At 35.2% G+C, this 106,656-nt stretch overlaps 1 protein-coding gene across 2 annotated transcripts; it reads right to left on the reverse strand.

Annotated features, from left to right (window-relative positions):
• Window positions 1-782: 782 nt before the first annotated feature.
• On the reverse strand, window positions 783-80,196 carry LOC150099527 (uncharacterized). 2 transcript variants are annotated; one of them, XM_090403414.1, is made up of 8 exons: window positions 79,748-80,196; window positions 54,432-54,580; window positions 41,292-41,397; window positions 39,201-39,794; window positions 26,217-26,331; window positions 23,257-23,439; window positions 13,410-14,087; window positions 783-2,705 (listed from the first exon to the last, which is right to left on the reverse strand). In XM_090403414.1, the coding sequence occupies exons 1-8, from the start codon at window positions 79,856-79,858 to the stop codon at window positions 2,521-2,523; spliced, it is 2,121 nt and encodes a 706-aa protein (XP_090259540.1). In that variant the 5' UTR covers window positions 79,859-80,196; the 3' UTR covers window positions 783-2,520. The 2 variants fall into 2 exon arrangements, with proteins under 2 accessions (XP_090259540.1, XP_090259541.1); XM_090403415.1 differs by lacking the exons at window positions 54,432-54,580; window positions 79,748-80,196 and adding an exon at window positions 45,343-45,513.
• Window positions 80,197-106,656: the final 26,460 nt, after the last annotated feature.

Below are 106,656 nucleotides of genomic sequence, written 5' to 3' on the forward strand. Positions count from 1 at the left end.
ATGTTTAATTGATGTCAAGAAAATCGAATGTATTCAGAGAGGATTCACTAAGTATGAAGCGATCGCATCATAATTGCAATAAACAGTTTCTTAGCTTTACGTTATTAAATTTACTAAAAGGAGAGAGAGAGATTTCGTTATAGTTTATAAGTATGGAATATATACGGAATCGGGAGTTTGTTGAACATATCTGAACTAGGATGTATCAGGAAATGTTAAACAAATACATGGAATAGCCTTTAGCAATGAGTTGCATAGATTTAAGGGGGAGGAGCAAGGAATATTAAATTGTTATCGATAGCGGAAAGGTTAGTTATATGGCCACAGTGGCGATTTTCACTACATGACTCACCTGCTTCATAACCCCCCCCCCCCCCACGAAGTTAGTCTCAGTGTATGGTATTGGTTTCTTCAAAATGTTTCACTTTTACCCTCGCAAACACCAGGAATGTATTTGATAATAATCGTGCTACATGATATAGTGTAGAAATGGATGCAACGTAGAAATTTCGTGGAATTTATGCCATTATCACACTAGTGAGATTTAAATCTCACTGTTGGAAGGCCTACAGTAATTGGGAGTAGGCCAGAGTGATGAACCCATTGCTTAATATACTCAGCGGCTTATTCTGATATTTGAAATAGCTTACATTGATGGCATTCTGTGCGTTAAGAGGCCAACGATGATTCAGCTAATCACTGATCATGTAACATCTGTTTTGTTAAGATCATCGACAGTATGGTTGATTTGTCAAATCTCTTAAAAGATCTGAAGCAAAACAAAATACATAAAACATTTATTAGGCAACAGTATTACAATAGACATAACAGGAAATGGCTAACTAAAGAAAATTTCTAACTCACATCAATGTATCGAATTAGCTTTTTTTTTTTCTTTTTTTTTTTGTATTTATTGTAAAACCATAACAATATGTATACACATGACAAGTAAAACGCCGGTTTCACAAACAGAAATCCAACCCATTTATGATATTACGATTCACATACAATTAGCAGCAAATTTAAAACTGCAAATTCTCTCAGATTTCAGGCGAACTATATTTGAAAAGAATCACGTTTCTAGTCACCTTATAACTGCATAAAACAAGTAATATTCATTTTTGACAAAATTCTTGCAATGACAATCAGTTATAAATCCATGTACACTTATGTACACAACGCTATCACTCAGCACCATCATAAGCATCATAACTACGTTATTTGCCAAAGTGAAACTACACGTCTGTTATAGGTATACATTTTTAGTACCTAAAAATATGAGCAAAACTGTTGAACTTAACTTTCTGTGAAAGAGAAATTAGTATGAAAATTAAGTTACCATTTATGATTATGGTGAAAGATTAAAAATGTCATCTAGTAAAAATTGCCTACATTAAATTATAAAATTTAATGTTTTATATCAAATTTAATACTGTATTAGCTATCTAGATAGTCCTTTTCCGAAACATAAGTTGAAGGCGAGCTTAATTTAAGACAAACTTTTATATATCAGAAAAGTGTTCAAACATTCATTTTAGTTATACAAAAATCGTATGTAACATTTTAGTTACACACGATTTTTACATCACAATGTCTCATTTAGTTGTTTACATCAAAAATGAGTACTACACCTACCCTCCCCCATAATCCCCCCCCTCCTCCGAAATACCTCAGTTCTTGACTTGACCAATTTCACTTACATCTACGTTTCTTCATGTTTCCAGCAAGAAAATAACGGTATATGCAGCTGAATATTGTAGTTATATATCACTGTAACATGATTATATCTGCTATACTAATTTTATATACTTTTAATTGAATATCCATTAAAATATAAACAAAATTTATCGTATATAAAATAACAGAAATACTAACCTACATGCTGATGTTGCGTCAAACTCGCAAATAAATTCTCAACATCAGCAAAAGAGGGCGTTATCTTCAATCAAATGAAATATTTTTGTTTTAGTAAAAATAAATATGGGTATACAATATATATTGCTCCTACAAAATTGATCTTTCTGAATCGAGCAAATATTTTAACACTTTATTATTGACGTTTTTTTTTTTATTATTTTACAATTGAATTATTATCCGATCAAAAGACTAAACACTAATTTTTAACTTCCTCGATTTAATTTTTATAAAAAATTAAATCCAAGAATAGAACAATATATACGATTGCTGTGAACTGTCTGTATAATTTAAAGAGTCCTAACATTATATATAAAAGTAATTTAATGAGTGTTTTTAAATCCGCTAACAATTTTAGTGCCGTATATTCAACAAAAACCGTAAAATCTCTCGCTTTCTTCCTCCCAACATTTAGGCTAATTATTGGATCAGTACTTTATCAGGATGGTGTGTACAACTAATATCTGCACTATAATTCCTTTCGTCAGTAATAAAAATACTATATTGGAATTGATTTAAGCTACAGATATCACACGCATTCCCTCACTCGTACGTACACACACAGGACTAGGACGGATTTATTATGCAGCACACAATTATAAGTTCTCACACCGGGGGTTTCACAGATCTGAAATGACTGCTTGTTTGGTCGATCTTAGCCGTTTTCCAGGATCGTGGTGTCGTGTTAAAGTTGCAGAACTCCATTTTCCGGGATGCTGGAGAAACTGTAGCAGCTGGAGTTGTGGAAACGACTGGTGACTGAGATACAGTGGCGGGGCTAGGAAAATTACCTGTATAGCAAAAATCAGAGCATGTACTGTTTATCATAAAAACATGAAGAAAATTCCAGATGAATGCATATAAATCAAAAGAAAATGTTCGTTATATTTTGAATTATTATTCATTCTACTGCAAGGATTTAATACTAAGCATTAGAATGCTGGATTGCTCTCAAGGATATATTTTAAAGAAATATCAAGTCACTATTTCTAGAGAATTTTTACTCTATATATTTAATTACCTTAGCTGTATTTCAATGAATATTTGAATTTAGCTGTATATTTTTAACGATCAAATTTCTCGATTAGTTGAAAATGCAACTTGCTTATTATGTTACATCCTGAATGAAGAATTTTAAAAGGAAACAATTCATTCAGGATTTAACAAATCAGAAAAATCAGCTGAGAGAAAAAACTTTTGTTCGAGCAGAAGAAATAAACTACTAACTGTAAATAGAAATACCTCTGTTTAGTAGAATTGTAATACCATGTAAAGAACTTTGTGTATAAATTAATATTATATGAATGCGTCATGTATACAATGAATGGGTAAATTAGATGTAAACAAAGGTCACGGGCGACCTGAGGCATCGCCAATCTTGGAAAGCGACTCGCATTCGTTTCCCGGAAGACACTGCTAGAGATCTCGCGATGTGCCGAAAGTCCCGCGGACAAAGAAAATAGCCGGTGGGAAAAGATCGCAAAAAGTAAGAGGGCGCAATCGTAGCTAGTAACAGGGTGCTAAAAAGGGGGTAAGTGAAGGGGGAATAAAAAGGGTTTGCAACCTTTCTCAAGCTCTTTTTTTGCCTATTTTGCTGGATGATGATTCGACTTCTCCCGTGGACCGAAAATTCCTGATGGTGTTTCTTGGCGATAGTACGATATTGGACGGTGCGCCTTTCCCTTCGATGTCTGAATTTCTGCCGGTATGAAAGCGTGAGATGTCGGCATGTGCTGTCTTCGCTGAAAGTTCCGACGGAATAATATCGCGGACATATGCCAGAACCGGCAGGGTTCTGCATATGTCCGCCATAATGTTCAAAGAGTATACGACGATGGTCCGAAACAGATGGACAATAGACGAGGGAAAAACGCCAGGTGCAGAGCATAGCTTAATCTGATGACCATAGTGACCCACCACGTGGACGCAAGCTTATGGAAGCAGGGACGCATTTATACTTTTGGAGGCCTGAGGCACAACATCATTATGAAGCCCTCAAAAATAAGCATTTTTTTTAGTTTATTGAAAATAAAATTCAACATTTCCATAATAACTCATTTTAATAACACAATACAACATTGGTATACATATATTTGCATTTTAAAAAAAGTATAAAAATAAATCAGTTCAAATCAAATTTAAATAAAAAAATTAATAACTAAAAGTTTTTTTTTCTGACTTTGGTTTTAGCAAATATATCTATAATGTCATCATAATTGATCGAGTCCATTACATCTAATTCAATTCATAATAATGACAGGTCACTTGTTTTATTTTGTTGCAAGTTGCTTCTTAAATAATTTTTATTCGTTTCAACACTGAAAATGGGCGTTCAGCACTTGCATTTGAAATAGGCATCATCAAAAATATTTTGAAAATATTTTCTACGTTCGAAAAAGTAGACCTTAACCCATCGTTCATAAATTTGTACATATTTTTAATTGAAGAATTTTCTTCCTTTATCATTATTAAAAATTGCTTAACTTCATCAGTAAATTTTTCTGGATCAATATCAGTCCCATAAGTTTGTAAAATTTTATCAATACTAATCTTGTTTCTATATGTCTTGATCTATATGTTCCTTCAAAAAAACGTCAAATATATCTAATATGTCAAAATAGCTTTTTTTTCTTTCATTAATTTCCAAAATTAGCTTATCGAAAATGAAATTAAAAAGTGTTCACAGCGAAAGTTTCTTTCCCGTGTAATATAATCTCATTGTTAGATCGTGAAACTTCGTCACTCATTTTTTTTCGTTTTTTAACTCTTTCCTTTTCATCTTTAAATTTTGTCTCATCTCTTAATAAATTAGCTTCTTCATTTACAGCAGCAAAACTATTTCTTATATATATAAAATAAAACCAACTAATGGGTGTAAGAAATTATTAGCTAAAAACAAATCCATATCAGGATCTTGTAGAGATTTACTAGTAGCATTTATTCGTTGTAAAATTTTGTCCCACATAACTGTTAAAATTGTTGTTTCTGGTTTCTCGAAATGTTCAGCCAACGATGAACTCTCTAAATTAGAGAAATAGGTTTTCATGAGGAGAAATGGATAGTTCAAATAATGTGTCTTTAATTTGTTTATATCCACGTTTCAAAAGGCAATATAACGTCAGCTCTTGCGGATCACCTCGTTTCACTTAGTCTTTTAACTGTTAAAGATTTTTTTCTAAATGTTCAAAGAGTATACCCCATTTTCTTGTTGATGATGAAAAGTAATTATATACATTTTGAAAAAATCAAAAATTTTGCACTGCTTCTGGACAAGTTCTGCAGCATATAGTTGCCAATAAAATTTAAGGAATGACTAGAGCATGGTATATAATGTGCAGAGGGACTACATTTTTTCAGCCTAGCTTGTTAACCTGTATAGATACCTTTCATATTAGTCAATTCTCTCATCGCAGATCTTGAGCTTCCTTCAGGAAATCTGGCTTCAGAAATATCTCATCGGGAAAATAGTGGACTGTGAACTGCACCTTGCGGTACTCATATACAGCTCCAGCAAAAAGTTATTCTCCCACAGCGAAAGAAAAACTTCTGAGCCAAGGTGTTTTGGGAATTTGTCTCGCCTTTTCTCCTCTGCTTGGGCTCGCCAAAAATGCCTGGACGACTGCCTCCTTTTTTGACACCTCCACTAACTCGAATTGCCGCCAACTGTCAACCAGGATGCCTCTCTAGCCTGGAAGCTTTTCTCTGGCGATTGGAACATCTCTTTTCGGCAACTCGAAGCCTTCTCTTAAGACTGAAACCGAAAGCTCCTCTCTGGCAGCGTCTGGAAATAGGAAGTCCTCTCTCTCTAGCGACTTCTGGATTCGGGAAGCCCTATATGCTTGGCACTGTCCATTTTTATTATGCCTTCTCTGAGACCTCGCACGAAGTTTGTAACCCCGAAGAATTCGGCATGATTCTTTCATCTTAAGTTTCAAGTTCGGCCCGCTCTTTGTTCTCTTCTGTGCCTTCTTGTGATTGCAAGTTGCTGGCCATCGGAAAGTTGTACGTTTCTGACTGACTTCAGAGGTGTTTACGTGCAAAGCTTGTAAGCCTTTCTCATACAGACAAAATTTAATAAACAACCTTTCAAATACCGCCATGTAGATCTATTACACACAGCTCTGGTGAGGCAATTCTCATAGTAGGGTACATAAGTTCTGTTCGCTACAAACTTGGTATTACTAGGTCTGCCTACTCACCGATGAGACCTCAATAAATGTTGAAACCGGTCGGGGTAGTGACTTTCTCTGGGTTTCACATTATGGGTAAATACCAAGAATAGTGATCAGAGCTTGCCCCACCCTTACTATGAGTTGCCTCAGTGTTGCACTACCAAATGGATCAGTTGTGCACTATCCAGGTATTTGCTTAAGCTTGGACTCGCTGAACATTATATAGTTTCTATATTCGGTATGAAACAATATGGGATGTAATATCCCTTAACTTAAATATATAGAATTTGTAAAAAAGGTTATTTTTTACAACATTCTTATGGGGCTTGATCTAAGTAAAAATCGATGTAATGTGCTTTGGAATATTTAAGCTACAATCAAGTTTTTACAAAATTGATAAGAACAATAGTCTAAAAGTCCAGGTAGACCAGCAAAAACCATCTGTGACAAAATGAAACTAGTTTATTTATTTAAAAACACAAAAATACAAATTGATTAAGTATATTGTTATACCCTGATACCTTCACTGTGCAGAATTTTCAGATATCATGGTGTAACATGAAGAGAAAATAAAATAAAACCCCTGTATAAGAGCTAATACATAAATTACTTAAAGAAAGAAAAATATTCTTGCATCCAAGTAAAATATATAACAGAAAAAGTGTTGTTTGTCGATCTAAATAATAAAAGACGGAATATATTACAGTTGTGATATGAAAAATTTAGCTAAGTAAGACAGAAAGGATTAGTCATAAGAAATTGTATGTGAGAGGCTAGAGATTAAAATATTAAGTAAATTCTTAAAAAATTTGGAAAGGGGATTAATTTAGAGGCTAGCAAAAGAAAAGCATTAGACTATCGCTCAGGGTCAATTCCCCGATTTGAGACATCGTCACGTGCTCGCAGACCTCAGGATGTTTGGTAGAAAACGCCACCCTGATTGGTTGGTGAAGTCGAATCCAGTAAGGGGCGGAGAAAAGAAATTAAAGAAGGTGCCGGTAGAGGTCAAGGTATAAAAGGGTTACAACCCCCCCCCCCCAGGAGGCTCTTTGCTGGATATTTTCTTCACGAGCTCCTTCGTATAGGTTTTCACGTGGTTTTTCTGAGTGGCTGGATTGGAGTTATAACTTCGTCCGACATAACAAGGGAACAAGTAACGAGCGGGATTTAGATTCCGTATTTCCTATGGTAAGAAACGAGGAATGCCATTTAGCTAAAGGAAAGAAGGTATTATCTATGTGTTTCATCGTTCCAGTGAAAAGGAAATCTGTAAAGAAGTCGGTGTCCACGTGATGAGTTTCACAGCCATTGTATAGATGATTCAAAGTGTGTCCTTAATTCAAGAACGAAAAGTTAAGATCGTGTAAGCACAGTTTAATGCCAAAAGAACTTACGAGTAACAGATTATAAGAGAGATCATACCAGGATAGAATAATCGGAAAAGGGTAGAGGCCAATATAGAAAACTCAAGAGAAAAAGGTACTGTAAAAAAATCTCGTGTTAACTGAAAATCGTCTGTAATTGTAATCATTATTCTATTACTGAAATGTTGAAGAGACTAAGGAAAATTATACTAGGACTTTAGTACATGACTGATTATAATGAGAGTATGCTTGTTAATATTAATATTATATAATTAATTATGTGTCCTGAGATTTATGCATGAGGATTGTAACGTATAGGAAAGTTTTAAAAAAGTTACGTGTTAACACAGTGAAAGGATAATTTAATCTACATAGTTTTAAATAGTTAAATAGAGTGAGTTGATCACATATGTCCAGGTGCTACAGCATATAGCGTATTCAGACTAATATAGGGTTAACTAATATGTTAATTAGATCTGGGATTATACATATGATTGTATGAGTTGAATTTGTTATGGCGGCATTATCGCAATACCCATATAGGATGATAGCCAAATTACTTGTGATAAGCTAATGTTAATTTGTAAATGTTTTCTTAGTATTGAATTGTACCATACTAATGAGTTTAATAAACCTTTGTTCATTGATAAAACAGTTGTTTGAAATTGCTGACCAATGCACCACTTGAAAAACGAAAGCACCTAATCATGCGAGAAATTAATGTGCTAAAAATCGAGATAAAGTGTCACGACTGCAATATTGTTTCACATTCAGACATATTTTAGTAATTGCTCCTTGTTTTTGTATTTAATATCTCAAACTAAATGTCCCAAAAGGCGCAGTATAATATAAATATTAGGGGCACTAAGGGGACAAATAGCTTAAATATTTGTATTTTGGGGTGATATCTCGTGCATAGATAATAGTAGAACATAGATAAGCAGAATTTCACTAGATAGAATAATAATCATAAATTGGGACACAACAACATCTTTATAGAGTTCATAATTAAAAGGACTCTAATAATAATAATAATAATAATAATAGATTTCTACAGATATGTCTTATCTTCTTTTGATATCATCAAAATTATCAAGTTATTCTGAAGCATTATGAATTTTGCTATTTTATTATTATGCCGCTAATATGTCTTCAAATGCGGTACTTTTACAACACTAAGTTATGTTGAATATATCTGTTCCCAAATATACTCAAAATCCCTTTGACCTAATAAAAAGGTAGAATGCTGATGAAACTTCATCAGCATTCTATCTATTAAAATGCAATTACCCCCCCCCCCCTCCCGCCGTTAACGGATTATTGTAGTTATGTGCACTGTATTTCTTGGATTGACCCTTTTTTGCTGCACAATTTACTTATTGTGTCTCTTCCCAAATAAAAACGCATTTTACAAGTGCGAAAATAAATAATCAAAATGTTTGTTTGCTTTGGAAATATTATGTCAGATACTTATATTTTCTAAATAACATTTATTGAAATAAATATGGCATTTTGCTTCCTTTCCTTGCAAAATAAGATTATATGGGTCGCACATTTCAATTTTAGGAACTATTTTTTTTTTTTTTTTTAATGAACAATAAATGGTGTTAAACTGCATTACTCGGGGTTTTCGATTGCGAGTCTTTTTAATTTATATCCAATGGTATTTTATCAGAGATTCTATGCCTTTGTTTTTTTCTTAAAACTGCAACAGTACGATTACTTTGGAAAAATAACGAATTCAAACAAAAAGAAAGTGTGTGTGGTGATAATTTTGGGAGGGCGAGTTAGCCATTAAAGGCGAACTAATTCTGTTATGAAAATTTTGGAAATAAAAATTTCATTTTGACGCATGCACCTACACATGTTTCAAATGATAAACTGTAGGGAAAATATCGCTACTTCAAAACTGCCGCATAATATCGAAATTAGCCAAAAATATGTACATAACAGTTGACTTTATAACTGCCGTTTATTTTGATTTGTAGTGAGTGGTTAGGGGGAAAACCAAGAAAGTTGAAATGCAAAAACCTACAGATTACGTTATAAAAATTATGTATTAGCATGATATGATTCAAGATTTACGTATGATAACTAACCTTCGAACTAAGATTATGAATAAAATAGGAAACTTAATTTGGAACAGATGGAGGCTGTATTCAATTTTAGATTCCGATTTTCATGAATTTATAAAATAATTGTTTGACAAAAATAATTATCTTCAATCAAGTTTTTGGAGAATTTTAAAATGTATTGGCGATTAAAATAATTAGCAAAAAAATTGATAGTGACATTGATCTTCCAAAGTGATACAATATGAAGTGAAGAAAGTATGAAAGGATTTCTTATTTTAAGCTGGCATTAAAAACTATAATTATACGATAAAAGCAAGCAGCAAAATGAATATAACGCATAGGTATTTAGTCTGATATAACTTAGATTCCGGTTACCAAGCAAATGGCAAGCAACTGCGTTTCTTGCTGTGGGCCACAGGACGTAGCTACTACGTACGCCTGGTAATGTAGTTAAGTGTTCTTTTCAGCGTGAAGGATTATCGCACCTTCCAATGGACATTACCGTCAAACTATACTTCTTATCCATGTTCTTTCAGCAGGTGGACAGAATATTATCCAGGTTTGCTGGACATGTATATAAGTCCAGCAAAGAAATGGTACGCGCTTACATACATGAATTTTATGGTATACAAGAGTTCCTGTTAGTTTTATATTCTATGGGAAGAACAATGTATTTCAATTGGAAGCAGGAAGCCTCACAAATTTTTCAGCAGCCTCTAGTTTTTATATTATGAATATAATATTTAAAAATAAGTATTTTATTTTGTAACTATAACTACGCTGTTTTTTATTGTTCTTTGTGAGGAGTAAGTTTTTTAAATGAGGCCCTCCCTAGAGAGCGAGGTCCTCATCTTGCACCTCATGCGTCTAATGGTAAATGCGGCCCTGTATGGAAGTATCGAGAGGTAATTCAAACGAAGAAGGACAGTTCAGACGGACCTTTAACCCAAGAAATGGCAAAGTAACAGATTTTGTTGTATAATTACCCAATCAGTAAAAGGGAAATATCATTGTATTGTAATAATCGAGTATGGACAGTATTTAAGAACTTTAAGTGATTATTTAGCAGTGGCTAATGTTCACAAATTATCTGGAATGATTATAGTGTGACAGATTTAATGTGCAAGACTAACATAGTAGGTAGAAAATTGAGTAGAAGTGTATAATATGTGTGTTTAATCTCTAACTTAAAAGAAGGATTTATTGTTCATGCATTAGAGTATTAATCAGTTTGATTTAGCATGTCATTGAACTAATTGAAAGTGAGATTGGTCTAAGTGTATATTATGTCTTTAGATTCCAATAAATGTTTTTTCTTCTATAACTGAGTTTTGCCTGTGATATGAATCAAAACTACTACTCATTAATCTGAACCATAGCGGGGGGGGGGGAATTGAAAGAAAAGTATAACATGTTGTTATAGAGGTTACGACTGCAAACAAGAATTTACTTGGCCACAGTAAAGAGTTTGATTTATGAGTTTAAGCACTAAATTTATTCACCTATGTGCACCAAGAGTCTGGAAAAGTCTCCCTGAATAAGAGTCCCCTCTATTCTAAGATATTGGCTGGTGCAGCTTTAAAAAATAAATTTGTCAATATCTGAAGAGGAGACGGCCCCAGAAAGAAATTAGAGGATTCGTTTCTTTTAGCAAGGAATAACCTTTAACAGGCAGGGTAAGCACGTGAGTAAAATTAGGAATCGGCTAGAGATATAGAATTTGCTTTCCTTATTGAATGAACACGTAGGAAGTGATACAGATATTAGAGTCAGGGAAATTTTGTAAGTCTTGTAGTTATTGTAGAGAGGTAAATTCATAAGGAAGGTAAATTATTATAGGGAAAATAACACGACACAAATATTTAACAATTACCAAGATTCAAACTAAAATGTCTTTTTTGGATTGGGGCTCTTCACATGCATATATACAGTTGTGTCTACCTCATTTAAGGAAATGACTAGGTAATATTTTCCCTCTTCTTCCTTCACAAACACTCTTTCATTTTGAATTTTTGCGTATAGATATAAATTTCATTTTTAACCGCGTTACTCATAACGTTTGCCAGAGACAAAGTCAACTTTACAAATAGTACATTTATACTTTAATAATTAGTTATTTCGTAAAATTAAGTATACCTATTAATTATTTTTTTTTTTGGAGGGACTTAGCAATAAGCAATATGTAAGCATGCTATTGAAAGCATAATAATTTACTTATACGAATCTTCAAGTTTACTTAATCGTGTTGTATATCATGTGTTAATTTTCCATTTATTCATTTATGCAACGACCAAGACTATATTTGGTGAGAGAGAAAATCTGATTTGTACTTTACATTTGTTGGGATAGGAAGGCAAATTAACTAGGGAGACTGTAACAAACTGCCCATAACATGCTTTCGCATGTTACCCATGCACAGTTCCAATTACAAAATCATCTTGCTCTCGTTTGAACCCTTTCAAGTAAGAAATCTAGTAAATCAATGTTCTTCCTACCTTCAGACTATAGTACGTTCAAAAAGAAACGCAACTTAAGGATGAAAGTGGTGCGGTATTTTCACTCACATTAGTGTACATGAAATCACTTGACTAAGAACTTGTAATGTACTGTATCTACATGGTAATTTTGCACTTTGAACCTGTAGCAGTTCCAAAACAAAGATCATATGAACACATTAGTATCCTTCAAAATCTCCGTAAGAAGAGATTGCAGGAAACAAGTTCCGATCATCTCTTGTGACTACTATAATTCATTTAGAAAGACAAACCCTTGAAATACTTCAAGTATTCAAAGTCATAATGGTGTGTGTGTAAAACAGGCTTGCACCTCTACCTGGTGAGTGATATACTAACAACAAATTTCGTACTCAACAGTATCATAACATTCACTGTAGAATCACCTCATTAAGATTCTTTTAAAGATTGAAAATTAGATCCAATCTTTGGGAGAGTAACAAGGATTCGAGTTGTTGAGAAAACTCACGTACCCATCCAAACGTCACTACCCTTTATTTTCCAGAATTACTTTTAGTTCTTTTAAGCGAGAATAGTGTTCTATGAGCCTCCGTCAATAGCGCAGACGGTCTTATGATAGGGCCTTTGCGGTGACTAATGGTGTACTGCCTTAACAATACAGGAGTGAATATGTACTTTGACTTTGGAGGAGACAAAGACATGCCATTCGTTGATGAATGCTTTCCTCGCGGACTTTTGCCAACCGTTTAAAACTCACTTATAAATATCCAAGTTTCTCTAACATAAGCACTTCCGAGTTTGCTCCGCTATGCACACTTATGTGTACACACAATATATATATATATATATTTTTTTTTTTTTTTTCCCCGTTAGCAGTTAATGGTAATCGTGTTAGTGTATAGAGTTCAATGTCATATTTCTCCAAATTTTTGTTAAATAGCTTTCTTTCTTCCTACATGATTATTCTCTGAGGATTTGTCTTCCAACACCTGCCATAAACAAACATGCATCTTGTATATCTGTGAAGAATATAATGAACATGTTTCATTTTGTGAGAGTACTACAAGTATTAACTATTTTAAGTGCTTTGTTCAACGAAACTTTGTCAAGATACAAAATTTGTAACCGCTTTTGCTGCACTACATTCAATTTGATTACTACACAGATCCCTCTCACTGTCAAAAATATCTAGTTCAATTCTCTCTCTCAAGTAAAATGCTCGTGTTGAGACCGTATATTTCATGCAGAGTCGAATACGAGACCTGTGAAGTTTAACCTCCATGCTATTATTTATGCCATGATCAAGGTTAATAGTTTGTATTATAAATACGATACACGCAAGGAAAATGGGATTTGCTATTCCACACAGCTATTTATAGTTGAACCTAAATTCAAACTGATATATCTTACCTGACGTATTTCCCAGCCAACCTCGGGGAGCTTTAGCCCTATATATTTCATATTGTGCTCCAGCGGGAGTTAGTGTAGGAGAACCTCTGGAGGGTTCAAACTCAGGTGCTGGAGACGGAGGTAGTGAGCTGGCCCTTTTATTTTCTGCAGCGCGAATTATACTTTCGGTCACATGGTTTCGGCTAACCTCAAAGAAGGCAGCGTCGCAACTACCAATAGGAGATTCAAGCGCTGCCTCCCAAGGACTTTTAACCAGCTTAAGACGAGAATGCTGAATCTTCTCTTGCAGTTTGCTGAGAGGTGGAACTGGTGGTTCTGGAACAGGTTCCGGTGTTTTCATATGTGACCTTACTTTTTCTTCATCTATTATCCATTCCTCAGCTTTTTTCTTTCGCTTAGCAAAGAGGGCAGCTCCTTTACCAACGGGAGACAGGAGGTCTTTAACAAGATCCAGACATACGTCAGGGCTAACAACATTATGTTCGCTAATCACCTGCCCTGCCGACCGTAGGGTAGTTGCATCCTGTAAATGACGTGGATCCAAGATGAGTTTCAACTTTGGAGAACACTTGTTTGAATATAATAATGGAACTGTGGGTTCGGGAGTAGATGTTTCCGTAGTTTCACTTCCTGGAACTTCTGGCGTTGCTGGGGCTGATTCATCACTTTGGTCTGGAGCTAAAAATAAAATAAGATGCGTTACCAAAAAGCATTGCAATATTGCTAACTCAAATATAGGTTAAAACTGTTGAGAACGTTAATTTCTTAAACATTTTAATGCTGATGTCAAAATATTATAACCCCCCCCCTTCTCTTCTGCTTATTTCACTAACATCAGCAGTGTATTACCTTTACAAACAGATTAACACAAAAGGGTAACCATGTTATAGGCCTGACTGGTTGAGTGGTTAGCGTGTCCGTTCTTTAACCAAAGTTCAATTATCCCACAGATAGACTGCGAATTTCCTGCCGAGTCAAATATTAGACCCATGAGGATTTACTCATCTAATGCTATTCGAATCTCACTGTGGCATGGATGTTTGGTCTCTAGAGAGGGAGAACCTGAGATTATCTGATGTTTGGTCCACTCACGGTACTAAATGGTCCATAGGTTTCAAATCTTTTGTGGGTGAAATTCGGACACAAAACCCCTTAAGAGAGCGCGATATCGTCCATGTAACATACCTATAGCTTGAGTGAAGCAGAGGAAATTCACTCAAGGACTGACGAACCAACAAAATACCGTAAGCAGCAATACTCGTAGTCTATCAAAAGCTTATTGTGCGAATAACCCAAAAATTGTAGTTATTGCCACTAGCTTTCCACATGTGATGTTCGCGTTCTATGTAAGCTAACTATTTCTGTTTGAACGCATATGGTTTAGGTCCAAGTAGTCGAGTATCTGGCTTTGATTCTCCCTCGTCGCTCCTAGCGAACACTTAACCGTCTTCGAACCAGACAAGGTAGAGACAAGCTTGCACTCCTAGGCATCATTTCGACTCGGGTGTATTAGTTCAGAAAGTGACTGACTCACATGTATGAATGCAATTTACGAACCTTCCTGCAGCCTTTAGGATCTAGTGTTGACGAAAACAGCTGAGTGGCTGATGAATTTGAACACACAAATGATGACTAACCATGCGTCTATGTGTAATGGTTTACTCATCTATTTGTATATTATGTTCCTTACGATTGTTTTAACGGTACTTACAGTATCCATACGATAAATAAATTTTAAAAAATCGATTTTTACTTTACTTGCATATAATATCTTATGCAATGTCTTATCCGTAAATTCAAGTATGTTCTTTTGCGATTCCGTGACACAGTAGGAACGATATGCATCGTTTTTCGAGCAGTATGGAAAGGCCTGTGGTCGAGTCCCATTTGAGAAGCAAAGAAACTTAAGTACATTTCACAACCCGAGTTAACCAGTCTTGTATGGTCATGAAAGGATTTTTCCTTTCGCAAAATGTTGTATCGTACTGTATGATTTTTATTCTCCCTTTCAGTCGTTTCCGACCGTAAGTGACTTTGTAGGCATTGCTCACAAAGTACTCCTGGTAAGATTTTTTACAGGGTAGTTCACCATTGCTCCCCCCCCTCCAATTTTATCCGGGCTCAGGACTGGCATATGGCTAGGGCGTATTCATGACTGCAATACGTGTGTGTTCACGGGGACGGTTTGCCTGTTCTGGGGGGACAAAAAATCCGAGTTTCCGGGTGAAAAAAAAAAATCCTATCTCCTTATGAGACCGGATAACTTACCTTTCGTCGAAAGAGACCAGATAAAGGTTCCTCACGTCACTGACTGGAATCGAATCCAGCTCTTTCTGACCAAAGCGATTCAGCTATACTGACTGAGCTACGGAGGCTCATCGTACTGTAAAGCAAACTATTTAGAGATCACAAACTGTAGAGAGAATTAATCTTCTTAATCTTAATAATAATAAAGCTGTATTTTGGTTTAATACGTTAATGAAGATAAGTCACTTTGTATCTGTCTAATGAAGATATTTTCATAAGTTTAAATCTGTAAAATGGTGACGACTATATTGAAGAAATATTGGATTCGCTTTGTGTAAACTCGATCTAGTCTTATCAAAGAACCTAACATTTTTGTCGGGTTCTACCTTAACTAATATTCCGACGCTCGTTTTATTTAAAAGCATTCACTGCGAACACATGACTGTTTATGCCTATGAAGATGTGCACTTCGACAAATTAATAGCTGACACTTAACATTGAACATAATCCACATATTCTCTATTGAATGGCCAAATGACACAAGTAAACAGTAACAGTTTAAAAAGAAAGTATATTCTTGTACAGGTACTTCTATGATCACTGCTCCAGTGAATTGGCAAACATTATTCCTCCCCTTACTATTCGACCTGTTAAAACAAGAGTAGTAGCTGCCCAGCATTTCTTTTCAGTACAACTGCAAACACAACGAACCTACTTCTCCTCTACCTCATTTATTCCATCTACGTCTATCCTCTGGAACAGCATTCCTCTCATAATGCATTTCACAACAAATCAACCTCCAGCTCTTTAAAAAAAATGTCAATAGATTTTTTCTTTCTCAATCCTTATCTGCACCTCACACATGACATTCGTGTGCTATAGGTTCTTGTATTTCTGGTGCGTGGAAAAAAAAAAAAAAAACCTCCATACACGGAATAGGATTTTGATTTTTTTTTATCTTTTGAAAATATATCTAAAAAAATTAACCAAGGGATAAGGTCAGTTAGGATTGCTTTTTCTTCTTCTTCTTTGTCTATGATCTCTTATGCTTTTAACTGTCGAGATTTTGCCAAAGAGATTTCCATGCCGTCCTGTCCGAGGCTTGTCTTTGTTTCTTTCCAGTTAATTCCCTTCTTTCCTAATTTTTCTTTAATTTCCTCTTACCAACCTTTGCTGGACCTGCCTATGTTTTGTGTTCCTATTTTCTGGCTCTCATATATAGTTTTTGCTATTCTTCGTTCTTCCATTCGAGTAAGATGTCCAAACTAACTCATTTGGGCTTGTGTTATGAATTGGTTCAGAGATGCAACTTGAAGATTGTTTGGTTTCTTATAGTATCTAATCTTGTTTTTTGTGCCACTTTCCTAAGATATTTTATTTCGATTGTTTGTAGTTTATTTGCGTTTCCTGTTGTCAGACACCAAGATTCGCAACTATATGTTAATATTGGTACAAACACTGAGCGGTACAGTGCCATTTTGGTATTCTGGGTAATTTCTTTCTTGTCTAGGAAAGGACCTTTCATTGCACAGAATAACTTTATTCCCGCACTTATCCTGTTATTAATTTCCGTGTCTACTCTACCATCTTTTTGTACATATGACCCCAGGTATTTAAAGGGATAGACTTGTTCCAGTTCATGAGTCTCTATATTTATTATGTGTTTTGATTGGTTTCTAGATATGATAATCGTTTTAGTTTTATTTATGGTCATATTCCTTTTCTTTGTTTCTTCATACCAAATGTTGATGTTGTACTGCAAATCTTCGGCTGTATTTGCAAGAATCACTACATCATCCCCAAAAGACATGTGAAATCCTGGTTTCTTTCAGTTTCCTGTATCCTAGGTAGAACGTTTTTGTTCTTGTTTGGCATGCCTTTAAATTTTTATCTATTATTATAATGAAAAGAGGGCTGAGGATACAGCCTTGTCTCACTCCTACATTTGTTTCAAATTCCTTTAATCTATTATTACAGGTTCTTGCATAATAATTTTTATTGCTTTTATAGAGGCTTTGTATGGCCGCTATTAATTCATCTGGTACCTTATTTTTCGTTAATATTTGCCGTATTAAATGTCTAGGAAGTCGATCAAAGGCTTTCCGAAATCTATGAAACATGCATATAGTTCTTTTCCATATTCCAATGTTTTCTCTGATATCTGTCTAAAATCGACTGAACGATGTGCGCAGGTCTGTGTGGAGAAGGTGGCCTTTGCAATCAAGCGTTCAATTTTTTTGTCCAATCGTGCTGAAATTCTCCCGGGAAGGGGGGGGGGGGAAGGCTTTCACGCAAAATAATGTGTTAGTTTTGCTGTTAGTGTTAAGCAGTGCACAATATCAGATTGTGAATAAGGTAATTTTTTTACATTTTAAAAGATTTCTCCAGAATAAAAACATATTTATAAAAGAATGATATTTGCAATCTTCACAAAATTATATATATATAAAAAAAAAACTGAAACACAGCATGCTACCTAATGATTCACAATTTTCATATCACATGGTATACTGAAAATTGAACATGCAAAAGCATGCAAGTCTACAAAAAAATAAATAAATAAAAATAAAATAAAATAATTCTATGCGATCGAAAGGTTGTTGTTTTTTCAATATTTCGTACGACCACCTCTGTCTATCACTTGCAGCACAATCGCCGTGGAATGTTGGAAATCAGACTGCATACAGCTTCCGTATTAATAGTATCACACTTGCATAAGCATTTCCTGCATGTGGCTTTTCACTATTGGTTCCTTCTTCCTTATTGCTCTATTGAGCACCGCCAGCATTTCATGCCGGCAGTGCTTAATAGAGTTACAATCCGGGCTTATCAGCCTTCTAATGGTATTATTTCATCTCGGGGGTGAAAATCAAATGTTGGTCGAAATGTGAAGATCTGTACTTTTAATTAATTACTGAAAGTGTCGGAATCAGACAATGCATACAATTTTAGTTCATCCCGAAATACATTTTATTTTTACAATGCAGGAAACTATTCATTTACGGATGGTAGTAAACTTCTTTTCACGATGTAAATGAAGTTATCAGTTTAGAATGTTCTTTGAAGGAAATTTAGTGTTCCAAATAGTTTTACTCGAATAAAACTCCAAACCATATAAGAAGCAGGAAACAGTCTTGGTGCAAAGCTCTCACTTTTTTCCGGTCTATCCGGAAAAAAAAAAAAAAAATGTTCGGTTGATCTGAATTCCACTTAGCATGTTCTTTTGTTCACGTGTTTTTATCACTTATTTTTTCCCCTGGGATAATAGGCTTTCAAGTTGTCCACTGTATAACAATATTACTATTCACCGTGAAATTTTTGTGCCAATATGCTGCTATATCTCAATTCATTTGACCAACAGTGACAATCACTTCAAGTAGCGGTTTTGCTTTTCTACAAATAGTTTCATTTTCGCGTTTCCCTTCCACATCTCTCCGCCCCCCCCCCCCCGTGCACGATACTTTTGAATAATGACAATCCAATGTTTCTAATATCTCGCAATGGATATCTCTCCTCACTCACTTTCTCTCTCACACACACGTAACTTTTTAATGCCGTTAGCAGCTGCGTCCCTTAGATGATGCAAACGAGATAAAGCAATTTCATATGTATTATACAATCCATTGTAATTGCATCGCAATCGTGAGCTATTGACAGGTGTCACTTTTCTTTTTAGAATCTATTTCACTGCATATATTCTAAATTTAGTCGCAATAGGCTGAACAATGCAACTAGTGGAAATGTACATGGAGGAGGAGGAGAAACACGACTTCAGTGGGGAGGGGGAGCCATTTTTCCCCTATTTCCAGAAGGTTCTAGTTGTTAATTGATGTGTCAAGTGTGGCAGGCTGATAATATTTAACGCAGAACCAGTTATGGCAAGTCTAAATGGTAACATCACAAGCGTAGTCAGTAAATCGCTATGATACGATTCAACCCACAACGTACTAACGATTTTAATCAATCTTCAGAAATAGAATCGAGAAATTTGTTTAAAATATTTATATAAAATACCATTAAAGTTCTGTTACCTCATGTCAATTCTAATCATTTCAATCGCTAATGTTACATCCTGAATGAAGAACTTTTAAAAGGAAACAATTCATTCAGGATTTAACAAGTCAGAAAAATCAGCTGAGAGAAAAAAACTTGTACTCGAGCAGAAGAAATAAAGTACTAACTGTAAATAGAAATACCTCCGTTTAATAGAATTGTAATACCATGTAAAGAACTTTGTGTATAAATTAGTATTATATGAATGCATCATGTATACAATGAATGGGTAAATTAGATGTAAACAATAGTCCAAAGGTCACGGGAGGGCCTGAGGCATTGGCAATCTTGGAAAGCAACACACATTCCCGGAAGATGCTGCTAGAGATCTCGCGATGTGCCGAAATCTCCGCAAGCGAAGAAAGTAGCGGGAGGGAAAAGATCGCAGAAAGTAAGAGAGCGCTATCGCTGTAGTAACAGGGAGCTAAAAAGGGGGGAAGTGAAGGGAGAATAAAAAGGGTTTGCACCCCTTTCTCAAGGCTTTTTTTTCGTCTATTTTGCTGGATAATGATTCGACTTCTCCCGTGGACTGGAAGTTCCTGATGGCGTTTCTTGGCGATAGTACGAAATCGGACGGTGCGCATTTGCTTCGATGGCTGAATTTCTGCCAGTACTAAAGTGTGAGATGTCGGCATATGCCGTCTTCGCTCCTTCGTTGAAAGTTCCGACGGAATAATATCGCGGACGTATCCTATGAACCTGCAGTAGTAACGTGGAATGCCCGAAAAAGATCCAGAATAGACACCTTAATCTGATGACCATAGTGATCCACCACGTGGACGCAGGCTTATGGAAGTATCGAGAGGTAATTCAAACAAAGGAGGACAGTTCAGACTGACCTGGAGGTCCTGCCCCAAGAAATCATAAAGTACAGATTTTGTTGTATAATTACCCAGTCAGTAAAGGGGAAAGATCATTGTAGTGTAATAATCGAGTACGGACAGTATTTAAGAACTTTAAGTGATTATTTAGCAGTGGCTAATGTTCATAACACAAATTGTCTGGAATGGTTATAGATGATTATGACTAGTTTAATGTGCACGAGTAACATAGTAAATGGAATATGGATTAGAAGTGTGTAATGTGTATATTATGTGTGTTTAATTTCTAACTTAAAAGAAGGATTTATTGTTCATGCATTAGAGTATTAATCAGTTTGATTTAGCATGTCATTGAACTAATTGAAAGCGAGATTGGTCTAAGTGTATATGTCTTTAGATTCCAATAAATATGTTTTTTCTTCTATACCTGAGTTTTGCCTGTGATATGAATCAAAACTACCACTCATTAATCTGAACCATAGCAGTGGTGGGGAGGATTGAAAGAAAGGTATAACATGTTGTTATAGAGGTTACAACTGCAAACCAGAATTTACTTAGCCACAGTAAAGCATTTAATTTATGAGTTTAAGCACTAAATTTATTCACCTATATGCACCAAAAGTCTGGAAAAGTCTCCCCGAATAAGAGTCCCCTCTATTCTAAGATATTGGCTGGTGCAGCTTTAAAAAATAAATTTGTCAATATCTGAAGAGGAGACGGCCCCAGAAAGAAATTAGAGGATTCGTTTCTTTTAGCAAGGAATAACCTTTAACAGGCAGGGTAAGCACGTGAGTAAAATTAGGAATCGGCTAGAGATATAGAATTTGCTTTCCTTATAGAATGAACACGTAAGAAGTGATACAGATATTAGAGCCAGGGAAATTTTGTAAGTCTTGTAGTTATTGTAGAGAGGTAAATTCATAAGGAAGGTAAATTATTATAGGGAAAGTAACGACATAACACTAGAGAGACATTTCGCTACGATTACGCCACAAGTATCTAGAAAAAATTACACTATTTGTCAGTAGTTATATCTTCTAGCATTCCCCCGCCCCCCCCCCCATGACTGGTTTCAAAATAAGTAACTTATTCGCATTAAAAAAAAAAAAAAAAAAAAAAAAAAAAAAAAAACGACCTTCTTGTAAAATTCACGAAGTTGCAAACGAAAAGCTGAATTCATTTCATCTTCACCATAAGGTTTATTCCATTATTTAAGTGTTTGTTAAAATAAACTTTATTGAAACTATAAAGTTTTTCTTCAATTTATCGGTTTCTAGTAATCCTTAAAAATAATCCCCATTTATATGAATAAGCAGAAATTAGTTAAGCTTTCTAGCATTTAAAACGTAACGTTATTTTCAATTGAAAATTCTAATTATGGACCAATATCTTACCTGGAAAATTTTAGAATTTCTCACACAATTTCCTTAAATCCATTCATTGCGGCTTTATTATAAGAATACTAACAAGTGGACTATCAAACTGTTCATTCATAAACTAAACCAAAAACGGAATGCATTTGGAAAATGTTTAAATGTCCATTGAGCATTTCAAGAAAAAAAGGAAAAGGACAAAAAAAATACAATGCATGACAAAATGCATTTTGCTATCACTTTGCCGATAAAGAACATGTTGAAACAGAACTGGGAATTGATAAACGAATGTAATTAATGGTTACAGTATGCATGATCATGCCAAATAATTCTTTCCATAACTCTAAAATACTACGCAGTGACAATTTGCTAAAAACGTTTATTTAAATAAACAAAAATATACTGAGCTTTTCGTTCAGTTCAATGAACAATGTTTAGCTCAGAATTTTTATGGTTGATTTGATGACTTCTGTATCTTTAACTGATTATAACAGGAAAAAAGCGACTTTGATTAAAGGTTTTCATTGCGATCTAATGACTAAATGTAACTGAGATACAAGAAAACGATACGTTGTCGATAAACCATAATCCTAACAGTAGCTACGAGCAGTTTAACACAGAGACCGCATATACTCATGAAAACCAAATTCCAATTTAGTTGCTCGATTAATTCAGTTGGTGCGCCTAGATTTAAGATCCTATTGAAATAAAAATGAAATTTATTAAAATTCAAACTCACCCATCGTAAAACCCAAATGTTTAGCAACTGCGTAGATTCATACTTGGGAACGGAAGGAACGAAATTCTTAATGCCTTATTTTCAAGGCTGCTTTTAAAACGACAGAATGATTGGTTATTTATAATAAAAAAAATAAAATAAATAAAAAATAAAAATAAACGACTCCAAAAAAACATTCCAGTTTGTATACGTAGAAAACTCGTGCCGGATGACGACTTAACATTCTCTGCCGAAGAGGAAATCCGGATTTTACTGCATATCCCAAATAAGGAAGGAGAAACAGTGCACCATTCAAAAGAGAATAATGCGATAACGAGGCGCTATAATAACTCTCGCCATACTGTAATAAGTATTATGAAAATAACGAGGGATACATGAGAAACAAAAATACTAGAATGCTAACGTAACTGAACCATACTGTTTTCCGGGATTGCGTTTAGTGCGTAGGATTACATGAACTAACATATAAATAAATAAAAATGATCGTGTCATTACTATGGGAATATATTTTGCGTTATACTAACACACTAGTTTCTATATCTCCAGGACTCCTGGTTAACGGTGTCGAGAACTTACAGAATTCTTAACATACGAGTAAATTTTATTTCGCTTACCTTCATGAATCCATTTACTAGATTTCTTTACTCTCCTGTTAAACATATTTGCACCTCGGGACTTTTGATTGGTGTCGTCTGATAAGGAATCGGCAATTTTACGGCATAGTTCGACCTGTTCCTCGACTGTTGGATATATCGCGTAAGGTTCCTCATAGAAGCTGGACGAAGAAAACATCTTCTCTATAAAGAAACAAAAATGATATTATCAAAGAAATGAAGACACCAAAAATACATAAGTGCAGTCGAATGGAAGGAGAAAATAAAAATACCAATTTTAGACGAATAATAATGAAAGCAAACGAACTAAAATGTTCATTTCTGACACAATGTCTTGCTACAAAAGGCAAACTTACGTACTTGCTAACTGCGTCATATCCACAAAACCTTTGGCAACCTATGGCTGTTTGTTCATAAGAACATTTGTGTGAAAATACTATAACAAACATCATTCCGGAAGGGAGTTTACGCATGAAAAAAGGACTACTGAAATCTGATGAGACGCTCTTTTCAATCAGGGTTTTAACTAAATGCAAGGGAAGTGGATTTTGCTTTGAATGAAATGGAAACGCATGCCTATTATTAACATATAACTGAAAAATAAGCCGAGACAAGTGTACTGAAGGTATTTATAAATTAAGTACGTATACAGAGAATGTTATCCGCAGAAATATTTTAGTACACTAAAAAGCATTTATTTGTTCGTAATAAAGTGAACTGCCTCGTTTCTCAGAAATCTCAAATATTAATTCAAATTAAAGATAGCAAGAAATTATATACTTGGTTTAATCCATTATCCAAGTGTAAGCAAACAAAGTTTGCGCCTGAAGTATCTTTCAAGACTGGGACAAATCGTGACAAAGTGAAACCAAGTGAGAAACTTTCAACAATATTAATTCAATTTACTAATATAATTAATATTAGTAATAAGTATTATATTGGGAGATGTAAATGTATAAGAAAAACAACAAGCGACAAATGCGTGTTGTATACCATTTGTTCAAAAAGACAAGAGGCATTTCCTCTTCCAATTACGGGATAGATGGATGGAGAAAAATAAGCCTGAATGGGAAAATTATAAACTGGTCCTAAAATTAGATGAAAATATAATAAATCAAAAGTATTGCACAGCAAAATGCAGTACCGGTGATTTTTTTAGCACTGTGTACAAAACTTATGAAACCGTGTTATCTAAATATGCGCCGGGGGGGGGGGGGGAGATAGGCTTGCATTTTTTTTTACAAGTTCGTGATCAATACACTCCCTTTGAGCCTGGGCAGAAAAGAAAGCAGAACTTCAGACTTTGGATGTTTCGTTGAACTTACCCGCCAAATAAATAAACAATTATAAAAATGAAAGACTACAGCCGAAAGAGGACTCAATACTGCATTTATTTAAATTACAATATTCTCCTTTTGCTGATTTCTCAACGAAAATTTTTAACCTATTACAAATTAGTATTTCGTAACTTGAAGAAAAAAAAATGAAAATATGGATTCCTGTCATTATTACTGATTCGTCTGTTCTGCCAATCAAACTGATATATAATGTGTTTATTAACAGCCAATTCCAGCCTTCTCAGTACCTTGACGCTAGATGGCATGATAATGATAAGTAGTGAAAACAGGTGCTGATGTATTCTAACAAATGTTTCTGGAAGTGAGGTGTCAAACAACTTGTATGAAAGCGAAAGATTCTCTATTTGCTAAAAAAAAAAAAAAAAAACGCCAAGTACAACAGTAGTAATAATGAAGTTCATAAATTTCTTGCTGATTTGAAATGAAATAAAATCTTTATGAAAACAAATATACATAGATTAAAATTAAATACAAAATATGATGTGTTCAAACGAGAAAGTACCTATTAAACTTTTATATTTTCAGAGGAAAACAAGTTATATTCACTTATGTTTCTTTTTGAAATCGTTGTCTTACGTCCGAAATCATCAGTACATAAATTTATCATACGCTAACAAATAATTAATTTTACTGATATATGATCATATAAAATATTTAAAATAAAAGAGCGATACTTTTTTTCCCTTAAAAAAAAGAAAGAAAAATATCCCCTTGTGTAACTGCTCTGTTCAAACGAAATTCCATCAGAGACCAACATTTTAAATTTGAGGGAGGAAAAAGGATTATGATAGAAAAACTTTTTTAAAAAAATTAACATCCAAAAGAATTACTTTGAATGACACGCAACAGCAACAGTCTTTATTTTTATTTTTCCAACTTAAGAAACCTCATTTCGTAAATCCTTTTGAATACCAGTAGTATGGGTAGATGGATGGATTAGCTCAGCGAACTCTGCTTGTGGTTCAACATAGATTTTATACCACTCCAAGCTGCAAGCCATTATGGCTAAAAATCTCTCTCACCTAAAAAAAAAAAAAAAAAAAAAAAAAAAAAAAAAAAAATACTACTGTGATGGAATTCTAACTTAAAGACTGTAGGCGGCAAAGTGAGAGACTTTACGCAGTTACAACGTTTGGAAAATGTAAGTAAATTATTGAATACGCGGACCATTTCTATGCGTTTACACATATATTTTTCTTTAAAAGTGAGAAATATCGAAGAGAGAAATGATTACATATAGTATGAGTGAATTTCTCGGAAAACATGCATGCTTAGGGGATGGTCTACAATCGTTAGATAGAATTAGAAGGGATTACTGATTATTCCTCAATCGAAAAGCAATAAGGCACGTAACAGAGATTACATGAAAGAAAAAGAGAGAAAGAAAAGAGGAAGATCCTTTCCTTGAGTTCTGAAGAAAAGTGTACAGAACATTGATAAAACATTCAATCCAAATTCTTACAAGATTCCTTTTAACATAAGGAATGAAATATTTCATAATACATCATACTTAGCACTTAAAATCTCAAATATACAAGTTGTACTGTAATTTTCAGTAATCTGGTTTTTATCCAATATTACTATAAAGACAAACACTCTTACTTTTCTTTGGTATAGTAGTTAATTCCGTTTCCGATGACTGGAAGATGCTACTCCCATAGTTTTCAGTCTTCATTGGTCCGAAATATTCGGAGTCGAGACCCAACTGCGGCGAATTCTACAACCGACAAGTAAAAATGGAAAATATTCTAGACATAATCTAGTAAAATAAAATAATCAATTTAATAATATAAAAGTAGTACACCAGTCATTTAGAAATGCGGAAGTGCATTGAAAAAAAAATTCACATTTATCTCTTATTCGTTTCAATGAAAAACAAGATCTTCAAAATCGGAATACTCCTTGTAGTTTAGTTTCATTTAGTAGAGGTCAACAGAGTATATATCCGGCAATAAGAATTTAATTATCGGTGCAGACCGAACCAAAAAAATTCAAAATGCTGTGATGATCAAGATTAAATAAATTTAATTTCTGTGAATTAAGGCTGACTTAATCTAACATATTTGAGTATGTAAATATCAATTCAGAAGTGTACATCTATGTAACAGGCTGAAAAATTTCATGTTACTACCATAAAAGAAGATTTAATTAGACGCACGAGATAAACGTATATGTATTTTCTCCTATTAAACACGACTCACAAGCAGTCTTGATTCTCCCACCCCATTTATTCCTTGGTACATACATTCCTTGGTACTGGTAACATATTTGGTATGATGCTGCGTATTGTCAAGTCCGATTTTGTCTGTGTGGTGAATGAGACCACAATGTTCAAATTTTGAATTATTTCAAATTGGTCTAATATAAATATGAGTATACTGTGACGAAGGTGCTAAAAACTTGCCTGAAGAGTCAAATGTTCTGCATCATTAGTGGGTTCTTTTTTAAGAATAAACAATATACTTGAACACACACACACACACAAAATCAATGGAGAAAAGTAGTCTATATGGATGCACATCATTTAATAGATTTCAAAAACAGCTTATTAGAAGGTATAACGCCAAGGTGAGAAATGAAATTAATAAATCTTTGGATATGATGATCCGAAATTAATAGTCGATTATGAAGAAGATCTGAAGAAACACAACTAACATATACAAAGAGAGAGGGGAGAGGATGGGTAAACAAGCAGTCCAACAATAATAAAAGTATTTTAAAATAAAGTGGAAACTTAAGTACATGTCCAGATCAAGGATACAGAATTTGACAGTTACAAAAATTTAATTAAGGAGTAGACATTAATGAAAAAATATCTTAAAAAATACAGAACAATAATACAACCCAACGCATATGAAATTTGGACCTCAACAAAAGACGAAAATATCCCCTATATTTGAAAACAGTTCTAAGAAACATTCGGGCTAGAAATAAGATAATAGAGAATTAGAAAATGAAAGAAAAAAAAAGAAGAAATATAAAAATATCCAAAGATAGTCAAATACAGTGAACAAAAAATGCTTCAGTGGACAGAGTTCTTAACTGGGATGGAAGAGAATTGTCTGGAGAAGTTCAAAAGCAAAAAGACCAAGGGCGAGAAGACAACGGGAAGAAAACATTAAGGAACACTTCGAGAAGATGGGATATCAAGGAAACGGCGAAAGGCAGGAACAGTTGGAACATGCTGCACTATGAATCTCTAAGGTCTACATAGTTAATCAAACACTGAACTGAAACAGTAAATGATTCCACAAACGACTTGAACTGCATTTGTCCTTAATTCTAAATAAAATGATTAAAAAGTAAAATAAATAAAAATAACTCAGTGAATACAGCATTCCTTTATTTGATTAAACAGTACAATTATATACTTTAGACTCAGCTACAAATCAAATGCACGGTGTTTTTCTCAATCTTATATTTTCCTCTTCTTCTTCTTCCCTCCCCCCCCTCTCCTGTGTGCGCAGACATTTCTTTCGATCAAACGATTCTTTTTCTCAGAAGGAATCCGAGTTAAGTGGAATTTCCTTGAATTAATGCTATATACCAGAGCTTATTCAGGAGAGCTGCTAAGTTTAATATTGTTATAATTATAATTATTGTTATTTATTATTATAAATAAAATCAAGACAAAATATCAACATATTTCGAACCGTGTATTACATGTCGCTGTACACAAAGCAAAGGGAAAACAGTTATTTACGATCATATCTTTCGGGAGGGGAGGGAAAGATTATATTTAGGGCGGGGTAGTTATTAGCAGCGCCATGAAAATGGATTTTTTTTTTATTTTTAACTTCGGACTTCCAGTCATCTGCAAAGAACATCCGCACAGATTGCTTCTGCAAATAATCGCGTAAATCAGAGAGTAGTTTACTCAGGAGTAGAGTCCAAAAGACGGCCCGTGACTAGTGGTGTGCCGCAGGGTTCTGTTCTTGGACCACTGCTGTTTAATTTGTTCATTAACGATATAGGGAAGGATCTGAGAGGAACGGTTCATTTGTTCGCTGATGATGCAAAGTTGGGTAGGGTAATAGTGAATGCAGAAGATATCAAAATTTTGCAGGACGACTTCGATAGATTGGAGTCTTGGGCTAAGGAGAATGGATGTCAATTTAATGTGGCAAAATGTAAGGTTATGCATTTTGGGGTGAAAAGATTAGCAGCAGTATATTACAATGGTGGAACTGTACACCAGGAGATTGATGAAGCCAGGGACTTGGGAGTGTTGGTGGAAAGGGAGTTGAAGTTTAGGGAGCACATTGCAAAAGTGACTAAATCAGCTCATCAAATCACTTCGATGATGAAGAATGCTTTGACGAGCAGAGACAAGCAATTTATTGTTCCTTTGCATCGAGCCTTGATAAGACCCCATCTCGACTACTGTGCCCAGATTTGGTCACCTAAGTTTCTTGATGGGGAGGAGGTTGAGAGGATCCAGAGGTGAGTGACCAAGATGATGGCAGGTCTATAGAATGAACCTTATGAGAACAGGTTAAACATTTGTGGGTTGCAAAAATTGGTTGATAGGCAGAAAAGGGGAGTATGATTGAGACATTCAAATCACTGAAGGGTTTCTATAGGATTAATTCAGAGGATATTTTTGAGAACAGAACTGGTGGTGGGAGGACTAGGGGACATCCATAGAAGCTTGGCAAGAGTGTGGTTAGAAAGGATGTTAGAGCTAGGTTTTTTACTTGGAGAGTGTGAATGAGTGGAATAAGCTGCCAGAGTCTGTTGTGGGTGCTGTGACAGTGAATGAGTTCAAGGCAAAGTATGATAGATACTGTGTGAATGTCGAATAGTTGTAATCGACATGATGTTTAGGGCCTCCCTCGATGAGTCTAAGGACTCCTTGGAGTCGCCGTAATAATAATAATAATAATAAATCGAGGCCAACATAATTTGTATAGAAATTACTAGATTTCCTTAAAACGCAAATATTTAGATATATTTTTAGAATAAATGTAACTATTTTTACATATAAATACACAAAACGTAAGAATAATAAAATGCACAATAAAACAAAAATACTTTTATTTAAACAGTTTATAATTAACATTTTTAATAGATGCAATGCAGTTTATACTGAATAGCGACGTCTGAACAACTTTTAAACCACTTACGTTAATAACAGTACTTAAGTTAGCTAGTCGATCAATTATATGCTCATAACAACAATTTAGATCCACATTGCGTAGAATATAGCTTAACTATTACATCTAAAAAATTGCACGCACTTGTCTGGCATAACTGATATGTCAGTGTACCGTAACATAATAGCTGTACCCTACCAAATGGGTATGAAACTAAACCGAGAATGGGTATAGGGCGCCTGCATAGCTTTTTAATACAACACACGCGCTTTTTTTTTTTTAAATACCCGCTTTTTAATTTGTAGACTTCCTGTTAAACCGAAATCGTAGGTGTAAAACGAAAATTTGTAGCATGTTTTCTACCGTGCAAAAACCGAAATCATGCAATTCGAGTACCGTGTAAATCAAGATATTATTATAGCAAATACCTCTCGTATATGCTATGGTAGGGTAGCCTATGATAACATCACATCACAAAACACTGGAAACAAATTTATTATTATTATTTTTTTTCTCTAGACTGTCTAGTTTTCGAAACAAACCGCGTTACTAACTCCACAACAGTAATCAATGTGCAATTCCTGTGCCTTGACAAATTTAGATACTTTTCTAGTCTGCTTAAGTTGGTGAGCAAGAAAATAATCTGAATTTATTTCAGATAACTACAAGTAGCATTGCACACAGAATCAAATGGCAACTTCATCCAAAGCTCAACCGCGATTGGTTTTCGGCACGATGCCTTCAGTTTAAAAATTTAATACTGTCTAGTGTGTTAATTATCACACACTACACAGTATTTTTGACCTTTAATTGCATGTGTTCCTTGGTTGGTATTCCTCTTTAAAAGTTCTGAACCACGTGGTAATTACAGAAACGGAAATTACTATCTGCATAAAAACGAGCGCCATCTATGCTATTCTAAAGTAACCAAATCTAATATTTTATAATTATGCAATAAAAATTATGAAGCACTTGAAAGTCCAGTACCCGCTTTTTAATCAATATTTTATAAGTCAAATCATAACATGCTTGCTCGGAAATTTTAATGTTTATTATTTGTAGTCAGTTCTTTAAAAGAGTAATTTTTATTATGATTGAGTTTTATAATATGCGGTAAGCCTGTAGACTTCAGTAATATTTTTATAATTCTTATATAATGTATATTGTATAATTATAGTATTGTTCATGGTGTAAACCTCTCTAGCTCACTCAACGAGTGTAATCATAATAAACTAAAATAGAATTCAAATCTTACCGTATTCTTTAACTCGAATGAAAGCTATATAGACGTTTCCTACTCAATATGGAACTTTATAATTAGTTATAAGATCCTTTTAAAATAAATATGCAATTAAGGTTGTATTCAAAGTACTGTTCATAACCAGAAACTGATTTCTTTTTTCATTTTTTTAAATCCCCGACAGTACGTAGTTTTTTCGCGATGTCTAGTAATGCGACTTGCCGCGTCGTCTGCTAGTCGCCCATAACAGCTCTAAACACACAACTGTTAATCACGCCACCCTAAAATAGTGGCTTCTCCAAGCACGTGTATAAACGCTAGGAAAAACGAAAAAAGGTGGAGCTGACTGCGCAGAAAATTAAGCCGGTTGTTGCGACCCACGTGGTAATTACAGAAACGGAAATTAGTAAGGCTTTAGAGCCTTAGAAATTACTATCCGCATAAAAACGAGCGCCATCTATGCTATTCTAAAGTAACCAAATCTAATATCTTATTACTAATTATATGAAGAGCCAAAGGCTTCAATTCTCAGACCTGAAATTTAACTTAATATTTTATAATTATGCAATAAAAATTATGAAGCACTTGAAATATTTTAATTGTTTATAAACACTACACTGAATTATGTCCGTTTGCTTACGCAACACATTAAAAATTTAAAACGCGCTTAGCATATGACATAAAATTAATGCACCCATAACAAATAACTCTTCACTTTCGCGTAAGTAAATTATCCGAGTTCGTACCATTAGTAAGTAATATTTTATGAAATAATTATCGTATTATATGTACTGTCAACGTCCTAGATAATATGTGCATTCAAAACAGAAGCATAGTCGTTCCAACGAAAAATCTTTAGGTATAAATAGAACAGAAGGATGAATAACACCACGTGCCGATTCTTACCGACAAAAGAGGAATCGGCACGTAGGCGGAGCAAAAACACACGTACCGTGCAGTCAGCATTTATTCGACACATATAATGGCAAAATCTTAAATTACACAAGCCACAGTTAAAACTTAAGTACTGAATGTCTGTAGTAAACGTGAGCTCAGATGAGATAAATGAACGTGGAAAAGTAGCCAGTTATTTCAGAGTTGAACAGTTGGTTGGTTTAACGATTTATTGTGTAATAATTCATACCACTGGTAGATAAGTTTCAAAAACTTTGCCGCTTAGTCTGTTCAAAGAAAATGTTAATTTTGTTTGGATATTACAGCTGGATAGATAGAAAGAACAAAAATATATAAATAAAGCGCAGATATTTCACCTGGAGTCTTTATAAAAGCTGATTTTTCTACTTGGGAAGGGATGCTACTGTTCGACTTATGTTCTGTACAGAGGATGCCATAAAACACCTCCAGAAAAGCTTCAAGGTACAAAAACAATACGGCGCTGTAGGACAGTGGATGACAACGATGCCCTCCCTATGGAAAGCCCTGGGTTCGAATCCGTCTGGGAAGCGAAGAATTTATAATGACCTATCAACTGAAGATGATTTAGCTAGTTGCATAAGGAGCAAGGGTTTCTACAGACGAAGTAGGAAAGGAAGACTGCCATATCATTACCAAAATTGGGTTTATAAGAAGTCTATATGCCAATGAGCTAAATACTTAATTGAAAGATCGAACAACATTTCTAGGGGAAGGAGACTAAACAGATTTTTCATTTTTTTTGTCTAAAAGGCAATGGCTAGAGAAAAGAGAGAAGACATTGTTCTTCAATAAATAAAACAATTTGATAATATAATACAGTAATGTTACATTACAATAAAATATCTTGCTCGTTATAACTATTCTTACAGCGCCTGCGACATACTCCAAAAAAAGAAAGACCGAGTTCAAAAACTTGTCAAATGAAGTCAAACGTTCATGTTAAAAGAAACGAAAGAAGACAAAATAATCAGTTTTAAGTTGGACTGTATATGAACTGTGACTAGATGTTGGTTATTTTTAGTGCCTTGAACTAAAGTATACTGGATGCCAGCTGAAATGAATAGTATTCGTGGAAAATACTTGAGAAAAAAAAGCAATAAAAAAGTAATTAACTGTCGCTGTGCTAGAGCCAGTTTGTAAAGAAAGAGACATAATAGATTAGCCTGATTCTTTTTTGTATGTTATTTCTACCAATAAAAGCTTGTAAACCCATAGTATATTACAGTAGTGTTGTGGATGGGTTAAGATAATCCAAAACCCTTGCTCTAGAAACCAGATAATGTTTTCATCTAAAGACAAAACATACTACCACTGCAAGACTTAAAACCACAAACTTGTTGGAAGGCGGATATGCTATCCTGTGAGCTAAACCAGTTGAAAGTTGAAGTTGAATTCGCTCTCTTACAATATTTTGAATCTTGATGTAGTTACCTGGAAATGTCCTGCAGATTTTTAATAGGAGAAATTTGTTAAGGATGGCTCATTGTTAAAAAAAACAATCTTGTCTCGCATACGTTTTCAAAAGTGTTAAACTACAATGCAACAAACTGAAATGTTTCACACAGATGCTAAATAAAGTAGCCAATCCCTGACGAAAAGGATTTTGTTACCCCAATTTCGTAGCATGAGAATATGGGCGTGCTGAAGACTTCCTATTTGTTTCGCTAATGGAAGTTCAAACTAAACAAAAACGGTAAATTTATAGAATAAAATGCAATTAAATTTTTATGTATCCTTATTTCTCAACATAATCGCTGTGGTCCATATTGTTGACCCGATGTGCGATTCTCTCTCAAATAACTCTTTAGTTGTGGACAGCGATCAAGCCAAGTCGAATCTCTGTAGTGGGTGGTCCAGTGCGGTCGAAACCATGGGGTAAATCTCCTCATTCATTTACACGCGTTTCTGTGAGCCCATATATTGTCATATTGGAGGAAATGCTGTTGCACGTTAGAATGAACTCTCCAAATTGTGCAACACTCCAACGAAGTTTTGGCAAGAATTCTGAATGCAGAATCGCGTCCCAGAAAGCATTGCTGAGGATTACAACTAAGATATGTACATCCAACATCAATATTGGTGTCTTAACTCATCCCCATAAACAATATTCATTCGATGAATATCAAGTGGTGTATAAATTTTGGTGTGTAAAAATAATGAATCAGTAAAGTTTAATTCGCATTGCCACGTGGATATATTTCTTAAAAAGAAAGGAGGCATTATTCTTCAAAATTCTTCCTAAACGTAGCATAAAACTCGACAACTTAATCTTACAGTTGGAAGATAAATCTATGGCGTTTATCGATCTTTACAACTTACTAACGACTTTTTCAAAAGAGAGCGTTAAAAGAGTTAAGAATGGGATTAATAATCGTTCGTTTTTATGAGTGGTAGGCCTACAAACTGTACCACTTATAAGAAACTAACTTGCTTACGATGAACGTGGAAAAAAAGATACTTAGAATTTCATTAAATCAAATAACCAAAAAAGAGGCCGATTTCAAACAAATACTGAAGACAAAGTAAGGGGGGGGGATGTCGGAGAGAACTCTGCGCGTTTATCTATAGAGAAAAGAATTATTTGGCTTAGCATTTCCCAATCACAAATTCATTTAGAATATTTCGAAAAATGCTCGTCTTATGATGAAACACTTTAGGGTCAATTCCTTGGTTTCATGTTACTTGTCTCGGTCTGTGTCCAAAAATTCTACCGATAAAAATCTTCCAACATGTGTTTCTGAAGTATGACTGAAAGGAGAAGTCTCTTGTTTACTCTCTTTTGCTAATGGCAAAAGTCCAGGTTTCTGTCATCCATGAGCAGACCAAGTTCCGCATCCCCTGTTACGTGGGAAGGCTTTCTTGATTTATTGCCAATTACTTTTCACGATGCTCAAACGGGAGATTTCTCAGACTTTTATGAAACATTCCTAATACAATTCTGTCTCGACATCCTATAAACAGGAATGGAACATCACTGACACGAGTGTCATATACAATGACTTGCGAATACGATTTTGGATGAAATACTGACAATCACCAACAGTTTTAGCTGGATACGAATGCTTTTAGAATGGATTCTGTAGTATGCAGACATAAAGAACCAATATTAATATCATATTAATGGATTAAACTTTGAGGGTGAATGAGACCTCCTAAAAATTGATATTAACCTTGTTTCAATTGTGGAACGATTATCGTTTTCTCACTTGCATTGAGGACGAGACTTAATAATCCCAATCAAAAAAGGAACATCCAAAGCTTATTGCAAGAAGATATAAAAATTATTTACGTCAACTATAAATCATGTAATAGTATAAATATTCAAATTTATGAGTGAAAAAGTAGGCTTGGTCTTGGCATTATACAAATCAAGTTAGGATTGTTTATGGTTTTAGTTCATTAACGTATACGTAATGAAAACGCCTTCATCCATATTATTTCTTGTAGTTTGGATAATAAAGAAACTAAGCATAAAAATGCATCGCGTGGTGGATTACCCAATCGGCGCACTAGGCACGCGCGCCTAGGGTCTCGTCGTCTCGAGGGGCTTTCAAAAATTACATAGGAAAAAGATAATATGCCTCTATAAATATAAAATTATAGAAGAAAACTAAAAATATAGATAATATAAAAACTTGCATTAAGACATCAACTAGTTGCAAAGACGATATTGACACTGAATATTTTGAAGATAAGGTTTTTCATTTTACAAAATTTATCAAAGAAGAAGGTACATCGTGTCCTCTTCAATGTATAAAACAATAATAGATGGTTTGCAAAGTACATTTCCTAACGTAGAGACAATCTTAATTTTTTTTTTTTTTTTTTTTTTTTTTTTTTTTTGACTTTACCAATAAGCAATGCTAGCGGGGACGAACGTTCTTTTTTCGGTCTTAAAAAGAATAAAAAATTACTTAAGAAAGACTTTAGACTCATTTCAATGATTTATCTATAATGTTTATAGAAAATGATAAAGTTAATATATTAAATTATGATAACATTATCGATCAGTTTGCAGATTTAAAAGCATGAAATGTAACATTGTAAGTTGTAATACTAACTAGAAAAATTAAATAACTAATTATAAATAAAGAAAATGCTTGTTATTAAAAATATTGTTATTATTTAAGGATTTTATTGTCTTTTTAATATAAAAAGCACTATTACATAAAGGGCCTTATAACATAATTGAGCCTAGGGCCTCAAACATAAATTGCTACTGATCGATGATTAATAAATGTTACGTCTCTTTCTCTAAATTCAGAGAATTTACAATTCGAAGAAAAATAGAACACACACACACATACAGAGAAAAAAAAATTTGCGTGTGTGTTCGCATCGCCGACATGAATGTTTACGATTATCTTTAGGCGGAAAATAAAGTTTATCGCTCAGTGTGAGACCTGAAGTGGTTCGTGTTTGATCTTTAGAGCAGGAGTTCCGGATTAGTTAAAGAATAAAAGAAAAATTAATAAAATAGTAAAATCCTTAGCCAACACAGAGAACTGATGTACTATAGATTTACAGCTTTTGGTGTGAAGGAGTCACATAAAGCAAAAAATAAGGTTAAACCGAGTAAACAATTAATATGTATTTATAAACAGACAGACCGATCGGCCTTCAGAACACACGCAATTTATAGACAAGAAAATACTGTTGTTGGGGTGACGGGCGGTAGATGGCGTTGATAGTAGTAGTGTCGTAGTAGGAGAATTAAGTAGTAGTGGAGAGGGTGAGATGTATTTAGCGAAGTAGAGTAGAGTGCCCTTCCGCGATGAGTCCTTGGACTCCCTGGAGGTGTCACGTAGTAGTAATAATAAACTGCAAAAATAGGAATCATTTGCATGAACCATTTTAACAGCTTCTGTTTTCTTCCTTTATAATCTGTTCCAAACTAATTAGTTCACAATCAATTCAACATGCTTGTAATAAAATTCTTTTCACAGATATTCTTTTTATTTAATCAAACCTAAATATTGTCAACTTACAGATATGAATGGGGGAGTGTTTCAATATAAGTTTCGGTTCATTTATATTGTACGCATTACTTAATAATTAAGAGTTTCGCACATAATCTATATCGTTGTTGAATTAAGCTAAGAATTATCACCATAAACCTACGATGCTCACATGCATTAATGTTCGAAAAAATAACATTAAATAAAAAGTTTATTAGAAAGTTACGCTGCACACAACATGACTGTTGCTACTATTATTACTACTAGTATTGATCCGCCTTCGGTGGAAATTCGCAGAATCATAGTTCAAGGTTAAATACCTCGGTCATTGCTCAAGAGGTCACTCGATCAGTCATTCGGTGAATGCGTGGAATGATTTAGTGCGGAAATGTAGGTGGATACAAAACTTCGACATTCTTAATATTAAATCTAAAGGCCATGCTAATAATCGTAAGCTTATTCTTGCTTGGGAATGATGTCTATAACATTTTTTTTTTTTATTAAAATAAAATGACCCATTTTAACTCATGAAAAATGAAGCTGCGATTACGCATTCATCCACATTTCGTGATCAGTGAGCTGATCACAAAATGTGGAATGCAGTAGCGCCATTTTGGTTTTATGAAGCGAAGCTGGATAACGCACTTGTTGAAATGTTGAAGATGACGCTTAAATTAGACATATCTAATATAAAAGTAAAGAATTCTATCACTTTCCACGAAAGCTTAAAAAAAAAAAAAAAAACGCCTTTCGATATATGGTAATGTGATACTTAAACAACCATTGTAATCCCCCCCCTTTCCCGCTCCTAAATTTATGAGTGACTATTCTGGATACTGTAAAACAGCTTTGAAGATGGTTGTTCTGGCAAGAAGTGTGAAAAATAGGTTGATCGTCTTTTCCTTGCATGCAATATCTAACAAAGTGCAAAATAATTATATGCGCTGATATTAGACAAAACTGTCACTAGCGATTATTTAACCATCATTGCTAATATGCTTAAAAATGTCTTATTTATGAAGAATGAGGTGTTATTGCCCGTAGGTGGATAGTAATATATTATAGATAACTCTACTGGAAAAGTTCTTATAAATACAATAAAAACAGTTCTTAAAGGGAGATGGCGATGTTATCTATAACCCTTTGTTAGTAATCACGAGACTCGTACGACTCAAGTATTATATTGACGCATTGTAAAATGTCAAATAGCATATTCAACTAGCTACAGATTGATACTTTGGTACTGATATTTTACATCCTTGCAAATAGTAATATTTCCATAGTACGAAGGTTCGGTAAAACTACGGATGGAAGTTCCGTAGCGTGAGGGATATTGATTTCCTTTATATTTTCACTGGACATCCACAGATGCCGTATGGTCACTCCGATGCTCGGTGATTGCCACACCAGGCCTCGCCATGTAGTCCTGTTGTATGTTTTTCTAGAGGCTTCAACTCTCTGAAGATCAGTCACTCCACACACACACACACACACACACACACACAATCCATCTCATTGACGGTCTACCCCTTCCTGTTTTTCCAGGAACTTTTCCGTCTATTACTGTTCTAAGCAGTCCTCCTTCCATCCTTTCAATGTGTCCAAAATATTTTAACTTTCTTCTGTCAATATCCTTGAGGGGCCTTAAAGTTCTATTGATCTTTTCTAACACCCATTCATTTGCACGCCTTTCGGTATATGATATCCTCAACAGTCTTCTGTAACACATCTCAAAATCAACTATTCTTTTCTTATCTTCTTTAAGTTCCAAGTCTCGCATTCACAAGTCGCTGTTGGAAAAACAACTGTATCCAAAATCCTCAACTTTGTTCCCATGGAGATAGATACATTCTTCCAGATTTCCCAGAGGCTATAAAAAAGGGTAGTAACAAAAACCGAGGTTGACGATGAAAATGTAAAGGTTACAAAAATTAAAATTTTGTGAAAGGTAGATGAATAACATGCCAATATAGGTATGGTACAATTACCACAGCCATAACTTCCAATATTATCGATTATTTATTAACAAATAGCATTATAAAGAAGGAAATATATCTCTATGGAAATCACTGATGTGTTTCATTGTTTCTTGTTAGATTTTCAGAAATGTATCCGAGTTTTTACTAATGCTAAAAATTAACTCCTTTGCTTTTCCTCTGAGGGACAAACACTAGTATGCAAATGAAATCTAAATGCGATAAACAAACCTGAATTTTTAGCAAATGTTCATATGCTACGATCAAGAGTTAATCGGTTGTTTTGATTGTGATGTTAGTCGAACAGAGTCGCAAGAAAAAAAACGTTTCTTGACTTGATTAAACATTGATCTTTTCATTTATTACATTAATATACTCACCGATTCCAAAGAAGAAGAAAACGTTGATTTCGTGAAATGCTGTTCATCCAGAATACTTTTGGTATCCATTGGAATAGGAGATGAACTTGACTGCCACGATTTCTTAATTTCGCTCGTTTCTTTTTCGATTTTTTGAATTTTAACCACGTTAGGGGAAGAGTCCGACTGGATAGTAGTTGTAGATGTCATTAATGAACCACCAGGTTCTTTGAATGTCGTCTCTATGTTGGAGCCGAAAGACATGCGAGGAATATGGCCATTGACCATAGTGGTTGATGGCAGAAGGGATTCCCCGCCATCTTTAATGACTGTTTCGTGTTCCTTCTTCACTATTGTCGTTTCCACATTACCTTGTTTTTCGTGGATCGTCTCGGTTGTGTGTTTCTCGATTTTTTTGTCGTCTTTCGTTACTTCCTGCGTAACAGATTTAGCAGACGTGTCACCAGGAGCATTAGGCGTAGGAGATCTAGTCAAATTTGGACTTCTGCTTGGAGAAAATAACCTGGATTTATCATCAGAGATTTTCTGTACCTGTGTGACATCTGGTTGGACGGATATGGAATTGATCCGCAAGCCATCGCTTGCATCGGTTACCTAGAGGGAAAAAAAAAGCACTGAACACAGTCTGAAAGAATGATTTAAAGAATTAAATAAGTTACCAGATCTTATTAAGCTATTTATTTAAGTAAGTTCGGCTTCTTTAACTCACCAGACCACACAGCAAAGCAATTTGGCTTAAACATATAAAACTAATATTTGTTGTGATGGATTTCATCCTATCTACATACACTGTGGTGGACATCCTTTGCTTTAGAAGAAACATTACGAATACTACTATCATATGTGGCCTGTACGTCTGTATAAGGTGAACATCCATTACCCAATATACATTTAGATATAGATCTGCGTACTGTTAATGATACCATATGATAACATATCAGTAACCCATCCATTAGTGACATTCGTAAAATACTGCATCATCCAAAACCAACAACAGGTAACATTAGACATCTGCAAAAAATCTTGGAAGTGAGGATGCTACTTCAGCCAAGAAAGGAGCAGAAAATTCCAAAGAAGCTAACGTAATGGATCAAAGAGCACTCCGAAGAGCGGTTTGAAAATCTCGGTAGTTCTATGTAGAAAATATCAACTAGAAGTTAAAGGTGTCGAGGTTTGGCGACTGACAGTGCAAACTGCATTTGATAAAGAGCGTGAAAGCAAGCTACATGGTTTCCCTATCAGATGAATGAATGTTATATGGATGAACCCCCCCCACCCCCATGATGTATTTGTCATCTCAACTACGAAATTATATTGGGAGAGGTGTAATATTTGGACTTTTCTATTTGTATGGACCCAGACACTTGGGAAGGATGCATGTCTTCCAGGCACTACAAGAAAAAATACAGAAAAACACTTCCAGATAAAACAATGCTTCCTATATCGTGGAAAGCACAACCTGTCTCTTTCAAAACAGCAAACAGCGATGATCATGTCACACTGTAGATGCCATTGCGGCAAGGCAATGATGTGGGAAAAGTTGGCTGTTCTACACAAAATTCTAATCTCGACCATAACGAACAACTTTGGGGTGAATTGAAATGTTGGGTACGACCGGTTCATTCCTTCCAACAAGAATACGTGGACTAGTGGCTCTGTTTGAACGTTATCAATAGGTGTGCAACTTCTGTACCAAAATTCATTTTTTATGCATGATAATGTAATTAGAGGCTGGAGAATATATCGTGCTTTAAAGAGCATATGTTTTATTGAAGCAAGCTTAACTTCATTAATATCTTTCTGACCGCAGCATTTATTATAACTACCGAATAAATTTCAATTGGAATTAAAGATCAACTGCAGTAATAATCTTGTGTTATTATGTACTCTAATTTGAGGGAACTAATATCTAGATTCAATATTTGATTTTTTTTCTCCTCCAGATACAAACTGCCCATTTATAGCAGACTATTTTAGATGAAATATTTAGGAGCCCAAACTAAGTTGAATAACTTAGTTTGGGCTCCTAAATTAAAACAATAATGCAGTTCACTGTCGAGATTTAAACAAACTATAAATAGCTTGCATTACCTTTTTCAACGTCTGCTTAGTGATTTCCTCCTTGACAATTTTTTCTGTTGTTTGGCGAACAGGAGAAGGTGCGGAGGGAGCTACATTTTCTTTATTGGATACCCCTCTGAAAATGGAATAATACGTATTAATGAATTATGTTCAGTTATATTGCAATATGATTACTGATGCGTTACAACAAAAAAAAATCTCGGTGATTAACCGTTTACAAATATTTTAATTAAGATATTTCCTAATCATTTCGAAGAATAATAATTAGAGAAATAATAATGTAGTGTGTCAGCAAACAAAATGACCGTGCAATTTTTACAAGGTTGTTTTAACTTGAATGATACCACTAACAAATGTCATAACACTAACAACTGTAGATGTACAGTAACACTACACGTGGGGGAGAGAAGAATCCAGAAATTTTCGTTTAAATTACTACTTTAATTTCCGAAAAGGATACTATGTGCTCCACAGGAACGCTGAACATGTCAGATTTTATATTCTTAATAAATCGCTATATAAACTATTATCTAAGAAGTTCAGTTGTACAGAACTATTTGATATTCACTTAAACCTTTATTCTATATTCATAAATGCGTGTGCATACCTGGCTCTTTTGTTATACCTCTTAGCTATTGTCCATATAATAAAAATATGTAACGCTTAAAACAGTCAGGTATAACGATCAGAAGATTGTGTGTGTGTTTTGTCAGAATGCACACAAAGAAAGAAAAAAAAAACGTTTATTCACTAATCTCGTAGACCTAATGAGGATTCACAACAGTTTGGAAGATGTACGAACTAATGCTCTTTAGAAACATCTGAAAAATTAAAAACTGGTCCAAAAGAACAAATACTAATTGAGTTTATTTCATATTACTATTTCTACGCGATACTTTTAAATTAAACAGCGTAATTTATCGTTCTGAATTTTTTTTTGTAATGTAAATTCCATCCACGAAAGGTTGTAAACGGATCGCAAATTGAGTAGTGGCTGGGCTAAGGGTTAGATAATTCGAAAATCCTGCATTAGAAGACAGCCTCCGTAGCTCAGTCGATTTCGACTATGCCCTCTGATTGGAAAGACCTGGGTCGAATGCAGTTTAGGACGCAAAAACTCTTTATTAAGGTTTTTCACCTGAAAGTGTGTTAAGCCAATAGCGTATGGAGGTAGCAGAGTTTTTACTCCCGGAAACTACGGTTTTTCATCTCGCAAAGCAGGCAAACTGACCAGAAGAACACACACACACACACACACACACAGGAGATGACCTGCGGGTATAAGGATTAATTATCCTGTTTGTCCGATCTGGTTTAGAAAGTAGGAATAGTACGGTGCGTTTTTACGCAGGAAAGAAATAATTCTCATAATCCAGTGCAACCCTGCCCCGCTCATTGGCGGCTTGGAGTTGTGAGACCAAACTTGGTCTGTAACGAAGGGTTATCTAATTTTTAGCCATGGTGCAAATGTACTATGCTATAGGTTTGCAACCTTCGTGGGAAGGATTCACTTAAAACTATAGAAATATTCCCCCCCCCCTTCCACCGTACATTTTATTCATTCCTTCTGTGTATGTTGGATTCGAGAGAATATTTAAAAAATATTCTCTCGATTCCAACAAGAAGGCAAAGAAAAACACCGAATTTTCCTTCAATGTTTAGCCATCCTTTGACCTTGTAAGGAGAAGGTATCCTTTTCATTTAACTGTTACGCAACAGGGCTCTAATGAAAAACTGATGGCAGTCTCGACAGGTTAAATAAACCATTAGACTGCGATAGAGGCAAGACTCCTCCTGAGTAAAATCTAAAAAAACTCCTGGTCTGTACATGTCACTTTCTCTGCAAAACATTACCTCAAAGACTTCCGGCAGTTCTCTCGAAAATTCCATTAGCACTGCGTGTCTCGGCACGCTACGTATACAACGCTCCTCATTTAAGACTACCACGATACAATTTAAGAATCATTACTGTCTGAAAAGGATGAAGCTTTTGTGCTGTTGTGCAAGTTTAGTGAGTTACTATCTGCAGCATAGTAGGTCAATCTTCGGGTTGTCTGTCTTCGTTTTAAAATGAAGATTGGCGTGAGTAACGTACTACACAGACAAAAAAAAATAATAATAATAGAAATCATATGTTTGCCACAATGACTGTATTTAGAAGATTAGAAATTGTAGAAAAGCAAGAATTATGATAAGCTTGTTTTAGAGAGCTGAAACAAATTATTCTTTCATTTAACATGTGAACAATATTAGGATTGAGCAAAAATAAGGCGTCTACAACCGCGTGACCAAGCATTTCTTTGAAGGAAGGCGGAAACCGTTATGATATAGGTGAAAATCAACGCCCCTATAACTGCTATTTCACCGCGGTCTTACCCAGCCTTATAGTATTGAACAACTTAAAAAGAATGGTAGTTTATGGTGATTCTTGGTATATTCTGAGAATAATGATCGGAAGTGTTGTTACTGCACAGCGATAGTTCTGCGTAGGTAGAAGCAACATAATTGCTGTTTATGCAGAGGCATTTACAGGTTTTTTTTTTTTTTTTTTTTGCCTAAACGGGTGCTAGCAGTTATAAGGATGGTATCTTTAAGGATCACGCTGTCGTCCTAAAAAAAGCTGATTTCCAATACACTGAATTGTTCTATAAAAATTGAATGAAGTCTAAGAACTAGACTAATTTTTTGTTCTCATATTTTACAATCTAAGCAGACAAGTCAGCAACCTCTTTCATGGCTACGCTTAAACACACTATTAACATTCTACCCCTATGCACAACCAGCCCGTGCATGTTAACGCATATCGTGATGGGATTCCTCTCCGAATATGCCCGACAAAACAAAACAGTGAAAGTTAAAGATAGCAAAAATATCATACACGAGAATGGAATTAATTTATAATTTAAAAAAAACAAACAAACATAGCAGTGAAGGACAAAAAAGAAAATGAATGACATGAACTCTCGATGATTTTTTTTTTTTTTGAGACAGGGGAAGGAACTGCTATCATCTCTAAAAGAACTTCAAAGAGGGAAGTACAATGTCGTATTCATAACTACAAAAGCAGTGTAGATCACCAGTTATAGAAACACATTAACTGATCAACAGGAAGTTGTTTATAGTTGCTAAAGTTTATTGCTTCTTGGCATGGATAAATCGCTGTCTTTCCTGGTGTAAGCTGTATTTAGTCTCGGTGATTGATCTCTTAAGTCTTGGGGGGGGGGGAATTCTTACTAATACTCCCCCATTTAGTTTCGGAAAGATGATATTCCTATTATGGATTATTTCTGTTGTTCAAAATTTCATTAGAATCTAAGTAATTCGGAAGTGAAATTTTAAAATAAAAACGTATTATGCTGCAAACAAAAGTGATCCTAAAAAGGAGACGGAAAAAAGTCCACTGGACCCCCCTACACTATCATAATATCAATTATTAAATGACAAAAGATAACGGTACATTTTTATTCGAATAGAGCTATGTATTTTAATATATACGTCATAATATAAAATAAGATCCAGATATAATGTAAAAACAAAGTTGCTACAACAGGAGGTAGCTACAGATGCAAGTAGCAATGCAGTCACTCAAAATAATATTCAAATTTCGAAGCAACTTTGTTTCGAATTAGGCAATACTTCTGTGACCCACATTGATGTAAAGAAAAAAATATAAACAATCTTTAGGAACTTGCATTTATTTATTCGTTGAGAACATTTACTGTATAATCTTATCCTTAGTTCAATGAATTAAAAATCATATGGGGGGGGGGAGTAGACAGTATAATTTTTCGCATATCAACAGATAAGCGAAAAATTTCAGAGACGAGAAATCAAACATAGCTGTTTGACCTAATTTACAGTTATATGTGCTTTCAAACATTTGGAGCTAATAGTTCGGCTGCTCACACTCCCATATACTCTTCAATTACTACCATTACTCAAAATAATTATATTAAAAAATTTCTTAAAGCAGATGACGCAGAATTTAGCGAACGGTAGAATCTTATTTTTTGCTCAACTAATCCTACGGAAGAACTGGGTAACTATATTCATCTCCTACCTGCTCGGTTTTGATGACGTTTTCTTCTCCGTGATGTTGTGCTTAATCTTGTTCTTAATATTAAGGTACTCCGAATGGAGTACGGCCAGTGCAATCATCACCAAAAGTGCGAAGGTCAGTGTCATTAAAACCTCCATGATAAACTTGACCTTAGAGAAGGACAACTTGGAACTAAACAAGTATCCGCTACATGGAAATAATACAAAGTATGCAGTAAGGTGGCGCTGAAGTTGTCACTAAACTAAGAAGTGTTGTCATTTACACAACAATTAGTTTACTACCTGGCTCTCGTCCAGATGGTTTATTGTATGCCACATGTATTAGAAACGCTTACGTAGTCAAGAACACTGCATGCATAGAACAGGAGATAAACCAGATGTCGGCTGCTATAATGCAACGCATGAAATCATAAAGCCTTCAGAAAACACTACGTTCGTAGACGGATAAAAAAAATTTACCCTTTTTAACACTCTTGCTGAAAGTCTTGTTTAAAAAGCGGGTTCTTTGTTATTATTTACAACGAATCTATTTCTTTAAAGTGAGAACCTCTCCATTGAAGTAGTAATGAGACTATTATTGTATAGATGTTTCTGGAAATATGGATAAGCGTTAACCCACTTTTTTAAAAAAACATGTGTTTGTTGTGAATGCATCTGTGTGTGTGTGTCTACTTTGGGAAAATGTCAAGTGATGTAAAAATAAGAGGGGACGGTCAGAAAGTAATTCCTCTGACCTAAAAATAAAGTGACGATAGTCAATTGAAATGCGACACACTTGTTATTAAAGGCGGATTGGGAGCAAAAGAAGAAAAAAAAACGGACTAAGCAAATATTCGAAAAGTGGTCTGTATTGACTTACTGATGAATCCTTCCCTCCCCCGAGGTTGGAAAGCTTGCCACCTAACGTTCTGCTAGGTTCTACTGATTTATAATGATTCTGTCTGATGAGCAACCTATCCTCCTTCCTTCCTCTTTGTTAAATTAGCCAGTCTCATGTGATAGTGGTGGGGTTTAAATTCTCGGTCTTTTCTTTCTGGAAAACTAATAAACCATCAGAGAACATACACAATTAACAGACATAAAATACCGGCCTTAACCTGCAAAACAGATGACGAACCAGAAAAAATGCAAGCAATTAACAAACATAATAAGCTGACCTCATAGTCTTGGTTGCTTCGTCCATAACTCCAAATAGCCATTCAGAGCCTTAGTTGCTTCGACCATAATTTCAATCAACACCCATGCCACAGTTTTTCCCATGATGCGCATGCTCTCGCATCCAGAAACAGAAGTCCTCACTTCGTTATAAATACACAAGATTAAGCTGAGAAGTTGATACGAACAATCTCGGAGCTTCCCCCCCGCCTTTCTTTTCTTTTTTCTTTTTGAAAGCAATCTGACTGTTTATGTCTGCATAATTACAGATTATATCAGTGAGACTGAATTTCCATTTTGGGGCAGGCATTTATTTCCAGACCTCTTCCGCTAATATTTCGTAATTTCATAAGCAGGACAATCATCAGATTGAAAAATTTGCTGTGTGTATTTTCACACTTGGGCATAATGCCAGCATAAAGGTAAAACACACAATGACAGAACTACACTGAATATCACATAATTAATAGGAGTCTGGGGAGTTTCCTGAATTGAAATCTAGTCAAATACAACTTAGCGATAATTTTAATGATAACCTTGAACAACGTATTATCAGCATATTTTGTCAAACAACCGTCATTTTAGAGGTAGATAAACGCAACAGATACATAAGGAACAAGGAACTGTGTACAGTGCTAGTGTTGCTCACTAGCGCCGCGTCATGTATTATCATAATGATGCTGGGCGTTATTTGGGCTGTTTTTAATTTAAAGTTTCATTGCACATGTTGTGGAAGTTTATTGAATACAGCTGCGCACAGCTGTTGTTGTGGTGTAATAGATAATCCCATGATTCTTACTGGACACCCTGTATTCTTCCATGTTCTTTTTAACTGCGTTTAATTTCGGTACCTAGAAAAACATCTCCGTGATTTATTCCAGGAGTTTTAAAAGTTTAAAATTTTTCATTATAACCCAATCTCTAACTAAATTAATTCGGTATATTTTTCTCTGCAGGTGTTGAAGCCTTGTAAACTCACAGTAAAGGCTTAACCATTGGAAATCATCACAAAAAAAAATGTGACTATATGTAAGATTACAAATCGAACTGGACAATCTGTGCAGAAATTTAAATTGAGAATAAATTTTATTAAAGGAATCATACACTAGATTTCATCGAAATTCATCAAGCACTTAAGCGCGCACCACCTTCCACGTATCCTTGGATTTCATAACCATAACTCTAGAATAAGGTGATTGGCCCTATGCCTATAGGAATTCTTTTGTTTGTAATTCAACGGGCCAGTTTAGAAATCGGCCTGAAAGAAACAAGAAATGGAAAATCAACTGGAGAAGATACGCTAGGTTCAGAATTATATAAGGTTTAAAGAAAGACTTATTATTTTTAAATAAAATCTATTCAAAAAGTAACCCACCGGAGAATATTCGAAAATCTATCATAAGTATATATGAAAATAATCAAATACAAATTAGATTAAATTATGAGCTATCATATCCGAGAGAGATAAACCAAAGTGTCCGACAGGAATGTCCCCTTTCAGCAACTCTCTTTAATATTTATCTAAAATTGAATAATAATAAAATGGAATAAAAATTTCCATCAAGGGATTAACCTTTCTCCTACTGCGAACTTAAACATTCTCCTGTTTGCTGATGATCAAATAATAATTACAAATTCTGAATATAACTTACAGAAAGATATTTTAAATTTAAATGAGATAGCCAAAGATTATGGAATGATAATATCACCAGAAAAATCTAAAACGACGGCCTTTAAAGAACAAGATTCAATAAGAACTAAAATAGTAATAGATAACAAGAGTTTAGAACAGGTGAATTCATTTAACTACCCAAGATGTATGATTACAAAAGATATAAACCTAAAAATTTAAAAATATTTTAAAATAATAGGTGTAATTAACTCTATATTTAAACCTAGCCTAGCTCAAAAACAAACCAGACTAAAAGTATACAAAACATTAGCCCTACCCGTCCTGTTTTACGGAAATGAAATCTGGACAATAAAACAAAAAGACAAACAAAGATTAACAACAGCAGAAATGAAGTTTATGAGAAAAACTGCAAAGTATACCCTATTTGATCACAAAAGAAACGAAGATATTATGAAAGAATTAAACCAAGAACCAGTAATAGAAAAAATTAAAAAAAATATAAACATAAATGAATGGAACACGTTAAAAAAATGAAAACAGAAGATTGCCAAAACAGCCGTAAATTACAAACTACTGGGAAAAAGAAAACCAGGACCAGGTAAAGTGATTCAAAGATGACTTCTAAGGCTGGAACAGGCCATTCTGGCCTAAATCTTGAAAGCATGATGATGATGACTTTCTAGGTATCGTTGGATTTGCAACCATAATTCTAGAATAAGGTGGTTGGCCCTATGACTATAAGAATTCTTTTGTTTGTAAATCTACAGGCCAGCTTGCTTGGTTGCGGGTCGCAAAATCTTGGCACTTCCGTATGAGAAGATCAGCTAACTTACCTTGGGCTATGGAGGCTCTCTTCATCAAGCACTTATAGAGATGGAGATGGAGACAGACAGACACCGCGCCTCCAGAAATAGTTTTGCTACTGAAATTTCGATGGGAAAGTATGCCGAAAAGCTGAATGATAATATTAATCTGCTACCAACAGATTTGAATGGAAGTATTTCTGTTCGCCTTTTTATATCTCTCTGATTTTTATTAAAGCCAAGACTACATATCAGTGTGGAAGAAGCCCAAATATATAGATAAATTATAGCGAGGGTCTCAAATCTCAAATTTCATAAATCTTTCCAGTTTGAATATCTCTAGTATATGCATACAGAAGGATATATTGACTAAGAAATTTCGAGAATGAAAATTCAGTTTATAACGGAAACACAGGTTAAAGAAAGTATTTAGAATAAGGGACACCAGACTCCGTTAACAACTCTAAACAATTGCAGAAAGAATGCAGTAGTAAATATTATTCCATTCAGCTACTGATTCAAGTGTAGATATAGTTTTTCAAGAAGGAAGTATTAATAACCATATTAGCTGCCTTCAGACTATGTAATAGGATCACGAACAAAATGAAAGTCACGTGTTATCAATATAAATCACTAATATTTCATTATTGCTTGGTAGCAAGAAGCGAGTTTGAAGTATAATATTATTTCAAGTGAGATATTCATTAAGAAATGTGTTGTTCATTTCGAGAGTACTCAATGAATGCCAAACATCAAGGAGGTATTACTGTAATATTGAATATTTAATCAGCATACTTAGGAACTAAGATATGTTTTCAAATTTGTCAAACAGAGGAGCAATGTGAGACGAGACGTATGTAGAAATGGAACATGTTGTTTTTCATTATATGTGTTTTTGTCATAGAAATAAATGTGACAAAACAATAAACTATCATAGAAGTCATATGGCAGCAGATATGTTGAGAACGGTTTTTTGTGCTTTTTAAAGCCATATTTTGTTTCAAATTACGTTTGTTTTCGGTGCACAGATGACAGCTTAGGTACCATTTAACTCTCATGTGCATAACAAATTGCGCATATTGTAATGTGTATAGTTAAATGGATAATGAGATACCACGGCAAAAAAATTATCATTTCTTGAAGTCCAAGTTATTTGAATTTGGAAATTTCTTTAAAATTTTTACATTAAATGAACTTATATTCTTATAGGAAACCAACTGAATATATTTTCATTGGCACGTTCGAAAAAAAATTATATCAGAAAAAATAAATAAATAAGTATGCTAAACACCCGCAAAGATGGTTTCACTGTACAACAGATATGCGTTATGGAGAAGATCAACGATAAATAAATTACTCATCATCATCATCATCATTCCGACCTGCTGTTTCAACAATTGTCCAGTCAGTTGAGTCAAATGTTTCACTTTTTTTTCAGTTTTGGCAACCTGTTTATCTCCAGCTATCACTTCAGATATACTGCGTAGATCTTCAAACTGTTACTTGTTTGGAGAAACTCGGATGGTCGTTATGAAAACTGCAGGGTATTTGATTTAGTGAGGCCTAGTAGTCTATTTACCAAGCTACCACCTTATGGTCTAGCTTCCATTCTTTGCAACTGTGTTTCCAGATTCTTCCCTAGTTGTTTCCTATATGTGGAGGCGGATAGGTTCTTCTCTTCAGATTTCTCCAGCCGTGTTACTTTCACTCGCTCTTTCCCCTATACATAAATGACCTTAACAGTCTGTAAGAACGATGCCCATTGGCTGAAAAGACTTGGTTCCAATCCCATCCAGAACGCACGCCAGCTGAAAAGTCCTTAAAAAAGGATTTTCAGATGATGCTAAGTTAGCCATTTTTTTCTTTTGAAAACCAATTCTTCATCCCGCAAAAAGCAAACCGATCAAAAGAACACACGCACTAAACGACCATAATACGCTGAGCTCACAGCATTAGTCTTCTGACATAATTCAAAACAACTTAATTCAATTCTATTCATCATTTAACAAACTTTCTAATTCAAATATTCGAAGCTTCAATATCCCCATAATTAATACCTTAAACACTGATATCCTTGTCATTCTTCAGTAGAACTTAAAACAACTTTGTCAATTTGAATGATACCAAAACATAGTCCTCTATTATTTCTTGTAAGAGAGATATCACTTTCTCTTATTTCTAATAACATGCAGCTCTCCAGACAAGATCAAATTTCTATAGCTGGGCTGACTATGCTTCTAACCATTCCTGGCACAAGTCCGTCACATCCATATTATTCTCTTCAGCCTCCAAATAGTTTGCAACTCAAGATACTCTTTCTCGCTGATACAACTACTAACTGTTACAGATCTTAAATTCCCTCAACATTAGATACGGTTCTAATATTTGGGACGATGTATCGAAAACCACTTAAAATTCTTAATACTGTCCTCTCCTGTCCATAAGAGGAAAATGAGGACAATTCCGTTAACTGAATGTCCCTCCCCTCTCTATTTCTTTCTCATAGGCTTACATCACTTTCTCACAGAGATTTTGTTTCGGCATTTTTTACAGATATAATCGTGAGCGTTATACTTCTGAAATGGCTTCCATTATTCCTCAAATTTCCTTTACGCTTGTACAGTATAAGCACGAGTTGCTGTTGGTCAATATCTGTTCATTGTCCAGCCAGCTTGAAACTTATGGAACTAACCTATATTTTTTTCTCTTTTATTCCATATGCTTCTGTCCTCAGGAACAGTGTCCTTCATACTGTATTTATTCAAGTACTCACCTACAATTGTTCTAGAAACATCAATAAAGAAACATTACCTTTCTTCTCAACCACTCGAACACATCCGACACCAATGTGCTATAGGTTTTGCAATCTCTCGTCAGTGGGGTTTTATAAAATGGAAAAAAAAAGCAATAGAAAGAAAAGAAATGTCGGGTCAGATACCCCATTGGTAGGCATTTTTTCTTTCGAATACCATGAAAGATCACCTTCAACAGATAAGACATATTGTTGGTATACGAAGAAAGGGAAGCAGAGGACGCCTATTTAGACGATTAGTAACATGAGCGTTTATATCAAAGGCTCTAAAAAAGTAGAAAACATTTAAGATCTGTTTTTAGAAATCCAGAGTCGAAATAAAAAATAGACCTGACCTGGATATCAGTATTTGCTAATGCTAACATTTAATATATGAGCAGTTTAACGCAAAACTTTCTTTATTCAATATACTACCATTTTATTCATATGGAAGAGAACAGTAGCCTAATTATTTGTTGCTAATAATATGAAATTTTTCTGGATATTCTTCTTAGGCGCATTTCAAAAAACAAAGTCGATTTGTTCATCATAAGCGTATATTACAGTTCAATCTGGAAAAAATTTAATAAAACTTGATATCTGGAGTCTTTACTAAAATACATAGGAATTTTACTGACAAAATGTAAAGAAAAACATTCAAAATGATACAAAATTATGTTTTGTACAATGATAATAATAAGTTACCTACGAGTTCGATAGATTGTCTAATGCATAAAAACGGATTTTTTAGCTCATAAAGTAGACAGTAGGGATCTCCTAAAACACAAATACACGATATTTATAGAGATAACAGACTGAACAGGTTTTCCGTAGTAGCTCAGTGGGTAAAATCTGAATCCAGATCCCGTCTGGGAGGCGAAGAATCTTTATAAGAACTTTTCAATTGAAGGCGAGTTAGACCCATTAATAATGGGGACAGAAGGAAAAGGAATTTTCTCAGCGGAAACATAATGTCTAATCCCGCAAGGTGTGTTTGTGGGATGAGGAATTTTCGGAAATGATTTTTTATATATTATGTCTCTAATTGTATCATCCTATTCTTCTATCTTCTAAAGCAATCTTAAATGCATGTCCGTCTATTTATTGTTTCAAATATCATTAACATCTCTCCCAAAATGCAGTATTCGTAATTCTATAGAATAATATTGTTTACAGGAGAGCAATCCAACTATGGATTGAAGAAAAGAAAAGAAAAAGTACCCGTTGAAGAGTCTTTCAAAGTGGAGGCAAATCACGTGTGCTCAGATACAGTATGGGTTATTTTCCCTTGACTAATGGTGCCTTAGTCTTATACGGTGGTAGCGAGATTTTTCCTTACAGAAATTCGTTCTTCAGTCCTCAAAGCATACAAAATCGACCAGAAGAATAAACGAAGTCAGCAGACACAGCACGTTGGTCTCATGGCCTTAATTCCTTTGCAGTAATTAAATCCTTCTTTGAACTCGGGTTTTTGTTTGAGCAAAACAAACTAGACAGGAACACACACACAATTAAACGTACATAATATATTGGTCTCATGGGTTTCGTTGTCTTTAAGAGTACTTCCAACCAATCTCCTATTGAATACGGATCAAATAATGCATTCTGATATAATAATAAACCAATAAACATTTGTCTAACACTTATTAATAGGGAATAGTTTTTCAAAGCATATCGCCTTAGAGCAAATTTATAGCCTAAATAAAATTTTTCGAATGTTGAAAATTTTGGGAATAAGACATTGCAAATATTCAGCAAAGCATTTTAATTTGCTGCTGACCAGAATTAAGATTCGGGACTTCTGCTAGCTTTAATAGTAATAGTGTTAATAGTGATGTGGGCTTGATTGGCTGAGGGTTAGCATACGCGCTCTCCAACCAACAGGCTGCGCGTTCGAATTTCGCCGTGGTCATGGATCTTTGCGATTGTCTTTAGGTGGGAAATGAATTTCGCCGCCTCGCTTATCAGTGGCTTGAAGTGGTTTGAAAAAAGTTCCATGTTTGGTCTCTAAAACAGGGCTTATTGACTAGATATAAAATTACAAAAAATATATAAAAACCGATAAACAAATGAGGGGGGGGATAAATCCTTAGCTCATCCACGGTACAAATGTGATATATATTTATTACCTTTCGTGGGTGGAACCACATTAAAAAATTAATGTACCAGATTATTATCCAAATTGATGCTGTTTGCATTCCTGAAGCTCTGTAAAGTTAAATGTATGTTTAGATTAAATTGACGTAATAGTAACCCACAAACTACAGCTCAATAGTCTGACTTGTAAGTCGTTATTCACATTTTACGATGTGAATAAACGACTTATGGAATCACACTGAAGAATTTTAGATAACTCAATGAGTGTGTAAGAAGAATTACTATATTGGAAAACTTCAGATTTTAAGAATATGCTAGCATTAGTTATTTGTGAAATATTATAGTGGTCTAATGATAATTCTGAATACTGTAGTTTGATTTCTGCTGTTTGATGACTAACAACTAACTGAAAAAGTATTCAAACTTTATCATGCATTATATTGATTAAGTGTTTAATAAACATTTAGACCTACGAGATGGTGACATGTTCTTTGCTCTCCCTCTGTCTCTCGCTTTTGCTCACTCACACTGAGAAGCCGTTAGTCTCTAGATTTTCAATCGATTCAAAGATGCCACCTAACGTGCTGAAACACACTCTTGGTGATTCTTACCTGACAATTTCTAACAGAAGTTCGTTCCCACTTTCGTCGACTATAGCCATCACTTGGTCATAGTTCAGAGTATCACATTTCTTTCCATTAACGCTAAGTATAAGGTCTCCTTCCAGTAGATTATTGTATGCTTTACTCTTTCTTCTAGTCTGTAAAAAGAAAAAAAAAAAGAAAAAGAAAATAGTTGAACGTTGCTTAGCATTTAAATAGATTAACATATTTAAATGTGTGTACATATTCAATATCGAGATAGATGTTCAAAGTCATTGTGTCAGTTGATCAATTCTGTTTTGCAATGTATGTACAATAAGTTTTAATTGTACGTCAGTGTACATCGGGAGTAGGACAATTGTGTGAAACCATAATGGTATATATATACAAACTCCTCCTTTTGTATTTTTAGAATTAGTAATTTTTGATTAATTTGAAATATTAGTTTAATCAGTTTAATGTTACTAATATTTTGATTGTATTAGTGTATTTCAGATGATTGTCACATTTAATTAGCAAAAAAAGTTTTTTGATTATTACTACCAAGGTAGCTCTGACCTACAAACTAGTTTCCCACCGAAAGAGACAGGAAGTAACTTTTCCCAGTGCAGTCAGGCAAGCATGTGACGTAGAAACCTTGGAAACTGTTATGTACCTTGGCAGAGAAAACGATTTGACGCAGACTATTGTTGATTAGGTTTTTTTTATTTTTATTTTCTCCACACAATTTACGGAAGCAATAGACAACATGTCGTCATAGAACGCTCTAGTTGGCAAAACAGAAATTAAACCCAAGGCCACAATTAGGAGCCATTCAGAGATAACCGGAAATGAAAAAACAAAAGTCGTTCTCCAAGAATGAATTATAAGGATTCTGAAAATGTGTATTTCTTAATTAAAAACTGAAAAAGACAACAGCTAATAGTATTATAATTAAAAATGACTGGATCTTGACCTTAATGTTTATCTTAAGGAGGGAAAAAAAGCAATTTTGCTCAAATGATGAAAAGCACTAGAACTTGTAAGCCATATTTTAATTTTTTAAAAATTACATTCAACATATAGACGTACCTTTCTGGTATTTGTTACTCCAAACATATGAACCCTGTACAATAGTTAAGTTTATTTAAAAAATAGCCACTATTTAGATTAACTCTTAATATTTCCGATCCATGCGCATGTCAAATTTAAAGATCTGACTGCGCATGCGTGTGTCATCATTCCTGAAACTTTTAATGCTTGTATTGTGTTTTTGGACGCAACTGGATACTCTGTTTATACATACAACAGGGGAATTACTGAGTCATTTATCTAGGTTCCACTACTGATTATTAACAAAAATAAACAATAAGATACTTAAAAAAAACTCCCTTTTACCGATAACAGACCATGCCTCTTAAAACTACAATTTGTTTCTGTTCTAGTCATTTTCCTTTCTGAAAGGCTCTTTATTCTTAAAGCGGTTGCACGTGCAAGCGAGCACCGTACATATTTCAAGAAGGCCTCTCCTTAGTTGCTTGAACTCTAAAGAATATATCACGTGGTATTATATCCATGACTACGAATAACTTAAGTAATATCATTCATAAACAATAAGTGAGAATGGATAAAAAGAATGCAATCCTCATTTCTACATCTATAAAAAAAAAAAAAAAAAAAAAAAACGAAAAAAAAAAAACCAGTTTTAAACATTTGGAAAAAAGTGTAAATTTTAATCTGTTTCAAAATTAAAATAAAATTAGTTTCGGCGTTTAGAGTTATTGTAAGTAAATGCCGAACAAACTCCGGTCATTAAATACAATACGTAAACTTCAAATGAAATGATAGAAAATAATTGGTTTCTAAAAAATTAGGCTTGCCACTACTAAAGCATTTTTTCTTCGTAATGCTGTTGATATTATTGCGATTATAAAATCCCAACATCATTGTGAGTTTTGGAGAATGGGTTGATTGAATCGATGAATGAGATCGGACGTGTTATTTTAGACTGTGCCTGATTGAATTTTATACAAGGTTTTTCGGGAAACTCACATTGCACTGGCGCTAACACAATTTGATTCCTACTGTCTTCCCCTCTGCATGAAACATGCAAGAAGTCTGAAGGCCGTGTAAGCTCCACCCGCTATGAGGACCAGTGGGGGATGTATGATATTTTAGGTAGGTAGGTTTCACTCTGTGCCTAAGTGAGTTATTGACACTCCTTTCCCCATTTGGTAGAGCATTACAAGTTTAAACATTGTTAGTAGGCCACCTCAGTCTACACGATTTTTTGAGGTCAGGTCCCTAATTCTGCGCGATTATATTTGTAGGCCATCAAGCTTACTTCACTGCGAAATCCCCCACATTCTTTACTGCTCTCAAACAGTTCCAGCCGATAGGAGACACCATCTTGATATGGAAAATATCAAAGAGCAGATCCGGATCCTTAATAAGGAGCAGTCACTAGAGGTACTGGAGTTCGTAATGGAAAAGATTGAATCCGACTGGCCGGGTTTTATAAAGCAGTACACTCAAACTAATGATCAGGATGGAGAGGAGGAGGTAACACAAGGAGAATTCACTACTGTTCTGCCATCAAAATCCCCCCGCCAAAACAACTCACAAGGGGCGCATTCAAACAAAAGATGCAGAACTACAGAAGACCAAATGGATGAACACTCAACAACACTGGATGTCCCGAGGAACACCGAAAAGGTTCCCCCCTGTTATATTATGGGACAAGGATAAATGGACCACTGTCTCATCAGCCCTTAGGGAACATAAAATCTGATATTCCTGGGCTAAAAACCATGATGAAGGAATCAAAATCCAGCCAGCCTCAGTAACTGACTATAGACAAATGACAAAGCTAATGGACAACAAAAGTCTTCCTTACCATACATTTGCTTTACCCAGTGAAAAGAATCTGAAGGTGGTACTTTGTGGGGGTCACCGAAGGTGTCACTGCTGAAGAAATCACTGCTGATCTTATGAGTCAGGGCCTGACCGCAGTCAAAGTGAGCAGGATGCTCAGGTCAGATACGTGACCTATGCCATTGGTGCTGGTAGAAATTGACAAGATGCAGAAACAGATATATGAACTGACTGCTGACTGTGGCCTCAGAATTTCTAATGAGCCGCTAAGGAAAAATTCGTCAGCTGGGAAGTGCCATAGGTGCCAGAGGTTTGGCCATGCCCAAAAACTATGCAAGGCAAACCAGTTGTCTAAAATGCGGCGAGGGCCACCAGATCATAACATGCACCAAACCAAGATCCCAGCTAAATGAGTCAACTGCAGATGACGTCACACTGCCAACTACAAAGGGTGCATTGCCCACCCAAAGAACCGCGGGTCAGCAAAAGTTGCCCTTCCACTACCCCGCAGCGACACTCAAGGCAGCAGTACAGATCCTCCCCACCCGGTCCAAATAATCTCTAATTCTCAACTCAGGAAGGAAAACAAACTGCAGCAGTGACTAAAACTTATGCCGAGGCCGTACGACCTAAGGTTATTCCATCCCATGAACAAATTAGCTCTAATCTAACGTCAGTATTAACTGCCTCACTAGCTACCATGTTACAGGAATTCAGTATGACAAATACTTCGCCATCCTCCACGAAAAGATCCTGCAAGGCACTCATTCAATTCTGACGGCACTCAATCATGAATAAAAGAAAATATAAGCCTAACTCCCTCATCATCACTGCGTGGAACGCAAATGCACTGAGCAACAAACTCCTGGAACTGCAAGAGTTCACTCACAGATACAATCCTGATATAGTCTTAGTAAATGAAACATATCTCATGCCAGCTAATAGTCCTAAATTACGGGGCTACGTGTTGTAACAAACAGATAGACTCACCTCCAGTGGAGGAGGCATAGCGTATTCATTAAAAACTATCTAAGCCACAACGCCCTGACCAATCTGCAAACCAAGAACCTTGAGATAACAAGTATTGAAGTTCATACTAACAATACCGGCAGCATCGAAATCTACGCCGCATACAACCCATCTCATTTTTGGCATCTGATTTGGATTCATTCTCGGCTCTACGGACTCCATTATTATGGCTGGAGATTTCAGCTCCAAACATACAGCTTGGTTCAGCTTCACAATCAACAATAAAGGTTGTACATTAAACAGTTATTCAATACAAAACTCTATAGTTATAGCCGGACCTACAGAGCCCACCCATCATTGCCCAATTGGAAGCTCAGATGTACTTGACACATTCATTCTCAGAAACATTAGATACCAGTATCAGCTTGAAACACTAAACGAGCTGTCTTCCGACCACAACTCCATCCTGCTTAAGCTCGGTATGCTAGAGCAACTCACTCCTCCGCCCTCCTTTATACCTTGGGACAAACTCTCTAGAATTCTCCCAGAGCACATCGGCCCAGCTCCCGTTATTCACAATAAAGGAGATAGACTGCTGTAAACAACCTAACCAGCCAAATCAAAAAAGCAATAAAATCGGTTTCCCAAACTACAGTCTTTCACCCGATCAGCCGGATCCCCTGGGAAATCATGGATCTAATAAGAGCAAAAAGCAAAGCTCGAAAGATATACCACAACACAAGAGCCCCACAAGACAAAACAGAACAGATTAAATCGGCAAGTTCGTGACGCTCTTCAAGAACACCGAAACCATGATTGGGAAACCAAATTGACTAATTTAAACCCAGAGGACAAGTCTATCTGGAAATTCTTGAGATCCCTTCGCACTAAAAGACAACTTATTCCCTTAATACAGACCAAGAAGGGAAAAGCCCACACAGACAAAGAAAAAGCTGACGCTCTAATAGACAATTTGGAAAGACAATGTAACCACTCTTACGAAAATTTAAACATCAACCTTATCTACAAAATTCACCGCCGTGTCAAGCAAGCCTTAAGACAACAAAAGGATAATTCAGAACCTCTCACACCTACTTCTCCAGCAGAAATAACTAGTATTATAACCCACCTGAACAACAAAAAGGCTCCAGGGCCAGATGGCATCTACAACAGAATAATCAAATTACTATCCAGAAAAGCTATATTTCATTAGTGGAATAAGAAAACATGAAATAAAAAAAATTATATAAAAATAAAATAAAATAACAATCTAATTATATGTGGTTTTGAGCCTTGTAAAGATTTTTCACTTTTATAAATTGGTTCTGCTGCAATGTGTTGCACAAGAACTAGTTCCAAAAGGGATTCATCATTCAATGACACCTTTCTCCAATCTTCTGGTATCCAATGCTTATGTTTCATTGTCTATCTTAGACGTAGCGATTTGTGTGTGGGAGGGCAGGGGGAACTCCCAATGGTCATTCAATAGTAACACGTCTCTTTACGATCCTGTCAGTCCTTCATCTGTCTTTTACATCAATATCAGCTGTTTTTGATGCACATCAGACTTAATTTTTATTTTTTTCCTTTTTATCACGCCATTTTCAGCCAAGACGCAGTTGAAAGTGACTTTCATCATAATCTAGCCGTTCGAAATCACTAAAGTCACAACCATTTCCTTGCCTCTCTCTCTCTCTCTCTCACACACACACACACACACACACACACACACACGCACGCACGCACGCACAGAAATATAAAATACCTATTAGAAACAATCTATTTCCTATTTATAGCCGGTGCCTTGTCGTTTAGTTACATGCAATTGGAAAATGTCATTTAGTATGGAATTCTAGTATATGGACCACTGAGTATATATTACATTCTAAATAGTTGTATGCTATACCGTTTTTAATCAGCTGATCTTAGAAGGTGACAAGATTTCTTCTGGAAACTCGAGTTTTTCTTTTAAAAAAACAGATAAGCTGATTACACATCCAAATCCATTTAGTGGAAATGTCTCTAATAATTTTAGTCATTTTAGTCACTGAGTGTGTATGCCGATGGTTTCAGCAGTTTAATTTTTTATGTGACTCCCACCCACGTAATGTTATAAACCTATAATGTATTAGTACTGTCGATGGACTAAGAGTTCCGTAATCCGGAATCCTACTCTAGAGACCAAATATGGTACTTTTCAAGCCACTTCAGGACTCTTATAAGCAAGGTAGGCAGTGCAATGGATATACTCGTAACATCAGCTGTTGACACTGAGAAACCTGCGAGGAGCTAACTGCTTGGTTGATTGGTACGCAGAACCTTTTCCGAATCTACGCTGCTGTGACTTGATGGTCTTCTAACATTTATCATAATGAGCTTCGTAAGATCTGTTTCAAACTACTTTCAATCTATTTCCGTACAGACATACTTCCGTAATGACATATATGTTAATTGTTGAATGAATCATTCGTACGATATGTACAAATTTCTTGCATTTAAGGAAGTGGTCAGTCTTATGTTCGTTGTCTCTTGTGATGAGCCAACTGTGTGTGTGTGTGTGTGTGTGTGTGTGTGTGTGTGTGTGTGTGTGTGTGTGTGTGTGTGTGTGTGTGTGTGTGTGTGTGTGTGTGTGTGTGTGTGTGTGTGTGTGTGTGTGTGTGTGTGTGTGTGTGTGTGTTGATTTAATTGCTCATTTGGGCTCCATAAAAATAATATACATTGAGAAGATGCACTTTCTTTTATTAACTAAAGAATGAAAAATATAATTTTAATTATGGAAAAAGATGACTGACTCATTCACCTTCGATTCTTATTTCATCAATATTTTCGTTCCCTACTCATCAATGGTCTTAAATCTTTCTACAAGCCTGACGGTGGGTATTTTCGAAAAGTTTTCAGCAGGGAATTTCTTCACGCTCGTTTAGAGTGCTTTTCTACAGGATAAAGTAGGTTAAGCACGGGCAATATTTCAAACGTAGGATGAAGAAGCACAAAGTTGGATGGATTCCAGTGTAAATGCCAACAAAAGTGGTCTTTCTTCCTGGAAATCAAATATCTTTCAAACTTCTGTTAACACCAAATGCATAATTTCTGTGGTTACTTGAGAGTCCAAAGAAGCCGCACAAGGGTTCATTGTCCTATATTTTGTTACAAGCAAACTAGGACAGTTCAACTTCGATACAGCCGTATATATATATATAAAAAAAAAAACATAAAATGACATAACTGGCGGAGCTTTGTTTTCTCTTGCTATAACGAAGCTTCCTTATACACTCACATTATAAGAGATTAAATTTCTCCAATTGCACAGAGATTTGTTCCATTTTATATCTAAAATTCGTCAATAATTTTTTTTCAAATGAGTTTCCAAGAACGTACAAATACCAAGAATATTCTACTTAGTGTAGGCAATATTCAAATATGATTGAATGTTATAATAAATTTTGTTAAAAGCACTAAGAAAATATAAACATACTTGGAAATAAGCTTCCATACGTGAACATTTTATGTGTATCCCGCCCACGTAAGGCTGAAAACCGATATATAAAATACATTAACATCATCGATGGCTAAGGAATTTTTTCCAACCAACAGAGACTGAAGGTCCGCATTCCTCTGTGACCATGGATGTTTATCCATGGCCACGAAGGGATGTAAACCTTCATCAAACACGGCCAACCAGGCGGTGTTTGATGAATGGTTATATCACATACACATTCTTTTGGAGAACAGTTGTGTGTTAGTTAAAAGAAATGATGCTAAATAATCTTTTTTACAGTCGAATTTTATAAGGAAGTGCGAATATTCGAATGTGTCAAATTTTGACTTCATTCACAGTTAATCAGCTTAAAAGTGCAATTAAAAATATGTACTTTTCATATGTTACAACTAGAGGTGTGGCTTGCTTAGCGTATTAAAATATTGACTTATTTGCCCCCCCCCCCCCCGAATTCCAAATTAATTGTAATGTCAGAGGAATTATATTTCTGGTTTTTAAATTTCTCCCTCGTCATTCTTATAACACGCCTTCCTGTAGAATTAGAAAGACCTGGGTTCGAATCCCGTCTAGGATGCGAAAAACCTTCATCAGGTCTTTTCAGGCAGGATTTTCATCACACAAAATAGGCAAACCAGCCATAACAACACATGCAATTTACAGACATAATACACTGGCCTCATGGCATAAAGTTAACCAAGTCCAAAACATTTAGAATGCATGGTGAGCATCCTGTCACTTACCTACGGACATCTTGCGTAGACATATTACTGACAGTGAAAACATACACTGATTCCTCTGCCACCTAGTTGATGAACGTACAAACAGCTACGTAAAACGTGAAGTGTCCATCTTAGGCAAACAAACAATAAGCTGTTTCATTGTATAGGAAGATTAGCTAACCCATTAGCTATTTTCAAGGTCACCATTCTGCCAAAATGGCTATAAACACACAAGCAGCTGCTGGCCAACATCCATTCACTGTGTAGCTTCAAACATACCGAATTAACTTCTCATCTTCCTCTTTGTGTCCTTCTACCTCTGTACTCTGGAACTGTCTTTCCCACACATTTCCCCTAATAAAAATAGCAGTTTCATATTCGACATCAGGGAAATCATCGAAGTTTGATCTAAAATTCGTCAATATTTTTTTTTTCAAATGCGTTTCCAAGAACGTACAAATACCAAAAATACATCATGGAAACCATCAAATTTGTATTGATCAAAATAAAGGAATCTAGAGTAGTTGGGTGAAGGTTCATTTTCTTGATCATATGAATCAGTAAAATAATATTTGGTTTACAGATCAAGTATTGATAAAATTTATTAACTCTACCAACTAGTTTCGCCACACTTTAACTGTTGGCATCTTCAGGGCACTGACATATAGGTTTAAAACAATATCACAATTATGAGTAACTGTAAAACTTAATAAATTTTATCAATACTTGACCTGTAAACCAAATATTATTTTACTAGTAGTTGGGTTTGTTGTTGATCGGATAATATCCAGTCATTGTTTCTCTAATCATTTGCATACTGCATTTTTCCATTAATCTTTCGATAACATGAATATTATATTTTTTGCCTTCAAGTATAACTGCACAGTGGCGCACACAGAGGGGGGGGGGGTCAAGAGGCTCTGATCCCATAAAGGAAACAAAAACTAGAAAAATTTCCAAAAATCTTTTCCTAATTAAAATTCATTTTTTTTATTTATGTTGTGCCGTGTCTTCTATTTCTATACTACTTATGAATTAGCGATCATTGCAGATGCTCAGTCATAGGTCGTATGAGATGCATAGTGTGTATTCTCAAATCGTCTACTCAACTTCCCCCCTCCCCAAGATTAAATCCTGAGTGCGCTACTGTAACTGCATAACCTTTATATGGGGAAATATCAATGGCTAATCCAAAGATAAATCGATGTATAACACATTCGAGGCTCTTTGATTTCAGGATTCTTTTCTACATATACTGAATTAAATTCATGGGTTCCACAGCGTTTTCAATGTGGCCTCATGTTAATAATAGGAAAACGTAGCTTAATACGTTCGAAATTTTAATTGTAAACATTTTTTTCTGTATTCACTAGATACAAAATGGAATTAAAATCGGAGAAATTTTAAAACGCATTTAACTCTACAGTATATACATGAAATGTTGCATTTGTTTCTAAAATGAAATTAAAAAAAAAGCAAAATAGGAGAAACATTCTGAAATAAATAAAAAAAAATCATACTATGAATAACTGCACCGGAATGCTGTCTGCAGACAATTTTTAGCTAAAAGGGGCATGACCAGTTTGGGGATGAATTCCCACAGTCTAATATTCCATTTCGCACGTGAAACTACAGGGCATGTACGAGTAATGTAATTGTCTCGTAATAGTAATTGCAATACGTTCATTACAAGTGTTCTTAGATGTTTTAAAGTGTTGCAGATAATTTTGGAATTATAATAGGATTTTTTAAACGGATGTTCCTCCTTGTAGTTGCTTCAGTAGCTAAAAATGTCTTCAGAAATTGCGTAAGCAGTTCACAACTACCAGTGTTGCCAGGAACAAAATTCTCTTCCTACGCATTCTGTTTGCTCAAATAATTTTTTTTTTCGAATTCATTAGGGATTATTTTAAATGTTCTTGGAATAGTTGCAGTAAGCGTGCAACAGTGTATAAAGCTAAGCATGTGCTTGCTATTTAAATATCTTCGAGCTCAAAACTATTCGCGTATCGGCACTATTTTCTAAAGAAGTTTTAAAACTGATTTCTCTCTGAATAAACTTACGATATATAAAAATAGCAGATAAAGGTATTTCTAAAGTGCAGTATAATAGTTATTATGAATGAATGAGAGAGAGAGAGAGAGCGCTATCTGTTCATATACATAGTTAAATCAATTGTTCCGATCAATTGAATCAATTGAAATAATCTTCTAACGCCTTTTCGTTCTCCAAAGGGAGTAGGCGGCACTGGTTTTGGAAACAGATACACAGCTGTCCTCCACCTCTCACCAAAACTGAGTGCATTCCCATAGCGTGCTAAATAAGATGCAATGTTTTATAACACTGTGGGTTGTGCGCACTTATGTGGGCGGATATTGCTCTACGGTCAACTTTTCTCAGAAAACTCGAATTTCTTGAATGATGTCTCTCTCTCTCTCCTTCTCCTTCGATGAGTCTTTGACTACAGGAGAATTGATGTAATAATAATAATAATAATAATAATAATAATAATTTCTTTGGGAAATAAAAACCTACAACAAACGCAGTTTTTTGTTATTATTAATTTTTGATTTCTAGTTTATTATTTTTATTTATTTATTTAAATTAGCAATTAGAAACTTTATCAAAGATATCTTAAGAGAGATTGAACAATGATAATTAAGAAAAGAAATTTTAATCAAGTAATTAAACAAAGAGAGACGAACGAAGATAAGCAGCGATGTTTTAAATGATTCTAGGCAATTTTATTTTATACCTGCATTGCCTACAGGAACAAAATATACGCTATAACTCACAATCATAAAGAATCTAAGTCCAATATTTCCTTCAGTAATAACTACAAGATTCAATGCAAAACTATACTGTTTGGAGAAAATGACAGAGGACGAATGGGAGAGCTCAGGAATTTCACTTTGCTCCGGACTAACTAGGTCAATCGCTTAAGATATCAGGCATGAAGAGCTTTGTGTGTGTATGTGTGCGTGTTTGTGTGTGTGTGAGAGAGAGAGAGAGAGAGAGAGAGAGAGAGAGAGCGTGCTTTTATTTAGAATAATCAACCGTCCAAACCGTTTTCAGAGCATTAAGTGAACAATGAATACTCAAAATGCATAATGAAACAATGGTCTGCTTTATGGAAGTTTTTTCACTTGGCTATGCTACTAATTATATATTGGGTTTTATCCTTTATCCAAGTGTTCGCAAACAAAGTTTGCGCCTGAAGTACTTTCAGGACTGGGGCAACTCGTGATAAAGGTGGTATAAATTCTCATCATTTTCCTTAGTATCTCCCATAATGCAAAGCACATCTCCTTGAGGACATGTATAATGCTATGCATTAAGTGGGTCTGGCTCCCATTGATGAGACCTCAATAAAGGTCGTTAGTTTATGTGAGATGAGAACTTATATCACCTTTACCACGAGTTGCCCAGTCCTGAAAGGCGCAACACTTGGATAAAGGATAAAACCCAATATATAATTAATGGTTTGCTTTGTTTGAAGAAATATTATTGTTATTATTATTATTAATATACATCCTCCTTAGCTCACTTACTCCTAGACGAGATTCAAACCGAAGGTAGAATCGCGTCTAGGAATAAAAAAGACATTAGAGGATTTTATTATTTTATATTTAAAATATATGCATAAATTATATAAATAATGATAATAATAAGTACATTTATTTATATTTTATTATTATACTTTTAATATTATACAATATTTTTATTTTACTATTTTTAATTATTATTGTTATTAAATAACAATATTATTGAACACTATTGTTATTCAATTAACCTTATTTATGAATCTATTCATAACTTTGTCAATATCTCAGTTTCATTTGACAACTTGCAGTGCTCATACATCCCAAGCTACAGTACCTTTCGCAGTCAATGCGTTAAACACTGATCTTGCCATATTTCAGTGAGGTGAGAAACCTTGTCTACTTCAACGCCACCGAAACCCAATTCTGTCTTATTTCACGCAAGGAAGACAACACTTCACCCCTCCCCCCCCACCTTTGATAAAACTAGATCTACATGCAAGATTAAATGTATTAGATATCTTCTCTTTTAGCATACGAACATCATATCCATAGCATCCTCTGCATCCAAAAAACTAGGTGTTTTGTCGGCTCAAGACATTATCTTTCGCCAGTACAAATTCTAACACTGTATAAATCCCAAAGAGAACGATCCCATTAATCGATGACTCCTCTCTCACTTCAATGACCATCTCATTAAATGTATTATTTCGCTTATGCCTCTTTTACAGGTATTTTCAAGGTCACCGTTCTGCCGACATGGCTATAAACACACGAGCAGCTACTGGCCAACATCCATTCACTGTGTAGCTCCAAACATACCGAACTAACTTTTCATCCTCTTCTTTCAGTCCTACCTCTGTACTCTGGAACAGTCTTTCCCACACATTTCCCCTAAGAAACCTCTAACTGTTCAAAAAATATATAAACAGGTTCTTGTTTACACGTGGCACTGATTTTCAGTTGCAGAAATTCTCTCAATTGCGTGCATTCTCTGACTGGTCCTTATAAAGATACTTCGTGTTCGAAGACCCTTTATATGGGTTAAACAGACTGAACTAAGGGAAAACACGAGTTCGAACCACGTCTTTACCGACTGAACTGAGGAAACTCTTGTTTAATTATTCTGAATTGTTTTCTTTATTTAGTTTTTAACTTTTTTAAAATGTTCTTAAGCGTATTTTCATTATGTTCAGATGTAATTAAACGTGGAAACTTTCTTATGCTTAGATATTATTAACCATTGAAGTGCAATACAATAAAACTGCATGCGTTGGACAACCTAATCTACCGCATATTCAAACCTATTCATTTGAAATTATAATTTCCATGGAAAGGCTCATAATTTGAGCTCTTGAATTATAATTTTTACGAACGAAAATACATTTCTGATGATGATCATCATCATTACAAGGAGATTCTATGTTAAGTTACATATAAAGCAGTCCGTGAAGTCCGCATATTTTCTTAGCGAAACCGGAATGAACCTTCGAGTTATCTAGCTTTCTACTTAACTATAAACTAATTTATCTCTCTTCATCTTAATTACTTTTTTTTTTCATAGGCTGTGAATCGCTCGTTTTACGTGTATAAAAGAAAGCCGCTGTTCTGGGAGACAAATAAATCCTAACTATTACACTATGTTTAGCAGCAGATCTATTTCCAGATCTAATTCATCGTATCTCTATTTATACGTTGTCCTTAAACGTGGTTAAGAGATAAAGTTTGGCAGCAATTAATCTACCAAAATTCAAATGTGTGCACAAAAATGTAAGGATTTGTTTCTATTGCTGAAGACTCGATATATAAATTTAAAATTTTTCCATTATACGTTTTAAACAAAAAAATAATCCAAAGTAATCAGGATGAATTGCATATGGTTAAATATTACAAAAGGTTCTAACATATATAGAAAAATAAAAATTCTATGATAAAAATTATTATAGTTATCGGATTCAAGTACTTTATTCTGACCAATGGACACAAAAAATTCTTTTCGTGTGGATTTTAGATTTGGAATTAATCAGTTGCTAACAAAGCAACAGACGTATTAAACCCATTTAACTTAAATATGAAAATGATGCGAGATATTAAATCGAATACGTTTTAAAACAGCATTTTTTTAAAGTAATGTGATTCGTTATCACACCCGTTGAATTTAGTATTTTTAGCTTGGTAGTTCCTATATGCAGACGTTCAAAATGAATCTAATAAGTGCATAAGTATTTATTAGATTCATCCCCCTCCCCCCCGTTTGGTAAAGACTGCCTAATTTTGCTGGTGTTCACCGGCGAACTATTTCATACGCTCAGATTTAAGGCGCATAATAGGCGCCTCCGTAGCTCAGTCAGTATAGACAAAGCCCTTTGATCGGAAAGAACTGGGTTCGAATCCCATCCAAAACGTGAGGCACCTTTATCTGGTCGCTTTCGACTAAAGGTAACTTAGCTTCTCATACGGAGGTAGGGGTTTTTTCGTCCCCCAAAAGAGTCAAACCCGATCCCTAAATACATACTTTTACAGTCACAAAAATTGTCCCCACTCTCTCCCAACGCCAGACTCTGCGACAAGCCGGTTAGGGGGTTGTCTTAGAGTCTGGCGACAACCCACAGTCATACATTCACACAAAAAAAAAAAAAGCGCTATAAAGAGGAAGAAGATTTAATGCGCATAACACAAAGTTTGTGAATCACATCTAACTTAGTTCATTAGTAGTTTTTAAGATAGATTATTAATTCTTCTTATTATTAAATGACACTTCTATAGTTCCAAATTTCATCGATGTAATGCAGACTGTAATCCACAGTCTGCATTACACCAACATGTACAGTATTTATTTATTTATTTATTGCTTGTAAATTGCATGTATTCTCTGTCCAGTCTGTCTGTTTTGCAAAGGAAAAATCTGATTTTTTTTTCTTCTATAGGGATAAACCCTACTACCCCAGTACGATCAGCTAACCTACCTTCAACTGAAAAGCTCATGTAAAGATTCTTCTCGTCATGAAACCTAATTTTTTTTTTTTTTATTAAAGGGAGCAAATCCACATGCCTATTCCATCTATGAAGGAGCCACATTAATGATTAAATAATAAAGATGCCAATAAATGAATATACTGATTTAAATAAATAAACTCTTTCTGGTGAAAAACTTAAAAGGCAATAAAATTTTTTTTAAAATATACTACTGTCTCAAACGCATTGAAACTCAATTTTGGATGAACAGATCATGCACATCTGCTACTATGTTTCATCCTGAACGGATTGAAAGATAAGATAGAAATTCAGGCCTCGAGGAAAGACATCGCTATTTGGCACAAGTAACGAGTTTAGTATTGTTGCTGCCAAATGGGATCTTTTTGATAGTTTTTACGCCAGATGACTCTAAGGACTGCCAGAATCTAAAAAATATCACATCACTTTTCACAGCTGGGGAGGTCGTGCAAGCTTTGCCAAGTCTGAATTTTCACACAAGTGAACCAACTTTCACTGAACTTTGTTTGATGTTAAAAGTCTTAAAAAAAACTCCAACAGAAATACTAATAATAGCAATTATGTAGCATTATGTATATATATTAAAGAAAAATCAGATCTTTGGCGAAGATGGAATTTTTTTGTGTGTATATATATATATATATCGATAAGAAATGACCAACAGAAGGGAGATCCCCCTCCAACACACCCACCCACACACCACTCTGATGTCTCTAGGCTTCTTTCGACAACCCTGAAATTGTATTCAATCCAGACTGAGAAGCTTGAATTTAAGTAAACGATTTTAAAATTAACGCAATTTTATCCAACAAAAACTTCGATCGATTTTAAAAGAGTAAATTTTTATAGGGTGTGTAGTACGTGCATTTCTGAATTTAGAGGGTGTGTAATAATAGTAATTATAATAGTAATAGTAGTAATAGTAACAGTACGTGCATTTCTGAAACCATTTTAAAATATTTCTTAATATTTAATCCATGCGTTTTAGGTTTAATGTCCTATCACGATAAAGTAACTTGGAAACCTAATTAATATTCTGATTAGGCAGTTAATCCTATGTGAAGCATTCTTTCACTTTTAAACTACATTTACATCTGAATAACTAACATAGGAATAATGTAGTCGTCACATACACAAAGCGGTTTTATATAGCACCAAGGTCTTTTTACGCGTCTGAGGTCAAGTCTGCAACAATTTGCGTGATGCATAATCGACTTCGGTTATCTAAGTGGGTGCGGTAATGCAGAATTTCTTCTACTGCACTTTAAAAAGCAGTAGTAGAAATTCGAAAGAAAAAAAATTTAGAAAGGTAAATCAATGCATGAATCCAATTATCATTATTTAAAAAACTATATGACATAATATTTGGTTATTTATTTTTTAAAACTTATTTGCAATAAAATGCAGTGAGTTCATAAAGAAATTCTACTTTATCTACTGCTATAATTTATATAAATATACATTTGCAAGTCTTAACTTAAAAGTCTTAAATACGAATGCGCAATCTAATATTAAAAGAATAACTTTATAAAACCATTACAAATGCCAAATCATTTACCTTCAAATAAGCATTTGCAATAAATACAAAACCTTTAAATAATCAATCATGAAGCAGATTGTGTAAAAGGTTTTGCAAAGAAATGAAACTGAATATTCATTTTATGAATGTCTGGGATGAGTTTGATAAAAGGAAGGAGTATTTTAAGAGAGATGGTTTGCACTTAAATGGATTAAGAGCTTGGCATTTAGAACATTTATTGATAAAGGATAGAGTAAAGGGTCAAAAACAGGGAAATGGCATTTGCTAGGTATACAGTATACAGAGTGGGATAATTCGCACACAGGGAGATTATGGAAGGAAGGGAGTATTGCAGTTTATGTATACTAATGCTCGAAGTATTAGGAATAAGCGTGAAGAATTTTTGTCATTACTTAGTACAACGTGGCCAAAATTTATAGGAATTAGCGAAACTTGGTTAACTAAGAATGGTATAGTTATTGGGATTGAATGTAAAGAGTACAGTATTTTCAGGCAGGACAGAGATGACAGAATGGGAGGAGGGCTTTTATTAATGATAGACGAAGCATTAAAGCCAAAAAAGATAGACGTACCTCACTGTGACAGATATGTAGAGGGCAGTTCTTTCGAGGCTGTTTGGTGTGAGATAGAGATTAACAAGGCTAAATATGTAATTGGTTATTGCTATAATCCAAGGGAAATAAGGGAGAATGTAGATAGCATGTATTGGCAAATTAGCACGATGAGTGAAGGTCAAGTAATTATTATGGGGGATTTTAACTTTGGGGACATAGATTGGGGAAAGGAATGGTCACAAGGAACAAAGGAAATTGAGTTTATACAGTTGTTAATAATTACCTGAGACAGCATGTGATGGAAGGGACAAGAAATTCTAGAGTGTTAGATCTGGTTATAACATCGGAGAACATATCAATAAGTAATTTAGTTACAATGTCTCCACTTGGGGAAAGCAGTCATGTGGTCTTGACCTGGAAGATTGTAAGATGTGCTGAATATTCTATTAAGAATGGATATATGTGGAATTACAAGGCTAGTGTCAAGCCGAGAAGTCAGCTTTCAGCTGTACTGTGGCATGAGAATTTCAAGGGTAGAGATGATGATGGTGCATGGGAGATTCTCATGGAGTATTTGAAGAAAGCTTTATCAGACTGTATTCCCAGAGTCAGAAGGAGAAATCAAGTAGGAGTAAAATGGATGAATAATGCTAATAAACAGGAGTTGCAGATAAAGAAAAGGTGTTGTGGAGGACATATAAAGAAAAGATGATGAGCGTTCCAGTGAGCAATACAAGGTACAGGCAAAAGAGTAACTTGTATGGTAAGGAAAGCCAAAGCTAACTATGAGAGGAAGCTAGCTGATGAATCCAAAAGAAACCCTAAAGAGTTCTTTCGCTATGTGGCTAGTAAAAGGAAGAATATCCATGGAAAGATTACTTTAAAAAGTGTTGATGGTAGGGAAATTACTGAAGCTAATCAAATAGTTGAGTTGCTTAGTGAATCATGTCGCAAAAGTGTACCATCTTGGTAGTGATAGTGCAGTGTCAAATGTGCCATTGACTGATGAGAGTCTAGAGATAGACGAAATTGAGGTGCTTAATATATTAAAGAACCTTAATGCTAACTGCCATTGGGTTAGATGGCATATCGGCCCATGTGCTACGAGAATGTGTAAGAGAATTAGTAACTACTCTAACTAGGATGTTTAATTTAAGCCTCGGTTCTGGTAAAGTGCCAATAGAGTGGAAAGAGAGGAAAATAGTTCCATTGCACAAGGGAGGCTCTAAGATTGAGGTTGCAAATTATAGACCAATCAATATATCTGGAGTGGTGGTTAGGAATTTGGAGAAATTGGTAAAAATTAGAATTCAGGACTGGGTGGATAGCAATATGATACTTTATAAAATGGGCAACATGGTTTTGTGAAGGGTAAGTCTTGCCTAAGTAATTTGCTTACTTTCTATAATAAAGTAACAGTGGAGTTGGATAAAGGAAATCCTTACTCAGTGATACTGCTTGACTTTGAAAAGGCTTTTGACAGGATTCCACATGGAACTCTGTTACATAAATTAGAGCAAATGGGTATGGATCCGAAGATGGTGATTTGGATTAAAGGATGGCTGGTGGACAGATAACAAAGAGTGGTTTACGCAGGAGCTGAGTCCAGGAAAAGGCAAGTGACTAGTGGTGTACCTCAGGGCTCAGTGCTCGGTCCTCTATTGTTTAATTTGTACATCAATGATATTGGAAATACTTTGAATGGAAATATCCACTTGTTTGCTGATGATGCAAAATTGGGAAGAGCGATAATCAATTCAAATGATGTAAATATCTTACAGGATGATTTAAATAGGCTGACGGTATGGACTAAGGTAAATGGCTGTCAGTTCAACGTGGCTAAGTGTAAGGTGATGCACTTCGGGAGGATGACATCGCATGTTGTTTACTGTATTAACGGAACTGAACTGCAAGAAGTTGATGAGACAAGAGACGTGGGAGTTATTGTGGACAGAGAACTTAAGTTTAAAGGGCATATTGCAAAGATTGCCAAAACATCACATCAAATTACATGGTTGTTGAGGAACACACTAACAAGCAGGGATAGAGAGGTTATTGTTTTATAAGGCATTAAAAGGCCGCATTTGGACTATTGTGCACAGATCTCGTCGCCAGGATTTCTTGGTGATGCGGAAGTGGTGGAGAAGATTCAGAGGCGGGTTATAAAGATTGTTGCAGGTCTGTGGGATGTGTCCTATGAGGATAGATTGATGATCTGTGGGCTCTGAAAACTAGCTGATGGACGTAGGAGAGGAGATATGATAGAGGTATTTAAATTGTTAAAGGGATTTTACAGGATTGATACTGATGATATTTTTAAGACAAGTGCAGGAAGTGAGAGAACGAGGGGCCATCCCTGGAGATTGTGTAAGAGTGTGGTTAACAAGAGTGTTTGGACTAGATTTTTTTCTTGGAGTGTTGTGAATGGGTGGAATGCTTTGCTAGAGGTGGTTGTGAATGCTTCAACTGTGAATGAATTTAAGGAGAGGTATGACAGGTATTGTGTAAATAATGGTTAGTGTGTCAATATCGGGTCTCCCGCGATGAGTCTTTTGACTCCATGGAGACACCGTTAAAATAATAATAATAATATTGACGCATTTCATTATTTTGATTTGTAAAACTCATTTATTTGCTGCGTACAAAACGTTACGCCACGAAGCGGTAAAATTTTTTATTATTAATATTAAAACAACAAAAATTGTTTCATCTTATATGATGACAAACTATGACGTAATGAAGTTCGGTAAACAGCATTCGTATTTCATTAGGTCATTGACCTTTTCTAAGAACCTAGTATGCCATTCAGGGCGATAGTATCAAATGGAAATATTTTATTTTGTTCACTACAAAGTTCCTTTTCCTTTTTTTCCCATATTAATAAACAATATTCACACCGATTAGATTAGTGAATTTATAGTTAATTGACATTACACGTACTGAATATCATGGAGATAAATGCATTTCATGAAATTACGTAAATTTGTTTTGAGATTTCAAGTTATCCTAAGGATAGTTTTAAATCTCTCTCTTTTTCAATTATTTCAAAACGACTCTAAGTATCATATTAAGATAAAACAAACTGCATTAGGTTATTCTACAGGATTCAGGAGGTATGAAAGAAAAACACAAATTAATTAATAAAATGTGATATAAGAAAAATTTGCTTTTTTCGGTTTACATTTGAGTCAGCGCAAATTTATTTCCATTCATCACTACTACTACTACGGGTGGTGGGTGATATTTTCTTAAACATATAATTTTGTAGACAACTTCAAAATAAAATAGCTTTACTACTGTAATAACTGACGTTATCAGAAGACTCTATCTCTTTAATACAAATGTACTACTGGAAACAAATGTATTACAATAATATGCATACAATATTATTTGTCACATACTCTCCATATTTTATGGCCGTGCCTTTCTCTCTTGTGTGGTTATCCACATTTCAGGCCCTGGTAATACCATTGCACATTATCCTGGTGGACATAATTACCATGTGAATAAATTGTGAGTAGACGGAGATGCATCTGGTAAGTGGCAGTGTTCAAGTAAGCCATGGTGTTCAGAATTAAGGAGGGCAGGGTATTATTTCTGTAAATCGCTTGTTTTCTTCTGGCCGGCTTGCCTGTTTTGCTGGAGTAAAAAACCTGCAATCGCCGTATGAGACACGGTAACTCACATTTACCTGAAAAATCTGCAGCTTTCAGACATCACTCCACCATCAGAGGACCTTATATATTTGTGCCAAGAAAACACTCTCTCTCTCTCTCTCTCTCTCTCTCATCGTTCCACTACCATCGCTATCCTACATTGCTACTGACACGACTGGCCCATTGATTCATGCTGTTATTGCCATGTTCAACCGTCAGTGTGGGCAGTGATAATGCACATTTTTCAAGGGTCCAGTGTCAGTGCCTAACGTACAGATAATTGCTTATTTATAGCTGATAATGCAAAAACTCAGTGAGTTCGTTTGATGCAATACCCATCCATGAGTACACAATGTATATACTCATGTATGGGTATATAATGTACAATGTACCGCCATTTGACATATTTGGTTGGAGTTGTTTGGAATTACAGTCTAAGCAGCTAAGGCTATGAGGTCAGTGTATTATGTATGTTAATTGTGTATGTTCTTCTCACCAATTTACCTGCTTTAAGAGAAGAAAAACCCTAATTCCCGAGATAATAAAGTCTGGCACCTTCTTATGAGACTGGTTAACTCACTTCACCTTCACATGGAGAGAGAGAGAGAGAGAGAGAGAGAGAGAAACACAACGGTTCTTCGCAGTCATAGAAAGGATTTGAAGTCAGATCTTTCCAAACAAAAGTCATTGCCGAAACTGACTGCGCTACTGAGGCTGATTTCTTTAAGGTACATTTTAGTAAAATAGTCACTCATCATGAGTGATATCGTCTCTGCTTTCCATCTTATACGTCATGGGTTCGAATAAACAAATAATAATAATTATTATTACCTACTACCGGTAAGAATTATTATTATTTGTTTGTGAATGTCTTTAGGTAGGAAAAGAATTCCATCAGCCGGTGTGAAACTTGAGGTCTGAATTTTCTTGAAAAAGTTTCAGGTTGAGTAAGATTTCCGGATACGAAACATATAATGTTAATACTTCATATCAGTCCATTCATTTGTCTTGGTATGAAGTTCGTCTTAAAGTAAATGCAGCAAATTAGAATAATGGAATTATAGTATTATGTATGCATGCTTTTCAAGATAAACATCCTCTTCAGTGTTTAACTGTTTCTTCTTTTAGTTACGGTACGTATTTCTTATCGTATAATTAGTAAAAAGTTAAAAATCAATTAATGCAGTGCTATTAGAGGGAAAGTGAAAGTGATCCCACTAGCTGGAAGAAATTTAGATGAAAGCAAATACTCTGGAAGAAGTAAAAAAAAAAAAAACATTGGCTCACTTGTATAAATGGTACTCATATCATACATGACAGTTTGGCACAGTCCCAGCGGAGATACTTCTCCATTCACAGGAACAGAATCGTCGCATCTTTAGATGGGAAATGGAAGATGTTTACTTAATATGCTGCAGAACAATCAGGAAACTTAATCACAACAACAAAGTACAATAACCTTGATGTGAATAATTGTAACTGTTGATGGGATTAACGTGAAATGAAAAAATTCAACTTTAAATTATGGCATTTTAAAATTCCTCGCATCCATGATAGAGTTTATACCCAAGCTTTCCAACCAAGAGAGAAACGTGAGTATTACTTATTTTTCCAAGATAATGAATGTACTTTTTTAAAAACAAAAGAATCACTTCATAGACACTCTCAAAGAACTGAAATGATGACCCTATTCACACTGCATGCAATCTAATGGAAGAGTGCGGTAAGGGAGTTAGCGCAGTGCAGGTTCGGCCTGTATCGAACGCTCAGCTGATATGTCCGTTAATATCTAAGCATTGTTGACACATCTGATACAACCGATTGACTTTTTTCACGATCATAAATTCTAAATTAAGTACGGCAATAACAGAACATCATGGTTCCATGGCCTGGGTGGTAATGCTTTTGAGGAGGAAAAGGTTATAGAAGTGACAACAATCACCTTTTCGTTCATTGATGAAATTTAAATGAAAGTGAAGCAAGTTTCAATTGTATTTGTGATTGAATCTGAGAATGTATTGGATCTCAGGATCAGGTTTGAAGATCAAACTTTTCTAGGATTATCATTGAATTTTGTTGACTCCATTTCTCTCTTTATCTATTGATAAAATACAACCGACTGTTAAAAGTATTAACAAGATTTGTCCATTTTTAATGAATTGGTAAGTTTCTCTAGCTAAACTTTAGCAGATTAGTACTATTTTTAGAAATGTCATAAAGTGCTTGTGATAAGCCGTAGAAGCAGTTAGCAAAGATTAGGCAAATTAGTTCAAACATATTTTTATATCATTAAACATTGAAGCCTTTGGATGGTTTTTCAAGCGGGAATGTTAATCAGTTCTGGAGAAAGAGATGGCATAATGTTCATCAAGAAATTCGCGTTTTCCTCCCATAAGTCAGATGGGTTATTTTGAAGAAAACACACGCAATTAAAAACACAACAAACTGAGTTTTAAAAAATATAGTCCAACTTTATTAATGCCATGAGGCAACTTCATCTCCGTGATGAGTTGACTTGCTCTGTAGTGGGAAAATAAACATTATCTAACGGTAATTTGTTTTTAAGAAATATTTCAAAGTGAAGCAAGAAACAAATATATGGATATAGACCAAGCAAAATAATTTCAGGAATAGTTTAATAGTTATGTTCAATTGTGTGGCTCTGAACTTTGTAACTGAAGAACCCAGATCAATCAAAGCACGTAAATGAAATCACTGTGTTGATATCAAGACCGATCAGATGATTTCGATATACTGAATGCATGAATTGGTAATCGATAGAGTTACTAATCACCTTTTAATGAACACTATGGACGTATTTGAATGGTAAATCACGCACGACATGGCATCATTAGTGGCATAAATGAGATATCGAGCTAGACGATTGCTTTTAAGGAATAACCGTTACCAGAGATAGAAACGAAACTTTAGATTAAAGAACGTGATTATATCAGAAAATTCCAGTATTGCAGAAAGGCATTTGCACGATAATTTTAAAAGTTTAACGTCACGTCAGTGTAACCACTTCAGTGTATCATTATTTCATCATTTCTTTTACTATCGTTCTAAAATACGAAATAAATTCCCATTTCTATCATAACTTGTCCCACTAGCTTTCATATAATCAACATCAGTACAAATGCATTTGTTATTAAATAAATGCTTTGTTTCTTGATTGTCAATTCAAAACTGAAACTTTTTTTTAAAAAAAATATTAGCATTTTTTTTTTTTTTTTTTTTTTGGCCTCAGTCACACACACACACACACGTATGCACGCACGCAGACCTGTCACTATGAAAGACGCTGAGCTGTGACTCCCTCTTCAGACAGTGCTTTTTCCAGACAAATGTTCACATTCCGCGACTGTCTGGAGATTCTCACAAAGTTGATAAACCCAAGAAGTCTTCCTTCTTATTCTGCAGTTTATCAACTTTTTGATAAACTCAAGAAGGACGGAGAATATTTTATATTGATTGATGCAAAACTAGCGACACCTGACTTCTAGGATATGCAGAGTATATGTTATTTATTTAATGCTTTGTCGTTGGTTGTCTGCAAGATACGCAATACAAAAAAATTACGCTGGTAGGTTATTATAATACAAATTCTATTCAATAAAGAACTCAGTAATTTATTAATTTGATTAATTAATAATTAACTATAAATTTAGAGGCAAAGAAAATCCTCATTTTCATAAACGGGATTTGTACCTTAGTCTCCTAAGCAAACGAAGTGGGAAAAGACGTTGCGTACACGTAACTAAGAGTATTATATTTTCATACTTGCTCTCTCTGAGAGAGAGAGAGAGAGAGAGAGAGAGAGAGAGAGAGAGAGAGAGAGAGAATAATATCTGTTTAATATATTAAACATGTCTACAATTTATATGAAATGCGTTATAAATTTCTGTGGTAAATGCTTCATTTCTTAATCTGAAAATCAATGTTGTCGTCACTTATCGTTATGTAATTGCGTAAAGTTTATCTTCATCTCAGTAAATGAGGACTTTATGATATATAAGCTTTCATTTAAGCAGACGGCAATGTCGGAATGAAATCTGATTCTACTGAAAACTGTTGTTGTTTTTTTATTAGGCTTAACTCTAACGTGTGTAGGTTTACAAATTCTAATCTGCTAGTTTGAAAAGAGCTTATATTTAAGGTGTGGCGCGAAACTGATATATTATTTATCTTAAGGCCTACTCACGTCTGTTAATCACTCCTACGACACTCTAACCGGATACTCTAGTAGTCTTAGTTCCCATATCATAACAAGGTCAAATTAGCTGTTTACTAATGAAAAACTAATTCGTACTTATTAAAATAAATCTTATAATTTTAAAAACATAGAAGGATTTAATACGTTTAAAAAAAAATAAAATATTCCAAGAGAGTTGCAAAGCGTGTTGTTTTCTAGACGAGTATGGATTTTTTTTTTTTAATTTGAATCAAGCCATGAACGCGTTTTGTTTATAATTCAGAATGTCTGTTAGTATTTTGATTCATATTGATTAACAGTTAAATAAGGAATATCAGTTGATTTTAAGCGTTATATTAATTTCATTACATTAGTAACGTTAACAAAGAGCTTAGGTTGTGCTAATTAATGTTAAATGTTTACAATTTTATTGGATAAATTACCACTGGAATTCCAGCAGAATTTAACATGCGTCTGCTTTCAGAAAATTCTCGTTTAATTTTCTTTTAATTACTTTCGCTTATTTCGCATGAAACACGTTCAATTAACTGCCTGTACAAACGATATCTTCGGTATTCTCAGTAATAAACACAATTTCGTGTTAAAAACGAATAATATTGTTTTTAAAATCTAAAGAACTGAGAATATTATATTTTTTATTCTCTCTCTCTCTCTTTCAGAGAGAGCAGATATAATGAAAATAATCTCAGTTCGACAGTATTTTTTTCTATTTGTATATTTACTGTATGATATTTTATAATTGATTTATACATGATTGATTTATATATGATTAAACTGCTTACCTTAGATACAGTCAGCGGAAGGTTTGTTCCTGCTCCACCCTGCAGCCGAAACCCCCAAGGTCCTCCTCCACTTAAACGGACGGTAAGACGATCTCCTCCTCTTCCCGTCATTTCAAGTGTTCCTAGTAGCTCTCAGGATTCTGTTCGAAGTTTGTTAAAGTGGGCGAAATTCGATTTCGATGACCTAATAATTACTGCAAGGTCGTAGGTGTCAACACCATATAACACGTTTTATATCTCCTTAATTTTCTCTATTATCCTAGGTAGCGTTCGACAGACGGGCAGCGATGCAGATTCTGCTCGAAATGCTGCCAGTTTCGTGAGTTTCCAGAGCTCTTCCCACGCACATATACGAAAACGGAGGGTAACAAGGGGTGGCTGACTGCACCGAGTTTTCATACAGATCGTATACTCTGTCGCTTATGTGTCCGTATGGGCGTGCGCGCACTCGGCCGGCTTTCCAAAATCTGCACTCCTCTTCTATATTTAAACGTAGCCGAGTTTGTTTATAGCTGCTCCTTCATAGGAAACTCTAGAATATTTGTGCCGTATAGGGTCGAGGCCATTATGCTGGAAGGCAGAGGAGGCGAATGTGATATTTTGACAGTTATATTGATTGCTGATTCAGACTGATTCAATGGATCCAAGATGTTTCGCTATTTCTTTTTCCTCATATTGCTCTTATTCGTTCACTTTTTTAATCCTCGATTTCGTTTTTTTTGTATACTCTCTTTTATTCTTTTTTCTCATCATCTTCCTTTAGCGTTTTCCCCCCCGTTTACCTACCCTTTTCTCCTTTCTCTCTCTCTCTCTCTCTCTTGACTTATCCCTTCTTTCTTTTTTTTTTGTTCAATATGATAAATTTTCTACATTTACAATATAACAATAATATTTACAAAAAAATAATAAAAATACAAGAAAAACAATCATAATTTTTTGACGCAAATTCTTGGCATCGTTTGATGGAAGTCAAATCGTGTCGTGGGGGGGGGGGATTACCTGGTTGGCCGAGTGCTTAGCGTATCTGTTCTCCAACTAACAAGCTGCGGATTTAAATCCCGCCATAGACACGGATGTTTGTGATTGTCCTTAGGTGGAAGATGCCCGCTGTGAGATCACCATTTCGCTAATTGGTCGCTTGAAGTAGATTGAAAAAGTTTCATGTTAAAAAAAAAACCTCTAATCCTTTTATTCCCCGCAGAGAGTAGATGAGGATGTTTCAGCTCTGTCTAAAATTTGGAAAGTGTGGTAGTCAATGTTCACCTTAGCCAATCAGAGATCGCTGACCCAGGATCATCATTAATTTTAAACGGCTTCCGGTAAAGAGAAGCAGAAATACAAAAATATAAAAATTACTCAAAATGAAAAAAAAACAAAATTCTCCTTAGTCCACTAGTCCACGTTACTAATGTAATTTAGATTTAACACCTTTCGTGTGGCTGGAAAGAGTTTCATGTTATGTTGAAAAAAAAACTATTAATAGTGGGTTTGAATCAGACTTTCCCATATTTTCGACATGGATAAGCGATCATTCTTATTCAAATTACAGGGATACAACAGCTTTTAGAACTTGCCAATAAACGTTCATATCTAAAATGGATGAGCTTCGTTTCTTTCCGTAGGATCTTATGTTCAGTGTCGACTCCAGACTATGCAAACTGGACATGTACGATTCCCCAGAACCTTGATGTTGGACAATTTTTATTTTATTTTTATTACTTTTCGCGCGAATTTTTATGTGTTAAGTTTCATTACTTTATTTATTTTATTTATATTTTTATTTTATATCAAACATAAAATGCAATGCATAATCCTTGATCTACAGATCAAACTTGAATAAATTCCTTTCTGTTAGGGTTGTCATCAATGAAGAGTCCCTGAACCAAGTCTTATACATTATCAAACCTTGTAAATACCTTTGTAGTCGTTGTTTCACTTAAGATGAGTTCAATCATTCTTTCCAAAATATATGATACTTAAGTAATCAATAAATAATATTTTACTTTTTTACATTTCTATTCTGTCTAGCAGTTCGTTTGAAATTTATTTATTTATTCGTGTGAGGTTCCCCCCGTTCCTCGACCTTCCCTTAGGACTGGTTGAGTCCTCCTAGTGAGGGATTAAGTATGTATTTTATGACTGTAAATCCGTGTATGTTCACGGGCCGGTTTGCCTGTTCTGAGGGACGAAAAACCCGAGTTTCCGGGTAAAAAAACCTCTACTCTGTGAGACCGGCTAACTCACTTTTCGTCGAAAGAGACCAGATAAAGGTTCCTCACGTCATGGACGGAAATCGAACCCAGGTCTTTCCGGCCGAAGGGCTTCGTCTATATCGACTGAGCTACGGAGGCTCGTTTGGAATTAAAAGCACCATAAATTGCAATTGTAAACGTATTACTTAGAACTTCCATAGCTCAAGTTTTCGATTAAGACCTTTGATTTGAAAGATCTTGGTTAGAATTCCATCTGGGATCCTAAGAAGCTTATTTCAGAACTTCAGTGGAAGGCTTGCTAGTCTGTATCATACGAACGTGGAAGGGTGTTCCCTCTCAAAACTTGCGTTTTTTTATCCCCACCTACAAAAATATACAGTTTATTGAGGCATAAGGTGAACATTGTGGACATTAAAGTTACCAATGAAGATGACTCCACTGTTATAGAAACTGAATTATATGAAATCAATCTTCATGGATAATAAGTTAGAGAGGTCAGAGTGCTTTCATAATTGAGGGAACAGTGGATACATCAGAGGAATGAGACATAATGAATCCGGAAATCTTAATCCGCAGAAGGTCAAAGAAAGGGGAGATTCAAAATTAGGCATCCTCTGGCAAGGAATATCGGATCACATAAAAATATAATACCACTCTTGTATCTAAAGAAATCATATACTGTGGTTGTTTTGACAGCGATTTGGGATTCAGTTCAAAAACAGGAAATTAGGGTTTGATGGAGGCGATGATGCACATTATTTCAGAATGTGGAAGAAATGTTTTTTGTAAGATTGTTTAAGGTTTAAAATTTTAAGGGGAAGATTTTGAGGGTGGGTTTTTATTTAATTTAACCGCAGTAACAGTACATTTATTTAGGTTTACTCTCATGCTGTCTTACAAAGGTGAAGGAGATAAAAGAGCAAGGAAACTTAACACTGAGAGGTGATAAACTCAAATGTTGCTCATAGAAGAGAACATTCACTCTCCATGCTTCGAACGTATCCCTTGCCTACTATTACACAGCCTTCCTCCAGGTATGACCTGGCAACATAAATGGCAGCGAGATTATGCAGTAGCTGATTAGGAAGTCTCCCAAACGTGCCATCTGGTTTAATCGCGTATATTAACTGGCTGCTAGCCGACGTAACTGCCTTACTGCTGTATCCTCGAAGATGGGAGAAGTACTGGAGCTCTACAGTATGTTTTCCATGCCCTTGAAGGGTATCATTCACACAGCATATTGAAAAAGGAGACAGAGTTGTGTCTTCAGATTGATTCAAGATACAAGATTGTATAGAAGATGCGAATTCGAAAGTGAATTGTGCATTAAAATTTGAAAGGAAAGAAAGTTGAACATTTCGTAAATGTGACTACAGTATATACTAATGTTAAAGTAGCACTGAGGGAAAGTGAAAGCATTTGAAACCGTACCGATGGGGATGTCAAAATCAGAAGAAAACATAGCTACACTCAGCTCAAGCAGCACGTCCTCTTTTAGTCCACCTGGGACTAAAAGCGGTATGTCTTCCACATTCCGCTCTCGACAACGACTCTTGCAGCTTTTCAAGAACAATATTTACATATTCTTTCCTACTTCCTAATCGTTTGTCTACACAAAGCACTATTGTGTTAATGCGAATGTAATCTTAAAAAAAATGAAAAGGAAAATGTAGCAAAGGAAAATTATGTGTAAATATAGCTAAACAAAAGCCAGTGAAGGCTTTATGAACAGTATGGAACATAATAATTTAAAGATAATGAAATTAGATAAACACTAAAAATAAGGATATAAAAACTTTTTCAGCGATCTTTACATTTCATCTCTGTGGGAGTAACTGCTTTGAAAAATTCTTAAATGAGATAGCAGATGATAGACAATATTCACGAGAATAAACCCAGGAATGTGTGTGTGTGTGTGTGTGTGTGTGTGTGTGTGTGTGTGTGTGTGTGTGTGTGTGTGTGTGTGTGTGTGTGTGTGTGTGTGTGTGTGTGTGTGTGTGTGTGTGTGTGTGTGTGGACAACGGAACTAGATCATATTCGATTTGAAATGCTAAAATATTGTGGCATAAGCGTTTCTACAATGGCTATTTTGCATAATCAAGAAAGCATAATTACAAGGTTAAAACATTTTTCAATTTATAAAACAAGGAGATTTCCTTCCCCTGCGCCTCACCCACTCCCCTTTGGGAAAAAAAAAAGCCTGGCGGATTTGCTTATTTAAGGAACATCATAAAGAAATTTTCCTGCTGAATGTTTCAGAAAAGATTTATCATTATCATTGTAATTATTGCAAGGGTACATCGATAGAGTTCTAAGACTCATTATGGGTGACCCAAACTAGCAACACAATATCTGTCGCACCTCACCTTGAAACTATTATAGACAAAGCACTCACATCTGACATAGGCAACCCATTTCATTCATTCACCACTCTCTAAGACAGAAATCTAGTCTTTACGCCCTTGCCAAACAAACTCTTACCCAACTTCTAGGGATGACCCATTGTCCTTCCCTCTCTAATCAAGTGCCGAAATATTTCCTTAGTATTAATCCTATAAAATCCTTTAAGTAACTTAAATGTTTCTATCATATCCCCTTCTTTGCTATCAATCAACCTTTTTCAATCCACATACTCGCAATCTATCCTCAGGAAGCATTCCACAGACCACTCACCATCTTGGTCACCTTCCACTAAAATCTCTTCACCACTTTCTCATCCCCAATATATCTAGGTGAGCACAGTAATACAGATGTGGTCATATCAAGACTTTATAAAGAGGAATGAGAAAGGATGCTTTTCAATAACCAAGTACTCCTGTGAGCTACACTGGCTACTTTACTATATACTAATACCCCCAAATCCCTGGCTTTATCCATTTCCTGGAATACAGTTCCTCAGTGTGGTTCACGGCTTGGAATCTTTTTATCCCAAAATGCATAACTTTATACTTTTCCACATTAAATTAATATCCATTATATTTTGCGAATCCTACTGGACTATTTAAATCATTCTTCAAGCTCTCTGCATCATCATGATTAACTATTACCCTGTCCACTTTACATCATCAGCAAACAACTGAATATCTCCCTTCAAATTATTTCTTATGTCATGTACAAATTAAACAGTAGTGGTCCAAGCACAGAGCCCTGGGGCACACCACTAGTTACCTGCCTTCGCCTGGATTCTGCTCCTTCATATACTACTTTTTGATATCTGTCCATCAATTTCCCTTTTATCCATATTTTATCCAGTTTTCATATCAATCCCCGTTTGTTGAAGTTCGCAAAACAGAGTTCCATCCGATATTCTGTCAAGCACCTTTGCTAAATCCAGTAGTGTCATCGTGTAGCTATTACATTTATGCAACTCAGCTGTCAACTATATTATAAAAAGTTAGATCACTAAGTCATAACCAACTCTTCACAAAACCGTGCTTCCCCTCACAGAGTATCATATTCTTATGCATCCATTCCTGAATTCTCTTTTTTGACGAACTTTACCACCACTCCTGAGATACTGATTGTTCTATGCTGCCACAAACTTAAATCCTCCTTTATGCAAAGGAATTATTTTGTCCTCCTTCCATTGTCTTTGGACTTTGCTAAAGCTGAGACTTCAGTTAAATATCCTAGTCAAAAGCATCTCTAGTGACCTTACACATTCTCTTAAAACGCCAGCAGATATCCCATTCTATTCCACATCTATATTCCATTCAGGTTCTGCAACATCTTAAGTACCTTCAATTCATCACCCTCTGTTCTCACATCAATCCCTGTCACCTCTTCCATAACAATATCTTCACTTCTATGATATATATTTGCAGAATGGTCAATCAGTAGCTCAACAATTTTGTCTGTCTCTGTTACCTCTCTATCATCTGCACTCATTAAATTTATTGTTCTATAATGTTAAATTTATCGTTCCAAATTTATCGGCCGACCGGTTAGCGTATCCGCTCTCCAGCCAAAAGGCTGCGGGTTCGAATCCCACCAAGGGCATGGATGTTTGTGATTGTCTATGAAAATAGTGGTGGTGGTGGTGGTGGGCGGTAGATGGCGTTGGTGTAGATGATGACGGTAGTTGCGGTTCGTTGTGGTTGATGGATTGAGTGGTGCAGATAGAGTTGGTGCCCTCCCTCGATGAGTCTTTGGACTCCCTGGAGGTGTCACGTAATAATAATCATTCTTCCTCCAACTTGCCACATAACGAAAAATCTCTTTGGGATTTCCTTTCGCCTGTTCAGCAACATTCTCATAATCTGATTCTGCCATCTTTACCATGCTGGTAAAGATGGCAGAATTTTGCCTGTTTCTTGTACTGTTCACCATTCTCCTTATATATCCTCCACAACTTTTTTTTTTAGCTGCTCTTGTTTAAAAATATTACTCATCCCCCTAACTCCTAACTGATTTAGCCTCCTAATGTTGGGTATACAGTGTGATATCGTTTCCTCCAGATACCCTTTTACTATCCTCCATGCACTAAGAACATCCTTCCCTTTCAGATCTTTATGTCATGCTACTGCTTTAAGCTGTCCCCCTCAGTGTATCATAATCAACTTCCTTATAGTTCCACAATACCACTTTTTAACTGGAATATCCACATATTTTGATACTTCTTAAGTCAGGACCACGTGATCACTTTAACCAATTGGAAAAACCTTAGTTATGGACAGGTCTTCTGACTCTATAACAAGATCCAACACTCGTTTCCTCAGTCCCTTCCTCTCATATTCTGCTTCAAGTAATCTCTCAGTAAGTGTATAAATTCCATTTCTTTCATGCCATGAGATCTTTCCTCCTTCCAATCTGCCTCGGAAGTTGAAGTCTTCCATAATAAATACTCGATTGGCATTCAGTGTACTAATTTGCTGATGCATGTCTTTCACATCATCCCAGGCCTATAGCAGTAATCAATTTTATATGTTGTAATATTGGCCTCAATCTCACACACCATATTGACTCAAAAGAACTGCCATCTTCCAGACTGACTCATACTCTTGTTGGCTGTACTTCATCTGCTATCATTGGCAGGACTTCCAATCCCTGTCCTATCTACTCTGTCCTCTCTGAAAATGATAAATCCATCACATTATATCTTTTACTAAGTCATCTGATTTTAGCCAAGTCTCACTAATTCTATAATTTTGGCGGGTTTGCACTAACCATTGTCAAAAACTCCTCCTTATTATTCCTGATGCTTCTAGCATTAATTTATAGAAACCGCAGCATCCCCTTAAGCCACTTTTAAGCAAGCATTATTAAAAAAAAGGCTAAGAAAAATCTCTTAGAAGAAATATTGATAAAGAATAAACTGGTATTAAGCCAAATAGTACTTGTCGAGACTATATTTGCTTAAAAAGCAAATACGTGAAAAATCATTGGGATAACATCATGTGGCTAACGGGGGGTCTGCAATTCATATATACTAATGCTAGGAGTATTAGGAACAAGAAGGAAGAATTTTTCGCCTTGGTGGGCACTTCCAGACCACAGGTTATTGGCATTAGTGAAACATGACTGACTGAAGATGATATAGCTAGTGGGATTGAATGTGAGGGGTATAGTGTGTTCAGGAATGACAGGGAGAATAAAATGGGGGAGGAGTATTATTGATGATAGCTGATGAGCTGCAGCCAAGGAGAATAGAAGGTGAATTGCAGGATAGACAAAAGAGCACATTTGAGGCCATTTGGTGTGAGATTGAGGCTAGCATAACTAAATATACAATTGGGTGCGGTTATAGACCAGGTGATGGAAAAGATGGTGGAGATAGTATGCATAAACAAATAGAAGAAATGAGTGGAAGGAGGGTAATTATTATGGGAGATTTCAACCATGGCAGCATTGATTGGAGGAAGGAGAGGACACATGGGAGGAAGGAATTGGATTTTATGCGGTTATTAAGGGATAACTATCTGCGACAGCATGTAATGGAAAATACTAGGGGTTACAGAAAGCTTGACCTAGTAATTGCATCTGAGAATTTGACTGTAATGAATATGACCACATTGCCACCAATTGGTGAGAGTGATCATAGGGTCTTGAGGTGGCTAAAGGTGTGGAATTTACATTAAAATAGGGTACATGTGGAATTATCGGGCCGGTAAGTATGACAAGCTTAGGAGTTTGATTGGTTCAGTGCCATGGCATGTAAAACTGCAAGGGCTGGATGTTGATAGTGCATGGGAAGCGGTTAAGAAGTGTTTGCAGGAGGCAATGGATGACTGTATACCTAGAGTCCGAATAATGAATCAAGTAGGGATTAAATTTTCCAGCTCAAGCTTAACACCATTAAGCTTGAGCTGGAAAAAAAGAAACAACTGTGGAGAGAATTTAAGAAGAAAGGTGACCTGTAGGCACATAATTGGTATAAAGCCCAGGCCAGAAGGGTAACAAGTGCGGTAAGAAAAGCAAAAGCGGATTATGAAGGAACATTGGCCATGCAGGCTAAAGAGAATCCCAAACAGTTTTTTTCGATATGCTGCAAGTAAAAGAAAAAATGTATACGGCAGATTGATTTTAAAGAATGCCGATGGTAGGGAGGTAACCGAATCAGTTGATATAGTAGAATTACTGAGTGAGCACTTTGCAAGAGTATATCATCCAGGTGGTGACAATGCAGAAATGCAAGAACTAAGCTAATACGGGAATTGTGGTGAATGAAGTGGAGTTGAATAGTCTATTACAAAACCTCAATGTCAATTCGTCTGCGGGGTTGGATGGTATACGAGAAGCGGCTAGAGAATTGTCAGTGCCTTTGACCATTTTGTTTAATTTGAGTCTCGGATCTGGGTTAGTCCCAAGGGGATGGAAAGAGGGGAAAATAGTTTCACTGCATAAAGGAGGTTCCAAGACTGCTATTGAAAATTACCGGCCGATCAGCATATCAGGAATTGTTGTCAAGGTCTTGGAGAAAATAGTCAAGAGGAAAATACAAGATTGGATAGATGAAAATGGGATACTGTATGAGGGACAGCATAGTTTTATGAAGGGAAGATCATGCTTTAGTAACTTGCTCACATATTATAACACAGTGACGGCTGAACTGGATAAGGGTAATGGGTTTACAGTGATTCTACTGGATCTCGCTAAAGCCTTTGATAGGATACCACATGGAATACTAATCAGTAAACTGCAGCATATGATAATGGATATAGGGTTAGTGAGATGAACAGGAGGGTGGTTGATGGAGAGATATCAGGGAGTGGTTTATTCAGGAGTAGAGTCCAAAAGACGGCCCGTGACTAGCGGTGTGCCGCAGGGTTCTGTTCTTGGACCACTACTGTTTAATTTGTTCATTGACGATATAGGAAAGGATCTGCAAAGAACTGTGCATTTTTTGCGGATGATGCCAAGTTAGGTAGAGCAATAGTGAAAGCTCAGAATGTCAAAATTCTGCAGGATGATTTGGATAGTTTAGACGACTGGGCTAAGGAGAATGGATGTCAATTTAATGTGGAAAAATGTAAGGGTTTGCATTTTGGGGTGAAACGATTAGCAGCAGTATATCACATTGGTGGAACTGTACTCCAGGAGATTGACGAGGCCAGAGATTTGGAAGTGTTGGTGGATAGGGAGTTGAAGTTTAGGGGACACATCGCAAAAGTGGCAAAATCAGCACATCATATTGGTTGCTAAAAAAAAATAACGAGCAGAGACAAACAAGTTATTCTTCCTCTGTATTCTTCAGTTGTTCATTCTCTGTATCGAGCCTTGATAAGACCCCATCTAGAGTACTGTGCCCAGATATGGGCGCCAGGGTTTATTCTCGATGGGGAAGAGGTGGAGAGGATCCAGAGTCAAGTGACCAAGATAATAGCAGGGCGATGGAATGAAGCTTATGAGAACAGGTTGAAGATTTGTGGGCTGCAGAAATTGGTTGATAGGGGGGATATGATTGAAACATTCAAATTACTGAAGCGTTTCTATAAGATTAATTCAGAAGATTTTTTGAGAATAGGACTGGTAGTTGAAGGACTAGGGGCTATCCATGGAATCTTGGTAAGAGTGTGGTTAGCAGGGGTATTAGAGCTAGGTTTTTTACTTGGAGAGTGGTAAATGAGTGGAATAAGCTGCCAGAGTCTGTTGTGGGTGCCATGACTGTGAATGAGTTCAAGGTGAAGTATGATAGATACTGTGTGAATGTTGAATAGTTGTTCTTGACATGATGTTGGGCCTCCCTCGATGAGTTTAAGGACTCCTTGGAGCTGCCCGTAATAATAATAATAATAATAATAATAATACATTCTCTATTTTACTTTATTGAGCGCGACCGCGAAAGGGGGCTTTTTTAGGTCAGTCGGCATAAACGAACCCTTTGGGTGGTAAGAACCTGGGTTCGAAAGCCGTGTAAGACGTAAAGAACTTTTATAAGGGCTATTCCGGTGAAGGTGAGTTGCCCAGTCTCGTGTGAAAATGGAGGATTTTCTTTCCGGAAACTCGGGTTTTTCATCTCGCAAACATGTCCAAACCGAGTTCATTCTCCGACGGCTGCGTATGAGAATGAACGTGAATTTGATGCCAGAATGACCACGAAAGAGCGTATGGTGAAGTAACAAGAGATTAAAATAAATGTTACTAACACTAAACCTGTATGTTATGAATGAAAGCTGACATCTTATAGAAATTCTATAAGTTATTAACTTAAGCATATATTCAAAGAGGAAGATTGTTTGATGTTAAATAGATATAAAGGAGGAATGTACACTATCTTGACTATTATACACCGAAGGGAGCCAAAACAGCATTATAGCTTCTTTATTCAAATCGAAGCAACTGCAGTGAAACGACGCCACGTATGCAAGTCATGAAACAGTATAAATAACATCTGATACTGCGCTCTGTTAATCAGTGTTATTCTTGTTATTCAGATGGGAAAGCCAGCCGACTTAAGCGAATTGTAAATTGCATGTGTTCTGAAGGGCCAATTTGTCTATATGCGGGATGAAAAACCTGAGTTTCCGGGAGAAAAAACCCTGCTACCTCCATATGAGATCGGAAAACTCAACTATTTACACATATATTTACACATATATGTGTAAATATTCTAGCAATGAATAAAAATATTATTTATTTAAAAATATATTATTATTATTATTATTATTATTATTATTATTATTATTATTATTATTATTATTATTATTATTATGTGCATGTATGTAATTTATCTGAGACATAATGAAATGTTTAAACAAATTATTATTATTAGGCATACGAACGGGGCACGGTGATATCAGTACTCCCGTTTTTTATAGTTTTAAAGTGGTTCCAACTGCTGTTTTTAATCTGAAAGTGTTCCCAAGTAACTCTACCAATCATGCCAAAGACAGTGATATAAAATTCACCGACATCGGCTAAGTAGAAACCAAATTTTGAAGTGTTGAAAAGTGAACAAGGAGGACCGTGGTCAACTACTAGCGAAGAACAAACGACGTCGCCATCTTTACAATCATGCCACAATTACTCAAGGGAAGAAAGGTGAGTCATGAAGTGTATCAAATGCCTGGAGGATTTATCGTCCGATGGAAATCAAATGACCTGTACGAACTGCAGTAGGATTCTACACATAAAATGTGCCGGCTTTTCAGAAACAACATGGCAACGTAAAACCAATCCAACACGCACGGAATGGAAGTGTGTAATCTGTAGGAGGAACAAAGAAATGCACCTAAGGCAGCCACCTACAACGCAGCCGATTATACCGCAGGCAAAATCAGATGACGAACTGAACAGACAAAAAAAATGCAGGTGAGTCCTATAATTTCAACTCTTTAAATATACTAATAGACAACTGTCTAGAGTCTATAAAAGCCAGCTTAGTATATCTTGTACAAGAACTCTCTTCGAGAAACAGAACGAACGAATAACAAAAAAATCTAGCGAATATGAAGGTTTGGTCAAACATAATAATTTAACAGCGACAGAAGTGTTGCAAACGGTAAAAGACATTGAAATCAGCATTAACGCACTAAATGACATGCAACACAATTTGATGAAAGAAACATCCGAACTCCATCAAGAACTTCATTCTCTAAAACTACAATGCGAACGTTTAAATCTGCAACAACATAAAGAAGATCTTATCATAAATGGTCTTCCTGAAACTGCACCTACAGAAAACCTCAGAGATGTAGTTTTAAAATTAGGCAAATTGACATCCCTTTATAATTGATAATTAACATTGCTTTATAATTTATCTCAAAGTCGGTAACGTCCCCTTATTACACTAGGAGATGTTAAACATTTCACTTGATTAGAAGACAATAACTATTAAAGAAACGACTAATTAATTATTTTATTTTTAAATAAATCAAATCAGAATCGCTTTAATTTGTAATTAGTTTGGCATTATACTTCAAGAGTATTCAAAAGAAGGAGCTTAATATCAAAGCTTGTTTTGTTTGTTTGTTTGTTTTACATTTATGATTAACTTAATATGCTGGATGAATGATAATTTGTTAATATAAAACGCCCAATTTTTGTTATAAACTGCAATCAAAAGTTGGTGAAAGAAATTGAATTCGCAAAAATGAATTAGTAAACTCTGATTTGTAAATGGTTAAATTAACCTTCCCACTACTTTTGGAAATGCAGCCAATCAGTTACTTTTTTTTATCTGATTCCCACTCCCGATAGCTTGTAAGCCTATAGTGAGTCAGCTATAAATTTTTTATTTATTCTATTTTTATTCATTTTTATTCATTTTTTTACAGGTTAATTTATGATTAATTTAATATGCTGGATGTATGATAATTTGTTAATATAAAACGCCCAATTTTTGTTATAAACTGTAATCAAAAGTGGGTGAAAGAAATTGAATTCGCAAAAATGAATTAGTAAACTATGATTTGTAAATGGTTAAATTAACCTTCCCAAAGTCAGACTTAAGTTCAAGTCTAGTCGCCGGCTGGAGGAACTTTTTCTAAGCCTTTCTTTGACCGTTTCCCGAGTTAGTCGATCTCTGGCACGGGAAAGCGGGTTTTTCTTCCCAGAACTCGTTTTTTTTTTATTCTGTAAACTCAAGAAAATCGACCATAGTACCCACATTATTTCAGACAGTAACACATCTTGTTAGGGTTAGGTACCAAGAGATGGCAGCACTTGTTTGCCAGCCTCTTCATCGGTGGCTGCTATAATTAGTGATAGACATAGGCCAGCTATCTCTGATTGGCTACCGGTGGAGATTTAACTGCCCACTCAGTCTTCAAAAGCTAGATAGGGTACAAAGGCCTCGCCTACTCCCGGTAAGCGAATAAAAGGCGTTAGCTGATTTATTATTTATTATTATTTTATTCATTTTTACATTTTTTGTATATTTATTTATTTTTTACATACTCCCCAAACCCTGCTATAGAGAGACCAAACATGTAACTTTTGAAGCCACTTCAAGCCTCCAATAAACAGGACGGTGGTCTCACACCGGATGATGAAATTACACCTAGAAGGCTGTGATTAATTTACAACTTTATTTCTTTTTCTTTGTATATGCAGTTTATTCCTTAGATACTTTAATGATAACAAATTACTCTCCTACCACAGATGCCAGAACCTCGATGGCAGTGTGCCAGTAATAGTCAATTCATGTTGAAGGGGAGAAAGGAATAAGACGATGTACGAATTCGTCACCAACACGCGAAATCATGTGCTTTATATAAACTTTTCCAACTGTTGTACAAGTAAAATAGTTAATTTTTACTTGACCCTTTAAAAACTAGAATTTTCATAAAAGAAAAGCCAATTTTCCGACATATAATAATAAACATTCACCCCACAAAACGCATTAATTACTCTATTATCGGAATAGATTCGTCGTCTTCTCCATGCGCAGAAGTGTCAATGGGTCTCGCATCTGTGGTCGCACAGTAGCTGCATATTTTTATATCAACCTTACAAAATTGTAGAAAGCTGTAAAACCTATAACAGACCACCGTATTGTGTGGACAATTAATTTCGAACTTTTATATTGGAAAATAATACACGATTCATACCAGTTAGGTAGAATATAATATATGCTTGCAGTTATTATATTTCATGAACCCCCATCTCAATTAATGAAATTGACAAAAAAAATAATAATAATAATAATAATAAAAATAAAAATAAACTCCATTATTCAATTTCGTAAAAATTACAGTAGCAATTGCCATTCTTGTGTGTTAATTCTTTTGACAATGAATATTTCCTAAGAGTTGCAAATCCATAACATTTTTGTCTCCTTGCGATAATACAATAGCAGTCATGTGTGTCTGCTAATATTGTAACAGTTATTTATTTTATATTATTTTTTGAACAGTGCATCATGAAGTATCAGATACCGAGCAGCATTTCGCTTTAAGTGCTTCAAAGTTTGCAGTTAATTCAATACTGTAAATGTACATAAAATTGCAGTTTATACAGAAAAGTGATATATAAAAGAACTTATCTGACATAGATAATTAAAAACATACTAAAATAAATCAAAAATGATAACTTATCACAGATGACAAATTGCTACAATAAACACCACAATAACGAGAGTAAATGCGATAATCAAAGTTAGCAAATTCAAACCTCTAACAATTAATAAAATATCTTGTGGAATAAATAAATAAAAACGGAACTAAGTCTATGTGGCACGCACGCACGCACGCACGCACACACACACACACACACACACACACACACACACACACACACACACACACACACACACACACACACACACACACACACACACACACACACACACACACACACACACACACACACACAGCGAGAGAGAGAGAGAGAGAGAGATCGGGGGTGCGAGTAGTCTTGAAACGTTGTTTAGTACTTCCTCCCTCCATTACAATGGAATACGATTGAAGTTGTATTTTTCGTGTAATTACGTATAAGCAATGGTTGAGCATTTAATAAGCTTGTCGAATTGTGTAAAGCAGCTTAATTGAGTTTCTGAAGCAAGAAATTTGAGAGCTATTGAAATTCACTACCGATTGCGAGGGTTTTATGGTGAAGCAACTGTGGTTATGAATACCGTACGTTGTCGGGAAGAAAGAACAAGAAATACGATGGTCAAGTTGATATTTTTGACCGATTATTAAATTGGATGCCAAAAACTGCAACTAGTGATTTCTAAATCACTTTATAACTTTCACATTAGTAAAAGTACAATAGGAAAAAATTAATCCGAAAACTCGCATTTTAAAGAAAAGTTTTTAATTTTTAATTTTATTTATCTATTTACCTAACTAATAATTTATATGTGCTCCTCTGTTCCTAATAAGTTCGTTAATTCGCTTAGGCATGGACCCTATTTTTCTTATTTATGCATTAGAACACATTTTTCTTATTTCTGCATCTCGAAACCATACTTTTATAATGGATTGTAGTAAGTTATCCTTTGACTTTCAATTTAATTTTCCAAGTCTCTTTCTCACTATGGTCCACAAATATTCTATTGGGTTAATGTCAGGAGAATTACCTGGCCACTGAAGCAATTGGGTGGTGTGATTTTTGAAGAATTCTTTCACTTTTTCAAAGTGCAGCATTGAGCAAGATCCTGTTTGGAAGATGAGTTCTTTGTCTTTCTAGATCTGTGGAAACATTCTTTTCTCCAATATTTTTTATGTATTGGTCACTTTTCATCATACCGTCAACAGGCACAAGTGATTCTGGACCGTCATGTGTAAAACAACCCCAGAAAATCTTTTAGCTGAGTGTTTAGTTGCTTGTTAAAGGTGGGCGGTTGAAGTCTTCTCAGCAGCTGATTTGAGAACATAGGGCACTTGCTCTTTCCTTGGATAAAGAAATTGGCTCATCTGAGAATATGACCTTCTTCCACTTCTCAACAGTCCAATCTTTGTAGAGTCCATTGGAGTCTCTTTTTCTGCATAGCGTTCGGCAACAGTTCATTCATTTTTTTTTCTTTTTCTTTTCTTTTTTTTTTTTTTTTGTATGTGGGCAGTCTCCCTGCTTCCAACAATTTTCGATGGATTGTAATGTCAGAAAAATTAATCCCACTAGCTGCCAAGTCTCTATTGAAGTCTATAGCAAACAATCTTGGATTCATTTTGCTTTTCCTAACTATAAATGATATTGAGTAAGTGTAGTTTTCCTTTTCTATCAGAAGAAAAGGTTCCTTTCTTATTAAACACCGCTTTAAAATCACTTTAACAGTATCCAACGCAACACCAACAAATCATTGGAAATGTGTCTTTGAGTCATGGATGTGTGCATGCTAAGAAAGATTATATATTTTTGAACGTTTTCTTGGAGATGTATCCATTTTATAGCTACACAAAATGAATAAAACACTATGAATGTCAACGAAAATTCGGCTTGTTCGGATTAATTCGTTCGTTACTGTAATAGAGGAAAAGAACTTCTAATCTGATCTCTTCAGTACTTTGGGCCCTACCTGGGACACAGTTTGACTGATTTGGAAAATGTCTAATAATAATAATAATAATAATAATAATAATAATAATAATAATAATAATAATAATTTATTCTCTGAAATTGAAAATATTGGTCCACACCTTGCCAGCAGTTCGTGGTTTTCCCCTCATCGGACCACATTTTTGAAGGTACTCACTATAATACTACCTGACCGTGAGCACTCCATAAGCCTTGCCGTCTGGGAAATGTTCTGACCAAGTCATCTGGCCATCACAATTTGGCCTTTGTCAAATACTAGTTGTGGTGGTGCAGGTGGGCAGTAGATGGCGTTGATGGAGATGATTCATAGTAGAGGTTTGGTGTACTGGTTGAGACAGTTGTAGGCGTCCTCCCGTTGATGAGTCTTCAAACTCCTTGGAGGTGTCAGGAATAATAATGATAAAAAAAAAATAATAATTTTACTCAATTTTTCTACATTGGATTTCAGTTAATAATTTTAATAACACTCTTTGCCTCTGTATTATGCATTTACAACACATGTTCTAATATTAACAGTGATGATTATACAGAATTTTTTTTAGTGAATAACTAATAATAAAAAAAAATCAACTAATGCCTTTTTATTCCCGTATACGGGAGTAGGCGAGGCCATTTAGCCCTATCTAACTTTTGGAGACTGAGTGGGCAGTGCAATCTCCACTGGTACCAATCAGAGAGAGATGGCCCAAGGCTATCACTAATTAAGCGGTACACAGTGAAGAGAGATGGCTCAAATGTGCCGCCATCTCGTGGTCCCTAACCCTAACACAATATATTTAATTTCTGAAATAATGTGGGTTCTACGGTCGATTTTCTTGAGTTTATGGGACGAAAAACTTGAGTTTCCGGGAGGAAAAACCTAAGGCTTAGAAAAATTTTCTCTAGTCGCCGACTAGACTCGAAACGAAGTCTTAACTGAGCTACACAGGCTCTGAATAACTAATATAATAATAATAATAATAATTTGAGAGGCATTTCTGATTTCTTCCTCGAAGCTTTGCAGAGCTTATCTGAGGAAGATAATAGATGGCAGTGGTTTTGTGGTTATGTTTCTATACTGGTAGCATCTGGACACCCTATATTTAAACAAACTATCTGTAATTAAATCCCTCATGATCATAATTTTAAAAAAATAGATAAGGCCTGTTATTCCCTTATAAGGAGTCAGCAGGGGTTTACTAACCTTATCTAGTTTTTGTAGAATGTGTAGGCAGTTCAAACTTCACCAGTAGCCATTCAGAAATAGCCTGCCCAAGATTATCACTAATTATAAGTAACAACCAATGAAGAGAATGGCAAACAATACTGTGATCACTTGGTAGCTAATGCCTTTCTGGTAATAATAATAATAATAATAATAATAATAATAATAATAATAATAATAATAATAATAATAATAATTATTATTATTATTATTATTATTATTATTATTATTATTATTTAAAAACAACACTTCCACTGTTCAGGGATCTCAGAAAGTAAGTGGAAAGCAAAAGGAGCCGTGAAACGGACCGAATGGCGATGTCAACAGTGGTGCGAGAAAATGAAGAACAAAGACCAGACACCAAAGAAAAGTAACGACGCCACATCAAGGTAAGCTTCCGCTTACCTTGATGTGCGTTTGAAGCCGCTTCCGGATCCTAAAATTACAGATAACTTTAATTCATTTAAACTCATAGTGAAAGACTTGTTAAATACACACATGGAACAAATTAACAAAAAATTCGAGTATGAACATTACACACAGTTCAATAACGAGACCTCTGAAGAAATGTTAGGAACCGTGCGAGAAATAAAAACGAAATTAACGGTAGCGATGTAAACGCAAGAAACACTCCAGTGCGAAAAGCAAAAATTGCGGAAAGAAGTAAACACACTCAAGTGTCAAATGGAGCACATGCTACAAAAAGAAGGAAAAAAAGAACTTCAAATTGAGGGAATAATGAAAGAAAATACAGAAGACTTAAGCAACATAATGCCACTGATCGGCAGCAAAATTGGAATTCAAATCGCAACCACAGATATCACCTCTATTAACCGAGGCCCACAAAAAAACAAAGAGAGACCGCCACCAATCATTGCTCGTTTTACCAACAGAAGTCTGAGAGACTCCATTCTTACAGCAAACAAGAAAAGAAGGCCGACAACAACGATCCTAACTGATAAGAAACTCCCAACACCAATCTATATAATGAACTGGACTCCATACTTCAAAAATCTTTTATACCAAGCAAGGAAGACAAAAACAGAGAAAAACTACAAGTTCCTGTGGACAAAGAATTCCCAGATATTTATGAGACAGAATGAAAACACTCGAGTATACATAATTACAAGTGAATCCGACTTACACAGCCTACCTATACAAAACACTAACTTTTCACATCCTTAAGAATAAAATTAGAACTCATTTAAAAACTATATTATGGGGATCTCAAACATAGGCAAACATATCCAGTCAGACAACATAAACTTCAAGGTCTTTGACTCTTCGAAGAAAGTGTCAGACAACATTTCCACCAATACTAACTTCACTATCATACATATAAACATAAGAAGTATAAAAAAACACTGGCTTATACTGATAATACAGCTCAATTATACCATGATAAACATAGATGCGCTAATACTGACTGAAGTTGCAATAAACGACACAGAAATTTACACATACAACATAAATAATTATCAAACTTACAACTTATGTAGACCAAACAAAAGAGGAGGTGGCATTGTGGCATTTATCAAAGAAAAATACAATGTGATTGAAAAACAAACTCACTTCGAACATGCGGAAACACTAATTTTGGAAATCACAAATAGCCACAATATTATCAAATACACAATAAACACAATATACAGACCCCCAGATAATAATCCACTCAGTTTTCTTCACGAGTTAGAAACATGGCTAAGCGGCATCGAACCCCGTACAACATACAGGCTCATCCTAATAGGAGACATTAACATAAATACGCTTGACCACCCTTCTTCAACCACTAACACATATCTAGATATACTAAGTCAGTACAACATAAACCCTACCATTAACTCCCCAACAAGAGAAGAAATACTCAATAACTCATTAACAAAATCATGCATTGATTATATCGACATACGGGCTCCTATCCATACATATACATCATCAGTAATTAGTGTCAAAATTGCCGATCACTACTTTGTCTCAACTTCGTTTTATTACGTTCCCCCCCCCCCCTCTCACCACCACAAAAGTCGACAAAACTCGATCATACTAAAGAGCATTGTCGATAACCAAGTAAAAAATACAGACTGGAATTCCCTACTTAAAATAAATGATCCTGTAACATTTTACGAGAATTTTCAACTAAAGTTCACAGAAATATACAAAAAAGCAACAAAACCTACACAAACCAGGCGACAAACAGACAAAAATCCATGGATAAACGATGACATACTAAACGCTATTACTGTAAATGAAAATCTATGGAAAAAACTTAAAAAGTCACCCCGTAACACACATTTACAAACCTTATACAAAAACACAAGAAATTAACTAACAACAAAAATTATGGCAAAAAGACGCTACTACTTCCAAAAATTCATGGAATATAACGACAACATTAAGCAAACATGGATTACACTCAACGAAATAATAACTCGAAAAAAGAAAACTTCAGCATAAGATTTTATTGCAAAAAGCTTCGGTCAAGACACAAACCAAAAGGAACTAGCAGACTCATTCAACCATGCTTTCACAAACAACATCACACAACTCAAAAAAGACAAACCTACCCGTAACAAAACAGGAACTGAAAGAAGCAATCCTACAACTAAAACCAAAGACCACTCCAGGAAAAACAAAATAAGACTCACAGACCTTATAACACACTTTGAACAAATAAATCCAATACTTTTGAAACTCGTGAACATAATATTCGACACAGGCATTATTCCACAACAACTAAAAACTGCAGTAATTATGCCAGTATACAAACACGGCAAAAGAAACGATACTCAGAACTACAGACTAATAGCTACACTACCAATCATCTCAAAAATTATAGAAAAAATAACACACTACAGACTACAGAACTATTTACCGAAATACAACATCATCTCCCAAAACCAATACGGCTTTCAGAAAAAAAAAAGCACCATTACTTTATTAGAAGACATCGCCGACACAGTAAACAAAGCTCTCGACAGAAACAAGTACTCCGTCCTTATACTGCTGGACCTAACCAAAGCATTTGATACACTTGAACATGACATACTACTCACCAAACTATACTCAATAGGTATAAGAGGAACACTGTATACATGGTTCAAGAACTACCTCTCAAACAGAACACAAGTAACAAAAATAGGTACATGTCACAGTCGGAGTATACAAATAAAACACGGTGTGCATCAAGGGGCCATATTATCACCCACTCTATTCAACATATATATTAACGATGTTCATAACATATTCATAAGAAGTCAAATATTTCAATACGCAGATGACACTGCACTACTAGCAATCCACACAGACATCAACACAGCTCTCTGCAAAGCACAACAAGACCTAAATGAAATACAACATACTTCCACCAAAACGCATTTCTAATCAACGGCACCAAAACATAGATATTGATAATACACAACCCAAGAATCATACTCCCCGCATCACTGTCGATACATTGTCACACATATCGCTGCATTAACAACAAAAATACCTGGCAATGTTCCGAAATCAAACCTGTAATACACGCAAAATACCTCAGTCTCTATATAGATTCCCACCTTAAATGGACAAAACATATTGAATACCTACACACCAAACTCCGGATCATCGCAGCAAAACTCTTCCAAGTTAAAGACATTATTCCATCCAACATAAATAAACTCCTATAGCAGGGTATCTGCGAATCCCTACTCCGATACGGAATAACAGTCTATACAAATACATCAAACAGCCACCTAACAAAATTAGAAACACTACACAGGAAAATCGTGTCAACAGTGATCTGGACACATTACACGCAACAACCAATATCCGACAAGCACATGGCGATGCACAGAATTCTGAGCATTAAAAACCTGAAACACTACATGACATTAACAAGGAATTACTTCAACATCACCTATCGAAACAACAGAGACACATATCGCATAACACGACCTACGACAACCCTCTACATCCCCACACCCTTCAACAACTCATACAGTTCTTTTGTGAGATCACATCAGATACCCACGGAACTCAACAACCTACCAAGAAATTTAAAACACGTTGATAACTACAGAACAGTAGAAAACGAACTCTGGAAAATATACCAACAAAGTTAAGATACCATTAACACTAATATACACAACACAAATCACTAGCATCCAATGCCTACATCCCATACATAAACAGTAGTAACAACATAAATAGTGAAGGCTAAATCCCACTCTCTTCATAAAAGCTAACCCAAGCTTCGAAATATAACGAAATATAAATATTTCGTTATATTCGTAATACAGAAATATATATAACGAAATATATATATTCGAAATATATATATATATATATATATATATATATGACAGAATGATCATTGACTCGGTTAACATACATAGTTTTATGAAAAAAAATTGAATGACTAGAACCGAGATTTAATTAAAAAGGTTTTAATATAAACACACTACTAGTTTCGGCCTGTAACAGCCTTCTTCGGGTGACATTCACGTGATGCAGCAAGCACGCACTCTGCCAACAATGCAACAAATGAAAGAACAGCTTCAAATACAACTACAACGTTTTAATGCTAATTATGTATAAAGACTGTCTATGTTGTTCATAGTCTTTTAACCCTCAATGTTTAGTGTTTTTTTCTTTTATAATGTCACCTGAAGAAGGCTGTTACAGGCCGAAACTAGTAGTGTGTTTATATTAAAACCTTTTTAATTAAATCTCGGTTCTAGTCATTCAATTTTTTTCATAAAACTATATATATATATATAAAATATATATATATATATATATATATATATATATATATATATATATATATATATATATATATATATATATATATATATATATATACATATATATATATATATATATATATATATATATATATATATATATATACAGGGTGTTCGGGATAAATTTGACATATTTATAATTAATTATATTTTTCCGTAAGTTACATGTATTAACACACACTTCTCTTCATTTAAAAGTTTGGACCCTTCTTCATTCATATACAAGATGTCAGAAAGGATGGATAGCTGGAACCCACCTGAATCATGGAAGAGAATAACTTGTATCATGATGATTCGTGCCCGCCATCAAAATAAGGATATTACGACTGCTGCCCAATGCTCCCTGAATACAGTAAAAACAATCAGGCATGAACTAGAGACTTGCAATGGTGACTACGAGGATGTAGCAAGAAGAAAGATCCCTAGCAGACGATCTGATTGCGTTCGTACAGCAGAATTCCTCGCAAATCTGCAGGAACAGGTGTTGAAGAACCCTGGCATTGGAATTCGGGCTTTGTTCGTGGAGTTGCTAACTGTAGTCAAGCCCTGGATAACAAGGGTAGCCAATGGTAGGCCGTATGTATGGCAGCAGGATTCAGCCCCTTGCCACACCTCTGGGAAAAGTCAAAAATGGTTGTCTGAAAATTTCTACGACTTCACCAGTCCAAAGGTTTGGCCTCCAAACTCCCCAGACCTTAACCCCATGGATTATTTTGTATGGGGCGCAGTTGAAAAAGACACCAATCGCACTTCCAGTAATACAAAAGCCCAGTTAATGGATAAAATTAAAACAGTTTTTGCGGCCCTTCCCAGGGAGACTGTAGCATAAGCTTGTTCGAGGTTCCGAAGCAGAATTGAAGCTGTGATCGATGCTAATGGTGGTTATTTTGAGTAAATCTTGTTGATAGTATTGTAATTAACTCTGCCTGTAATGTTTTTTTGTCAATTCATTAAATTTAATAGATACAAAGAAGATTTTCTTTTTCCTTACGAAACTGTCAAATTTATCCCGAACAACACCCTGTATATATATATATATATATATATATATATATTATTAACACACCAAAAGAAATAAATCATTGCATATTTCCACATACGAGGGTGGTCTGAAACGTTCTCGGCCTCGACCATACATGGCAACTCTATCGGCACGATGTTTTTTTTTTTCTACGTTTGTACGAGTCATAATCATCCACGTGAAATTGCAATTCATTCTATCAAGTAGTTTATTTTATACAGCTGTCTGAAACAAAAGCGTTGTTTGTATCCCTTGAAATGGATAAAATTTAGTATCGTGATGTTATAAAATTCTTTGTAAAAGAAGGTTTAACGCCAAAAGAAATTCATTCGAAGTTCAGAAAAGTTTATGGGCACTCTTCTCCTTCGTTTTCGACAATTAAGAAATGGGCTGCCGAGTTTAAATATGGTCGAACCAGCCTTGAAGGTCAACCACGTGAAGGACGTCCAAAATGGGTAACAACACCAGAAATCATTGATCAAGTGCACGATATGGTATTCGATGACCGGCGAGTCAAATTGCGTGAAATTGCTGAGACTATAGGCATTTCAAAAGAACGTGTATGATATATTTCAAATGAAATTTATAGAATAATAGAATAAATTTATAGAATTGCAAATGAAAAAGCTTTGCGCAAGATGGGTGCCTCACTATCACAGCAGATCAAAAACACACTCGCATGAAAATATCTGAACAGTGCTTGCAACGTTTTGACAGCAATAAAACTGATTTTTTTGTGCATCGATTTATTGCTATGGATGCGACTTGGATTCAGCATTACACACCAGAATCCAAACAGCAGTCAAAATTGTGGACAGAAGCCGGTTGTTCGGCGCCAAAGAAGATAAAGTCGGTTCCATCAGCAGGAAAGGTCATGGCATCGGTGTTTTGGGAGCATTTTGTTTATTTATTATCTTGAAAAGGGTAAAACAATAAAGGGTAAAACGTTTTTCTTCGAATCAAGAGGTGATTGCAGCTGTAGAAGGGTATTTTCTAAATCTTACTGAGAACTACTACAGGGACGGGATAATGGCACTGGGGCATCGCTGGAATAAATGTGTTCGTCTTAAGGGAGATTATGTTGGAAAATAAAAATAATTTCGAAATTATAAATTCGTTTTTTCATTGTTAGGCAGAAAACTTTTCAGGCCACCCACGTATACGAGTAGATTAGTATTTTTGTGTGGAGGAGCAATCTCTTTTAATCGATATAGTTTGCTTGCTATTATTCTGAGCTTGTTTCGTAGATAATTTGTATGGCTATTCCAGCTTTGATCAGTATTGAAGTGAAGTCCTAGATAACGTGTTGTTTTCACCTGCGTGATGGTTGTGGTTTACGGATCAGTGTTTTGTGTATAGGAGGATGGGTGTCGGATGGTGAGTTATTTAGTTTCTATGGATAGGGTCTGGGTATTTTTGAATATCATTAGCTTTTTCAGGGATTATATATATGTGCCGTTTTCAGTTCGCGAGTTAATGATCAGATTGATGTCGTATTGCATATTTGTGTAAGCTATATTTGCGTTGTTGTGAATGGATGCTATGGCCATGTTATCTGTGTACTGGAAGATTTTACTTTTTAGGGGAAGATGTATAATATCGTGTGTGTATATATGTTAAACAGAATGGGAGATAAAACAGCTCCTTGTCGTACTCCACAGGTTATCAGCAGCGCTTTGCTGTGCACTGATCATATATGTGTGATGCGCTTTCTGTTTTTCATATATGCATTTGAACTACTGGAGTAGACGACTCCGATTCCGATATGTGTTAGTTTATTCAACAAGGTTTTGTGTGTTATTGTGTCATACACTTTTGTTAGGTCAATAAAAACGACTAATACTATCCTGTTTTTATCTAACCCAGCGTTTGTTAGGACTGTTAAGTCTTCTAGGAGTGTTGTTGTTCCTTTATTATTATTTTAAAAGCATATTGTGTTTTTGTGATGATTAGGAATATTTCAATGTATGTGGAGAGTTTGCAATACACAATCGCTCCATGATTTGGTTGATTACAGATAATGTGGCAATGGATGCATAATTACTTATAATGTTTCTTTTTCCATGTTTATGTGTGGGAGTGATTAATGCAGTCTTTAGTGTTGCAGGTTTGTGCCCCGTTTCGAAGATTTTATTTAACAGTTTTAGTATAACTGGATATAAGTTAGTTGAGTGCTTTTTGAAGTCTTTTGTTCTGATTCCGTCTATTCCTGGTCCTTGTTTAGGGTTAATTTGATGAATTGCTGCTGATAGTTCTTCTTTTGTTACTGTGGGGAACTGCATTGACTGGGTTGCTAGTGGTTCTAGTGGAGAATATTTCTTTATATGGGAAGAGAATGTTTCCTGCAGTTTTCGAACAGAGTTCGCGAAGTGTTCATTAAAGTGGTTTGCTAATTGTTTGAGGGATTTGGGCTCACAAGCAAAGCTGTGTTTTATTGTTTCTGAGGCGGTGGTTTTGTACGTTTACTCTAGCATTTTATTAATCAGGTCCAGATTTCCTTTATGTCATTCTGAGCTGTTGTTAATTTGTTTCTATAATAGTTTCTTTTTGCAGTTCTAATCTGCGCTGTCAAGAGTTCCCATTTTCTTTGGCATTCAGCTTGTGAAACAGTATTGTTATTTTACCTCTTAAGTTGGTCACCTGAAAAAAGAAAAGATCCATAAGGCATCTTTTCTTTGTATGTCTATTAATATGCTGTCTGTTATCGATGGATTCCCTCTGGTTTGGAGAATATTTTTATTTTTGTTAATGCTTTGTTATATATTTTATGAAATGTAAGTTTAAGATTAGTACATACGGCATTAGCAGCGTCTGCAATCTGCATCCAGTTTGTTTTTCTGATTTCGTCGTTTATTATAGTTTCGTTTATGTTGCTATAATACTGTTTTGTAGTCTCAGTGAGTTTTAAGGTCTCTGATTCAGTATGCAACTGTAATGTTCTGCAGTTTACGCAATACGACAGCGCTGTATAGCTATTTGGAGGGGCCTGTATATTTATGTGGTCAATACAGGATGAGGTGATTTTATTTTCGACTGTCTCTTCTGGTGTATACGACTGTGTGATTGGTGTTATATTATATGTTGATAAGGGGGTATTGTGTGTTGCTATTTATGGTCATAATGTTTATATTCATGTCGCCTATTATAATAAGGTATTTTGAGGCGCCTTTTTCCGTGGTAGAAAGCCATCTGTTTAATTAATCTAGAAATTTTGTGGTACTTAAATTGGGTGGTCTGTATATTGCGTTTAATATCAAGTTCTATTG

Source organism: Typopeltis vanoorti, chromosome 14, assembly GCF_054136105.1.
Source record: "Typopeltis vanoorti isolate ZY-2024b chromosome 14, IOZ_Tvanoo_1.0, whole genome shotgun sequence".
NCBI lineage: Eukaryota > Metazoa > Arthropoda > Arachnida > Uropygi > Thelyphonidae > Typopeltis > Typopeltis vanoorti.

What these genes read in the sequence shown, in the direction of transcription:
- LOC150099527 (XM_090403414.1), bottom strand. Translation starts at nt 79,858, where the DNA reads ATGACGGGAAGAGGAGGAGATCGTCTTACCGTCCGTTTAAGTGGAGGA. An exon ending in CTTCTGTTAGAAATTGTCAG is followed by an intron (nt 41,398 to 54,431) that starts GTAAGAATCACC and finishes TTCCATTTTCAG; the next exon opens with AGGGGTATCCAATAAAGAAA. An exon ending in AACTACTATACCAAAGAAAA is followed by an intron (nt 23,440 to 26,216) that starts GTAAGAGTGTTT and finishes GTTTCTTTATAG; the next exon opens with AGAAGATGTTTTCTTCGTCC.